The sequence below is a fragment of the Notothenia rossii genome (genome assembly GCF_949606895.1).
Source record: "Notothenia rossii genome assembly, chromosome: 8".
Taxonomy (NCBI): domain Eukaryota; kingdom Metazoa; phylum Chordata; class Actinopteri; order Perciformes; family Nototheniidae; genus Notothenia; species Notothenia rossii.
Window position 1 is genome coordinate 52,547,959 of NC_136906.1, and position 144,179 is coordinate 52,692,137.

Consider the following 144,179-nt stretch of genomic DNA (forward strand, 5'->3'; position numbering starts at 1 on the left):
TTTTTGTTATTATTAAACTTTGAATTATTCACTCAAATAAATACTAAATATAATAAAATAAACATTAAGGTGCAGCATTTCAATGAACTGAAATAATCTGTATTTGAGCTTTACTGTACTAGTACTCACAAAACATAAACTATTAGTTTTGGGTTTTTAATTATTATTAAACTGTGAATATTCACTCAAATACAAAAATATAATAAAATAAACATTAAAGTGCAGCATTTTGATGAACTGAAATAATCTGTATTTGAACCTTACTGTACTAGTACTCACAAAACATAAACTATTAGTTTTGAGTTTTTAATTATTATTAAACTGTGAATATACACTCAAATAAATACAAAATATAATAAAATAAACATTAAGGTGCAGCATTTCGATGAACTGAAATAATCTGTATTTGAACTGTACTGTACTAGTACCTAAGCAGCCAGTTTGACATTATGACTTGCTTGTCATTGTATTTTCACTTTTTTTTAAAGAAAAATGAACTTGTCCACATTGCTTGCCGAAAGGGCAGATCTGCTGGCACTAACTTGTCTCCTGCTGTGGAGAACACCCTCTCGCTAGGGACAGAGGTAGCAGATACAGCCAGGTAGCGCTTTGCTAACATGGCAACATAAGGATATTTGGCGTTTGTAATAGCTTTGGCTCAGTCTGAACTTTTTGCGAGTGGTGGAGGCTTAAATGCTAGTGGGAGTTGGGTTTGCACTTCATTCTTTTTTATTTTGGTACCGGTGATATTCACGTTCGGTTGATGCCTTTTCAAATGAGTGTGCAAGTTTGATGTATTGCCAGCCGCGTAACCAATTTTAGTTGAACAATGCCGAAAAACGGCTTTGGTTCGGTCCACCTGTCTTTGTCCGTCATCCTTGTACGTAACTGCGAAACCAAAATGTTCCCGAACCGGAGACTTCAATGATGCTGGAGGATTTTCGAGCTCAACTTTATCTGCGTTCGCCATTTCGACAGTTCCTCAAATTACTGACTACATTTGAACGCATCCCTGTGAACAGCTCTCATAGTATGCCTCTCGTCCAATTAAATGACTTGCTCGCTCTATGATGCGTTGAACCCAATGCGAGCAAATGACTCTGAATGCTGCGACGCAGCACCTGAGAATACTTCCAAAAAGTTGTTCATGTTCTCAATTTTTTACGTTTAACGTTATATTAGTTCGGTACACTTCGGTACACACGTGTACTGAACCGAAGGGCCCGTACCGAATAATTTCGGTATGGGTACGTGTACCGTTACACCCCTACTTTACACAGATCCAGGGTAGTGATGTACTTGGCAGCTCCAACCCGCTCCAGTAAGTCATCAATTCTTGGCATGGGATAGGCGTCAAACTCTGAGATGGAGTTGAGCTTCCGGAAATCCATGCATATCCGTAGAGACCCATCCTTTTTGAAGACGATGACCACCGGGCTGCACCACTCTGAGTTGGATGGCTCAATCACTCCAAGTTTTACCATCTCTTCTACCTCTTTCTGCAGTTTTTTTTTACCAGTTGTTGTGGGACACGGTAGGGACGTTGGCGGATTGGTTGTCCATCTTTTAGTCGGATGACATGCTCAACAAGGGTGGTCTTCCCCGGGCTGGCAGCCAAGAGTGAAGGAGCCTCCTTGAAAATCTGGAGGATCCATGCAGTTTGCTCAGGTGCATGGTGCGTCAAAACAGGAACGGCAGCCACAGTTAAGGTATCCAACCCATTCTCGACCTCCTCCTCCTCCTCCTCATGATCCAAGTTCACCTCCTTCACCAACAATGCCTTTCCGGGGGCCTGGACAGAACGTTCCTTCCACTCTTTCAGCAAGTTCACGTGGTAGGTCTGTTTTTTTTTTTTTTCTTATCTGGGTGATTGATCTCATAGGTGACTGGACCCATCTTCCGTGTGATGACATATGGCCCTTGCTACTTCGTCAAAAGCTTGCTGTTGGATGAGGGCAGCAGCAAAAAGGACTTTCTGGTCATGCTGGAACTCACGATGCCAAGCTTGCTCGTCATACCAGGTCTTCTGGCTTTTATGGGCCGAACGAAGGTTGACTTCAGCCTCCTCCTGGTATCCTGCTAACCGATCCCTCATCTTCATCACAAACTGCACCACTCCTCTATCACTTGAAGTGGTCAGCCTCCAAGCCTTTTCAGAGTAGATCCAATGGACCCTGAACCTCCCATCCATATAGCAGTTCGAACGGAGCGAATCTAGTTGAAGCCTGGGGTACCTCTCGGTAGGCAAAAAGCAGGAATGGGAGCCAGCGGTCCCAGTCCTTAACAGTGTCATCAACAAACTTCTGCAGCATCTTCTTCAGTGTCTGGTTGAATCTTTCCACCAGGCCATCAGTCTGCGGGTGATACGGCGTGCTCTTGATCGCCGAGATTCCCAGTTGTCTGTAGAAGAGCTGCATCAACCTGGAAGTAAAGTTTGTTCCCTGGTCCGTCAGGATCTCGTCTGGTATCCCCACTCTGGAGAACAGCTGTACCAGCACACGCAGAACTGATGGGGCAGTGATGGTTCGCAGGGGAAAGGCCTCCGGAAACCGGGTGGCGTAGTCACACACACGACAAGAATGTACTGGTGTCCCCCACTGCTTTTCACCAGAGGGCCGACAATGTCCATGGCAATCCTGCGGAAAGGAGTAGATATGACAGGCAGAGGCTGCAGGAAAGCTCTGTCAGACTTGCGGACGGTGCAGGTTTTCTGGCATGTGGTGCAATATTTCTGTATATCAGTATACATGGAGGGCCAATAAAAACGTGCGCTGGTACGCAGATAGGTTTTATGGGTGCCCGGCCCATGGGATTGTGTGTGCTAGGTGCATGACAAGTGACCTACAGCTAGCTGGGACAACGAGACGATTGGGGTCATCAGTAACTGTGTACAAAACATCCTTGTCCACCATAAACATTTCCCACACACTTTTCATTTCCCTCCTTTACCACTTTAGTGAACAAAGGTTTTAGTGTGTCATACACTCTCTGCAACACAGCAATATTGTCTGGTACTTCCCACATCTTATCCGTCTGTAAACCATCCCTTTCATGAGCCGTTGGCCTTAGCTGCCACCCTCACACAGACTACTGTCTAAGTCTGGGAGTGGTTGGACTCCAGCTTTCACTTGGGCTCTAGTTACCATTGGGCCAGAAACATTAACATTTACATTCCCATCTTCCCCAGAGTCAGTTTTCACAGAGTTCTTTTTCATGCAGAAAGTCCAAGAGTACTGGTAAATCTCATCCCAGTATTGCATCAACAGGTAAGTTTTGTACCACCCCCACACTCAACAGGTACGACTGTCCATCAATGATCACGGAAACGTCCGCTTTGGGATAGGGATGCTTATCCCCGTGAACACACAAAATGTCTGTTTGTCTGCTGTAGTCCATAGTTCCAATTGGCACAATACTTTGCTTCACTAGAGACATGAAGCTACCAGTATCCAACAAAGCAGTGACCTGCTGGCCATTAACAGTGACAGCTTTATAACGTTGAACACGTTCCTCTTGATCCCCAATGGGCCCCAACTCTGCCCGGGGTGCATAGCAAGCGCTTGTGATCTTAGCTTTGCGTAGGGGACACACAGAAGCTATGTGGCCTGGCTGCTGGCAGTAATAGCAAATGAAATGCTTACCAGCTCCTTGTTGGTTTGAGGCAGTGCTAGGATATCCGGAGAACTCTGGTCGATTCTCTCTTTTTGCAGGCCTGGGCTGGAGTGCTTGAGTGCTGGTTGGGGTGTGAAAGTGGTTGAGCGTGAAGGTGGTCCTCCTCTGCGGGCGTTGATGTACTGGCGCGCCAGCTTGGCAGCCGCAAGACCCTCTGTAGGCTCATGCTCTTTCACCCAGGTCCTCACCTCCGGTGGGAGTATCCGAAGCATCTGCTCCAAGATGATGGCCTCTGCAATTTCCTTGGTGTGCTGCTCTGGCTGAATCCAGCGCCGGTAGACCTTTAAGGCGATGGTAGGTCTCGATGGGGCTCTCTTCAGACGGTACCACCATGGACCGGAACTGCTGCCGATACGTCTCTGGGGAGATGTTGAACTTTGTCAGCAACGCTTCTCTCAGGTCTCTATAGCAGTGGGCTCTCTCCTCGTCCATTTCAGTACAGGCCTCCAATGCCTTCCCTGATAGTAGTGGAACGAGCCGGCATGCCCACTCCCTTTCTGGCCACCTCCACGTTTTGCCAATGCGCTCAAACCGCAATAAATAGTTCTCAATGTCCTCACCGCACTGGTACAGTGGGATCTTCGACTCCGCATAATGCCTCCACTCAGGCGTTGGCTGATCAGGCTGGCTATCGGAGTCTGATTGAGGCAACGGATTATCAACTGGAGCTCTGCCAACAGGAACTCCTCTCGCCTTTGCTGCCCTGCTTCGCAACGCGGCCCAGTCCTTTCCGACTAGCCATCCCACTTCTGACACCGTATGTGACAGGATTCTATTCGTCCATTCAATACATATAGGCTTAGTCGGTTGTTTAAGCTCCAAAAAACTTTATTTATTATCAGCCACAAAAAATATATATACTGTTCGACAAAAGGTAAACAGTATAACGTAAATAAACAAAATCAAAGTTTACCAAATTAGGTTGTCTGTCCCTCTAAACACATCCTAGCTGTTGCCTTCACTGCAACAGTCTGCCGAATGACTCTTCCAGGGCCAACACCGTTCCTTTTGTACCCATAGCTCCTCCCCACAGGCTTACCGTCAACCGGTTACACGATTACCTCCAAACCACATTGTCAACATAAATGTAATCCCTCAAACATGAGGAAAATACCCGACCCAGACATACACAGGTTAACTACCTCTTAACACAATCATTCCCCCTAATTAATAAACTAAAATAAATAATAAATTGCATCCTATTTAAATCACGGAAGTGATGCGCCTCCGTCTTTTCCACATTCCCTTTGCTGGGGAGACGACGGCGAAACTCCGCCCGCTGCTATATCGTGTAATATAGTTAAATGTATGTTTAAATAATTGTAGACTCACAAGCGTGCACTTATGGTCACGCTACAGAAAGGAAGGGGAAAAGGTGGACGTTTTAGTGATGATTTAACCTTATTTATTGACAAACGGAAGAGAGCAGGAAATGTTTGGTGTGTGTGTGTGTTGCCGCTGCGGCTGTCAGTGTATGAGGTGTGACTTGTGCCAGCAGTTCCTCCACACTGGCATTATCGCTCCTCTTTGGCAGCCATGTTGTTTTCTCTCTCTCTCTGTGGACCGGTGAGCGTAGCGGAGAGCGTTTGTTTAAAGTTTGCAACTTTTCAAACCATTGTTAACAATTCACTTTTCTCTGGGTGATAGTTGATGTCTTTGTGCATCACTTCACCGACTTTGGGTTTTGTTGGTGGTTTTGTTTGGTTGCACTGGTGAATTGTTTGCCTAATTGTTTGTCTAGCGGCTGCAGCTGCAGTCACGCCGCCCGGCATGGCGTTCCGTGGCAGCTGCGCTGGGTTAGAGAAGCTGACTCGCCAACACGCCATCAAGCTCTCTCCACCTGTCGGTGTGTCGGTGGAGGACTGTGGTCGTCTGGCTGTGGGGGCTCTGGTGGGATATGGCAGAGTCAAATCTGCCTCCCGCATGAATAGTGCAGTGGTCATATTTTTAGACTGCAGTGAGAAAGCTAACCAGCTGGTGGAGAGCGGGCTAGTGATTAAAAGGGACGCTGTTACCCGTGCTACACCCTGCTGTCACTCCAGCTAAAAAAGTCATCTCTAATGTGCCCCCGTTTCTGAAAAACGAGTTGTTGGAGAGAGAGCTGGCTCGACACGGGCAGCTTGCGTCTCCCATTAAGTTGATCCCCCTGGGCTGTAAATCCCACACCTCAAGCACGTTGTGTCTTTTAGGAGACAGGTGCTTATGGTCCTGAAGAATGATGAAGAGGATCTTAATCTGGTTCTCACGTTCAAAATTGATGATTTTGTGTATACTGTATATCAGGCCTATTCAACTGGCGGCCCGCGGGCCAGATGCGGCCCAGAACCAACTCCCGAGTGGCCCAGCCTCCCGTAGCCAAATTCCTACACTAGTACAGACCATGAACGCAACACTCCGCGTTGCATAGAAACCACCAAACCACAACGGAGCACGTTTTTTGAAAGTGCATCTGGTGGTGCTAGTAACGGTGGTCCTATGATAGCAACTCTAAAACATGTCTCTCTCAACTCTGAAGCGTAAACAGAGACAAAACGGTCATAGATGTTGTGGAGCAGATCCAAGTCAAGCTGGACCTTTTCGCGACCGAGTTGAGCACGGGTTGGATGCTGCATTTTCCGACGCGCCCCAAACACATCACATCTCCGGCACAAATCACGGATGTGATGACAGATTTCATTGCGAGGTTGGAAGAGAACTTTGCCAGTCGATTGGATGGACTTGCTCTGCCCACAGAGGTGATGATGGGCTTTGCCAGTGACCCCTTCACTGTTGCAATAGAGGGGGACGTATCAACCAGAGCAAAGGAAGTGGTCCCCTGCATCGACAAGGGGAAATATACACTGGAACTTATTGACATGCAGCGCACTAACGGGGCAGCAAAGTTTTGGAGTGATGTCAAAAAACAGCAGTTCCCTAACGTTCAGAAAGTAGCGATCTGTGTGCTCAGTATGTTTGTATCAACATACATGTGAATCAAGCTTTTCACACATGAACTCAATCAAAAGTAGCACTCGCTGCTCCCTGACTGACAGCACTCTTCACCAATGTCTTAGGATTGCATTGACATCCTATGAGCCAAAAATCACTGCTTTTGTTCAAAACAAAAAATGTCCCTTCTCCCTTTGAGAAAGTCAGCGATGACAAATCACAAATGAGGTGATAGTAAGCATCTAGTTTACTATCGTAGACGTGTAGTGTAGTATTCATATAGTTACCCGTATCCCTTGTTATGGGTTTGTGCATTGAAGGGTAACTTGACAGTTCTTTCTGTAGTCATTTAAAAGCACTTTGTAATGTGTCTGGGTCAAATGTGACCAAAACGTATGATTATTTTTGTTATTACTTGAAAAGTGAAAAAATAGTATTGCTACAGTACTACCTCTTTGTGTTGCATTGGAGCTCTTTAGCTGTTTTTTTTGTATGTCAGGAAATGTATTAAGACTGCTATTATTGTATTCAGTAAATGCACTTTGTGATGTGCCTGGTTAAAAAAAAATAACCCGAATATTTGACTTCTAAAGCAAAAAAATGTAATGCTACAACTGTGCACTTTTTTTTCAGATTCTGTTAAATTAATGCTAATTTGTTGTGTTTTTATGCACTTTTTGACGTACCTTTGTTAGATGAACAATGAATAAAAATTGCATGTTTTTCACCGCAGTAATATGTGTTTGTTTAAAATGTGTCATTACCCGCTTTTTACAGGCCGCTGAATGTTTGGCCCAGCTGAATTTTGTAGTTATAAATTCTGGCCCAACTGAATGTGTAGTTGAATAGCCCTGCTGTATATGTTACGTCTGACATCTTCAGATGTTATGGCTGTGGAGTGGCAGGATATGGAAAGCCAAAAGTGCCATAATACGGGGGTGAAAAAACGCGCGAACATACGGGGAGATCCGTTTTTTCGCGCGAAAAAACGGGGAGGTCCGTATGTTCGCGCGAAAAAACGGGCCAATATACGTGCGAATGTTCGCGCGGTTTTTTATATGATAATGAGCCCCTCCTTCTGATTTCCTTAGCCAATAAGTTCAAAGTGTCTGTAACCAATCAGTGAAGGGTAAAGCCAGACCAAAACAATCTGTAGATGAAAAGTTCCTGACATGGTGAGGCTGTGCTGTAAATTGTGCATTATTCCAGATTCAGGGGACTAAGTATTAATTTGCCTTTGAATATAATAAATATATCAATCAATATATCAATATAACCTGCCTTCATTGTTTTTTAAAATAAAATGGCTTTTCCTTAAACCTCTGGAGTGTGAAGTGAAGGTATTTTCTCAATTTTTAGATGTCTCCTTAAATCCACTTTTAAATGTACTTCTTATAACATGGCATGGTGTTACATGTCAAAATGTTCAGTAGTCTCTGGTGTTGCTAGAAATGCAAATTCACTCACCTTAGAGCACTGTCTTATGAGAAACCTAGCTTAGAAATCCGATTTTTGGAAAACTTCAAAACTGTTGTGAAACACATATGTACTCATGTCATCCATTTTTTTTGGTGTTTCAGATTTTGTTCACCAAAGTCTTTGGTTCACAAAAGTAGTGAAATATATCAATTACACTATAAGCCTATATAAATGTGTTGTTCATGTCTAAAATGAAAATGTGTAAATTATAATTTAGAGTAAAATATTTCCATCCCTCTACTTTCACCACAGAAAAGTTACATCAGGACTGAATAATGACTTCATATTCCATACCAAGGTTTATGTGATGTGTACAAATACAAATTCAGCATTTCAACTTTATTTTTCAACCAACTATTTATGTTAACATATGAAACTGTAAAATCTCAATATTTCCAATATCAGAACTTTTTCAACGAACTATTCATTATAAATGTAAAGACAGGGGGTCTTTGTCCATGGTCTTTGTCTGTCTTCCAAGACAGTGGGTCTGGCTGCTGTGTAGGTGGGGGTGATGGTGCATGGGCTGCTGGTGGCTGTGTGGGAGGGAGGTAGGTGTGATTGTCCCGGGTTGATGCTGGTGGCTGGATTGGAGGTACGTCTGCTAGGCGAGACTTCTTTGCTGGCTGGGTTGATCGCGATGGCTGTGGTGGAGGCCTTTGTACCGAGGTGTATCTTAATCTTGTGGCAGGGACAGATGGAGGCCGCTGTAGTGATGCTGGTCCTTTGGTCCTCGGTGGTGATGGCTCTGGTGAAGGCCCTTGAGCAACGGTAGATCTTGACCTTGGTGCAGGCACAGATGGAGGTTCTTTCTCCTAGGCCCAGGCAGCTGTGAAATCTGAAAGAAATATAGGACAATAATTACTACTAAGTTCATTCAAATAAAGTTCAAGTGGAATGTTTCTAAAGCACAAATAACAATGCACAACTAAAAATAAAATGGAGAGGCGGGACAGGAGTCTCTCTCTTACACAGGTATTTTCCAGTTATTTCCCATTCAATATAAAGTCACAGACACAAATATAACTACATCTATAGGTGTGTATGTGTGGGACGAATACAAGTTGATGTTATTCATCTACACATGTTACCTCACTTTTACACACAGAAATCACTTTTACACAGAGTAAACGTTTACTAACGGAGAGTCTATTTTGTCACAAGAGAAAGTTCATGACTATCGATAAGAATACAAACAATACCTATGTGGGATTCACCATCAAAAAGTTTGTTCTCTTTTATCCTCCTAATGACACGCTCTACATGAACCCTCAGTCTGGCAATGGCCTGTGTCTCCCTCACCTCATAGGCTGGCATTTGCTTCTGCTTTGACAGAAAAGGTGGGCAGTACACCTTGCATTTGCAGCAATCGCTGATCAGGAAGCTCTTATCTACCATCACTGCTATGTTTTCAGTCAACAACGCAGCTATTCCAGATTGTTTGAAAATCTCCTTGTCGCTGACAGAACCACCATACAGACTGGAAACAAATGTCACTGCGCCATGTGGGGCTATGCCAACCAGGGCTTTCATGGTGCAGTGAGATTTCTATGTAGAATACATTTCACTTTGGAGGAGGAGTGAGGATGGTGTTTGACACCTCAGCTCTGTGCAATCCAGGATCACCTGTGTGTCTGGGAAATCTTTGAATGCCTCTGGGAGGTGGGCTTGAACTTCTGCAGGTGTAAGCCAGATGCACTGTGACCCCAATAAAGTTGTAAGAAAACTTGTCCATGTTGCAATGATGCGGCTCACAGTGGACTGGTGTACGTTGAAGCGGTTTGCAAGGTCCCTCTCTTTCAAACCCACCGACAGGAAGCATAGAAAAAGGAAGAACTCGTCAATTGGCTGAAGCAGCTGTCTCTGGAAGATAAAAACAAAAAAAGGTTACTATATTAATGTCATGAGTGTAGCACACTATGGGAAAAACATTAAGTTGTTTTAGTTCTCTGATGTATTCAAAAAGGATTGAGTACTTTAGCCTTTTAGCCTACACAAAAGCAATGAAATGTCAGAGAGACATTTTCCCTTCAGTTTGTGTTTAGATTGTGTGTTAAAAGAAACGTAACCTACCGTTGATGGACGTGCGTGTGTAACCACTTCTTCATTACTCTTGGCAGTTGATATCGCTCTAGTAACACAAACCATTTAATGAATTGAAGGCTCAATTAAAAACCAGAAGGCCATCAGTTGGTTATAGCTCGGGAATCTGTACACAAAAGACACATGTCAGTCATTAATTGACAGTAAATACAATCGTGTTAACTGTAACACATGGGCTAATGCTTTCCTCTTGTTTGCTATAATACATTACAATTCAAATAGACTGAGTAAGAAGGCACTAGGTGCAGGTATAGTAATCTACAGCAGTAAAATGTAGCAACTACATTAGCAGCAGTAATAATAATCTAAAACATACAGGGAACATTTTACACACAATGACTACGTTTACTCTTCATTCTTACGTGTGCAACTGGGGGAAACGCAGTGGATATTGACATACTTTTACTTTGGTAAGGTTTTGAAGATTTCCACTTGTAGTAAAATATTATCAGTATGTTGTTAGTATTAATATGTTTTACTCCACCACATTTAGTTAACCTTCATAGTTTCTAGTTACTTTTTATATATGAAAACACAGGATTTATGATTCTACATGTTCAGTTCAGGAGTATTTTAAAACCATAGTATTTGTACTTATACTTCAGTTAAGTTGAGTACTTATTCCAACACTGCATGCATATAGTCAGCGGTCACACGGCAGGTAAACAGGATTCTTTATAAGCTAACCCATCTCAAAAACTTGGATAGAATTTAGCCAAAACATTACCTTGTATAGAATCGGATGTTGTCGTCGGAGCCAGCAAACCTCTGTTAGCAAAACTCTCGCTGGACTCTTAACTCCTGCAGTTGCTTCTGCAGATCCTCCACTGTTTTGGAGTTGTCTTCTGCAGCTTGAGAGGACATGTCCAGTGAAGCTGCTTCTGGGTCTATCCGCCTCATGCTGTCCCGCACTCTGCGTCTCTGTATCCACATCTGCTGGGCCTGCAGCTGTGCCCTGACAGATTCAGGGCCAATCTGGTTATTCCCAGCCACTATCTCCTTGATGAGGTCGTCTAGTGTAGCATCTGAGATGGTGGAGTATGTCCCACAGCGCAGCATGTGGAACTGCCTGAAAAATAAACATGTTTTAAATATATGAGACCTACGGTATTCAGATTTACTTTACAACATGCATAGTGTAACATGGCTACAACCCCTCCTTGGGATGTTTACAATAAATTGAGACAAGATGGCACTTCCAATGTTGAAGACATTGCTACATACCTCAATCGCCGTCTCACTGAGCGCAGAGATACTTTTAATATCTGTGCCATCTTTGTTGCTGTAAAACCACAGCTCCTCAAAAAAGAGAGTTGCTCTCTGGAAATGCTGAATTGTGGGGGACCTCGACCACCCAACAAAATGAGTGGGGCGTGGTAGCCAGAATGACCTGCAACAACAGCAAAACATTAGATTACATTTATTGTCATTGTTGTAAAAGCAACGCATTTATGCCGTTGTGCCAGAAACGCACACAATGCGTCTATTTTATTGTCATTGCCCAGCCTAAAGATACTTTAAAAAAAAATGAAATGCAGTTTGGCATTAAACCAGTGGACATGCAATACACTATAGTTGTAGTATACAGTAAGAACAAAAGCATAAATGTGTATGGGCATAGAGATACATAGTTGCAGTCTGTGTCTTCCAACCCTGAAGACAGAGACTCCCCCTCTGGCACCCTTTCAATGTCCTCATTCACACGTTTGATGATACGTGGTGTACTACAGATGGCCAGACTGCCCTCGACGGGGGAGGGGGAATAGCGTCTCCTCTACTGTGGCAGGATATAAAGGTGGAATTTGGAGTACAGTTTTAAGTGGACAACTCGAGACTCAGAGCGTCTCACCAGAATGTTGTAATTAATAGCTGGCAACTACAGATTAAAAAAGGTGTTTATATTGGTATTACCCATATTTAAAACAAATAATTACTTTAAAATGTATTGGCCTGTTGGACACTTAGTACTCAACAATACTAGCACTGGTTTATCAACGAAAGCCTATGCTAAAGTGAACAATTATCACATCGACCTACCTTGTTGTGCGGGTGTGGTAGGCCAAGATCTCCGGACTTCAAGTTACATATTCCCGAAGGTCCTGAAGTAAAAGATCAGCTGTAGGGACGTTAATTAGCCTGCCCCGTGACCACTCGAGGCTCCTTTCCATGGTTTCTAACCTGCCAGTAAACGGTTTGGTGAAATAGGGGAGAAGACAGAATTTGTAAGTGTGAAAGATCTCACACAACCTCAGTTTACGTTACATGCAAAAACAAACTACATTCCTTTGTGTTGGTAGTAGCGATAGGCTTGGCCCTTACCTCGTTACTGTGGATTGTAACACGGCATGACCGGCATCATCTGTTTGGAGAAGTCTTGTGCAGTCATTTATTTTCCTTTTGCAACGCAAGATGAAGTTTCTCGTGGACATTTTTCCGGCTGCTGCTACTGCTGCTGCATGCTTATAGAGAGGCGAAGTCCCTCCCTTTCCGGTTGAGCTCCATGGGACCTTATTTCGGAAAAGGTATGTATTGAAGTCAATGGAGAGAGAAAGATTATCTTTCGATCCCGTTTGAATTGAACCACAAATTACACATATGATTTTTGTCAATTTAAAAGATAATTTTGCAAGTCAAAAAAATTGAAATGTGTCGTAAAACTGTGAAGTAACACTTTTTTTTTGCCTGAAACCAGTCAATGACCTACATCTCCCGTCGCGCACCACCACACACCAAGACGGCCGTCACGTTGGCACATTTCACTTCTTTCTAGTTGCGTATTTTTCATAGTCTTATATTTCAACAGTTTTACGACAAACTGAGTTTTTTGACATGGAAGTGATTGTTTAAGATGACAAACATCATAAGTGTAATTCGTGGCACAATTCAAACGGGATCAAAAGATAAGTTTTCTCTCAAGATATATTGCCTGATCTTTTCCCTAACAGCCCTGATACCGAAAATTCATGGTATTTTTCTTTCTTCAGTGTCTGGAAAAGCACAATTATGTTGTTTTTCCGGTTTTGTAGACAACGAAAAAAGTAAACAATCCTTCCTTTCTAAAACAGAACAAAGAACACAAAAATGATGCAATGTGCAATTGCAATTGCACTGAAGAGAAACATTCGAATTCAATTTTTTTTTTTTTTATAAATTAATACATCTGAGGCTGATCAATTCCCATTTATTTGAAACATGAACGCAGGCGACAGGCTACCACCTTAAACAACTGGAGAACAGACAGCTGTTGCCAAGCAGTTGGGACAATTAAGGTGAAGCAGACCTTGGAATACTTTGCATTTATACAAAGATTGTAAGTGAATGAAAAGAGATAACACAAAAAAACGTTTCCTTTCCGAGACTCGAGCCCGGCCCTCCCGGATATTAGACCCTTTGACCGTTAGTCTACAAGCAGATAGTGGATAGATTTAGTTTGAAAGATATAACTGGAGTCCACCCACGCAGCGTCGAAGTGCGCATATTTTAGATATTTAATCATATATTTTCGAATATAAGGGGTAGAAATATGATTCAGATAACCGCATAAATATGTGGGCACATTTTCAATGTATATTGTCTTGTATAAATTAAGTTATACTCTCGAAGGCATGTTTATGTTAAATATTGTATATCATTACAAACAGCAGAGGGCAGTATAGGACAAGAGCTCCTGCGGATGATGTCACATATGCTGGTCACGTGACGAGAAACGAAGGGGGCAGCCATTTTGGCAGTAATCGCGTCAGTAAATTCATTGGCAGGCACTGGCAGACTGTCGAGGATGGTGGATAACTGCTGTGCACCAGGTTGCACAAATAGGCGTGGGAAGAAGAAAGGTGTATCTTATTATCGCATTCCAAAAGACGCGGAGAGGAGGGAAAAGTGGATCGCAGCGATTAAAAGAGCCAGGAGCCGTCTGAACAAGACTGAAAGATGGGAACCCCCGGCCGTTTGCTTTCGCTTATGCAGTGATCACTTCATATCAGGTGGGTGAAGGAATACAGTACAATGCTACAAAAAGTTTCTGGTCAGTTTAATTTTTACCGAAGTAGAATCTAGCACCCAGTTATTATAGCTAACGGACTCTGTGATGTCCCTTTTTAACTCAACAAGTGTGGCTCTGGTGCAGCCTAGCCAGTTAGCTTGTAGCAAGCTAGTGGTAAACAAACCCGTGTTGAAAATATTCCTCGGGACTCGGGGAGAGCAGCTCTCCCCGAGTCCCGCTGTGCAGTTGCAGTGGGCTCCCAGCACAACACCGTCGTTCCTGACCACCACCCATGGCTTTAGTTGACTTTCATTAAGCCTTTGGGAGTGATTAACCTATATATGAAATTCAAAAATAGATAAATAAAGGTTAAAAACGCCAGCCACTTTGGTTGAGTACGTTCAAAAATACAAACTAGTTTCAGACGCACTGCAGTAGCTATCCAAGCTAATAAACAAACATGCTAACGTGACACTGCCGTAGCTAGACAAGCTAATAAACAAACAATGCTAACGTGACACTGCCTATCAAACTGGAATAATTTAATACTTACCCTTGCAGTGATGATGCCGAAGTTTTTGGATGTAAGACTCCACAGTTGAATGTTGTTTACGAAGCCGGACTGACACCATTTGTAAGCCTCCAAGCTTTTGTAAGCTCTGAGGGAGTCTCCTGAGTACACTGATGGAAAGCTTACAAGATAGCTGTGGATGTCCGCGTAGCGCAAGTCGGGTACATCGTCTTCAGAGCAGGAGGTTATGCTCTTGAAAAGCACACCGGGTGCATTATATGGGTTGCTTATATTTAATCTTTCTAATTTTGTACTATAAAGCCGAATTTCACTTGAATTAAAATGAGATGTATACTCGCACGGTAGGAAAACGCTGGCGCCGGTCGTCATGTTTACTGCCAAAATGGTGGCTGATAACCAAAAGTCACGTGACCGCAGGAGCTCTATAGGACACGGAAAGGCCTCAGTGGGCATGCCGTAAAAGGGAATGTGTTGCTGAGCGCATGCCGTAAAGTAAGTGTTGTTATTATGTGTCTGCCGCAGACTTGGCATTCTGGCTGGAACGGCAACAACGTTCCCTCTGCTTCATTCATTTCTCCTGTTCAACAGGTTAGTAGTGTGTACAAAGATTGTCATATTTCGATCTAAGAAGTGTGTTTGAAACTGTTCTTTATGTGTAGTTTAATGTCATTCTGTCAGCTAGTTCGGCTCCACTACAGTGGCTAATGGCGTCCGCTAGCTTCTTTGTTCTTCTATGTTACTAGGTGTATGACTCCCGTGCAGTAGTTTGGCTTACATTTCAAGTGTATTCTGCTTGTATAAATATGTGAAATGCTGGTCTGAGTTCATAATTGTTCATATTATTGAAATTCTAATAGCGCGCTAATGCTATGCTAATATTGTGCCTATCAGTGTACAACAGAGCCAGGTTAAAGTGAGTACAGTCAACCGGGTTGTGTGTGTTATCACTGTATTATATACTGGAAATGAAGAAGGCTTTAATCCTTCATAAAAGTCATAATATGGCATGTGGATTTATTTCCATTTTTGATTAGAGAAAAATACGTCATACAGTTATTTTGATTTGCTAAATGTAAAGGTATGTTTTTTTTCCTTCAGATTTCACAGCTGCCTGGGCCTAGTGGCCCAGAGGCGGCGTTTATCCAGCAGCCAGAACCTCCATCTGTGCCTGCACCAAGGTCAAGATCTACCGTTGCTCAAGGGCCTTCACCAGAGCCATCACCACCGAGGACCAAAGGACCAGCATCACTACAGCGGCCTCCATCTGTCCCTGCCACAAGATTAAGATACACCTCGGTACAAAGGCGTCCACCACAGCCATCACCACCAAGGACCCGAGGACCAGAGGACCAGCATCCCTACAGCGGCCTCCACCTCCATCTGTGCCTGCCACAGAGTCCTGCACGGGTCTGATTTTCAAGACCCGCTCCCGCCCCGCACCCGTGACGTGCAGTACCGAACCCGCCCCGCTACCCGCACATATTGCCAATTAGTTCCGCAACCCGACCCGACCCGCCGGCACAAGATCCGCAACCCGACCCGAACCCGCATATATATAAGCAGTGACAACGTGCAATTATTAACACACGCAGTTGCATATTTGGCTCAAAAAGCCTGGGATGTTGTTTATTTTCTCCATCTAGGTTGACACCAAAAGCCTCCCAGACATTGGATTTCGCTCTTGAAAAAGAGTTATTGAAAATGGTGTATTCTCCGCTAGAGAGCTTCACCTCAGCCATTCAGAATGTGGTGCGCTCAGCAGCAGATAGATGCGCTGCAGAGGTTATGATTATGCTCGGTCCCGCGGAGGAGAGATCTGAGGATTTAAACATTAAACTAAAATATTATTGTTTAAATATATTTATTATGCAAAACCCGCAACCGGACCCGCATCATCTTTGTTTTACCCAGAAGCGAACCCGGAAAAAAGCATTTGAAAAAATACCACCCGCAAATCACCTTTTTTGCGGGTCACCCGTCGGGTACCCGCGGATACCCGACCCGATGCAGGACTCTGGCCTGCCACAAGATTAAGATACACCTCGATACAAAGGTCTCCACCACAGCCATCACGATCAACCCAGCCAGCAAAGAAGTCTCGCCTAGCACACGTACCTCCCATCCAGCCACCAGCATCAACCCGGGACAATCCCAGCATCAACCCGGGACAATCCCACCTACCTCCCTCCGACACAGCCACCAGCAGGCCATGCACCATCACCCCCACCTACACAGCAGCCAGACCCACTGTCTTGGAAGACAGACAAAGACCATGGACAAAGACCCCCTGTCTTTACATTTATAATGAATAGTTGGTTGAAAAAGTTCTGATATTGGAAATATTGAGATTTTACAGTTTCATATGTTAACATAAATAGTTGGTTGAAAAATAAAGTTGAAATGCTGAATTTGTATTTGTACACATCACATAAACCTTGGTATGGAATATGAAGTCATTATTCAGTCCTGATGTAACTTTTCTGTGGTGAAAGTAGAGGGATGGAAATATTTTACTCTAAATTATAATTTACACATTTTCATTTTAGACATGAACAACACATTTATATAGGCTTATAGTGTAATTGATATATTTCACTACTTTTGTGAACCAAAGACTTTGGTGAACAAAATCTGAAACACCAAAAAAAAAAGGATGACATGACTACATATGTGTTTCACAACAGTTTTGAAGTTTTCCAAAAATCGGATTTCTAAGCTATGGTTTCTCATAAGACAGTGCTCTAAGGTGAGTGAATTTGCATTTCTAGCAAGACCAGAGACTACTGAACATTTTGACATGTAACACCATGCCATGTTATAAGAAGTACATTTAAAAGTGGATTTAAGGAGACATCTAAAAATTGAGAAAATACCTTCACTTCACACTCCAGAGTTTTAAGGAAAAGGGTAATGCCATTTTATTTAAAAAAACAATGAAGGCAGGTTATATTGATATATTGATTGATATATTTATTATATTCAAAGGCAAATTAATACTTAGTCCCCTGAATCTGGAATAATGCACAATTTACAGCACAGCCTCACCATGTCAGGAACTTTTCATCTACAGATTGCTTTGGTCTGGCTTTACCCTTCACTGATTGGTTACAGACACTTTGAACTTATTGGCTAAGGAAATCAGAAGGAGGGGCTCATTATCATATAAAAAACCGCGCGAACATTCGCACGTATATTGGCCCGTTTTTTCGCGCGTTTTTTCACGCGAAAAAACGGACCTTCCCGTATGTTCGCGCGTTTTTTCACCCCCGTATTATGGCACTTTTGGCTTTCCATAGGATGAGAATGTCTGGCGGGCCGCCAGTTGGTGGTCACTGCCTTAGGGGAACTTTTCTTCAGCGGCCCAGAGAAGGCTCGGTTAAAGAAGATACTTCAGAGGATTAGAGAGGAAACTGCAAAGAATGATGAATAAGTACATCTTGTTTTTATTTTATTTTTTATTCTCTTTTGTATTTTTCTTCAGCCAGGGTTTTATTTATGCAATTATAATGTCATTATGAGTATCATAAAGCTGGGCTCTTTAAAGATTGACGTTTCTCGAGGGGATGCTAAGAGAGCATCTTTATTTGTGGTGCTTTTCTTCTGGGACTGCATGCACTGGGTCCCTCAGAGCATCCTGTTCCTGCCAAAGGAGGAGGGGGGACATGGCCTGGTTCACCTGGCAGGCAGAGGGGCTGCCTTCAGGCTCCGGTTCCTCCAGAGTTTCCTGACTGGACCTGCTGACCTGGTCCGGAGACCTGTAGCTCGGGCCTTATTGGAGCGCTGTGGTGGGCTGGGTCTGGCTGATTCGCTGTTCCTGATGGACCTGAAAAGGAGTACAATTGAACAATCTCTCGGGTTTCTATGAAGGTCTCTTCAAGGTGCTGGGCCTTCTCTGCAACAGAGACTCTGTGAGGAGAGGATTCTCACGCTGGGCCAGGTGGTGGAGGTGTGTGGCCCCCGCCTGGACAACGCTGCAGGCCTGGCATCACGTCTGAGCAGCCTCCTGCTGCAGAGGCACTGATCGCTGCTCATTGGAATGGACTGAAGTCTCCAAATGACAATGACTCTTTTCCAGAGATGTTTTTCGTGATGTCAGTTGTGAGGGTTTTTTTGTGTGAAAGTTAAACAATGTTACTGTTTTTGATTTTAAGTTTAGCACCATGTCAAACAACGTTTATTATTTGTTGTTTTGTGTTGATTGTGGAAAATTGTAGTTTTTCTCTCTTTTTCTCTCTCTCATCAGATTTGTGGGATTGTGTAGCATTTGCTGTTTAGAGTTTAATTCTTTGCATTTCTGTTTATTTCATACACTTGCAAATCAGGCAATATTTATTAAGATTGTGGCATGTTTTGCTGGTTTCTGGTCCCTGAGCCTGTTGGTTCCTATTTCGAATGTTGTAAATAGTTTTTTTTACATTTTGTTATTATCTGTTATAATATATAAAGTTATTTTTATTGCATAAAATGCAAGATGTTCTCTATCTCTCTTTGCTTGATATACTGACACATAACACCCATACACTACACACATTACTGATTAAACTGATATCACAATTTAGTTCCTAAAATAAATATGCTGTAATTGGAAAATAATCATGTGTGGTGTCCTTGTTTTGTCCGTCCTTGTAGGTAATTCAGTAATGGTGTGTGTGTAACACAGAAATAATACATAATTGGATAGTGTTTCTCAAATGGAAATAAGGAAATAACGTTATGTATCAAGACTCAGTGCGAGTTATTACTTTCTTCCTTTACCTTTGTTTCCTCCTGACAGCTCACTTAAAGGTATACTCAATTCAATTAGCATGACCTCAGTTACATATAGTATTGCCAAAGCTCTGTATAGTTGCAACATCTATACAAAATATAAATATACAATACTCCCCCTTGTGGCCAAAGGTGTATGCTTGAGTGCAGCAAAATGTAGCACAGTGACTATTTTGTAAACTAAACATAAAACAATACATATTTAAATATATATTCTTGTCTGTGGTTATTTTTGCGTTCAGGGCATACAAGGCAAGGACTCCCTGAACATCAAACTATGAAGAACTAAGATTTGGGAATCAACGTGGCGGTTAAAGGGACAGTCGTGCTGCATGAGGGACTCATCCATAATCAGAACAGTGTGGTTAGGAGAAGCAGACAGGAGATACTGTGAGAAAGGTACTGATGCACAGGGGCAGGGGCAGCAGATTCATATATGTATACCACCTAAATGAAAAAATAAGAATAATAACAGTGTCGGGTTACTTAAAAAATGTATTCTGTTACAATTACTAGTTGCATATAAAAAGTGTTTGTTAATCTTATCTTTTAGATAACCTCAATACTAAATGCAATGCAAATAAATAACAATAAGATGTGTTTTAGTCATGGTTTTAGTGCTTTATGTAAGACAGAACAATGTGACCGTAGAAAAGACACTTACAAATGATTAAGGACTGAAAGTAGCCTGAATGAAATCCACAAATGAAATTCAGTCAGTAAATATATCTTTTGATGCAACTGTTAGGGAATACAGTTACCTTTTTATCCTTAAAGGTGGGGTACTACATTTTGGAAAAACCAGCTCGAGTGCGCTAGAATTTGAAAATACACAGCAGGTGTAGGTACCATATGTGTTCGGCCTACCATAGAGGTTTCTCAATACTCAAATTTCCCTTCCTCGACTCCTCCGGCAGTGACCCGGAAATGAATTTCAGCGCGCCATTTTGAAGGACCTCTCATTTCCGTAAATGCACTTCGAGGACCGAGCATCGAGCATCGAGGAGGCTCTCTGAAGGAGCTATAACCAAGGAGACACTGGCCGTTTCTCAATCGCGAGGATACTGGCTTGGTAGTCGCATACTTCCAAGTCACTTCCTTCAGAAATGAAGCAAGTATACTTCCAAGCCACGGCTTCGGAAAACAAAGAAGAATGGAACAGGCTAACAAGTGTGCCACTCTCTCTAACGGTTTCAACATAAACTGTACCGAAAATAAATACCTCACGATGTCTGTCTAATTATGAACTTGCTTTACTTTCACGGAACACATTTTTGGTGATAACAAATGCAACAAAGTAACATATCTACCAACACATGTTCTACGCCACTACATACTTACATTTTAATGTTTGCTGCGCTGCGTCGGTTCAGATATTCTCCGCAAGGGTTTTTGAAATTGGTCCGTGCGCAAAGCTTTGTGGGGATTTGAAGGACACAAAGTCTACCCATGTGCAGCCTCGAAATTACCCCAAACCAAGGACGTGGCCTCGGTGGAATTCCAAGTAAGCTGGAGATTGGAACAGTCCTTCGGCGACACTCGATGACGTAGTATCCTTGAAATATTGGCTTGGAAGCCAGTTTCCTCGCGATTGAGAAACGGCCACGAACGCGCACATGAGCAATGAGGGCACGAGATAAGTTTGTGCACAGATGGAAAGCTGACAGGCAGGTAAGCCATCCAGTTATTTTGGCCGGGCCGGCTCAGATAATTGGTCGTGCTTTTTACAGTACTACGGCTTCCACAGCTGACATTTTTTATATATTTATTGTCGAAGCATTTCATATATTCATTGCTCTCGGGATGTTAAGAGCATTCCATGGAATATAACAAAAAGTGTTTCTGAAATAAATTACATACCCCACCTTTAATACGTTACCCTGTTACATGAAATCTGTCACCCCCCAAGCCTGCTGAGGTATACACTATATTTCGAATATTCTATTTTGCTGTCATAAAGCTCTTTCCAATGTTATGCGATTACATCTGTAGACCTGTTTCTGTTATTGTGTCACTTTCAATGTGAACTAACTAAACACACAAACTAACTGATCGAGGCAGGGTAAACCAGCAACTCCCTAAAGTCAAATGAATCATTTGAAATATACGGTACATATAGAGACTGCACTGAAAAAACAAACATTGACTATAATTAAATGTAATTAACATGTAATGTAAATTAACACAACTCTATTAGGTTAGTTGAAAGCAATAATATTACGTTTTAAAAGGTTCAACATAGTATTATTGCTTTAAACTAATCTAATGCAGTTATGTGAAATCTGTTGACGTTTAATTAAAGTCAACTTTGCATTTTTTTAAGTGTACTCAGGATTAATCAGGATACAAAAAAAGTAACTGTATTCCCTTAGTTATTTTAAAGAAACGTGTAATCAGTTCATTAAAAACAGGATGGGGATTACGAGCATGATTACAATACATTTGAAACTAAAGGACTATATAATATAGAAAGAATAAATATTATTTTTGGGTTTCTTCTTTTAAAGGAGAGGTGTCATGGCCATTTCCACTGATCATAATTCCATTGTTGAGGTATACTAAAATAGAACAATACTGTGCAATTTTCCAAACTCACATTGGTTTCGCATACAGCATCTCTGTAAAGTATCTGTATTCAGCAGTATTCACTTCCCCTCCGTTCCTTGTTTAGCGATACACAGCCAAACACAGCCAAACTCAACCTGAACACACACAAAGTCACAGCCAAAATAAAAACAATAAGTGTGGCTTGATATTGAGAAAGAAAAAGGTTTATAGGTTGATAAACGCTGTGAGAATGGGTCTGCAGAGAGAATTTCGCGCGATCCCAACACTCTGTTATCAGCCTGCCGCAGGGAGCAGAAATCAGCAGGGCTGCCTGCACTGAGAGTGTGTGTGTGTGTGTGTGTGTGTGTGTGTGTGTGTGTGTGTGTGTGTGTGTGTGGATTGGTCAATTTGGACCAATCAGCGGGGGCTTAACGTAACGGCTCCGCGGACGTAACGTAACGGCTCCACGGATTGGCCCATTTAGTTCCGGGTGCACGTACCCGGAACTAAATGGACCCGTACCCGGAAGAATCAAATGACGATGACGTCATGATGACGTTTCAGCAAAGATTGCGTTTTGGGGAGGTATTTTCTGTTTTAGAGTTTTACTCGCTACAGGGTGTACCTTGAGGGTTTTGGGTTTGCACACCGTTTACATGCAGAAAAACCTTCATAACACACAAGGGGACGGGTAACAACCGGAAAAGCATGACATGTGGCCTTTAAACAACATTTGTGAACTATATTATTCTATTGTTTAAAAAGACACATGTTCGATCCTAAAAATCTTGGTTTCATCTTTTCTAATACACTTAAATAAAAAAACACCTTATTGATATTTATTTTCTCTTTTATTTATTGGAATTGCATTTGATATTAACTTAATCCAAAAGCAACGGAAAGTAATCAGGTTACTTTTGTACTGTGATACTCCATAGATTTTTAAAGTAGCCCTCTAAACTGATGGTATCTACTGTAGGCAATAAACAAACCATGGATAAGACCCTTATAAAACCCCACTTTAAAACGACTAAACTATCCCTTTAAAGGAAACCTAAAAGGCGCGTTCACACCGGAGTACTTTTACCCCTACTTTTCCCGTTTAGTGCCTGGAATTGGAAAGTCCCAGCAGCTTCTACTGAAGCCAGTCCCCAACTCTGGGGACTTCCGGCCAGGGACTTCCAGCTGGGGACTTCGGGTGGCAGTATACGCCGTGAAGTTGTTTGCGGCCTGCCAGTAAACCCAAAGCTGAAGAAGAAGAAGTGACGTCAGCGGCTTCATTTGCCTAATCTTCACTCAGGGACTTATTCTGGTGTGAACGCGATCTGTACTTAGTTCCATGGGGGTACTAAGTGCTGGGCACTAAGTACGGCAAAGTACTTTTGTGTGAAAGCGGCTACAGAGTGTCTGTAAAATAAGAAACACAGGCAGCAGTGGAGAGCCTTTTAAACGGACAAACGGTTAGTGTTATGATGTTCATTCATGTGGTAGTTAGACCCTGATACATTATTTAACTGTCTCTACCTTCCTGACTTGAAATGTGTAAATAAAGCATATTGGCAACATTCTACAGCACTTCTCCATTTTGTATTTATTTCACAGGGTTGTTTTCAATCTGATTAAACATCTCATGTGAAAGAGCCTGGATTGCTTTAGCTAGAAGGTTGTCAACATACTTTTAAAAAACATGTATTTATTTCCTTTCAAGATATGTTCCTGGTTTCTGTCCCTGTAGGACGACAGTCTTCTCACACTTTTGCCGAGAACAGAATAGTAACTATACAAACACAAGAAAACACTCTAAAAAGGTGTTTTTCAAAAACAGATTTTCAATTTCAGTAACTTCCTCTCTCATGTTACTGTGCCTCCAGCTCGGAAACATGTACTTCCAACATCCATCAGGATCTTAATAAAATATTCAGACAAAAGTCAAACATGATTCAGTAGCCCTCCCTCCTCTACACATTTCACTTCTTAAAATGTGTACGTCTGCCCCAATCATTGCCACGTGCCCCCCCAATCCCACCTCCCCTGAACACCAAGAGGAAAGAGGGAAAACAGAACTCTGCCATTTCCCCTCGTCCCTAGGTGTGTAGCAGAATTCTATGTCTTTGATTCAGTTCTTTGAGAGACATAATCCCCCCCACTCCTCTTTATCTCCGAATCCCGACGGCCCCCCCGAGCCCCTAGGAGGAGCCGTCGCTCTCCGGGGGCTTCGAGGGGGATTCCTCTGAAGTCGTCACGCTGGAGAGCCCGGTGTCTCCGTTCTCTGCTCCGTTACTGAGGGTCATCTTCTCCAGAGCTGCAGGGGGGGGATTCAGATGTACATTGAGTCAAATCATGGATATATATATGATCCTAAGGAATTCTTTTTAATTATAATATCAACTTGAAGTTGGTCAAATCTGTATGAACATTTTAAATGTATTTTGTGACCGCATGTTTCATAACAGACAAACAGTGTCACACCTGTTCAGGTAGGGCAGCAGGTTAAAGGGGCCATATTCTGCTTTTTGGGTTTTCCCTTCCCTGTAGTGTGTGTTATAAGTGTGTGTGCATGTAAATGGTCTGCTAATGCTACAATCCCCCATGCCTGAAACACCTCCTTTGTTTACTTCTGTAACATAATGACATCACTATTTACCACTCCTGCTTCTATTAGCTAGCGCTCCAACAAATTGTACGTGATAGGCTAAGGGGCGGTACATCTCTAAGCGGTTAACCAATCACAACAGAGCCAGCCAGCTAACCGATCAGAGCAGACTGGGCTCTGCTTTCAGACAGAGGGTGAAAAGAGGTGCTGCAGCACAGGCAGTATGAGAACAATAAAGAGCTTTCTGAACATTAAAGCATGGATACATGTCCCAGTAGAGACACTACATACTGATATGAACCTGAAGATGAGCAGAATAGGGCCCCTTTAACTCAGGACCAATGTGGACCCACTAGTTTGTTTGTATTGGCACTTAATGTGGCGGACCCTCCATACAAATGCAAACATGGAGAGGGTGCAGGGGCTGGATTGGAATTGGGCCGATGTGTGAGCACTGTGCAGATTGTCATTATGCATCATTAATTAAAAACAAATAAGTAAATAGTTACTACAGCTGTAGTGCAAATATTAAAATACTTCCCTTTGAAATAAAAGTGAGAGTATAATGTACCATAAAATGCTGTTGAGTATAGTGTTAATTTTGTCGGCTATTTTTAAATGTAGTTTTAGTCATATTTAGTCATCTTCATCCTGTTTTTATTTAGTCAAGTTTTAATCGACTAAAAGTCTGAGCATTTTAGTCTTATTTTAGTCAAAGAAAACTAATTATTTTAGTCTACTTTTTGTCAATGAAAACTGTTGAGTCTTTTTTAGTCATCAGATTATATAGAACATTTCAGTCAAAATAGTCTAGCCAAAACCTTAATTTCACAATAAGATTATATCTTGTCCTTATTTGATGAAAAACACAAGTTGAATGATTAAGAATGCAGCTTTGCAGAGTATCTGTTCAGGTTTGTGATGTTTTTACCAGCTGTGTTACGGCCACATTGCTTCCCTTCTGATAAAACAATGCATTTGCTTTATTTCTCCGCCTCATTGTAGTGAAAATGGGCTCAAATATCACATAGTTTCTTTCTCCCAAGCAGTGGTGGCTTTAGACTTTTTCGTTGTCACTCGTTGTCATTTTGACGGACAGGATCGTAACATTTCCGTCATAATCCATCATTACCCGTCGAGTCTGTACACAACTCGTCACTCACTCGCGCTGACGGGGGGGGGGGGGGGGGGTATTCGGTTAACGTGACCACTGCTCCCAAGCCCTGTTGTTGCCATTTTATTTTCTGTTGAATAAGGTTAGTTAGACCATGAGTTAGACCCGAGTCTTCCTGACAGTTCACAGTGTGCCGCTGCCCGGTGTAATTCAAATGTACCGCCGCGCGCAGCACAGACACAAAGCTGCTGCCCAGCCGCAGCACCGGAGATGGAACCGCTGGGAGAAAAACTGACTATCAGAGATGTAACATTATCTTTGATAATATTTCGTCTCATTTTTCGTCAACGAAAGTAAAGACAGATTTTGGCAAAGTTTTTACTTGGTAAACTACATTTTTGTCTCGTCACTTTTCGTCAACGATGAAAACAATCAATCAAGCATGTTGATTTTGTTACAGTTATTGTTTACTGCCGTCGGTGCCGTCTATTCATCGTCTGGTTTTAGTCATGGAAAAAAGGTTGTTGACGAACATATTTAGCCATAGTTTTAGTCAACGAAATTAACACTAGTTGAGTGTCCCTTTTTGGAAAGAGAATAACTGTTACTACATTTAGGGACTTGTTACTTGTTTCTATTGTGCAACCAAGAATAAGAGTTATGAGAAATTTGCGTTGAAATTCACACCGATTTGCCCAAAGTAAAGACATGACCTGATGATTTAAACGATACTGATATAATAAGTAAATAATGTAGAATAAATGTTGTATTGTTTGGAAACTGACCCTGCAGTGATGAGGAGTTGTTGCTAGGCGCCGCTGTGCTGCTCTCCTCCAGCTCGTCCAGGTAGAGGCGGTAACGATGTCCGCTGTCGTCTTCGTACTCCACGTTCTCATCGTCACTGTCCACCTCCGGGGCCACGTACACCACCTCAAACTCTATCTGTCCCCGCTGACACACACACACACAGGCAGTGAGCACCTAGGGTGTGTGTGTGTGTGTGTGTGTGTGTGTGTCTACAGATGTGTGTGTGCTGTGTTACCTGCTGGGACAGGATGGTGACGGCCTCCTTGTGTTTGGCGTCTCGCAGGTTGATGCTGTTGACGGCGAGGATGGCGTCCCCCACATGCAGACCCCCACATCTGTCTGCAGGCTGGGTGGGATGGATCTCAGAGATGAGAATAGGAACACCGTGCTCCTTCCCCCCCTGAGGAGAAGACAGAACCAGAGTTAAATTCAACTAAAAAGTACTCGTATAAGTCGATCTCTGCACTTTTCATGCCTAATTAAATTTCCCTTTTCTCTTTATTCATATGTTATATACCCTGCTGGTTAAGAAGTATTTCATCCAGCACCTGCTATACCATTACAATTGGAACCATAATCAAGCCATCATGTAATGTGCACAGGACAAGACATGTCAGATGCTGTTTGAAAGCATCCTTATACAGCAGGAGTTACAGTGGGGCAAAAAATTAATTTAGTCAGCCACCAATTGTGCAAGTTCTCCCACTTAAAAAGATGAGAGGCCTGTAATTTTTTGTTTTGTTTTTTCAACTATGAGAGACAAAATGAGAAAAAAAAAAATCCAGAAAATCACATTGTCTGATTTTTAAAGAATTTATTTGCAAATTATGGTGGAAAATAAGTATTTGGTCAATAACAATAGTTCATCTCAATACTTTGTTATATACCCTTTGTTGGCAATGACAGAGGTCAAAAGTTTTCTGTCAGTCTTCACAAGGTTTTCACACACTGTTGCTGGTATTTTGGCCCATTCATCCATGCAGATCTAGACTAGAGCATTGATGTTTTGGGGCTGTTGCTGGGCAACACGGACTTTCAACTCCCTCCAAAGATTTTCTATGGGGTTGAGATCTGGAGACTGGCTAGGCCACTCCAGGACCTTGAAATGCTTCTTACGAAGCCACTCCTTCGATGGAAGGAGGTTGTCACTCAAAATCTCACGATACATGGCCCCATTCATTCTTTCCTTTACACGGATCAGTCGTCCTGGTCCCTTTGCAGAAAAATAGCCCCAAAGTAGGATGTTTCCACCCCCATGTTTCACAGTAGGTATGGTGTTCTTTGGATGCAACTCAGCATTCTTTCTCCTCCAAACACGTCTAGTTGAGTTTTTACCAAAAAGTTATATTTTGGTTTCACCTGACCATATGACATTCTCCCAATCCTCTTCTGGATCATCTAAATGCTCTCTAGCAAACTTCAGACGGGCCTGGACATGTACTGGCTTAAGCAGGGGGACACGTCTGGCACTGCAGGATTTGAGTCCCTGGCGGCGTAGTGTGTTACTGATGGTAGCCTTTGTTACTTTGGTCCCAGTTCTCTGCAGGTCATTGACTAGGTCCCCTCGTGTGGTTCTGGGATTTTTGCTTACCGTTTTTGTGATCATTTTGACCCCACGGGGTGAGATCTTGCGTGGAGCCCCAGATCGAGGGAGATTATCAGTGGTCTTGTATGTCTTCTATTTTTTTAATAATTGCTCCCACAGTTGATTTCTTCACACCAAGCTGCTTACCTACTGCAGATTCAGTCTTCCCAGCCTGGTGCAGGTCTACAATTTTGTTTCTGGTGTCCTTTGACAGCTCTTTGGTCTTGGCCATAGTGGAGTTTGGAGTGTGAATGTTTGAGGTTGTGGACAGGTGTCTTTTATACTGATAACGAGTTCAAACAGGTTCCATTAATACAGTTAACAAGTGGAGGACAGAGGAGGCTCTTAAAGAAGAAGTTACAAGTCTGTGAGAGCCAGAAATCTTGTTTGTTTGTAGGTGACCAAATACTTATTTTCCACCATAATTTGCAAATAAATACTTTAAAAATCAGACGTGATTTTCTGGAATTTTTTTTATCTCATTTTGTCTCATAGTTGAGGTGTACCTAGGATGAAAATTACAGGCCTCTCTCATCTTTTTAAGTGGGAGAACTTGCACAATTGGTGGCTGACTAAATACTTTTTTGCCCCACTGTATATTCTCTAAAGTCTCTAAAGCCAAGTTCCTTAGCGAGCTGCTTTGAAGTCATACTTCCTGATTTTAAAGCACATGACGTTAGTAAACTCACATTTAGCAAGAACAGTGCACTACAGGCTGAACAAAGTAGTTGGTTACTTGGAAGCAATAATATTAAGTTGAAACTAATGTTTTTTTATCTAAACTTAATATTATTGTTTTGACTAACCTAATACAGCTATGTGAAATCTTTTGACATAATACATTTAATTAAAGTCAACGTATCAGTATTTTCAGTGTGTTTGCATTCCTTTGCAACAATACATAAGACGCGTTCACACCGGAGTACTTTTCCCCATACTTTTCCCGTTTAGTTCCATTAGTACCCCTTATTTTGCATTCACACCAAAAAGAGTACTTTGTGCCGGGAACTTTTACCCCCATTTTTAGTGCCTGCTAGAGAGGTGGTACTGTCCCGGGGAGAAAAAAGTACCAATTTCTATTGGCTGGGCGAATTACAAACCACGCCCCGTAAAACTCTGAAAAGTTTTGTGAAGCCGTCATTGTATTTGTGGCATTAGCATTATTAGCATTAGCCCCGTGCACCAACGGAGAAAGAATAACTTATGGAAACACAAAAAAAAAACGTGGGAGCAGTGGAGTGATGAGGAGGTGTCGGCGTTCTGGCGATTTACTCGGAAGGCTTCAGTAGAAGCTGCTGGGAGTCCCAGCAGCTTCTACTGAAGCCAGTCCCCAACTCCGCGGACTTCCGGCTGGGGACTTCGGGTGGCAGTATACGCCGTGAAGTTGTTTGGCGTCTGCCAGTAAACCCAAAGCAGAAGAAGAAGAAGTGACGTCAGCGGCTCATTTGCGTAATCTTCCCTCAGGGAAGTTATTCCGGTGTGAACGCGATCTGTACTTAGTTCCATGGGGTACTAAGTGGGCGGCACTAAGTACGGCAAAGTACTTGGTGTGAAAGTGGCTATTATAGAGTGGTGTAGGAATGAGTCCTGAAACCCGGAGATGACTTAGCATTTTACAGCTTCGGCTTGTCTGAAAGTCAGTGGTTTTTTGAGCATATTTTTGGATAGATGCCTGAAATAATATCTGTGGTTAACACAAGCTGAAGCGACTTGAACCTTTTGTTCTGACATACAATATGACAGTAAATACCCCACTGGTGAGTGTCTGAATGTTAAATGTGTGATAAAAATCATGCCAAACATTAGCCGCCTTTAGCTTAGCGTAGGTGATGCGTAGCCATGTGACTGTGATGTGGTTTAAAGGCCCAGTGAAGTGCATTTTTTTGCACCAAAATGAAATGGCAGTTTCATTCCTTACATATCATTGTGCCTGTTCATGGCTAAAATCATTTTTAATAATTCATAATTAATGAATTAATGAATTATTAATTTTGCCATCTGAGCCTAACGGAAGTTGCAGACGATAGTGGCTGTGACGTCACAAGATGTACCCAGTTGCGATTGTAAACATGGCGGAGACTCTGGAAAGTGATACTAGTGTGAGAGAAATGATTGATTTGGACAGCTTTTCGGACAGGATAGATGAGGAAAGTGATCAATCTGGTGCACTTTGAGGGCAACATTAAGAGATTTATGGATACAGCTCTCAACACTCATATGAAACATATATTTCAATAATCAAAAAACATTGGAATGATTTCTTAACCTATTTTATACAACTAATATTACATAGATGGAAATATTAGTTTACATAGATGACCAAACCCACTGAGATAACTTAGGCTACAGTTTACCTCCCTGAGCTGACGTTATCTCTCTCAGTCCCACAGGAGAGCACTCTCTCTCTCCTTATTGTTGAAACAGCTAATCTCCGTTAGCTCCGAGCTAGCACCAGATGCTAACAACAACCCTGTAACTCTGTCAGTCTCTCTTTCTCTCTCTCTCTCGAATCGACCACTGGCCTTTATTTATCATGATCAATCAAATAATCTACGAAACAATGACCCCAGCCAGGCTCACCTTCATCTTTTGGGAACAGAAACATCGCCACTTCGGCAGACTTGACATTACTACAGCCAGCGGCAATGCATCGTTTCCCCTGTGTTTTTCATCCCTCTTTCTTCACTGTCGCCTCCATTGTCAGGTTTTCTCGATTGGAAATCACTTCCAGTCGACTCCGACACACTTTCCAGGAAAATACTAGCTCAAAAATGTTGAAAAATTCGACTTTGAAAAAGAGAAAAAACGAACGGTGGTGAATGTAAACAGTGCAGCGGCGTCCATCTCGTGACGTCACGCAGTAGATCGCAAGCCACGCCCACGAAGGCGAAGGTCGACTGCAGATTTCCCCGGAAAATTCAAAACTCGTCAAATTTGTTGCTATTCCAACATTTTTTGATATGGGTTCCAATGGACAATTTTGGTCATTACTATACGTATTAGCATAACAGATCATGCACAGGTGCACACTTCACTGGGCCTTTAAGCTCTTTTTTTTTTTTCATTGCAGCAAAAAAAAACTTAAAGTGGTGTTAATATGCTGAGATGATCCTGTTAAAAAATAAGTGCCTTTTGCCATTGAGCTTATTTTTTTCAATATTCCAAAATCCAAAGGACAATTCCCTTTGCTTTTTGTCGAAGAGCCCTAGTGATGCTGACTTCCAGGTCGGCCTACAAAAACACGTCATCACAGCACCGCTATATGAATGGACCACTTTAAAGATTGCCTCGGTCAGAGCCGTATTCAAGAAGAAGGATGACAGCGGTGAGTTCTTACTGTGATGGAGATCCCGAGCCCCTCATGGTCGTCTTTGGCCAGCACCACCTTCCTGATGGGGCCCACCCCCTGAGTCTTCTTCAACATGTTTGGATTCTGTAATCATATCAACACATTAAGCTCTGGAAGCACAGATGAAGGTATCCACGGTCCTGAGCGCTCTGTACTTTCCACTCACATGCCCCACAGGAGAGTGCAGGGGTTTCTTGGGGTCGTTGCGCCCCCTGCAGGCACGGATGACGGTCTTGTGGCGGTGCAGGTGGATCTCCGCCTCCAGCTGGTTCCACAGCTTGTCGTGGGCCGGCCCCTTCATGTCCCGGCCCAGCAACTGGATCTGCTGCACCCTGAAACACAGAGCAAGAGAGGAGGCTGTCAGTCCTTTCACTCAGGGTTATGTTTACTAGTAGTTGTGGTGTTTTTGAGTCATGCTCCAGTTTCTTGAAGTTAATAAAAGATAATTGTTGGAATTCATGCCGATAATTCATTAATAATTTTATAAAAATCCTAAACTAGCAGCTTAGAGGAAGCAATACTTCCTGAACATAACGTAAGGAAACTCACATTTAGCATGTACAGTGCACTACAGGCTGAACAACATGATGTGTATTAAAAGGACAGCTTACCTCCGATCTTCCAGAGGCTTTTTATCATTATTCCTTCAAAAACATTGACCCTAATTAAAATGTATTGTGTCAACAAATGTCACATAACTGTATAAGGTTAGTTGAAAGCAATAATATGAAGTTGAACCTAATGTTTTTTTATTTAAACTTAATATTATTGTTTCAACAAACGTAATACAGTTATGTGAAATCTCTTGACATAATACATTTAATTAAAGTCAACTTTTACGAGTTTGTCATGCATTGCTTTATTGCAACACCTCATGTGTATTTGTTTCATCTCCTCCCAAAATCAAAATCAAAGTACATACTAGTATTTTTAAGTGCTGTCCATCAATTATAAAATGAATCGTGTTGATTACAATATTACCACGATTCATTTTCACTCATTGAATGTGTACCAGTCGAACCTGATTAGCCACTTTGGTCTAAAGTCACTAAAACCGGGTCACATGTCACGGCTGTGGGTCAGGAGATATAAGGTCTTCATCCAATATGAAGGTTTGATTGCCAGCCTCTGCAGTCAACATGTCGATGAATCTTTGTGCAAGATACTAAACCCCAAATGGCTCCAGATGGCCAAAGGTGTGTGAGTGTGTGTGAGTTTCTCTGAGCAGGTGCACCTTGTACTGCAGACTCAGAGATGGAGGTATGAAGGGGGCCGCGTCAAACACTACTTGTTAAAGGTAAGGTTGGCCCTGTATTTATCTATAGGTCATTAAAGGGAAATAGGCAACATCAACTTGAATTACAGTCAATGTAATGTTGAGTAAATTGTTTGTTCATGATGATTTGTTTTCACCATAAAAAGAGTGGAGGTCTTGCAGATTTTATTTTATAATAATTTATTTTTTTAAATGTCTTTGTGTTGTTTGTTACTGATTTAGTGCAAAGAGAAAATACAGACAATTGGATAATTATCCCTCCTTATTTATTGTTAGTGTACTCTGTAACCTGTAACTCAATGAGTTAATGGGGGTGTGTGGGTGGGTCAGGGACAGTGGTGGGATGGAAATGAAGATTAGAATTATCAGTGTGTGTGTGTGTGTGTGTGTGTGTGTGTGTGTGTGTGTGTGTGTGAACCGAATGTACATGCTTTGTATCACTTGCTTTTGTGGAAAAAAACATTAAATACAAATATTTACAAAAAAACGAGTACGAGTAAAACTGTTGTGCAATGAAATATTGGGCTACTAGTAATCTCGAACAGTCAGTTTAAAAAAGAAAAAGCGATACCGTTCCGATAAATATCAATAATTTCGAACATCGCGGGAAAATTCCTTCGACTCATTTTGAGGTTTTGGGGGAAGCCGGAAGTGACGTCAATGCGGGAACCCTTCACTGTGCGGCGAAAGAGCCAAACACGGACAAAGTGTGTTGTCATGCGTAGAAATGGTGAATTACTGAGTTTAGGCACGTTAATAACGTTTTAATGAAGTTGACTATAGTTTATTCATATTTGTCAGTGCTTTCATGTCAATTCGGCGAACATAAACATAAATGATCAAGGTGAAGATGATGATTAAATTAGGATTAAAAATCGGTAGTGAGAGCTGCTGAATTTCCTCCCGTCGGATGTGATATAAAAACAAATCGATTATTTTTGTAGTTGTAAACTCAAGTGGATGAAACTACATTTATTAGTGCTTTCATGTCAATTCGGCGAACATATGACACATGAAATGATCGTGAGGAGGATGATTTAAAAATCTTTTGTTTGAGCCGGTCTGCATTTCCTGATGAGAAAACAAACCTTAGCTTTTTGAAGTTGCACAGTGGTGTAGTGGGCGTTGGACGCGGGGGTACGCCGTACCCCCACTTATTTGAAGCATGATTTATTTTTTTAATAGTCTAATACATCTAAAATCATTGCCAGTGTTATCAGTTGCAAGTGTGTGTTTGTTGTAATAATGACGAAAACATAATAGGCAGATTTCACAGTAATTATAATAAAAACGTAGCTCAAGCATTTATGCAACTTGATTTGAAGTGTGTGTGTAAGGGGCAGAACTGTGTGTGTAGGGTGACCAGGTGTCCCGCACTGTGCGGGACTGCACACACAGCATTTTTATTATTTGTCCCGCGTCCCACACATTGTGTGATAGTCGCGCAGAAAGGCCGGATCGGTTCGCTGACAGTCGGCACCGCCCTTTATTATTATATTGTCTAAACGGCATCATGTAAGTTGCGCTGACAGGCGACACAGAGGTCCCCAAGCCCCCCCCCCCCCCCCCCCCGTTGACAGTTCACGAGTGCGTCCTTAGTGTCTCCCGTCCACCCACCACCCCGTCCACACACTAAAAACATCCCCACTACACCACTGGTTGTAGTAGTACACCAACATGGATTAAACGTGTGGTTTTTTTACCACAATGTTGGGGAAATTAATGGATAAAATGCACGGATTATTATTATTATTATTCCCACTCCGATCGGGACACTAGGTCCACCGTTTCCCCGCAGCGAGGCTCCCCCCGTTGACAGTTTACGTGGGCTGGGCTGGGTGCAGTGGCGGACTGGCCATCGGGACGAATCCCGATGGGCCGGTACCGAAGTGGGCCGGTTGGATAAGTCACTAGCACATCCCCCACTCCCCCCGTTGACAATTTACTAGTGGTACCGAAGTGGGCCGGTCGGATAAGTCACTAGCACATCCCCCACTCCCCCCGTTGACAATTTACTAGTTGTACCGAAGTGGGCCGGTCGAGAGTCCCGGGCTGATTTTTAGTCACCAGTCCACCACTGGCTACATGACCGTATGATCGCCCACATATTGACGCACCTAATTCCTAAACTTCTAACAGATACAAAATAAACCGATCCTTCAGCCTCATATGAGCTCTCAGACACGTTCAAAATTAAACTGTCATCGCTGTCTGAGCTTGCTGCTGTGTGCCCCATCGTGCGTTTACATGCAGATGCTGGGATCCTGAAAGGTGCAGCTGGAGCGCTGTGCCCGCAATGACGTCACACATAATTTGGCGGGACTTGAAGAATCCCCGAGAAGATCTAGAAAATTGTCAACATTGAAGGGCAGATTAATGGTTATCAAAGTACAAATATCCAAAATCAGTTCAGTAACGGTTTTCAAGGGGACAATATTTACTCAAATTGATGGGTTTGGATGATGGGGGAAACTCGTGTCACAGGCTCTTTAAGGCTCAGCTGGAAGCATATTGCAATGGCTGCAAATGGAAAACCAGTGAAGTCTGCTTCAGATGTTTAAGCTGGTTTAAGTCGCACCAAAATGACGTGATATCTTATTAGCAAACCATGTGTATGACCTCTCCTCCTCACCTTCCAGCCAGCTCCTTGTCCAAGTACTTGGCTGCCAGCCTGGCTCCGTACACCTCGGCCTGCAGCACAGCCATGTGTCTGCGCAGAGCCTCGTTCTCTTTCTTGAACAGCCTCATCTCTACCTCCAGCCGCACCTCCGCTATTTTATCCTTCCTGTTGACCACCAGCTCCTGTTCCTGAAACAAGAACATCCTCAGTGAACACCACGAGCAGCAGGAGCTAGATCATGCTGTTCATCTCACAGCGCCACCTAGCAGAGGCTTTTGTCCTACCAGTTTACTTATATACATTACATGGGAACAAATGTAGCGTTCAATCTAATCAATACCTTTGTGGGGTGTTCAAGACCCCAGCCCACTCGGTATCAGATTAGGATGAATGTTTTTTGTGATTAAAACATTCATCCTAATCCATGAGAAATGTAATTGGATCCAGTCAAATCACTGTAATAAGGACATTTTAAATTCAGTATTAAGCTATGACAGTTAGATTTTGGAAAAATGTCCAAGTGGGATTTCTTTTTCTTTTTTGTACTAAGCCCTTGTTCAGATTCCATTCATCTGTGTTTACACTTTCAATTAAAGCTAACAGGTAATGTACTAAAAATGTGTTTAAATAAGATTATATTTGATCCAAAATGGAATGTAAAAGAAAAAAGCATATCTGAAAGTAAATAAATGAGTTTAATATGTACATGCGTGGACACATGCGTAGTCAGAGGATGACAAATGTCTAACCAGAGTCCAGCCCAATACAACGCTGAACAGGATATTTAATGGTTCTCTCTAGAGATGATTTCCATCAGTCTTATGTCATTGATATTTCTTTCATTCACAGAAAGTTTCAACACCTCAGCACAGAAAACTGAAACTATTTCCTCTAAATGTACTATATAATCATATTGTTGTAGTATGGTTTTACAGACAGTTAAACAGTCAATGTGAGAGAATTACAAAGGGCAGCAAGCAAGAATATTTGGAATTCATATAGTGCATGGTGAATGCGATAGAAGCGTCCTGATACCAGGATGTAGGACAATGATGGTAGCAGCTTTTATTACATCGCAGAGCTACAAATAAAGCAGTGAAAGTGAAAGGCCTTGTCAAATGCGCTGTTCTCTTGTGAGGAGCATTTTCTTACTTTTAAAATGAAGGAAAGGGGTTTGCTAGCTTTAAGGGAACTTATATTTATGAAAAAGATAGAGACCGTTATGTTGCAGCTACACTCTAGCCATCAACCAAAAACTGGTCTTATTTTAATAAATATTTTAGAAAATAATTCAAAACAGAGTCATTAGTCATTTCACACCGCAGTACTTTTCCCACTTTAGTTCCGATATAGTTCCGAAATGTTCCGTTCACACCAAAAAGAGCCAGAACTAAAATGAGTTCATGAGAACCTTTTTACTCCCTTTTCACGGTACGTCCACACAGCAGCTTTGAGAAAATCTCGGAGCTGGGCATGTCTGAGAGCTTGAGGATTTTTTGCGAGCAACAAATCACATGAATCTCCCGCCCCCGACATACAAAGCAAAAAACCCCGGGGATTTTATGCGAGCAATATATATATAAATAAACTCCCCAAACAGGCGAAAACCTACCAGTTTCACCCACTGTCTCTGCCACCTCCCTCCATGCCTGGTTCCTCCGGTTTGTATCCCGGTAAATAGTTCTGGTCGTAAAGAACCGGGTGATTTGCTACCGTAATTTCTCGATTGGAATATGAGGAAATGAACTGCGGTCTGGCTCTCCCAGCTTGCACACGGTTTGATTGGCTAGCGCTTGTACTGTCAGATTAGCATAAACGGGATTTGATTGGCTGACGCTTCCAGCTCAGCTTAAAAAGTTGAACATTGCTCAACTTTTGAATCCTGAAAATCCTGAAAATCCTGGAAATCTTCGCTTTGCTTCCCCACAATGCAGTTTGGCGAAAAGCAAGGCAAAGTGACGTCACTCCCATTCAAAGTCAATGGGCCGAGAAGCGTTGGAAGATTGTTTTAAAGCTGCTGTGTGGACGTACCGTCAGACTTTCGTGGGAGAAAAAGGTTCCTATGTCTGATTGGCTGGGCGGATTGCAAACCACACCCCGTAAAACTCCCAAAACGTTTTGTGAAGCCGCCATTTTATTATCCTCACATTAGCATTATTAGCATTAGCCCAGCGCAGAAACGCAGAGAGACTGACTTATGGCAACACAAAATAAAACATGGGAGCGGTGGAGATGAGGAGGTGTCGGCGTTCTGGTGATTTACTCGGAAGTTGGGGACTGGCTTCAGTAGAAGCTGCTGGGACAGCAGCTTCTACTGAAGCCAGTCCCCAACTCCGGGGACTTCCGGCCGGGGACTTCGGGTGGCAGTATACGCCGTGAAGTTGCTTGCGGCCTGCCAGTAAACCCAAAGCAGAAGAAGAAGAAGTGACGTCAGCGGCTTCTAGGGATGCCAGAAACTGACCATGATCAAATTCGAAAATCAGACAGCCCTGGCGAATATTAATCGATTATTCACCGCAGATAAGCGTCATAAACATTTTTTTTATTTGCACTTGTCAGTTTAAAGTAGATCCACGAGGAACTCTTCTTTGAACGTACCGCTTTGTTCATCTTTAGTTGTGTGGTTCTCACTGTTCTGTATATCGCCAATAAAAAAATCGCACGTGTGACGGAGAGGGAGGGGGGTCGGTGTGTAGCAGCTCAGCCTGCGCTGCTGGCTTCCTCCAAGTTTACAGTAAAACAAACTGGTGGTGTGACCAATGGCCATTTACAATTATGAATACTATTACTATTATTAGTCTATATTTTGGTTGAAACTAAGCCAGGAAAAAAAAGAAAAACATAAATAATAATACAAAAATATATAAATAAAATCGAATTTTAAAAAATAATTTTCGATTATGGGGACTGTAATGAATATTCGAAAAATCGAATAATCGCTGGCATCCCTAGCGGCTTCATTTACGTAATCCTTCCCCAGGGACTTATTCCGGTGTGAGCGCGATCTGTACTCAGTTTATGAGAACTAAAGAGTTCTCATGAACCTTTGTGGGAAAAGTACTGCGGTGTGAAAGCGCCTATTAACCCAATTTGTAATGACATTTGATTGACTTTAAGATCTCTTTGATTGTATGTGAATGACTGCTGGTTGATTTGAATGGTTAATGGCCATGTTAGAGGCCATATGTTGATATTATCGCCATTGTCTCATGACCTTAATACCAGGCTCGCTGTAAGACCATAACAAGTCAAAGTGGGGGGGGAATAAAGTGTTGTTGCCGACTCTATTCCAGCGCCAAGGCAGTCAGGCTAATGGTGACTCTCGAAGATTCAATAGTACTGCATGGCTGAATTCAGTAGAATGAATCCTGCCTTTATTGTTTCATTGAGAACTGAAGGCCTGGCTGTGTACAGTCAGCTAGAAATCATGAAATCCTTTGTACTCCTGCCTTTAAGAATCATTGAGTCACTAGTTGCGTACAGTGTTGTTACAAAATCTATATGCAATCCAAATAACTTATTTCTAATCAATCTACTTTCTACAATGAAACCCATAGACAGACTTACCATCTCGTCCAAAGTAGCTGCAGGCTTTCAGAGGCAGAGGAAGAACAGGAAGAAGTCAAAGATTAGAAAAATGTACATTTCAAGCAGCAAAGATGGCAAGTGAATCATTCAAACAAGTGGCAGATCATTTCAAAGAATATGCATAGGTTGGAAAAAAGGAATAGAAGCAGCCCCAGTAATTGAAGCATAGGCTGTCACTACCCGATCTGCAGCCCTGCCCGATCTGCAGTGCGCATGTGCGAGATGGTCCGCCATATTGGACAACCCCGTATGGCAACCTAAGTAGGACACTTGACACAGTGGCTTTTGGCAAAGCTCATTTACTGTGAATGTGTGCAAAAATGTATGGCATATGGCTGTCTAACAGAAGTTAAATCCATTTCTCACTTATTCTGACAATGTACTTAACCCCAAATAAAATAACCCCATAAAAAGAATAATAGTGAAGTCACGTTGTAATAACAATAACTCATCTCTCTCTCGTTTTATTTTTCAGCTTTGCCAAAAGCAACTGTGTCAAGTGTCCTTCCTGGGTTGCCGTCCGGAGTTCTCCAATATGGCGGACCATCTCGCACATGTGCAGTACAGATCGGGCAGGGGGACGGATCGGGTAGTGACATAGGCAATTGCAGTGGAAGCAACAGGAAGTGAGTTTAAAGCACCACAGCAGCAGCAGCAGCAGCAGCTCGCACTGGCTCCCCTTCTGGTCATTTATGATACTGCAACTAACATTTAGTTCTAGGCTTCAAGTCTATTTTTCCCTGACCAACATGTGTAACGTCATTGTTTCAATAAAGAAAACCTCTCTAATGCATAGCAGGACTGGTGCTGACCACATCATCACTGTATTACCGTAGCTGTGACCTAGCTGTTAGCTTAGCATTAGGCTGGTCTAAATCTTTTCGGCTGTCACGAGGAATCCATGTTAGAACGATTGTTGAGTGACTTTGTTCATCTATTAAGGACCATCTCAATTATGTCCTTACTAGATGTACATATATAGTATGTGTTTCTTTGATGCTAAATGATTTGCATTTTTTTCAATAATATACTCTGCTAGCTTGCAAATGCATTCATAAAAACCCAGTTTATGACCATTTTCAGTATGATAGTATTCTAAACTGCACAAGATATGGATGTACCGAACCCATAGCTTGATTTGCATATTATTTAAAAAAAGATAAAGATGTATGAGCATTTAAAGCACTGTGGAGGGGAAGATATCCACTAGGGCTGTCCCGAATATTCGGCCCGCGCGGGGTGTGCGTAGTAATCAGCAGCGAACCGCTTCAACACGTGTATTTCGGTTTATTCACGGCATTCATTTAGTTATTCTACAGTATTGTTGTTTTATAGTTATTTGTTAATGTATACAACCCAATTTGTGTTCTTTGAAATTGAAAAGGATATTGCATTGTGTTTGTTACTTTCGTTGCAGTTGTATATGTCTTAAAGGGGACCTATCATGGAAAATGCACTCTTGTACGTCTTTTATACATGAATATGTGTCCCCGGTGTGTCAGGGAACTCACCAAGTGTCAGAAAACACAACCCTCTCTATTTTCCTCCATACCCAAATCTCTAAAAAAGGGGCTGTAACGGATCTGATACAGACTGATACAGATTTGAATTATTTCCTACGTCACAAAAGTGGTGCTCCGCTTATTGGTCAATTCTCCACCTATCAGGGAAATGAGAGGTTGGGCCACGGCGGGCCACGACCGGCCATTGCCGCTCGAAAGGGCTGGAGACGCTGTAGTACATATGCCAGGCCTGTAAGTGGCGCTGTAGTCTGTCACAAAAGCAGCGAAGAAGACTTCCCTTGCATGGTTGCCATGGTTGCCCTTCTGTTTATTCTCTGCTTTGGCTCTTTTTCTCCCTCCCCGAGGCAAGCGTTTGTGCCTCCTGCTTTAAAACAAATGAATAATGACTCTATATAAATCCTATGTAAAGGGATAATGTGCGGTCATTATGGGGGAAAGAACACCGACAGGCTGATCAGGAGCCCGACACGAAGCGGAGGGATCTACACTGAACAAAAATATAAATGCAACACTTTTGTTTTTGCTCCCATTTTTCATGAGATGAACTCAAAGATTTAAAACATTTTCTCTATATACAAAATAACCATTTCTCTCAAATATTATTCACAAATCTGAAAAACTCTGTGATAGTGAGCACTTCTCCTTTGCCGAGATAATCCATCCCACCTCACAGGTGTGGCATATCAAAATGCTGATTAGACAGTATGATTATTGCACAGGTGTGCCTTAGGCTGGCCACAATAAACGGCCACTCTGAAACGTGCAGTTTTGCTTTATTGGGGGGGTCTGGGGGGGTCCGAAAACCCTAGGGTTAAACCCTAACCCTAACCCTAACATGTCAACCATTGAGCATGTTTGGGATGCTCTGGATCGGCGTATACGACAGTGTGTTCCAGTTCCTGCCAATATCCAGCAACTTCGCACAGCTATTGAAGAGGAGTGGACCAACATTCCACAGGCCACAATCAACAACCTGATCAACTCTATGCGAAGGAGATGGGTGACATGTTATGTTAGGGTTAGGGTTTAACCCTAGGGTTTTCGGACCCCCCCAGACCCCCCAATAGAGCAAAACTGCACGTTTCAGAGTGGCCTTTTATTGTGGCCAGCCTAAGGCACACCTGTGCAATAATCATGCTGTCTAATCAGCATTTTGATATGCCACACCTGTGAGGTGGGATGGATTATCTCGGCAAAGGAGAAGTGCTCACTATCACAGATTTGTTCTGATTTGTGAACAATATTTGAGAGAAATGGTTATTTTGTGTATATAGAAAATGTTTTAGATCTTTGAGTTCATCCCATGAAAAATGGGAGCAAAAACAAAAGTGTTGCATTTATATTTTTGTTCAGTGTAGATCGGCATGAAGGCACATTATGCAATGTGCAATGTGCACATTATCCCGCTTATTACATGGTCACATTCTCAACAAAGTAACGACATGACTCCCAATATTAATTGAAATGCTTTTATGAATTTAGAAAATTATTTTATTGATTTAAAAAAAAGTTGTATTGATTTAAATTAAAATGCATCCACTAAGAAAAATAGTCCGTTGTTACGGCCCGTCCACACAGCGGCGTGCGTGGACGCTTGCCGGCGGGCGTGTCTGAAACTCGACCAACAACCAATCACATGAATCTCCCGCCCCTGACACACAAGCAGCGGTTTGATTGGCTAGAGCTTGTACTGGCATATGATTCGATTGGCTGACGCTTCTGCCGAGGCGTCAAAAGTTGAACATTGCTCAACTTTTGCAGCGAGCAACACCAGCAACGCTCCACGTCGTTTCCCACGATGCAGTTCGGCGAAAAGTGACGTCACCCCATTCAAAGTGAATGGTGAAGCGTCAACCCACGCCGCTGTGTGGATGGGCCATTACTGTTTGAACTACGTAGCAACGGCAGGAACTGCTTCGATAGTGTTTTTGAGGAGCTTTTTGATTACAGATTTGAAAACATCGTTGCTTGCTTTAAAAGTAGCACAATTCATTATGTTAAACCTTGGAACGTATCTAGATATCCCTGCCCTAATGCCGAAGTAACTGGCAACTGAATATGTGTCGCCGTTTGATGTCTATGTCTGGACCGCTGCGTAAAAAGGATGGTTTCTGCCCCATTACTTCTCTTCTTACTTCTATAAGAATAAAACACGGAGGACGGAGATCTCTTTTTCTCCCCGCTGCAGCCTAGCAGCTGATCTCAAAGCACGCTCCCCTCTCCTGCAGGGGGGCGTGGTTAGCTGCAGCTCACATAATCAGCCGCCTGCAAAAACAGGGCTGGAAAGAGCCAATAGAGCGAAATGAGGCATGGCTAAAATGCAGGATCTGTTTGGTATTTTGAAAAAAAAACTATATTTATATACTTTATATAGGTATGGCCCTACAATATATTGTTCAAATATAGCATGATAGGTCCACTTTAAGTGTCATTTCGCTTGGCTTCCTATTTTGTATGGTCATGCTTTTATTTTGAAGGAGAGTTAGCGCTGTTGACAGGAAGTTGTTGTTGCTATGGAAACAACGTGGGAGATTAATGGAGAAAAATTTATATCTACATTATAAAGACGGAGAAAGTAAACAATAACATTTATGGTTAAGTGTTAGCACCCACCGAAGAGGCACAAGCTCTTACGTTGATATTGGAGTTTTCAATAAATTCAATTTAAAAAACGAAATAAAAAAGAACGAATATTCGAATAAGGAAATTGAAACCCGAATAGTACTCCAACGAACAAATATATTCGGGTACAGCCCTAATATACACAAAAGAGCCCACTGCGATGCAGAGGTTCTATAGTGATCATATTAACACAAAGAGAATAACATAAGCATCTGTGTGCTCAATATTTACATAAATATGGCGCATGTGTTGTACAAATTTCGTGAAACATAAGTCATGGTATTTTTCATCTAATACAGGTCTTGTTGTTTGTATTAAATCTGAACTTTAATACAGACAAGATGTGATAAATATAATGTAAAATGTAGTAATTTATTATATTTATGTATATATTTCACAACATACACCACTGTATACAATAATTGTAATAATGATGTTATATGTTGTAGTACAATGTCTGGATTTCAACAAATATTTATTTTTCTTCTTTTTCTCTTTTATTCATTTCATTTTAAAATAAAGTAACTGTAACAAAATATATATATTCCCCACGATAAATGAACCTTTTTTATTATTTTTGTATTATTATGTTTCATTAGCACAGTGTAATGGTTCATAAAAATCTATAAATCCAGATCTCTTTGAGTATATTGGTGTTGTATATATATATATATATATATATATATACCTAACTTACAACATGGGACATACAGTTAGAAACTAAATCAAAATAGTTCAAATGTGAATTTAAATTAAGCCTTTTCATATTGTCCTGTATTCATATTAAATAGGTTATTGTCAGTTTGCAGGTGTTCTTTCTTCTCTTGATGAGATTACATTTCTTGCCTTTTAAGACAACCCTGTAAAACAATCCCGACAGATAAAGCAAGCTCACACCTCCTGCATGAAGTAAACAAAGTGTGACCTCAAAAACTAACAACCAGCCTGGATTAATCAACTGTGTGTATTAGGGGTGTAACGGTATACGTACCGAAATTATTCGGTACGGGCCCTTCGGTTCGGTACACGTGTGTACCGAAGTGTACCGAACGAATATAACGTTAAACGTAAAAAATTGAGAACGTGAACTACTTCTTGGAAGTCATCTCAGGTGCTGCGTCGCAGCATTTAGAGTAATTTGCTCACATTGGGTTCAACGCGTCATAGAGCGAGCAAGTCATTTCATTGGACGAGAGGCATACTATGAGAGCTGGTCAGAAGGATGCGTTCAAATTTAGTCAGTAATTGGAGGAACTGTCGAAATGGCGAACGCAGATAAAGTTGAGCTCGAAAATCCTCCAGCATCATTGAAGTCTCCGGTTTGGGAACACTTTGGTTTCGCAGTTAAGTACAAGGATGACGGACAAAGACAGGTGGACCGAGCCAAAGCTGTTTGTCGGCATTGTTCGACTAAAATTGGTTACGCGACTGGCAATACATCAAACTTGCTCACTCATTTGAAAAGGCATTACCCGAACGTGAATATCACCGGTACCAAAAGACTGAAGTGCAAACCCAACTCCCACTAGCATTTAAGCCTCCACCACTCGCAACAAGTTCAGACCGAGCCAAAGCTATTACAAACGCCAAATATCATTATGTTGCCATGTTAGCAAAGCGCTACCTGGCTGTATCTGATACCTCTGTCCCTAGCGAGAGGGTGTTCTCCACAGCAGGAGACATTGTTAGTGCCAGCAGATCTGCCCTTTCGGCAAGCAATGTGGACAAGTTAATCTTTCTTTAAAAAAAAACATGAAAATACAATGACAAGCAAGTCATAATGTCAAACTGGTTGCTTAGGTACTAGTACAGTACAGTTCAAATACAGATTATTTCAGTTCATCGAAATGCTGCACCTTAATGTTTATTTTATTATATTTTGTATTTATTTGAGTGAATATTCACAGTTTAATAATAATTAAAAACCCAAAACTAATAGTTTATGTTTTGTGAGTACTAGTACAGTAATGTTCAAATGCAGATTATTTCAGTTAATCGAAATGCTCCACCTTAATGTTTATTTTATTATATTTTGTATTTATTTGAGTGAATATATTATTCACAGTTTAATAATAATAAAATATATATATATATATGTTATGTGATAATTTTTTCTGCTGTACCAAAAACGTACCGAACCGAACCGTGACCTAAAAACCGAGGTACGTACCGAACCGAAATGTTTGTGAACCGTCACACCCCTAGTGTGTATATGTTGTTTTAACTTATTGATTCTAGTAGTGGTCACACACACACAATACAGCAGCAACATAATACATTGAATTAAAGTCAACATTTATTTTCCAGTGTGAACCTTTGTTTGATTTAATACTAGCCTCCCCCTCCCTGCGTGTCTGAATCAACAGTGTCTCTATCAGATGAGGGCACAGTGCCAGCAGCTCTCACCAGTCGCTCCTTGATGGAGTCCGAGTCCTCCGCCTGGCCCTGCTTGGCGTGGAGCTGCAGCTGCAGAGCGTGTAGCTGCAGCAGCTGGTCGTGGACCTCCCTCTCCACCACCTTCCTCTCCGCCTTCGCATCCGTCAGCTCAGAGCGCAGGTCCACCAACTGAGCCTGTCAGGATATCAGAGACAGATATATGTCCGGTCTGACTAAACACTGGTGCAGGAACAAGTCCTACAACCTGGAAATGACTGAGCAGTTTAGCACTTCCTGTCCCCTGGTCTCAACCGTTTTTGAAGGTGTTGTTTGTTTGTTGGTCAGAGGTTAAAACAAGCTTAAGAGATTTTCATGTGTTGTTCTACAACATAAAATACATCAGTAAATACCCCTCTGGTGAATGCCTAAAGCTTTTATGTGCAGTGTTGTAACGTAGCTAAGTACATTTACTCAAGTACTGTACATAAGTAACATTTTGAGGTATTTCATTTTTGCTACTTTGAACTTGTATTTCACTACAATTCAGAGGTCAATCGTGACAAACTACATTTATTTAAAACCTTTAGTTTGCAGAAGTAAACATCCCATAATCCCCTCTGTTTCTGCCCCGTTTCCAAAGTGCTGATTCTCTGTCTGTTACTTTAGAAGAAAATAAGGAGCCCCTCCTCACGCCCCGCTGAGAGAGATTTGGTGGGGGGGGGGGGGGGGGGGAGGGTTACCAGGCTTGGTTGCTGAATGGCTACACAAGCCAAAACATCGTTATGACATCATAAAGTGGCCAACATCTGATCAGCTCATTTTCAGACATGTTTTTATATAAATGGATCAGGACAAAAAGAGAGATGATCTTTGTTCCTTTCAGAGTCTCTTTCCACAGAGGGGACACATGTTGATGTAGAAGAGACATGAAGAAGAGGGGACACATGTTGATGTAGAAGAGACATGGAGAAGAGGGGACACATGTTGATGTAGAAGAGACATGGAAAAGAGGGGACACATGTTGATGTAGAAGAGACATGAAGAAGAGAGGACACATGTTGATGTAGAAGAGACATGAAGAAGAGGGGACACATGTTGATGTAGAAGAATGCAATACATTTCATTGCTTGTTTTAACATCGTCTCAGGAACTCACATCCTTGAACACACAACAGGGTGTAACGCACTCTTTATGGTTCCATAGAAAGCTCTTCCTACCAACGTGTCCATCATTCAACTGTTGAACAAATTCAGCTAGGAGATGTTGTGCGTCATCGTTAGGATTTGTAAAACAGTGGAGTTTTCATCAGGATGCTTAGAACAGTCATAAAGGTTGTTTATATAATATATATATATATATATATATGTGTGTGTGTTTTTAGAAACTCGGATGCTTATCTCTGTTATATATATATCTGTAGCCTGTTGGTCATACATCTACATATGGCTAGTTCAGTATGCTGATATCAGAACAAAACGTGTATCACATAAATAAAAGCTGCCTAAGATGTGTTAGAAAATCAGTAATATCTTTAAAAACGACAAGTCCCTTTCTATCAGCTGTGCACCGTTATGTTGTACATATAACCGGTTCTATTTCCAGTTTAACAACCTATCTGCCAGGGAAAAAGTGAAGTGGCATGGTGTGTTTCAGTGGCATACAGCAGGGAAATATGCCTTTAAATAATTGTTAGGTGCATTTCAATAATTGTTAGGTGCCGTAGAGCTTCGATTATTTTCATTAACATGTTTTTATAAAATGTCGGAAAACAGTGAAACATTTCCATCCCAGTTTCTCAAAGTTCAAGAAATTGTGTTTAAATATCTTTAAATATCAGTTCAAAACACAAAGATATTTATTTGACATGACAAACACCTTGACATTTCAGAGAGTAGAAACTGCATTTACATAAATTTTCCGCATTTTGAAACGCTTATTAAGCCAATATTATCTGGCTTATCGATTATTCGACCAACCGTTAGAGCTCTAAATGTGCCTGTGGACAGTGACAGTAAAACACCAGTTATACAAATTATATTTGTATTTGAGTTATTCAAAGTGTATAGCACGGACTGAGGCTTTTCACATGACATGATGGCAGAACGTTACCACAAGAGTGACAGGTATGACGTAAACACCAATCCGTTCTCGGTCACGGCAGTTGATTGAATGATGACTATATTAACTTTAAAATTCATTTTTAGGTTGAATTGTACACAAGAGTTACTAACCTCTAGTTTGTGGTTCAGTTGAAACACCGTCTGGGTTTTGTGACAGAGCTGAGCAAAGCAGGAGCTCAGGCTGGTCATCTTCTGCCGACCCTCGTACGTAATATCGACTTGATCTGGGTCTATTTCTCCGAGCAGCAGATCCACGTCCACAAAGGCCTTGTCAAACTCTTTCTCCAGCACCTCTAGCCAGCGAAACATGGTCATCCCGGAGCCGAGGCCCGAGCTCTGACCCACCGGGGAGCATCCAGCCGAGGCGGACATAGCGAGAGCAAAACAGAGCTAACGTTAGCTTAAGAGCTAACTCTGAGTGTTATTAACCTTAAATGACCCTCCTCTCTGTTGACCACTGCGAGATAACACAGTTGAAATAACGTTGGAACCCAATGGCTAGATTGTGTATTGGGTTAGCGAAGAGAAGTCTGACAAATAGCGTTTTCTGGTTCTCGGGAAAAGCTCTTCCTGACCAGGAAGTTCCAACCAACTCAGGCTGTGATGCAACTACTACTGTCTGCCTCTTTGAAAGGAAAAGTAGTGGATGTCAGATTGAGCTCCTGTCAGAACTAAACCAATCCATGGGAAACCACGGTTCCGTAGAGCCCCCTACTGGAGGAATACTTGAGAATGACTGATGTGAAAATTGCCTGCACTGGTAATTTCAACAGTATTTTCAAAATAAGAGAAAATATCGAAAATACCGATAGATTCTCAAATTATTGAACTCAACTTCACACATTAATGGGCATCTTCAACACTTTGGGCTGCATCTTGCATGAAAGGTGCGTTTATTATCATTACAGGCTACAAATTGGGCAGCAGGTATCTCTGGTCCACTTTTTAATCTAATGGTTACAGCCAGGGGCCCGGGGTGAAAAGTTAGGACGATTCTAAGGGCCCGTGACTGACGGGGGCCCAAAAATGTTTAGAACATTAAGAAAAAAAATGTAAGTAACCTTTCATCAATCCTCAATAATTAACATTAATAGAACGTTATATTGATAAAGTACTCACTAAACTTACGATTAATTTAACTTATTTTCTTCCAAAATTTAATTATCCAAAGCCTCTGTACACCCCCTTCTATTTACATGTAATGGTTTGGTCCTGCCTCCAAACGCGGTGCGGCACCGGCACTTGCAGAGAGTGAGGAGGGATGCTAGTACTTAGCCTACACTTGTGTTGTACCATGTCTCAACGACTCAAAAAGTCAGGCTCTAAGAAAAGAAGAGAAAGGAGAGAAAGACAAGAGAGAGGGACTAAAGGGCGACAGTATGTCACCCAGTTTTACACAAAAAAAAGGGGTGGTCCATGAGTGGTGGAAATTATTCTGTTAGCTAATGTTTTGTTTTTACTAAGCTGACATTAAGTAGACTACTGTTAATATCTTTACAGAAAATTCAGAGGTTTTTCATTTCACTGCTCTTTTAGCTGACATTTAAAGGTAGGGTAGGTAATTCACTTCAGAAACACTTTTTGTTATATTCCATGGAATGCTCTTAACATCCCAATAACAATGAATATATTAAATGCTTTGAAAATAAATACATACAAACATTTCATCTGTGGAAGCCTTGGCGCAGCCTGTAAAAAGCACGACCAATCATCTGAGCCGGCCCGGCTAAAATAATTGGATGGCCTACCTGCCTGTCAGCCTTCCAACTGTGCACAAACTTATATAGTGCCCTCATTGGTCATGTGCGCGTTTGTGTGTGTTGGAGGAGGGGCTCTGTAAGGAAGTCTGAAGGAAGGGGCAGATTTTTTTCGGTTGTGTACTTTCAGATTCTAGCGCACTCGAGCTGGTTTTTCCATTCTTACCTCCTTACCATTAATAAATAAAGGCACATTTGTAGCGCCAATTCATACTAAATCAGTTGTCCCTCCCCCTGGTGCCAGGACCAACAGATCCATCTCTAAGCTCAGCAGCCCTGTCCCCCCATAATGCTGAACCTGAACCAGCTTTTCTCCCAACTGAAGGAGGTGAGCAGCATTGTGTTGAATGACATGCCACTTAACATATTTGAAGGGAGACTATATATATGTAATATATATATAAAAACTAAAAGCTAACATCTAATTTTAATTATACATTTCAAACACAGTATTTTCCCACATAGCCAATGATCTATATAAAACAAAAAACTGCTTTTAGTCTATTTGGATGATGGACAGTTTGAAGCGTTGAGTGAGTCTGTATTAGGTAAACTACATATTAATCACCGACATTTTGGTTATGATATTAATACTAATGTTATTATATTAAAGCAGGGGTGGGGAACCTCCGGCCCCCGGGCCGTATACGGACCGCTAGACCATTTGGTACGGCCCTCGAGGTAATTTATAAACAAAGTGGCCTTTGCCTGGTGGTGGGGCCCAATGTGAAATATTTTCATGGGGCCCAAAATCCCTGGCGGCGCCCCTGGTTACAGCCATTATTTAATGATTATCAATAAAATAATCTAAAAACACGAATGTGTTATTAAAGTGATTCAAAAATAATGTCATACTTAAATAATATCCAGATTATATTTTGTATTATTTGATATTGTTTTAATATATTTGTTGATAAGTGTTAAATGGTGTTTTTACAGATAAAAAGTACAGGAAGTTTATTAGAAAATAAAAAGATACATTTTCAAGGCTGAGGTTATGACATGCAGGATTCAATGCTACGTTATACATCATGCATAAGACAGTGTCAAAACATGTTGACACTTCATTATAATATTTGAATGAAACAGGTATATACAGTATACATTATTTTTCTATTTTTTTCTATTTTAGTACCAAGCTCCTCCAACAATACAACACAATATATAAGACAATAAAACTTAAGATAGTGCAAAAATGAAACAGTATATAATCAAATAGTGCATGTTATGTTGTGAGACCAATGTGCAATGTATGCAGATGAAGTAAACTACACGATTGCCCATAAAGTTAGAATCATTTAGTTTTCAGACACTTTCCTCTTTGTATTCCTTTTTACACACACAATCGTTTCAGAGGTCAAAAATATATTTTTCCAGCATTATTGGCTAGAGTGTATAAACATGTCGGAATAAAAAATACAATACGCTTAATGTTGCAGAGAATGTTGTAAGTGACTGACCAAGTACATTCAGGAGTCTTTATCGGATAAGTCGAATAAGATAGACAAGGACATAATGTATAATTAAATATTGTAAGGTGAAAAATAAAGAAATACATTTCACGATTCAAGCAGATGAATGCTTTATGGAACTTGAATTAAATGAAATTATTGTAATTAAATACAATAACATTTAATTAAAATAATACATATTTGTAATATGAGAAAGTGGTCTTTCACATGATACATACTCCGGTCTGTCCACTGGGTGGTATCATAGTTAGTTTGCAGTCTGCCTTTAAAACAAAAGAAGAAGAATGCAGCGAACCACAGCTGCGCGCGCGATACAAGTGGTTTGGTTACATCGGTGAAGGAATGAGGAGCTCTCCGCAAACATGTCCTCGTAAAATATGGTTTGTGAACTTTTCTGTTTGTATTCAGTAATGTTGCCCATATTGAGGTCAAGTTTTTACCTCAAAGAGTCTGCGTGGCTAACCTAAATACGTTTAACTGCTCCATTCCTAAACTTACGTTACGTGTTTGTATCACAGGTTGTCCTAATTAAAATTGTGCGCACTGCACTATTCTTTAATTAGATCCTTCAGATAAGGTGCGCATCATTATTTACAATGTACCATTCATCAAAGAAACCTTTAACACTATTAAATGTTGGACATTTTAATCTGTATATTATCCTTTCATTTCACTCCTGAAAACTCGATTCAAGTGCTGGACAAAAAATAAAAAGTAAACATTTTAGATAATGTACTTTACTTGAGTATTTTCATGTTTGCTACGTTGTACTTCTTCTCCTCTACAGTTCAGAGGTAAATATTGTACTTTTACTTCACTACATTTATTTAATACCTTTAGTTACTTTACAGATGTGGATGAATGATGTGAAATATAATCAAGTGTTAAATCAGACTTTAGTTCCACCTGGAGTAAATTCACAAGCTACCCTGCAGTATACAAAGTCATTCAAACTAGCTGCACCTTTACCAGCTTTGAGAACACTTTAATGATCAATCATTATAAAAAATATAATATATATTATTCTGAAATGGGCCAATCTGCACAATGACTACTTTTGGTACTTTAAGTATATTTTGATGATAATACTCTTCTACTTTTACTTGAGTAACATTTTGAATGACGGACTTTTACTTGTAACATAGTATTCCTACACTCTGGTAGTTCTACAATATCTGAGTACTTTTCCAACCTCTGTTAGAAACACACATCGCTGTGTGATTAAAAAATGTATTCACATAGATTTATTAACAGCTGTTGTTAATCAAACATGTTATTGTTATGCAGTGAGCAATGTTATGTTCATTCTTTAAACTCTATGCTCGGTGTCATATGCCAGGGAGGGATTGTCAAATCACTCATGCTTTATTGTTAGAGTACCAATAGTATAAATACTCCATAACAATCAAAGTGTTGTCTATTGTAAGCATACGTCATTCTAATATATTATTGAATAACACTGACATAGCGTTTTTATTGGGTAGTTTTTGATCATATTTTCTTTAAAACTGACATCTAAAGTCAGTAAATTGATGGCAAAAAAACAATACTTTTTTATTTTCGAGCAAAAATGCAGCAGATTCACTTTCACCACTTTCAGCAATGAGAGGATCTGTTGCTTTTTCTTTCTTAGTTAACCGAATTTCTTTGGAAATTGGTATTTTGGTTTGATTTGAAAAAAATAAATCGAGACGTTAATGTGGCCTCTTGAAAACGTTTTCCATATTTTAAAATATTGTTTTGGTAAAACATCTTCCTAATATATATCTAGAAATAAAACAGAAAATCTACACTCCCTTTATTAGGTACACCTAACTGCTCCTTAACGCAAATATATAATCTGCCAACTCAATGCATTTAGGCATGTAGACATGGGGTGTTTCTCAATGTCGAGCAAAGCTGCTCCAGAGCAGAGCCACTATTTCAAGCATACTACGTCATCGAGTGCCGCCGAAGGACTGTTCCAATGGCCAGCATACTTGGAATTCTACCGAGCCCGGCATACTTCGTAGCGATAAATTTAGAGGCTGCACATGTGTAGACATGGTGTAGAGTCGACTCTGCGGTCTTAAAATCCCCACAATGCATTGCTCACGGACCCCAAATCTGTGACGGAAAATGTAAGGCGGGGCCTCTCATATGACGCACACCTACACACTTGCTAGCCTGTTCCACTCTTCATTTTCCGAATGCCAGGAAGGATTCTTGCCTAGCTTCTGAAGCAAGATGCTCGCTACCAAGCAAGCGTACTCCACATTGAGAAACACCCATGGTTAAGATGACCTGGTGAAGTTCAAAGAGAGCATCAGAATGGGGAAGAAAGGTGATTTTAGTGACTTTGAACGTGGCATGGTTGTTGGTGCCAGATGGGCTGGTCTGAGTATTTCAGAAACTGCTGATCTACTGCGATCTTCACCCACAACCATCTCTAGGGTTTACAGAGTCAGAAAAAGAGAAACTATCCAGCAGTTCTCTGGGCGAAAGGCCTCAAACTTACCATGTCCAACCTGGTAGCAAGGTTTACCCAATAAAGTGGCCGGAGAGTATATATTAATATAATAAAAGGAAATTCCTGCCAGATCATTGTTGTATTGATTTCCAATGAAAGCCCTGCTGTAGAGTCCATGCACAGTTATCTTATTGTTGAATAGACATGTACATATTTATAAGATTAATGAATTTGTTATGAATTTTGTTAAGCATTTTTAAGATTTGTATGTCCACGGGGAACACAAATGTCACACCTTGACCATTACATTGCTCATGACTATTTTCCAGGTTTCACATCACGTTACGTCACTATGTTGATAAGCCCGGATCAGGAAGCCCTGATTGGCCGAGTGTTTGAAAGCTACCTGACAGAGCATCACCATGGCGACATCCTCCACCTACTCGCTGACTCTGATGAAGAGACCCATCGCGCTGTGGTTGTTAACGCCATGACTTTGTTTGAAGCCAATATGGAGGTAATGTCAGCACAATTCAAATACAATCTACTGTGTTCAAAATCGAGAAGTGTTTGCGTAACACTATCAAATGTACAAATATATGTAAAATCTATGTTTTGTAGTTTGGTCATTTCTTTCTCACCCTCTATTAAACCTCAGGTTGGGGATTATTTCAACGCCTATCCCAATGATGTCCTGGGTATATTTGATAAAGTGCTGCAAAAAACAGCCGTGGAGTTATCAGAGAGAGCCTCTCCAAAGCAGCGAGCCAAAGAGGGAATGACACACACTCTTCACGCCCGCATCACAGGTCACACACTGCCCGGAATCATGTTCACGTGTTCAGAGCTAGCAGAGTATCACATACTATGACTTTCTCCTCTCTTCTAACCTTCATTTTTAGTCTGTGGCGAAATAATGTATTCCTATGCAGTGTACAGTGTGCAGTGTATTGCAGACTAGAAATGACTAGCTGTTTACTGTTGGTGTTGCGGATATAGCATCATGCTTTGAAATGGAAACGTGCATTAAAGCCCAAAACTGCATTAACACAGATTATTCACGATTAGATGATTGCTGACAAATTAATAAAACATTTTTACTTTTTAAAAGTTCTTTACCATTACTTTTGTCATTATTTTGCTATAATATTTGAGGCCTTTGACCAAAAACCATGAAATTGGATAACTCAAAGGAGGGGTTATTCATTATAAGCTGTATTTCTGCTTTTCAACCTCAAACTAACTTTGTATTCTTGTAATCTTTTTGTTAAATTGTCTGTATTAATATAACATTAGTTGAAAAATAAATAAAATAAAACACAAGCATGAGCTCGCCAAAATAAGTCCTTCAAAAGCCTAAAAGAATTTAAAATGAGAATATGGAAATGATTTAATAACTAACTTGGCTAAGTATTTATCGCATTTTTTAAACATTGTCTCAGGGGCACGTTTGAATCTTTACATGGAGAAGTTAAGATAAACCTTTATTGATCCCGTAGCGAAATTCAGGTGTTTAAGCAGCAACAAGAATAAGATTGAAACATGCCTAACAAACGCCTGTTAGTGTTTTTAGAAATGTCATAGTGTTAAATTCGGATGTTCCTGTTGAATGAGTTAATGAAACCTTTCTGTTATTCTTTGACTCTGCTACGTGTTCCAGGTCTGCCAGTGTGTCCAGAGCTGACCAGAGACACTATTCCTAGGTCTAGAGACGTGGGACACTTTCTGTCTGTCACTGGGACTGTCATACGCACCAGTGTTGCCAAGGTAACAGCATGGCACATCTTCAGATTTCACCAAGTTGCTGTAATCAAGTGGTGCAGTGATGACGTCATGTTTTGTCCAGCAGGATAATCTCCACATATCAACACCACTTTGTGATTTTTCAAGCGTAAATGTAATCAACAGAAGTCAAAAGCTAACGGCGCGTTGGCATGGCTGCGCATCACCACCGCTAAGCTAAAGGTGGCTAATGTTCGGTGTGAGAGCAGTCTCATTTAGTCGCTTGTTAGTAACCACTGTTGTTATGACACATAGAAGCTTTGGACATTCACCAGTGGGGTATTTATTTACTGACATAGTGTATGTATCTTTTGTGAATAAAGAAGCGGATGTGGTAAACTGCACTCTAAACTATAATTTAAAATAGCCGAAATGTGTGCTTTATTCATTTTTTTATTCAATAATATCGCTTCCTAACGGTTGTTGTTACTTACACACACACACACACACACACACACACACACACACACACACACACACACACACACACACACACACACACACACACACACACACACACACACACTTGTTTGAGCTCACAAAAATCCGTCCCCCTCTTTTCAAAGGTTCTTGAGTACGAGCGTGATTACATGTGCTCCAAGTGTCGCCACGTCTTCACGGCGCAGGCAGATTTTGACCAGTTCTACACCTTTGTGCCGCCGTCGGCCTGTCCCAGTCCTGATGGATGTGAATCGTTCAAATTCACCTGTCTGTCCGGAGGGTCAGAGCCGGCCGTATGCAGGGACTTCCAGGAGATCAAGATCCAAGAGCAGGTAGGACAGATTCACATGTTACTGCTTTTTCTTTCATCTCAATCATTTGCAGTGTCTTTGGATTTTAATCCCCCACAACATCGCTACAGGTGCAGAGGCTGTCGGTGGGCAGTATCCCTCGGTCCGTGGTGGTGGTTCTGGAGGATGACCTTGTAGACAGTTGTAAATCTGGTAAGGACTGTAAATAATGTGAACACTGTAAATAAAGTTTGACAGATGACACATAATACCAGCTCCTCTAAACAGCCTTGGGGCCATGTGGAAATGAATATAAGATAAGATATACTTTATTAATCCCAAATTGGGAAATGTTCTTGTTACAGCAGCATGTTAAAACAAGGCATTACACATAGTTTAAAAGATCTTGAAAGATGACCCTGAAAGATAGAAATGTATTGTCTGACAAATAAACACTAAGAAGGGCCAAATGACAGCTAACACCATATAAAAATAGGATAGTATATACATTAAGTGAACAAGGAAAGGCACATGAAATTAAATATAAATGTAGAATGTACAGGGTGATGAAAAGTCCAGCTGTAAGTTATAAGTCCAGTTATCAAAAGTGAAACGATGGAGCTGTGAGTTCTCTGCCAGCCAAATTCACAATCACCTCGCCAAATACCTGACAGTGATCCCAAAGAGAACATTCTCATACATAGGTTACACTCTTCTTCATTAATATGACTACATTTTGAATATTAAAATATATAATACATATACTTTTGAAATGGGCCAATCTGCAAATTGAGTACTTTTGGTACTTTAAGTATATTTTGATGCCTATACGTTTACTTGAGTAACATTTTAAATGCTGAAATTGTACTTATAATAGAGTATTCAGAACACTCTAGTACTTCTACTTTTACTTAAGTATAACATATGGGTACTTCTCCCAGCTCTGGTCAGTAACTGTGTGCTGTGTGGCTCTCAGGAGACGATGTGACGGTTTACGGGGTGATGTGTCAGCGCTGGAAGCCCTTCTATGATGCGGCCCGTTGTGATGTGGAGCTGGTGCTCAAAGCTAACAACATCGAGGTGAACAACCAGCAGGCATCCAATGCTCTGCTCATGAAGGATGTTCACAAAGAGTTTGAAGACTTCTGGGAAAACTACCAACATGATCCCATAGCCGGTAATAAAGAACGTGCCTCATACCCCTCAAAAGTCTACACTCTACAGCTATTATTTTAATTTGTTCACTTATATGAAATGTTATTCTCTGTTTTCTCTCTGTAGGAAGGAATCAGGTCTTGTTGAGTCTGTGCCCGCAGGTGTTTGGCATGTACGTGATTAAGCTGGCGGTTGCCATGGTGTTGGCTGGCGGAGTGCAGAGGATAGATTCTTCTGGAACAAAGATCAGAGGTACCCCTATTCTTTCCTGTTGACATGAACCCTTCTGCACCCGTTAACAAGGGGATAAAGGTTTATCTGATGGTAGAGGACAAATGTCTGTTTAAAAAACTGACTTAATTAATATTATCTTCACTAAGTTAATATTTTAACAAACTTAAATCCTGATAACAACTATCACACTTTTATTCAATTTCACAATTTTAACACTTTTAAAGCCAGTTTGTTTTGATGATACAATAGTAAAACAAAAAAGCACAAATGTAATTCATTTCTATATTCATGAATTATTATAGAATTATTATTATCTTCTGGAAACGACTGTACACCGTGCTTTAAACGCAGAGTCAGTTAAAATTAATTCAAACCAAAAACACTTAACACGTTACACAATTACAAGCAAATATGTGCAAATATTACATATTTTTTCTTCACAGCTTTTCAAATGAAGTAAGTAACCGTTGGGCTATGTAACTGATACAGACTAACTAATATACATTGAATGTAACCCTTTGTAAATCTTGAGATCAGCCTATGCTAGCATTCAGCTTAGTTGGTTAGCTCAGCAGCTAATTAGATCTACTCTAAGGATCAAACCCAATCACTGTGTGGGGTGTACACTGTGTGGACTAAAAACAACATGGCGTATACAGCTATTTGGGGAGAACCCTCTCTCAGGCTCGTATCAGATAAGATAGGCCCCCCGGAGACTGACAACCAATAAGAAACAACAAATGACAACCCCTGGCCATGACAATATGGAAATTGTGTTTGAAAATGTATTTGCTGTAAGTTGGTGTTAGTCATTGTAAAATGAGTTGATCTGGTCTCCAGGGGAGTGTCACTTGTTGCTGGTGGGCGACCCCGGTACAGGGAAGTCTCAGTTCCTGAAGTACGCCGCTAAGATCATGCCTCGCTCCGTGCTCACTGCTGGCATTGGATCAACAAGTGCAGGTTGGTTTTCAGTGTCTCATATTAACTATTAATCAAGAATGTGTCATCGAGATCTGATATTATAACATAAAGAGTTTTACAAGTTAAAATACAAACCAATCTTCATTTCATGAAGGACAAGACAAGTTTGTTTATAGCCACTTTCAACACAAGGCAATTCAAAGAGCTTTACAAAAATGAAAGACATAAAAAGCATTAAGAAATAGTGCAGCGGAAACACATTATAAAAAGGCATTTAAAATCAGTCATTAAAAGGCAAAGAGAATACAATAAACATAAAACAAGCTAATACAGAAAAGCAGAATTGTATTTTGGGCCTAAACCTTTCAATGCTTTCTAAACCAGCAGCAGTATTTTGAAATGAATTATTTGACAGACAGGAAGCCAGTGTAAAGACTTCAGAACTGGAGTGATGTGATCCACTTTCTTAGTGTCAGTGAAGACTCGAGCAGCCGCGTTCTAATATCATTTTTAGTGATACCTGTAAAGACACCATTACAGTAGTCGAGTCTACTGAAGATAAAAGCATGGAGTTTTTCCAGATCCAGCTGTGACATTATTCCTGACATGTATACCTGGATTGACTGAATGTGTTGACACTACCAGGACTGACAGTGGCAGCGGTGAAGGATGGAGGAGAATGGCACCTGGAAGCTGGAGCCCTGGTGCTGTCAGACGGAGGTTTGTGCTGCATCGATGAGTTCAACAGCATCAAGGAACATGACCGCATCAGCATCCACGAGGCTATGGAGCAGCAGTCTATCAGTGTGGCCAAAGCTGGGTAGGACAGCCATGCATACACACACTCACAGAAAGAACCCCCGCAGGCATCTGGTTATTATGGGGTTTAGTGCTTCCAAGGTTTATATGGTCTAGCAGTGTCATACTGCCCCCAACCAGAAGGCCCCAAATATCATGATGATTAATAACATGGTCACTCAAACCGATAGCAACTCCCTTAGTTTGTCACATGTTGTATGGCAAGGGAGGATTAGCACATTTTATATAAGATTTTTATGAAGAGTGTTTCTTCTGGATAACTTTTTCTGACAATTGAACTGAACATTTGTCATCTGCTTGTCAACACATTAAATGTAATTTAACTGACGCTTTTATTCGACTTAAACACACTGTATACTGTACTGTATACCATTCTATACCGTAGAAATGCCTACAACATGGGGTTTAAGTATCTTTCCCAAAGACTCTTTCACATGTTGACTGCACGGACTGAGGGTCGAACCACTGAGCCTCCCTTTGGTAGATGCCCACATCCCCCTGGGCCACAGCAACCCCTCTCTGCAACTAACTACACAGCTACACCTACACTATACTTATCTTTTCACATATTCCATTTATTAAAATGATTACATATTCACCAAACTGCGTCTACCCCTTACGACTACAAGATTTGATCATGTTTGAAACATTGATGGATAAAATCAAACATTTGACTGGCCTACAGAAAAAGAACACCCGGGTGTGTATTGAGGAAGTGGATCAGCTGATTGATTGTGGACACTAGTTACCAGCTGAAACACTGTTGCACCTAAATATTATGACAGAGCAACAGCTAATGGTCCAATGTTCTTACTCAACTCAACCAATGATGTAACTTAGTCACAGATAAAGACTACATTCCTCCAATGCCTCTACAACATTATCCCAGAAATACACCTGTCATATTACAAATCTGAGGTGGGAGAAGTACTCAGATCTTGTACTTTAGTAAAAGTAGAAGTACCAGATTGTAGGAATACTCTGTTACACAGGATTCGTACGGTCATTGAAAACCTGGAAAAGTCATGGAAATTCAAAATGCAAATTCCAGGCCCTGGAAAAGTTATGGAAAACAATATTTTTCCCAAAGTTTTGGAAAAGTCATGGAAATGTAACGAAAGTTGCGTCAAATATAATTTACATTTGATCTAATCGCCGAAATAATCTGCGGTCGCGAGCTGTTATGTGCCATCATGCATGGTGTTATTTTTTAATATATGAAGTAGGCATGGGCGGTATCATTTTTTTCATACCGTCATACCTTGCTGACATCATACCGTGGTATACGGTATATGACGGTATCAGTCCCAATTTAAAGGGTCATTTCTCCCCCCCAAATTTTTTTTACTCACTATATCAACAGCCCCACCAAAAATATTTTCCACCAGCCGCCACTGACGGTATGACTTGGGTCGACTTGAGTGAGGTGGCGTTCGGCGGCAAATAGATGTTTCGAACGGTATATTATATGTTCGGTGTAAAATGCAGCCCGACCCGGTAGACGCTCGCAAAGTGCCGTGACGTGCGCGCAAGTGCAAAACAAGGGCTGCATACATGACACATTGGCAAATGGCACATTTTGAGATCGGATACAGGACGCGTTTGTAGATGTCCGACGTTATTTCCATAGTGAGCTAAGTTAACAATATATCATCATACATAAACATTTTCCGGGAGTAAATACTTGACTTATTGAATAAAGTTTGCTATATTCACTAACTAGTTTGGCAATATTATTCCGTGCATGTGTTAAAAACCTTATTTCCATTTGATTCATTGGATTACTCGCGTGAATGTTTAGCACGTAAATGCTTTAGTTTTTAAAACCGTCCGACCTCGACTACAAAACCATCAACCAGTTGCATAGGATTAAAAAATGTCAACACTCACTCACCCCGTCTTAAACATTCCCAAAGAAGTGCCTCTGTCTCTCGTTGTGCTGGATGAAGTCACTGGCGACGAGTAAACCCAAAATAGTCCCAAACAGGCGCAGAGGCATTTTTCTTTTTTACTAGTTGTCCGAGTTCGGGGCCGGCAAATGCTGCCACCATCTTGCTCAGCTCAGCTCTGTACTGAGCTCTGAGAGCGGGAAAGACGGACTGCCCTCCCCTGCTCTCTGCTGGCGCGTGCTGTGCATTACAACCAATGTCGTCCCTGTCAAAACTCCGTGTCAGTGTAATAGAATGAAACGCATCTGTGATTTGGCGCACAGTCTGTGACGTCCCGGTATTGAAAATCATACCGACGGTATTTCGAAATACCCTGGTATACCGTAATACCGTCATACCGCCCAAGCCTAATATGAAGCGCGAGCTGTGTGCTCGAGACGTCTTCCTGCCTGTCTGCTGAACTCTGCTGCTCTGCGATGAGGGTCTAACTCCAGCAGCTACATTACCTACGGTGCGTTAACAGTAACTGTGCGGTCCGGAGTCACTGTGGCACAGACTGGACCGCTGGTGAACAGCTGTTAGAACAGGCCGTTCAGGTGTTCAGAGCAGAGCTCCCTGTCGAAGCGGCAGAGAGTGATGTGAACTGAAAAGTTTTTCTGTGGCAATATTATTTAAGGAATCGTTGAGCTAGCTAGCTAGCATAATAATAATAATAATAATAATAATAACTTTATTTGTATAGCACCTTTCATACAGGGGATTGCAGTTCAAAGTGCTTTACATCAGTAAGAAATAAGACATAACATCAGTGTAAAACAAGCAGCAAGAGCAAAGTATAAAGTGGGATAAAATAATAAAAAATTAAAACATGGAGAATAAAACATAGAGAAATAGTGCAATGTCAATCACAGAGAATAGTGCAGTATAATAGTGTAAAATCAGTAAAATGCTTTGGTAAAGAGATTTTAAACTGCCTTTCAAAAATGCCTAACGTATTGGCTTCCCTAATATTGTTTGGTAACGTGTTCCACAGTTTTGGGGCGTAGTTTACAAAGGCTGCTTCACCGATCTTCTTATGACTCTTTCTGGTGACCTCTAATAGACCTGCATCTGATGATCGCAGTGTTCTGGCGGGTGTGTAGTTTATTAGAGAGTCAGCAATGTAGCTGGGTCCTTGTCCATTTAGAGCTTTGTATGTGAGGAGAAGCACCTTAAAATCAATTCTAAAAGTTACAGGAAGCCAGTGTAGAGTAGCTAAGACAGGGCTAATGTGTTCCCTCCTTTTGGTATTCGTTAGTATTCTAGCTGCAGAGTTTTGAATGAGCTGGAGTCTTCCAATAGCTTTCTTGGGGAGACCAATGAATAGTGCATTGCAGTAGTCTAGTCGGCTAGATATAAAAGCATGAATTAGCTTCTCTGCATCATTTTTGATTTATGAATGGTCGTACCTTCGCTATGTTTCTGAGATGAAAGAAAGCTGTTTTGGTCACTTTGTTTAAATGGGCGTTGAAGTTCAAATCTGAGTCCAGGATGACACCGAGACTTGTCACCTCCGGTTTAATCCAAGTGGTTAAGCTTCCTAGATTATTTGTTAGCATCTCTCTTTTTGATTTGGGGCCAACAAGTAGGACTTCAGTTCTGTCCTCATTCAGTTTAAGAAAATTATCATTCATCCATTTGTTTATTGCTGTCAGGCAGTTGGTAATGGAGTTTATGACTGTCACATCATTTGGTTCAGCCGATATGTACAATTGTGTATCATCCGCATAGCTGTGGAAATCTATACCATACTCTCTGATGATGTCGCCGAGCGGTAACATATAGAGAGAAAAGAGTAATGGACTTAAACAGCTCCCTTGTGCAACCCCGTAGCAGCTTTCATGTTTCTCTGATGTATGGCCTCCTAGACTAATATAGAACATCCTTCCTCTGATATATGTTTTGATCCAGTTCAACACGCAACCAGAGAAACCAATAAGCTTTTCAAGTCGATTTATTAGGATGTTGTGATCAATAGTATCAAAAGCTGCACTGAGATCTAATAGGATAAGGATGGAGATTTTATTTGCATCAGAGTTGAGTCTGAGGTCACTAATTACCTTTGTGAGTGCAGTTTCCGTACTGTGGTATCTTCTGAAACCTGACTGAAATACTTCTAAGATGTTGTTTTCTTTAAGATAGGAATTTATTTGGACTGAGACAATTCTTTCCAATATTTTACTGATGAATGGTAGATTTGATATTGGTCTGTGGTTTGCTACTGTGTTGTTATCCAATTTAGGTTTCTTTAATAGAGGCTTTACAACAGCTGTTTTAAAGGCATCAGGGAAGACGCCAGTTTTAAGGGATGTGTTTATAATGTCCAGGTGCCCCATGTATAACGCCGTGCGCAGGATTCACGTGGGAAGGTTGCTTACATAGTAGAAATCCGAAAATAAGTACATACATTTTCCGACCTTTTCCGATTCACCGAACATTGCGTACCGGCGAAGAAAGTGCGTACGGCACTTCCCACGCCGGTTTCCCTTTTATAAATCACAACCGACTCGAAATGCGGTGCAGCTTTTTGCGGGCTTCACATAACGCCCATATTTGCCTATAAATAGTCAAAGAAACGCCCTTTCATTCATTCATTTTGACTGACTTTATGAAGAAGATAGCAGGAAATGACAACAGAACAGCTAAAAGAGACATCTCACACGGTGTCAGATTTAGGTTATTTTGGGGAGGTCGAGATAAATCATATTGTTTGGTGGATGCAGTTTGAACCAGAGTAGCAGCATGGAGGTCGGATCGTCACCAAAATAAATGAATAAGTGGTCCGAAAAAGGTTAATGAGAAAAATAAATACACATAGCCTTCCTCAGGCAGTGTGTTTGTACCAGGGACAGGAGACACCCCCTTGATGAGAAACTATAAGAAATCACGGGGAATCCCTCCGGAGTGGAGTCATGACGACTGGATCTGAATTATGTTTTTGTATTTGGTGGTTTGTGTTCCAGCTGTCGATCCACTGCAGCCTGTGCACACCCCCCCCAGCAACTCTATATCCACCAGTTAAAGAGAATACAACTAATGTGTTGTGTTATATTAGCCTACAATTTACCACATATGGTGTTCTTAGTTTCCATACCTCCTGTGTTTAATGAGCGACTTATCAAGTCTTGGCAAACGGCATAAAACACGATTAAACATGATAGTATATAAAACCATGCTCGTATCTTCAACCTATAGAAATGCAAAACGGCGTCAGTTTAGACGTAATTCTGTCCTCCTGCTTACCGCATCATTTATGAGAAAACATATTCGAGGTGGTTTTAAATAACATATCCGTATTTATTTATTTCTCCAAGTTATGCTTTTGTGTGCACTGAGGAGTCGCAAACAGGTGTTTGTTTAATCATTTTAAGATTGGCTTTAATCCATGTTTGAAAATGAATTCTTCATATATGATAAATGAGAGGTAACATTTTATTTATGGTATTATTTCCACATGTTTCTCTCCATTCTTCCTTCTGCCAACGGTGTTGCAGTTTCTCGTCTCTCCCGTTTTTGTGCTTAGTGCGTACGCATGGGTTAGTTGCGTGGAGGACCGCACGTTTTCCCGTCAAGTTAGTATTTTATAAATCGCAAACATTGCGTAGAAACTGGCGTACACCATTTTTTGAGCGTATATCCCTTTTATAAATGAGGCCCCAGGACTGGACTGGAGATGCTATCAAACACTCTCTTAAAAATGTTTGTGGGGATTGGATCAATGTCTGAGGTTGTGGAGTTTGCTTCTGAGACAGTTTTACACAGTTCGCTTAGTGTGATGCATGTAAAGTTACTCATGGTTACATTACATACTCTACTGAGATCGGTTTCATCTCCACCTCCACTAGTATTGATACTAGCTCTGATTGAAGTTATTTTGTTCTCAAAAAACAGAGCAAATTCCTCACATTTAGCTGTTGAGGAGGGCGGCGGGGCAGAGACAGTGTTTAGCAGCTGATCGATAGTGGAGAAAAGGACTCTGGAATTTCCGGCATTTTATGTGATAATATTGGAAAAATTATCTTTCCTTGCTAGTCGGATGGTTCTGTTATATGCAGTTAAAGCATCTTTGTAGATATCACAGCAGATAGTGGTTTTTGTTTTCCTCCATTTTCTCTCTGCTGCACGACATTTCCTTTTTTTCTTCCTTGACACCATTATAGTTCAACCAGGGGGAGGCTTTGCTTGTCGATTTCTTTTTAGTTTTCAGTGGGGCAACAGAATTTAATACAGATGATAGTGCATCATTGAGATGTTCTACCATTTCATTTAGAGAGCTGTCATGACTGTGTGGTTCATATAGTCTGATAAGATCGGAGAACTTTGATTCAGCTATGTCGTTAAGGAGCCTTTTTTAACTATGACTTCTTTTTTTGTTTCAGTAAGGGTTATTTCAGCATCAAAGAATATACAGTGATGGTCAGAGAGAGGTAGCTCAGTTATTGAGATATTATTGATGTTTAGCCCAGTTGTTATCACTAAGTCTAATGTATTACCATGCCGGTGAGTTGCATTTATTATATGCTGTGTTAGATCAAAGCTATCTAGACCCTCCAGAAAAACGCGGGCAAAAATCCTTGATTATGCGGGCTAAAATCCTTGATTATGCGGGCTAAAATCCTTGATTATGCGATTAAACATGCAAGGTTTTTATGTGATTTTATGCGGTGAAATTCCGGGAAGTTAAGAAATATGCGGAAAGTTGCGAAATATACTAAATATGCGGGGGAAAAGAATAAAAAAAAAAAATATTGGGCTGTCTTATTTATTCTCTCTCACACACAACCTGCCACTAACGTTAAACCCCTTTACTATTCAATTAAACACATTCAATGTTTATTTATTGTAAAAGCAATTGGGCTATTTTAATCTCTCTCTCTCTCTCTCTCAAACACACACACACACACACACACACACACACACACACACACACACACACACACTTCTCCGCCTCATTCTGTTTTCATTTACTCGTTCGTTATCTGACCAACTTCAATCTTGTAGGCTACTCACTTCGTTTCTTGTAGCCCTCGAAAGGGTTTTGGAGGTTGATGCCTCGGTGAACGTGAGTTGTTTGGCTTTCTTGTCCGCAGCAGCAGAAAGCATTTTCGAATGTTTGAATGAATCAAAGCGGGTCGCCACCGTCGATTTTCTCTTATGCTCCAACACACAGTTGCACGGGGTGCAGAATAGTTTCCCCCCACTTTTTGCCCGGTCTTTAGTAGAAATGTTCGTTGGTAAATGAGCTCTATACAGTGTTGTTTACATTCTGTGATGCGAGAGCTGATGACGTCACGTCAAGACGAGTTAACTTTTTTTTCTTCTCAACTTTGTGTGGAAAAATGCGGGGATTATGCGGCCTTTTGATCAATATGCGGCCTTTTACAAATCTGCGCCATTTTGTTGATTATGCGGTAAATTCTACGATCGCAGAATCGTGTTTTTCTGGAGGGTCTAGCTATCTAGTAGATTTGCAAGCTCTATAGCTTTGGAGTCCGCTTTTTTATTTTTATGAATATTCAGGTCTCCGTTTAGGCTCACCTTATCGTAACTGGTAACACATAGTGAGATTAATTCAGAGAACTCTTGTATAAATAATGGTGAGTTTCTAGGTGGACGGTATATTGTGACAATTATGGTTGATTCAGTTTTTAGTTCAATGGATAGATATTCCATCGACATGAACTCTCCTAGTTCTGTTTTTCTGACCAAAATGTTGAGGAAAAAATGGTTGCAACCCCTCCTCCTCTTTGGTTCTTTCTGGGCAGTTCATAAAAGCTATAAAAGCATACGTTGTCACTATCTGCTAAAGTTAGCTTTAGCCTTCGTTTTCTAATAGTTTTTTCATAGGCTATAAACAGAGGTTGTATAAGTATAGATATTGTACTAGAGAAATAGTAGGCCTACTCAGATCTTGTACTTGAGTACAAGTAGAAGTAGGCTACTCATCCTGCAATCAAAATGTTCCTCAAGTAAAAGTAGAAAAGTATTCTCATCAAAATATAGTGAAAGTAGCGACAGTAAAAGTAGTCATTGTGCAGATTGGTCCATTTCAGAATAATAGATATGATATGTTTTATAATGATTGATCATGAAAGTGTTCTCAAAGCTGGTAAAGGTGCAGCTAGTTTGAATGACTTTGTATACTGCAGGGTAGCTTGTGGATTTACTCCAGGTGGAACTAAAGTCTGATTTAACACTTGATTATATTTCACATCATTCATCCAAATCTGCAAAGTAACTAAAGGTATTCAATAGCCTACATGTAGTGGAGTAGAAGTACAAAGTAGCAAAACATTGAAATACTTAAGTTTAGTCAAAAGTATTTCCACATTTTACCCACTTCAGTACTTGAGTTTATGAACTTGGTTACTTTACACCGCTGGCTATACTGTAAAGATAGAAAGACTAAGAGAGATGCACAGAGGCATGAAAATACATTTTCAAAATGCTCAACAGTGCTGCCAAAATTATAAACTGACTGCTACACAATTAAAATAAATGCTTTTATATATTTCTATTAGATGTGACTCTTTGGCATTTCTGTTATTATGAACACTGCTGATTTAGTTGTTCTGCTAAAGTCCTCTGTTATTCCGTGGGGGGAGGGGGGTTGGATCCTTGTCACCTTTTTTAGTACCTGATGAGTTTGCATCCCTGACTACAGTTGCTTTAGCGTGTAGAAGCTAGCAAGCCTACTATTTGATTTGTTTTAGATAGACACAACATGTTTCATATGCTTGCAGACCTTATTTTCCTATTCCATGTTAAAATCAACCATTTTCAGTGGTACCGCTGAGAAAGAGTAATTTTTTTCGGTCATGGAAAATTAGGTAAAGATCATGGAGGAGTCATTGAAAATCATGAAAAAGTGTATGAACCCTGGTTACAGTAAAAGTCCTGCATTCAAAATGTTACTCAAGTAAAAGTAGAAAAGTATTCTCATCAAAATGTAGTGAAAGTAGCGACAGTAAAAGTAGTCATTGTGCAGATTGGTCCATTTCAGAATAATAGATATGATATGTTTTATAATGATTGATCATGAAAGTGTTCTCAAAGCTGGTAAAGGTGCAGCTAGTTTGAATGACTTTGTATACTGCAGGGTAGCTTGTGGATTTACTCCAGGTGGAACTAAAGTCTGATTTAACACTTGATTATATTTCATCATTAATCCAAATCTGTAAAGTAACTAAAGCTATTAGATACATGTAGTGGAGTAAAAGTACACAATTTACCTCTGAATTGTATTGGAGTAGAAGTACAAAGTAGCAAAACATTTGAAATACTGTTCAAGTTCATCAAAATTGTATTTAAGGAGTGTAATTGAGTAAATCTTAGTTATTTTTACACCACTGTGAAAAAATGAGATCTGTCCGAATCAGTTTTTAATAACTAATTTAATTAACTACTCTTTTTCGACAAAACTTAAATATGGTTGGTAAGCAAGGTTAAGATGGGCATGAACCCTAAGCCTGACCTTTCTGTTTGTTCTATATCTCCACTCTCTCCTCTGCAGCATAGTGTGTAAGCTGAACACTCGGACCAGCATCCTGGCAGCGACCAACCCTAAGGGGCGCTACGACCCCAACGAGCCGCTGTCAGTGAACGTGGCGCTGGCCAGCCCGCTGCTCAGCCGCTTCGACCTGGTGCTGGTTCTGCTGGACACCAGGAACCCAGAGTGGGACCGCGTCATCTCCTCTTTCATTCTGGAGGAGAAAGGTACAGGAAGGGCTCTACCATCTCAAAACTAAATGATTAAAGCAATACAACGAAGGGGAAAAGGGTTGATGAACAATGACTGACTGATATAGAAATTAAATAAAAATGGACCACAGAGGCTATCATTTCAATAAAATAACACTCACTCGAAGCAGTGATTATTCATTTTTCTTGTGAAGAACGTAGTATGGAACCATCCATGTAATTTGTGGCAATTGGATAGAAAAAAAAACACATTTTGACTTAAGACAACATTTGGAAATGGGTCAACATTAACAGGACAACAGAAAGGTTAATTGTTGTTATTGTGCTTTTAATCACAAGGTTTTATTCAACCTCCTACCAGATAGAGTTGAGTATATATATGTGTGGAGGAAACTTCTGTGTAGCAATGCAGTGGGAGTCACCGACTCATGAAGGAGACACAGGACGAGCAGGAGTTCTGATGTCAAACACTGATCTTTAATACAAGCATCGGCCGGAGAAATTCACATCACAAGTCACACAGTCAAAGGTTCTGACTACACGGGTGTTGCCATGTCAAATCTGATGAGCCTCGCATCTTGGTAGACCCTTTAACTAGTTTACAGAGAGTCAACCCACATATTGGGGGAAGGTACGTGAACACCTGGGAACAATGGAGATGTCTCTGACATCCATGGTGCTTAGAAGCCCGCTTTCTCACAGTCGTAAAACCCCCCCTGTGCCCGCCAGGTCAGGCCATAAAACCTGCTAGTATCAACATACGACTCCATTATCACATTCCTTACGGGAGATAAGAAGCAGGGTTGGTTGTAAATATCAACAATAAGGTTAAATATTTAGAAGTAAAGACAGAATTAATCCCTAACAATATGTACTATATATACTATTTGTACATCAGTAAATATATACAATTTATAAAGGCAGTGTGTAAAATACACAAAAAAACATATTTTAGAACGAAAAAAGCAGTATGTCGTCAGCCGAACACTCAATGGGATATTAAATCATTATTAGGATTGTTTCTGTTTAAGTATGATGTTAATATGTTCATTTTGATTTCATATCATGTTGACTGTTTTGAACTTGGTTCTCTTCGCCAACACTTTCAGTTGAAGTTATCAAAGGTTCAAGAGCAAAATAATCACTGGAGATGATCAAAGTTTGAAATGCAAAATAACTTTTACTCTTTGAAAAACAATCCTGTGCATCTTATATTCTATAGAAGAGAACAGTCAAGTGAAGTCAACTAAAGAAACAAACTGGGGCTTAATATTTATAACTTTTTCTAAATCTTTTTTCATCACCTGAACCAACACCATTTAATTCAGTACAATTGAGATGTCAGCAGCAGTTAAAGCACAAAGGCTTTTCCCCAGCTCTTAGTGGAATGCTCTCTTGTCTTCCTATTTGGATCATTACCTTTCAGCTGCAAACACTGCTGTCACTTTCCTTGACTTTTGTAGTGTGCACTTTAAGCAGTTAGGGCAGGCACAGTTCATATCTTATCATTGCAAATGTGTGACTGTGGGTCCTCTGGTTGTTCCTCAGGTGTTCCTGCTGAGGGGGCCACTCTGTGGTCCATGGAGAAGATCAAGGCTTATTTCTGTGTGATTAAGCGCTTACAGCCACAGATGTCCGAGGACGCTAACATCATCCTGACGCGTTACTACCAGCTGCAGAGACAGAGCGACGGCCGCAACGCCGCTCGCACCACCATTCGCATGCTGGAGAGCCTCAGCAGGCTGGCAGAAGGTGAGGGGGGAGGGGGGGTCCTGACTCCACTGGGACCCAGATATTCTTAACCCTCCTGTCGTGTTCCTTTCTCCCAACTTACTTTGGTGTTCCCAGTGAGATTTGAACAGTCTGTTTTAACAGCTCTTACATGAACACACAAACCATTAATCATCACCAAATGTTATTTAACATCCTTTTAAGGTCACCTATTGTGCAAAATCCACTTTTTCATGTATTTTATACATCAGCATGTGTCCCCTCTTCTTCATGTCTCCTCTACTTCAACATGTGTCCCCTCTTCTTCATGTCTCGTCTACATCAACATGTGTCCCCTCTTCTTCATGTCTCCTCTACTTCAACATGTGTCCCCTCTTCTTCATGTCTCCTCTACTTCAACATGTGTCCCCTCTTCTTCATGTCTCTTCTACTTCAGCATGTGTCCCCTCTTCTTCATGTCTCCTCTACTTCAACATGTGTCCCCTCTTCTTCATGTCTCCTCTACTTAAACATGTGTCCCCTCTTCTTCATGTCTCTTCTACATCAACATGTGTCCCCTCTTCTTCATGTCTCCTCTACTTCAACATGTGTCCCCTCTTCTTCATGTCTCCTCTACTTCAACATGTGTCCCCTCTTCTTCATGTCTCTTCTACATTGACATGTGTCCCCTCTGTGGAAAGAGACTCTGAAAGTTTCAGGAACAAATATTCTCTCTCTTTTTGTCCTGATCCATTTATATAAAAACCTGTCTGAAAATGAGCTGATCAGATTTTGGCCACTTTGTGATGTCATAACGATGTTTTGGCTTGTGTAACCATTAGCCAATCAGCAACCAATGTAACCCCCCCCCCCCCCCCTTATCACCTGAATCTCCTCCTAGAGCACCATTGTGTTCTTTGTAACCAAATCTCTCTCAGAGGGGCGTGGGGAGTGGCTCCTTATTTTCATCTAAATTAACAGACAGAGAATCAGCACTTTGGAAACAGGGCTGAAACAGAGGGGATTATGGGATGCTGCAATGATCTGTTTGGTATTTGGAGCCAAACACTTCAGAGACATGTTCTGTAATATACGTAAAAGCTTCAGACATGGACCAGTGGGGCGTTTACTGACATATGTTATGTCCTAGAACAAAGCATGAACACCTCTTCAACCACAGACCTTATTTCAGGCTTCTAACCAAAAACACTCATTCTTTCACCACTATGGTGAATGCTGAAACCTGTGCTACATTTCTTTTCATTAATGTAACTACTAAGAAAATAACGTGTATTAAAGAAAACAATTGTATCTGTTTAAATGTAATAGCACACAGTTTTTTAGGGCAAACCAAAATGTGTTAACATAAGTGAAGGCAGCTGAAGTGCAGCACTCTGACAGGACTGTTCTCTCACCTGCAGCCCACGCCAAGCTCATGTTCAGAGAGACGGTCACCATCGAGGACGCTGTCATGGCCATCTCTGTCATGGAGTGCTCCATGCAGGTAACATCAACTACTCTGCTACACAAATAATCACAAATATCATCTCACCTGTTTGCTTTATATATTTGAAGCTCTTGCTTTTACACTTTACAATGGCAGCAATGTATTAGTCCCATATGAATAATATTCAGTTTTTTGCAATACAATTGCAGTGTCGAGCAGCAATTATAGCACAAAGCCTTCAAATTCTAAACAATACAATCTGATTTCTTCAACAGCAACAGAAAGAGTATAGACTTTGTATTAGCTGTTTCATCCTTATGGTGCTGACACGGGTCAGCTTCCAGGCTGTTAACATTTTAAACTGTAGCATTTGTTATTTATCATTTTAATATATGTTCTTTGAAATATTTAAATAGGTTTCTCTGTCAGCCCATGTTTGACATTTTAAATCTGCACTTCATGAAATTGGAGTCTTAATCTAAATCTTTGTAGCACCCTATATGTAACAAATATTGTTTATTTATCTGGCCTCTATGATATGAAATACAGCGGGACAATTAATGTGGATTTAACTGCCTTTAGTAACATGCCTTTCTCTTTCTCTGGGCCCATGTCTCCACCACGATGCATTCCTCTGTCAGGGCGGTGCTCTGCTGGGAAATGTCAACGCGTTGCTCACCTCGTTCCCCGACTCCCCCACGCAGCAGTATCAGGTCCAGAGTCAGGTCCTGCTGGAGGGGCTGAACCTGCACCTGCTGTTCCAGAAGGAGAGCCACAGACTGGCCAGGTGAGTAACCGACCAACAACTCCTCCTGTTGAGTCAGATATAGTGCTCATGTCGGGTTACCCCCCCCTCCAATCTTTGATTGTCGTCAAGAAATTCCAAAGAGTAGAAATAAATTGCTTATTCCTCCATGTAGGCCTGGTAAATTAACATGTTTGCAATATAAATGCAATATTCAAATAGAACGAAGCACAATATTTGTAGGGCTAAATATGTGTTTAAATACAGTTTTGTGGTGCTGCAGAGAGATCCCCAATATATTATGCATTGATCATGGCCAGTCTACTCTATTATTCTCATCTTGTAAATGTATCTTTTTGTTTTAAAAGAATAGCTCACCCATACAATTACCATTTGTATCAATTACTCATTCTGGGTTACGTTGAATTATTGATGAAAATGTTGCTTTACTTAAAAATCTCCAAGGTAAATAAATAATACAAAAAACGGAATATGCTCTGGAAGTAGTTAGCATAGGACTGGATAAATGAGACCTGCACAAGTCAAGTGAGAGCTGTAGAGGTAGCTTTAGCTGTGGGGTTTCAGTCTGTAGGCAGGGACATCGAAATATTTGGCATGTGATGTTATTATTTCTTTGTGAGGTACATTAAAGAGGCTACATGGGATGCAAAGGTGGTACACACAAACACATTTGTGAACATTGCACACTTTTTACATGTTTACACAATCATTTCTAGTAACTCTTTTATTTTTCACTGAGGAATAAAGCCTCTTGTGTGTGTTGTGTTTACAGAAAATATCTGTTGACCGGGCCATAGTTTTGCATTTAACAGTAAAATGGCTAAGCCTGAGGTTAGTCTGCACACACACACACATTTACAGAACAGGAATCCCATTATAAATCTACTGGATAACATTAAATACATGAACAGTTTCTAACATTTATTTTAGAAATCATATTTTTTATCATAAACTCAAGTTACATTTTGATTTCAATTTCAAAAGTTTAAAGGTAATCTGGGTGAGAAACTGTTTTCTGCAAAGATTCAATGTATCCCATGATGGGTACATGATACTGTATGTTAATGCACGTCTGTCCTTCCTGGGAGAGGGATCCCTCCTCTGTTGCTCTCCCTGAGGTTTTCTCCCATTTTTTCCCCTTTTTAAAACTGCTGGTTTTCTCTGGAAGTTTTTCCTTGTACGATGTGAGGGTCTAAGGATAGAGGGTGTCGTTTCTCATGCTGATATTCTGAACAATCTGTGCTGTTGTATTTGCTGTAAAGTGTCTTTACTGTAGGGTATTTTTATTATATGTACAGCACTTTGGCTCGACCAAAAATCGTTTATAAATGTGCTATATAAATAAAACTTGATTTGATTTGAATGGTTATTTGGAAGGTAAAGTATCCCTTTAATTCCATCATGGTCATTTGTGAAGTTTTAAGTGTACAGCAAACTTAGTGTAGTGGGGCATTGTCATGTTAAATGTGTATTCAGTTAGATTTTTTGGGGTGAGTTTGCTGAAATAGATTTGTTTTATCACGCCAAAGTAATTTTCTCCCTTTTCTTTGTTCACCAGGCTGAATAGCAACACCTCTGAGGCCTTTCAGTTTGATCCTCCAACTGATAATGACCAACAACAACTCAAAGACACAAACTGCATGAACAAAACACACTGCCATGACACCACCAGTAACCAAGATGATGTCACGGGGGAAACTGGCTTGGACTGGTTCCACTCCATCGCGTCATCATCGTCGCCAGATGGCACGTCCTCGGCCATAATAACATCCACTCAAGGAAACCCAAACAGAAAACCCAACTCCAGCTGGTCAGACACGTCCACAGTCAGCAAAGAGACCAACTGTCCAACTGAGGAGGTCATTCAGATTAACGCTGACTCATCATTACATCAGGATGCTGATTCAAATCCTTCAGAAGCAAATACCTCTGCTTCAGCAGAAAAACAAGAGGAGTCGTTGGGGTTTGTGTTTCAGAAAGTGTCCAAGAATCTAAGAATCAAAAGAAGGGCGCTGGAGCTGAGTCATCGTCAGGGTGACGAAGAGGGAGGGGGGTGTGTAGGGAGGGTGGTGTCTGGAGATGTGACTGATACCCACACAGCCGGAACACTGTCCTCACGTAAGAACTGCCCCTCAGAACACGTAGTTCAGGACAACCTGTCAAAGGACAAAAGTGACCGGACTGTGAGTAAAAACATCAGTACTGTACTGAAGGAAAAGATGGTGGCTGAAGCTGGAGCAGGTGAAGATCTGCATGCAAAGTTCTCAGGCTTTACATTCAAACCAAGGAAGATGGTTCCAAATCGTAACACAGTCTCCAACGTTGACACAGAGTTCCACAGCTCCTGTAACCCAGGCCTCAGAGATCTCCACACAAACACAGAGAGCAGCAAAAGCAAGCAGAAGCCAGAAACTACTGATGACCCAGAGAAGAAGAAAAGACAGAACCAAAGTCTTTCTGAAGATGGGAGCAGGAGACAACGGGAAAAAAGTAAGGCGAGTGAAAGAGTGTCTGCAGAACAAAGATCGAGAGTTGGCAGTAGTAATGAGACTAAAGTAGGTAGCTTCGCTTGCTCCACACCTTTAAAACCAAGCTCTTGCATCGACGATCCGGAAACTTCAGAATCAGGACAAAACAAGTCCACTGTGGCCTCTTCCACCCTGGCTAAACTCTCACGATTCTCCTTCTCCTGCGCAGCTGAACCCACAAACACAACCCAAACTGATCTGGGAAAAGGTTCTGCTACCAGAGAAGACAAAAGTCCAGAAGCTGAGGAACATTCTAGAGGAAATGTCCCCGAACACAGTGCTTTACTAAGGAAGATAAAAACTGTAGTAAACATAAAAAAGGGCATTTCCCCAACCCCATCAGGAGAGGGACATGGACAGGGGACGGATAAAACCAAGCTCACTGAACAAAGCCGCGCTGCGAACCATGTGACCGACGGTCCTGGTGATGGTCACAGCAGCGCTAATCTGAAGAAGAGGAAGTGTTTCCAGCTGGGCGGCACCAAGAGTCCGTTTTCAGGGCTGTCTCTGTTCGACCTCAGTAACGATGTTCTCGACACTGACTGGGACCAAGAGGTTACAAAGAAAGCCAAAACTTGAGATCATAGGCTACTGTCACAATGTGTCCGTTGGATTTAAGAGGCCCTATTACAGTATGTGTGTTTATGTAAATGGTCTGAAAAATGAAGTAGAATTAAAGAAAAATAATCAGGTAACGTACAAGTACCTCAAGATTAAGTTAAACATCCTTTCTTGATTTGCCATATTTAAACTGTTACAGGAAATATGAAATGAAAAAAAACATGACGTGCCTTTTACTTAATCTGGATTATATTAAGGTGTTTGGGTAGCTGCAGAATTAGCTATGGTAATTAGACGTTAAGCCTTGCGGTAAGTAACATTCTTAACCTAATAGACCACAATTACATTTACGAAAAACCAATAAAAAACAGTTTTCCAAGTTTTGAGTTATGGAGGTAGAGTTATTTTCTTTTTAATTGAGATTACAATTGATTAATTCTGTCACACCTTCAACCTTTTTCCAAATGAATTATTTTGCAGTGGCTCAAAAGATGTCCTGTCATCCATGGTGAGTGAGACTTATCCCCTCAAACTCTCAACATCTTATAGTGCTATTGTGAAAATGTTGAATCCCCCAAAGTGTTATGTTAGAAATGTAAAGTACAGGTCCCCAGCACATAGAAACTGCAGGATGCTAACTTGCATAATTGGGCAACGTGCACAGTTAGCATAAATGCTGTTAATTAGCATTATAGCCTATGAGGACAATGGTTACAAATTGGCTTTGCCAATTTGGACAGTTTTGGAATGATTTGTGGTTATTGAGGGTGCTGAATCTATTCTGATATTTTTTAGGATAAAAAATGGCAGTTTAAACCAGAAAGTGGCCATATTTGTGCTCTTGGTGGGTTTATCTTGACTACCATGAGTAGTGTTGCAACCACTGGATATAGCGCACAAGATGAACATTATTATCTCTATTGTGGACATTTATTTTCAAAAGAATAAGCAATCTCTTCAATCCTAATGATCCAGCGTCCACTTGAACTTCAAAATCAGCTAATAGCTATAGTTAGGGTACCATTATTTAACACTTGCCTGATTCTTCTTTAGCTATAATTTGATCTCTTTTGCATAAGTAAGTTATAAGAATACAGCATATTTTGTTAGTAAAACTGCTTTAACTCAACCATGTCCCTTTTTTTTCTTTCTTAAATGACACTAGTGAGTTGGTTACCTCTACCAAAGGTTCCCTAAGTTACGCACACACTTCACAGAGGATTTAATGGTCACTTCATTAATAATAAACATGTTTTAGCATTAAATATAATAGCACTAAGGAATAATATTCATGTTATTGTTGCTAACCACAGGATTCTTGTTGGTAAATCTCCTCCCCTTCATGTGCTGACATTTTATCTCTTGATCTTTGGGTGTCTCTAGGTGGATGAAGCCACTGTGATCAATGTACTGTTAACTAGGGTGGGTCAAAGCTCATCAACATAAGAGTGAGATTCAGAATGAGATGAAGTTTATTATCACATGCTGCAAATAGAGTCCACATTCCAAACAATAAAGAATAACATACACAAAAGGGACACAACGTAATTATAATAAAACAAAACATTTGATCAAATTGAGACAGAATAAAGAATTACAAAAAAAAATCAATCCACAATCACACTGTCTCGGATAATATTATTGTGATAGTATTGCAGCAAAAACTGCTGCTGAGCCAAAGTTGTGGTAATGTGATACATTTGTAATTGTATTTTTTAAATATGTATTTTAGTGATTCTCAGAAAGAAAATACCAATCATGATTTTTCACGTGTTTTTGTTGCATGTTACCAAGCACTGGGATAAGACTAAAAGAAAAAACATTGTCTAGCACAAGATGTAGAAAACAACCATTAACTCTTAACTTAAGGGGAACTTGGCCTGTTTTCAAAATGCATACATGTTGTTCCTATGGTCTAAGACAGGCCACTCATACTAATAAACAACATCTGGACATATGTTACAGGTGACACTGAGAAAACCAATGGAAATGTTCTGGATATATTGATGAATTACATTGATAAAACTGCAATATATTGGAGATTTTTGGGGTCTAAAAAGCAAAACAAACATTCTTCGTGTCAATAAAGTTCTTATCCTATTTATTATTTAAGGTTTACTAAAGCACAACTCCGCATTCCATGTTCTTGAATTGGATAATGTCATTTGATACATCTCTCCTGCTACTTCCAGCAGAACTGATTTATGAAGAGCTTGAAATAAAAACAATATGACAGTTGGTGCCGGAGATGCAAGTTGTAAAACTGGCTGTGATTCAAACCTTATGTATAACACCATTGAAGCAAAGTTCCAAAAAGCTCTCCGCTCACAGTCTTTCAACACGCTGTGACTCCTTCAGTTGGATTAACACCTCTGAGCCACTGCTTCTTCTTTTCCTCCCCCTCACCTTTGAGATCATCAGGTGGAACATCTCGATGATGTTGAGGATCACCGAGAGGACGGCCATCGCCAACATGAAGACGATGAAGATGGTTTTCTCTGTGGGACGACTTATGAAGCAGTTCACCTGTGATGGGCAGGGGTATTCAGAGCATGTGATCTTAAGAGGCATTAGTATGAAGCCGTAGAGGTAGTACTGGCCAACAATGAAGGCCACTTCCAACAGGATCTTGAACAGCACCTGCATCAAATAGCTGACCAGCAGGACGCCCTTCAGCTGCACCTGGCCAAATTCGTCTGAATACTTTGGAGCTTTATTCATCCCGATTTGACCTAGCTTCTGCGCGATGCGCCTCCTCAGCTTGTTTTCTCTGCGAATCACCAGTAGGACATGGCCCAGGTACATGACGGCTGGAGTGGAGACCATGAGGATCTGGAGGACCCAGAAGCGCGTGTGAGAAAGGGGGAAGTATCGATCGTAGCAGGCGTTCTTGCAGCCAACGCTCCCGGTGTTACAGTCCATGTTGGATTGTTCGTCGCCCCATATTTTATCTACGCCAGCAGCCAGGATGAAGATCCTGAAGAGGAAGAGAACACTCATCCAGACCTTCCCCCCTACAGTGGAGTGGGACTGCACCTTGTCCAACAGATCCGACAGGAAGGACCACTCCCCCATGATGATGGCCTACGAGAAAAGACAAAGACAGCAATGGTGATGAGAGACAGAAGATTTCAAGTCGTACGTTGTGCAGAACATTTTACACATAGCATATTTTTGCATTCAAATAATAAAATAAATATAGATACAATTAAAAAATAAAAATATTGAAAGAATGAAGAAACATCTTCACCAGCAAACCTGTGCAGAGTTCACTAAAAGCATAATAAATACAAAATGCTGCAAGAAGCTCAAAACACAACGGAAACAGGGACACTAAAAAATGATGCACACAGCTGAGAGCAATGCACTTGTTGAAGCTACTCTCACTGGAAACAGACCCTAATGTACGTTTTATTGGGGATTTATAACAATGTGTTCGCATGATTCCATATTTATTTTGTTCGCATGATTCCATATTTATACATATATATGTATATATATATATATATATACATATATATATACATATATATGTATATATATATATATATATATATATATACATATATATATATATACATACATATATATATATATATATATATATATATATATATATATATAGTATACATATATATATATATAGTATACATATATATATATATATATATATATAGTATACATATATATACATATATGTATATATATATATATATGTATATAAATTACTTTTATGTATTCTGAATGACGGATACATGTTCAGAAGACTTGCTTTGATTTGCTAATTGTTTGTTAAGTTTCTCACCTCCTCATAATGAAATTTCAAATGAAAAATATATATATATACATATATATACATATATACATATATATACAGTGGGGCAAAAAAGTATTTAGTCAGCCACCAATTGTGCAAGTTCTCCCACTTAAAAAGATGAACTATGAAAGACAAAATGAGAAAAAAAAAAATCCAGAAAATCATATTGTCTGATTTTTAAAGAAATTATTTGCAAATTATGGTGGAAAATAAGTATTTGGTCACCTACAAACAAACAAGATTTCTGGCTCTCACAGACCTGTAACTTCTTCTTTAAGAGCCTCCTCTGTCCTCCACTTGTTAACTGTATTAATGGCAACTGTTTGAACTCGTTATCAGTATAAAAGACACCTGTCCACAACCTCAAACATTCACACTCCAAACTCCACTATGGCCAAGACCAAAGAGCTGTCAAAGGACACCAGAAACAAAATTGCAGACCTGCACCAGGCTGGGAAGACTGAATCTGCAATATGTAAGCAGCTTGGTGTGAAGAAATCAACTGTGGGAGCAATTATTAGAAAATGGAAGACATACAAGACCACTGATAATCTCCCTCGATCTGGGGCTCCACGCAAGATCTCACCCCGTGGGGTCAAAATGATCACAAGAACGCTGATCACAAGAACGCTGAGCAAAAATCCCAGAACCACACAGGGGGACCTAGTCAATGACCTGAAGAGAGCTGGGACCAAAGTAACAAAGGCTACCATCAGTAACACACTACGCCACCAGGGACTCAAATCCTGCAGTGCCAGATGTGTCCCCTGCTTAAGCCAGTATATGTCCAGGCCCGTCTGAAGTTTGCTAGAGAGTATTTAGATGATCCAGAAGAGGATTGGGAGAATGTCATATGGTCAGATAAAACCAAAATAGAACTTTTTGGTAAAAACTCAACTAGACGTGTTTGGAGGAGAAAGAATGCTGAGTTGCATCCAAAGAACACCATACCTACTGTGAAACATGGGGGTGGAAACATCCTGCTTTGGGGCTGTTTTTCTGCAAAGGGACCAGGACGACTGATCCGTGTAAAGGAAAGAATGAATGGGGCCATGTATCGTGAGATTTTGAGTGACAACCTCCTTCCATCAGCAAGGGCATTGAAGATGAAACGTGGCTGGGTCTTTCAGCATGACAATGATCCCAAACACACCGCCCGGGCAACGAAGGAGTGGCTTCGTAAGAAGCATTTCAAGGTCCTGGAGTGGCCTAGCCATCTCCAGATCTCAACCCCATAGAAAATCTTTGGAGGGAGTTGAAAGTCTGTGTTGCCCAGCGACAGCCCCAAAACATCACTGCTCTAGAGGAGATCTGCATGGAGGAATGGGCCAAAATACCAGCAACAGTGTGTGAAAACCTTGTGAAGACTTACAGAAAGCGTTTGACCTCTGTCATTGCCAACAAAGGGTATATAACAAAGTATTGAGATGAACTTTTGTTATTGACCAAATACTTATTTTCCGCCATAATTTGCAAATAAATTCTTTAAAAATCAGACAATGTGATGTTCTGGAATTTTTTTTTCTCATTTTGTCTCTCATAGTTGAGGTATACCTAGGATGAAAATTACAGGCCTCTCTCATCTTTTTAAGTGGGAGAACTTGCACAATTGGTGGGTGACTAAATACTTTTTTGCCCCACTGTATATATATATATATATAAATAAAAGTTCCTCTTAATGAAATGTATCTGTTTCTTTTCTGGATAGCAAAATACAAATATAATTAGAGAAGTCCAGCCTGTCAGGTAGATCGGTTAGAGATTACAAAAGACGGGAAAATACCCAATCTGTGTGTTGCTATGGAGGCAGATTAACTCATAATATAAACCCAAAATCATCAGTGCATATGTTCACAAATGTATTTTTCATAATGCATAATGAAAGATGGCTATATATATATATATTAAGAATAAAATAATTGAATTATTGATTGACACCACAGTCAATATTAATGTAGCTGCGAGAATTTCCTGCCAGATTTCGAACACTTTCCTGTAGTTAACCTGTTCAACACCGCTCCCCCGATACCGGGGGAAAAACGCGTCATCTGCAGGAAACAGCGTCTGAGGGCATCTTAATATTCAATAAACTATGAATGTTTTGTATCCATGCGTAACGATCAAAATCTATCTATCTAAAATAGTTGTGTTAAATAAACGCACAAGGGGTTCTTGAATGAAATAATATTATAAAAGGTAAACAGAACTGATAAACGGACAATCTGCCCCTTACACAAAATAAACAGAGACAGATTTCATGCATGGATCCATTATATTGATAGTTTTCCAGCCAAACAACACAATCAACATTAAACAGTCCGCTCTGCGATACACAAAAAGTGTCTTTACTGCCTAATCCAGGCTATTGTTCATTGACAAAAAAAGGCTGTTGCTCCTGCGCCCGTCGGTGGCAAAAACATATATATTCCACAAAAAAAAGAAACACGAGGACCAGCGTGTCACAAAGGAGCGATCTCACACACGGTACGTCTACACTACAAGCATCAAAAAATGCTTTCAACGCTTCGCCCATTCACTTGAATGGGGTGACGTAGAAGATTTTGAATCTTCGCCGAACTGCATTGTGGGGAGCATGGCATGGCTTTGCAAGCATCACGAGCATCTATCGGCATCAAAAGTTGAACAATGTTCAACTTTTGAGGCTCGATGCTTGGCATCAGCCAATGAAATCCCGTTTATGCAAATCCCGCCAGTGCAAGCGCAGCCAATCAAACCGCGTGCAAGCTGGGAGAGCCAGACCGCAGTTCATTTCCTCATATTCCAAACGAGATATTACGGTAGCAAATCACCCGGTTCTTTACGACCGGAACTATTTACCGGGATACAAACCGGAGGAACCAGGCATGGAGGGAGGTGGCAGAGACAGTGGGTGAAACTGATAGTTTTTTCGCCTGTTTGGAGAGTTTATATCCAGTTTACTTCGTTTTAACATTGCTATTGCTTTGTATGTTGGGGGCGGGAGATTCATGTGATTGGTTGCTCGCAAAAAATCTCCAAGCTTCAGACACGCCCAGCTTCAAGATTTTTTCATGCCTGTAGTGTAGACGGGCCGTGTGTCGGAGAGAATCTCTCTCTCTATCTGCGCGCGTCCTCTCAAAAGAGACGTGCTTCCAGGTTGGTCGATGCAATATCCACAATCAGTACTTTCAGTTACTTCCCCATTGCATTTGAACATATATATACATGCAGAGAAAATGTAACTATCCCGCTGAATATCCGCATTCACCACACACACGCTTCCTCCTCCCGTGAGAACCAGCCCTGGCATCCCGGTGACGCGCCCACTAAAAAGCCTCTGGGCGCGCCGCGACAGGTGAATAGGCAAATGAGGCTTGCAGAACCACACCCTCAAACCTTACGTAAAAGTGGACATTTAACAACTGTAGTTGCGAGGATAATACATATGCATCATAGATTTCATTTCATTTTCAATCTAAACCACATGCCTTAACCTTTTCTCCTGCCACTACAGTTTATAAAAAACACTTAGATCAATCTGCGACTGTCACACATGTAACGGGAAGAAACTCAGCCAACTGATCTTTTTGTTCTTTTCTTTTTTTTTTAATCCCACAAAACTCTGCCTCTGAATTAGCCACGAGCGAAAAAATGCTAACGCATTACTGCACAGAAACTCACTCATAACCAGTGTTGGGCAAGTTACATTAAAAAAGTAACTAGTAATAGTTATAGTTACTGCTCTCAAAAAGTAACTAGTTACTTTATTAGTTACTAAATAATAAAAGTAACTAGTAACAAGTTACTTTACTTTACTTTAAAAATAATAACAATAAAAATACAAGTTTTTGTTTTTGTTTTTGCTGACTAGTTCTCTGAAGGCATGCAACAGACTTGACCGTTGCGATGGGCAGCATGTCCTCAACAACATACCTGGCAATCAATCTGTTTAGTTGACTCTGGGTGACAGTTGGCGATTTAAAAAAATCGTTTTTTTGCTGTTTTGATGGTGTTGCTCCATCTGGGTCACTGCCGGTGGTTGAGACGGTGGGGTCTTTGGCGAGTAGTTTTATAGCCCCATGTACATTACTTAGGTGCTTAAAGAGCATCTTGCAGGTTTTTATTTATTCTATATTTATGCTTAAACTTGCTTGAAAATTACAATTAAAAAAGTGAATGCAGGATTTGATATGTTTTACGAGACATAAGGGCAGGAATTCAGAGGGAAAGGAGCAATTTTGAGCTCTGCTCTTAAAAACTGCTTTTTTTTAAGGTCATACGTCAAACGCGTCATATTACATCACGCAGGGGACACATCTCCGCTCTCTGACCGCGGGTATAGTAGAGTTGCGTTCAGGGCCGGCCCTAGACTTTTGGGGGCCCTAAGCAAGATTTTGTTTGGGGGCCCCCCTCACTCTAGCGCGTTCTCACTACACACAACACGGAACCAACTTTTGTCTTATGATGTTAGTATGAGCACACATAGTGTACAAATAAGCATGTAAACACTAAAGTGGGACCTGAGAAGAGCAGCACAGTCTTTAAATTGACTACAAATAACTACCTAGGCTATAACTAATGACTATATAAACTCAGTGAACAGAAATATAGAAACTCTTCAGTCCTCAGTGACATATGTTTTGTTGTTGTGGCTCTGAGTCTGTACTCCAGCACATTAGATTTGAAATGAAACAAGGACTATGAGGTTAAAGTGCATACTGTGACCAAGTATTAAATATGACTACTTTGTTGAAGTGTATGTTAATTTGTCCAATATTACATTTGATCCCCCATTTTAGGGGATCAAAAGTACTCTGACAAATGAACATAAACTTGAATAAAGTAGTCATATCAGATAGCACTGATGAACTGACAGTACAGAATAAAAAGACTGACAAAGTGACCATCACTGTTCAAAGATAGATATTTTTAATAAAAAACACTCAACACTAAATAGAATATATAAATAGATCCAAAAATACCTTTAAAGGATTAAATAATATGTGCAAAACAAACTGCTTAACAATGAAATGAAATGTAAAAAAACAAATGCAAATACAAATGTTCCTCTCGTACGTACAGTCAGAATTGTTCTCTTCTTGCTTTCCTGGAGGCAAAGTCATTGATGACCTGATCATAGGAGATCTGGCTGCCAATCTGGTGGTTTATGCTGATTATTGCCATTCCACTCAGGCGATCCTGGGCCATGGAGGACCTCAAGTATGTTTTTATCAGTTTGAGCTTCGAGAAGCATCTCTCTGCGGACGCCACTGTCACTGGAAGGGTACAGGCTATTCTCAGCGCTATCCAAAGATTTGGATAGATCTCACACAGCTCGTTTTCATTTAAGAAGGTGAGCATCTCCAATGTGGTCATATCTTCTTTGGGAAGCTCTGGAAGGCTTTGCATCTCCATGGCTAGCTCTCTCCAGTCAACGTCTGCCTCTTCGCCACAGGTCAATCTTTTTCCCAGCAGGGCACATTGGTCTGTAAGTGACTCATCATCCAGATTATGGAAGTTGTGAAGCACTCCAAACTTGTCTCTTACTTCCCCCAGGGACTTGAATCTGTCCTCCAAAGACTGGATGCCACAGTCCACCACAACATTAAAGAATCCTGTTTCCAGTCTCGTCATGGCATCAGCCACTGCCTCGTCAGCTGCCTCGTAGGCAAAATGCCTCTTTTTGCTCCGCAGCCTCTTTTCTTTCAGCACTGCCTCAACATTCATATTTCCACAGAGCTCTTTTGCTGTGGCCTGAGCATCTGTGAACCCAGTGGCCCTGTAGGTTACCAGCGATGCTTTGGTTTTGTCTAAGAGACTGACCGCAACATCCAGCTGCATGTTGACAGACTGAAGGAGCTTGCTAACTGTATTGATCTTTGACAGAATATCATACCAGACAACAGTGCAGATTTGGAATCTAAATGATCCAATTTCTTCTGCCAGGGATTGGGCCTCAATTCTGACCATGAGATCATTTGCGTTTTCCCTCACCTCTAGCAAAGCCTCCCTGACCTTATCCGTTTGGTAGCGCAACGGCTCGATGCTATTCACTCTGCTCTCCCACCGCGTCTCACTCCAGGACTTGAGAGTGATGTCCACATGTTTTTTCAGGATGGTCCACCTCTGGGGAGAACCTGAAAACAAGGTGTACAGCTTCTGAACATTACCAAAGAAGCAAGTAGCATCTATTGATCCTTTGGCTGAATCCGCCACCATCAAATTCAGTGTGTGGGCTGCACAAGGAACATACAGAGCTCGAGGATTCTTCTCCAACAGCCTGGCCTGCACCCCTTTATTTCTGCCCTTCATGTTTGCACCATTGTCATAGGATTGTCCTCTGCAGTCCTCAAAGGGGATCTTCAGCTCCTCCAGCCTGTTCAAAATGAGTGTAGACAAACCAAGCCCTGTGGATGCAGGGGCTATGATGAACCCCAGAAAGTGCTCCCTGATCTCAGTCCTTTTCTTCACACTCACTGTTCGAATCACAACAGTCATCTGCTCCTGGTGGCTGACGTCTGGGGTGCAATCCAAAATGATGGCAAAATACTTGGACTCTTTGATTTCAGCCACCATTGCTGCAAGTATTGTGTCACTGATACAGGACATGAGTTCATTTTGGATTGTTTTACCCAAGTATGTAGTGCAATTTCCTCCACTGTCAATGTGTCTGATGTGTTCTTTCAGAACAGGGTCAAACTTGGCAATTAGCTCAACTTCTTTGAGGAAATTCCCGTTGTTGTGGTTATGCAGGGTGTCAACAGTCCCTCTAAGTCCCAGGTTCCTCTCTGCTAGAGATTGGATGATGGAAACCAACCGAATGAGCACCTCTCTCCACCTCTTCTTCTCTGCCTCCAGGAGGTACAACTCTGTTTTGTCTATTGTCTTCCCTTTTCTAAGACGGAGCTCTAGTTCCTTCCAAGTCAACACACTTTTCACATGATCTGGGCTGTTGTCGTGTAGCTTCAGTAATGCGCCAATATTCACCCAGTCCTGTTGTCCCTCTGTTATGAGCTTTAATGATTTCTTGGAAAACAACTTGCAGCAAAAGCAGTAGACTGAATCATTGTTCTTGGAGTATATTAACCAGCTTCGCTTAACTTTCTCACCATTTACAAGTGTTCTAAACATGTAATGATAATGAAAGCTTCTGTTGTTTGATGTTTTCGGGAATACAAAATCTCTGTCCACCTGTACTGGCCCCCTAATCACCAGATCTGTACGTACGTGATCGTTAAGTACTGATGGCCACCCAGTTGGATCCATTGGTGAACCAGAGAGAAAAGGAGTAGAAGTTACAGAGGTAGGTGTAGTAGGCGTAATGGTACTGCTCTCAACTTCAATGGGTACAGAAATACCTATAGGGAAATTAATTTTAAAAAATAAGTTTTTGTTACTTGACATGTTTACAAGTTGATGTTCCTGGCAATGAACAACACAGTTGAATGATTGAACACAATAGTAATAACAATATTCATAATAATAATAATAATAATAATAATACCATGATTGATTGGACATATAGTGCTTTGCTTTTCTTGACAAACAAAGTTAAGGTCTCTTTGATGTAGGCCTAAACTTACCATCATTGTCAGAGGTGGTTTCTTCAGTGATGGAAGTTAATGGAACTGCTATGGAATAAAGAAGTATATCATTGTTTAATATATGACTATAGGACTGTCTCTAGATCAGCTGTCTTTTCACCACTATGGCGCTGCTTTTGAGATAGCTCCAAAGTGCTGATCCAGAATCAGTCCTTAAAAACAGGTATCATCAAACTCCTGCCCCATGCATGACAGATATTTATTATAAGCAATGAACAGCGAGCTTGCTCAATAGAACTTCGACAAATGGCAATTGTAGCTAGCTCTATGGGCTTAATCTATACACTTAACACATCATTTACCAGCATTGTCTGAGGCGGTTTCTTGGATGACATCGGAGTCACTGGTGCCAACAGCTGACCTTGTGGTTTCACATTCACCAACAGCAGCGGTGGAGGTTGATTGACCTGCTATGGAATAAAGAAATATATGATTCGTAATGTAATGACTTAATATTCCAAATTCAGAAAGCTCTCACTTTGGGCCCATTTGAACTCACCAACAGTGTCCTCAGTGGACGTTGTGGTGTGTGCTGGCACCTGCTGTGGGCTTCCAAAGTACTTCAGAAGTGCTCCTGAGGAGAGTATGTTACAGAGTTAAGCTTTATGGAAACAGACTTGAAATGGAACATCAAATGGAACATACTAGCTTTATATAGCTAATTCAATATTCAGCCAATGAATACTTGCATTTACATGAACTTAGAACCCACACAATGATGTTTGGATAGTTCGATAGATAGATAGATAGATAGATAGATAGATAGATAGATAGATAGATAGATAGATAGATAGATAGATAGATAGATAGATAGATAGTACTTTATTAATCCCAGGGGAAATTGGTTTACTTGGTCAAAATATGAAACAAGCACATATACCTAGCTAACATTAGCTACGAGTGTGACTTGCTGCCTGAGCTAAACTTTTCTAAAGTAAATTAATCAGTAACGTTAATAGCATCGCATTATTCTACAGAAAGGCTGAGATAATAATGATAACTTGGCTAGTTAGCTAGCTGTAACGTTAGCTAGAAAGTAAGTAGTAGTAGTAAGTAAGTTAGAATACTCCCAAATCCAAGTTATCCAACTATTGTTAGTGGGACACAGGACAGGAGACAGAGCCATAATATGAAGTTACATACCTTTATTGTCTTGCCTTTTTTCTTCATTAAGTTTTCTATTTTTTCGTTTTTGATCACCAGAGGCGTATGTCCTTTTTTTGCCAGACATCATGCAAACTGAAGGCACCACAGTTGAGCGCTCAGCTTTGCCTGCCTGCTCGCTCAAGTTGTCACAGCGTTACAAATGTGCCACAAAACCAACCAATCGGAGAACTCGAGAAGGTCAATTCTGATTGGCTGGTCGTCTCCAATCATATCTTCTATCTGAGATAGATGAGAGTAACACCTACGCCACGACGATTGTTTTTGTACTCCAAATACTAAGCAAAATATGTCACATTATATAATGACTGTTACAGAGTCATCATTTTGAGAAAAAGGCCTTCAAAGTTTCCTCTTCTCTGGATCGATCTGATTGATTAGCGGAGCAAATTATCAAAATAGTACGGAGGGAAGATATTTTCGTTTGGATTACTGGTCTGGGGGAAGCCCGCGAGTGTGTGTGTGTGTGTGTGTGTGTGTGTGTGTGTGTGTGTGTGTGTGTGTGTGTGTGTGTGTGTGTGTGTGTGTGTGTGTGTTTGTGTATTTTTGCATTTGTGTGTATTGTGGGAAAACACTTGAGAAACACCGGCTGTTGTTATGCCTGCTGTGACGTCAAGTTACTCCGTTCTCCGCTTTTAATTATGCCGTTACAAGCTTCAAAGTTGTATTTATCATCTGAATTTGCCGAAACAAGTTTAATATTCTGAAAGCCAATACTTTGTTTATTTGAAATCAGATGAAAACAAACTGTAACGGACCCTGCCGTGTTATCTATGATTACTATACACCTTACATTCATCATTTCAGCGGAGGGAGGGGAAGCGGCGCTGCGGAACAGCAGAGTGGCGAGTGAGAGCTGTCATCCTCCCTTTACAAGCTTCAAATGCCTGTAGCTAATGAGATTGAATCAGTGTTCGAATTACCCATTTGCTTTCGGGGGAGCCCTATTTATTTATTTTATTGCTAATCATATAGGCAGACCTGAAAGATCTATATGTTTCCTGCATTAGGTCAACATTGATCGCCAATAGCTTGTTTGGTAGGACATCTTTTTTTCTCCTCTCCGAAATCTCGATCGCTTTTTCGTTTGCCTGGCCCTTATGGTGATTATAAATCTTTTTCCGCAGGTTATTCTTTTAATCACTGCTGACTTTTCCCTGAATCCTTTCTTGTGAAAGGTGCACTCCGGTGGATTTTTCTGCGAGCGGCAGAGAGATCAATATACTTTTTGCCTCTTTGCAAATCTCATATCCACATTCATCAGAAAAGATGGAGTGAGTGGAATGAAAAGCCATGGATAGCTTTCATTCCACTCACTCCATCTTTTCTGTGTCCAGTTAAAAGGCAGGTCATGGGCATCGTCAGGTTTGCTAGTGCAGGTGGCGCCGGCGGCTGTGGCCGTTGTTGAAGCCTCTTCAGGCTCCGCATCGGCAAGCCTCTCCCTCGGTGTGGAGCTGTCAAACGCGACCCTAACGCCGCTTACAGCCGGCTAGCTAAAAGTTGTTCCGTTCACGTTGTCATTTTTAGAATCCTTCGCTTCTTTGCTTGTGAATCCAAAAGCTGCGAGGCTTGGCTGATTTCGTTTCGCCATATTTTTTATGAACATTGCAAATACGCCGCCGGCATCGCCGCCGTAACCATAGCAACGTAAGTAACGTAAAGAATGCAGCGCCGCCACGTACAGATGGCAACACCCAGAAATATTCACAAATATTCAGAAACTGTAATGAACAATGACTATTATTTATTTCAAGAACTTTTATTTACAGAAACTCAACATTTCTAATCTGTGTGACACAAATATGCAGCTCCCCCTATTTATCTCAAAGTCAGCCTTCAGGGGAGCTCCCTCCCTCTTCGGGGGAGCCAAGCTCCCCCTTGGCTCCCCCCCATTTCGAACACTGGATTGAATATAACAATCAAAAATAACAAAATATACACAGCTAGATCAGATCGCGTTTTAGATGCGACTTTAGAGTAGAGCAACGGTGTACTGAGATAAAAAAAAAAAATTAATTTAAAAAAAAAAATTTTTTTTTGCTAGGGGGCCCCTCAGTGGCTGCGGGGCCCTAAGCGGCCGCTTATGTCGCTTAATGGGTTGGGCCGGCCCTGGTTGCGTTGAGTAGAGCGGTTGTGTTTTAGTGAGCTGGTATTTTTCGGTAGTTTTACATTGTATTTCACCATTTGTAATCATGGTGCAGTATTGTGTTTGTGCAGGTTGCACAAATACCAGCCTGTCAGGACATCGAGTCCACAGTAAAAAGGACCGGAGCTAGCGTTCGTTCCTGGGTGCGTTGTGCATCCACCTCCCTGCAGCACATACTCTCCACAGCTTTATCAGGAAACCGTATTACTTCTCTCTCCCCCCCCTTCGCTGCTCTCTCTCTCTCTCTCCCCTCCGGTACACGGCACCGTAAGACGTTGCATTAGGTAACGCTGTGGTGGCTGTACTGCTCCAGCCGTCTCCTTTGTGTTTGTTCGTTTCCCCCTGTCTGTGTTGTTTGTGTGTGCTTGGTGGCTGTCACTCCTGGCTCCCGGCTCAACCTCCACTCACCTGCTGCAATCAGCTGTGCACCCTCCCCGACTACACACCTGCTTTCCATCAAGCCATTTACAACGACATATCAACGGAGGCTCCACAACCTTTCTCCGCCAGATCGTCAAGTATCAGCCGTATCTTGCGTCTCTCCTCCGGTACACAGCACCGTAGTGTGGAGTTGCATTAGGTAACGCGAGATACGGCTGATACTTGCGCATTAGTTTCTGTTATGGATCAGTATCAACAGTACTGCCAGTAACGTTACTATATAATCAATGCTACTTTAGTTATAGCCTGATATATGATAGCTAACTTTACAATGTTGTGATGTGACGTTAGCTAACATTCTGTAGCTAACGCCGGTCACTCACCAAGATAGCTGCCCAGTTCTCAACTGGTTCTCCTCACACCACAGCTCAATTTCTCTCCGATGGCGGTTATTTCTTCTAATCCTTGGCTGCTCCTGGTCCCTTGGACACCTAGCAGGCTCATAATTATAAGGTTGTGGTCCGTCATATGCATTCGAATATTCATGTTCAACTTCTTCTGTGTCGAAACTAGCATTGGGATCCATGTTTATTAATACGTTACACCGGCCGCTCTCCCCCTTGTGTCCCCCGTGTTACGTCACACGCGGGAGGTCACGTGCCGAGGCTTTTTTATGCGGAAGTGAACATTTCTTACAAAAACGACGCCAGATTTCACTGTTGTATGTATTTCTGTATATTTTTTTGAAAATCTAGTGTATTCATCATTTTCCTACACATTTATTCACAGTTGTCTTTAACCTGGAAGTTGCTCTTTAAGGAGATTGGCATTGCTGTTTTTCGATGTGGACAATGCTTTCTGTCCTGCACACAGTTTACATTTTACCGTAATATTTTTTGCGTCCTTTATCCCCACAAATTGAAAATAGTGGTTATATTTCCAAGTTGTAAATGCGCTGCTGCTCTCGCTGATACTTGCATCTGCCATTGTGTGTGCTGGTGGTGAGCGTTGCTGTGTGTGTGTGTGTGTGTGTGTGTTAGCATTAGCAAGTGTTCGTGTGTGTATTTTCCCCATAAGGCAAGACCCGCCCAACTCTGTCTCTGATTGGCTTACCCTGAAATGTTACCCCACGGTAACCAATCATCACTCCTCTCTGGTTACTTTCACTTTTCCATGGTACTGTGAGAGGACATCACTGTATTCGCCTGTAAATTACATCCGCAGGGAGATTCGGTTCAGTTGGATCACATAATGTAACGCAGTAACGCACCCATTTAAATCACAGTAACTATAACGGCGTTATATGGGAATAGGTAACTAGTAACGCTATTAGTTACCGCAAAAGTAGTTACGTTACAGTAGTCCCAACACTGCTCATAACACCCTAATTACTTATCGTAGCTGCATGTCCAACCCATCGATTAGCATCGTGAGAAGACACAGAATCGATCGGTACCTACATTATCACTCCATGATAAGAACTTGCGAAGATATTAACAAGAACAGACATCAAAACATGTGACGCTAGGTAGCTAAAAACGGCTAAATGGCTCACCTTTGTTGTTGTCTGGTCTTCAATGGCATTCAAACGATAAAAACGCTGCTGAAGGTTAATCCATAGGTTAATCCAATCTGTCTGTGTCCCTTTGAAATGATTTCTGATAATCCATAAGCAATAAACTTGCTTTTCCGTTTCCAGAAGTCAGAGCGAGACAGGTTCGCTCTCATGCAAAACTGTGTGCACATAGCTCTCATTTCTCAATGGTAAGGTGTGTGTGTGTGTGTGTGTGTGGAAATTCCCCTTCGATTATATTGGCTCTAACGGTCAAAAAGAGATGTCAATCACCAAAATCGACCAATGGGCTCCAGAGAAATGGTGAAAACGGCCATTTCAACCCAAATAACCTCAGAGGTGGAGGATGGACACTATAATTTACAGTTTTTTACTATGTTCAATCTGAATTTTCTTTAAAATAAAAAACATCTATATGGATTCTGACTTTTCTACATCCAACTCACAGGTTTATCATTACTTTGAGAAAAAAGATTATTAATTTTCCCCTTTTAGAAGTGTAGTTATGGTCATTTGTTCTTGAAATGTCATTTTCGAGCCTGAGACCTGAAAAACAAGCTCAGTGCTTCACAGGTTAATAACATATTTTCCTTTGTGTTGATAACATTTAAAAGCAACATTTTGCATTCCTAGACCACTCATTAATCAAAATGTTATTCATGAAAGCAGTGAAATGTTGTCAAATAATTAAATAATCCATTTGGGTTTTCCCATTTTAGCTGTTTTTAAAATGATATGTTTAAACAACTTGTTTAAACAACTTTAAACAACGTTTTGTAAATAACTGTTCCTACCTCAGTAATGTTCAGTCAGTCGCTGACTAGCGATCTCTCACTTCCTTCTTATTATTGAGACTCACATTGCGAAATCATCAGATCTTCATGGGTCACAGTAACCCGCCCACACTCCAAGATGCAGAATACCGGTTCAAAGTAGTATTCTGGCATTAATTCAGATTAGCTAAGGCCTGTGTCAGCAATAAACATGACAGTCATAACTATCTCTCTACAGTCATATGCCTATCTCCTCAGGAGCTGTGGCATCATGTTAATTGTAGGAACATGGCTATCGTATGTAAAACACAGAGGGTGTTTCTCAATGTCGAGTATGCTTGCTTGGTAGAACATGTCTTCCGAGTCACTTGCTTCAGAAGCGAGGCAAGAATACTTCCTGGCATTCGGAAAACGAAGAGCGGAACAGGCTAGCAAGTGTGCAGGTGTGCATCATGTGAGAGGCCCCGCCTTACATTTTTCCGCCACAGATTTGGGGAAATTGGTCCTTGCGCAAAGCACTGTGGGGATTTTAAGACCGCGGAGTCTACACATGTGCAGCCTCGACATTTCTCCAAACGAAGTACACCGGGTTCGGTAGAATTCCAAGTATGCTGGACATTGGATCAGTCCTTCGGCGGCACTCGATGACGTAGTATGCTTGAAATAGTGGCTCTGGAGCAGCTTTACTCGACATTGAGAAACACCCAGTGTGTAATCACTGCTTGGGGCCCCGGACCAGAAGGGGGCCCCCAAAGAAGGTTGATTAAATTGGTCCACATTAACAACAACATGAAACCCCCTTTAATTTACTGCAATGACATGTCGGGAACCCCCCTAAGGGGGCCCCATGCATAGCCGATGTCAAAAGCTGCTTCAAAATTTCGGGGGGGGGCGCTTGTGCTGGATGTGTTGGGGGGCATGTCTCTTCTGCCTGGGGCCCCCAGAGTGTCTTGCAGCGCCACTGTTATCATACATCTGGCTACGTACACAGTTAAAGTTAGGCCTTTGTTATCATGTGCTACTCTGATATTAGAAGAGTACATTCAGTATTTTCCCAACAGAAGCATTTTCTATTTGCAGCGTTTTGGTTATACAGTGCTTATAGTAAACACTGTGCATGTTTCGTCAAGTTGGTGAAGATTTTTCTTAACACATTTGTGATTTTATTTCTGCAGAGCATTTTTCCTCATGGAAGTGTTTTGGGCCGTAGTAACGTGTTTGCACCTGTAAGCCACCGTACTTTTGGAATTAATGTTGTGATTCCTATCGCCATTTAAATATACATAAATCTGAATCAATATGCATCTTATGTAATTCTTAAAACAGTAGGTCAGTCTTGAAAGAAGTTCTAAGTATCAGGCAAGTGATCTAAGTACATAGAGTACAGCCTTTTAAGTTCATATGTTATACTTATATCCTAACCGAGAGATGCTGTATTCACTCCACAAAAAGTGAAAAAGACAAACAAAACATTTTCTTTTTTGAATTAAAAAAAAAAAAAAAAGGGCTAAACAATTGAAACGATCAAACATGCTTCCTCTGAAATGGAATTCTAGTAATTCACCATAATATGTGGCATTAGCAGTGTATGAAATTAGGACGTGCTTACAGTCTGGTTCACGGTGTGTGAGTCCTCATGGGAGTTTAAGTAAACTATGACTTGCATTAGGAGGTGATTACAGAAAAATGTTGTGTTAGGGATAATAAGGCTTGCTTTACAGGAACTGAGAGAGAAACATGATTTATCAGGTCATGACTAAGGACTTTTCCTGACACTTTCAAATAGTCAGAGCCACTGATATATTCGACTTTTGTTCTCATTTCTGCTTTTTTCTGCTTTTTCTGCAGAAGTATGTTCTCTTGTGTTTCAGTGTTGGTGTATAGGCTACTGCCTATTATGCTTCATAAAAGGCAGCTTTTCCTATCAATAAAATCATTTTCTATATTAAATATCTTGGTTTCTCTTTTTTTCTGAGGTCACATTGTTCTGTTGTCTTACATAGTACACTAAAAAACATCTTACTGATATTGCTGTTCTCTTTTATTTGTTCGCATTGCATTTGATACTGAGATAATCCAAAAGTATCGTATTCAGGCTACATTACTTAAATATTTTCATACTCAGATTAGGTTACTGATTACATTGTTTTGAAGGTGACCAGTCATTTTAACGGAATACATTTTTAAAGTAACCCTCCCAACCCTGTTCATTCAGTAGTTCCCCGTTCTTAACTCAAATGAACAAGTTAGACTTGATTCAAGTGGTAATTGGGATCCACACTGGGTGCTGAGTGAGAAACTTCACATTATAATCAGCTCAGCAAATGTCATTATTGCTGTGATTTATTTCACCCCTCGAGCTGTGCGTGTACTGCGGTTTCCTTTTCTCAGTGTAGTGCAATTTCACTATGAGGTGATGAGAAACTTAAACATTAGCCAGTGTTGGGAGAAAATTCTTTACTTAAAGGGGACCTATCATGCAAAATGCACTTTTGTACGTCTTTTATACATGAATATGTGTCCCCGGTGTGTCAGGGAACTCACCAAGTGTCAGAAAACACAACCCTCTCTCTTTTCCTCAATACCCAAATCTCTAAAAACAGGACTGAAACGGATCTGATACAGACTGATACAGATTTGAAATTGTTCTGACGTCAGAAACGGGGAGCTCCGCCTATATGGGCAACTCTCCACCTATCAGAGGAATGAGAGGTTGCCGTGGCATGGTAACAGCATGGTAACAGCATGGTAACATGACGCTCGTGCCTCGCCCCCCTCCTTTGCAGGGGGGCGTGGTCAGCTGCAGCTCATTTGCCACAGAATCAGCCCTTGCAAAAACAGGGCTGGAATAGAGCAAATAGAGCGAAATGAGGTATGGCTAAAATGCATGATCTGTTTGGTATTTTGAAAAAAAAACTTCACAGACATGTTTTATATAGGTATGGCCTTGCAATATCTTATTCAAATATAGCATGATAGGTCCACTTTAAGTAAAATATCAAATACTATTGTCTTAATTACTCCATTACAAGTACAAGTTCTTATTAAAAAATGTAAAATAACCAAATTATTAGCATCAAAATGTACTTAAAGTTTCAAAAGTACTAATTCTGCACAATGGCCCATTTCAGAATAATATAAAGTCCAGAAGTATTATCAACTAAATGTACTTCAATTATCAAAAGTAAAAAGTACTTGTAATGCAGAATGGATCTTTTCACAGAATACTACTTTCCACCACTCCAATTAGCAAATGGCTTTGGGAACATGCATCCGTCATTAAGAGAAGTATGTCTGAATGATGAGTAGTTAAAAAAAACTTACGACAGATTGTTAGATACGGTATGTATGTTTAGAGGTTACAAACGATAGGAACATTCTGAGGAGTAAGAGAGTGTGAAGAAACCTTTTTGTTCAGAGTCAGCTAAATGATCACGAGGTTGAGTGAAACGAGAAGCGATGACACTGAAGGGAGCGAATCTGAGTCAGTCTCTCCAGACTGTAAACCTCCCCAGTATTTAAGTCTCCTCGGCGTCTTTTGCTGTCCTGTGTGATGGACACATGGCGAAATATTTCTAATATCTGAAGCCGGACAGGTGAGTGCATTATATGTCTCTCCAACCTCAAATTCAAACACTTTGATTAACATGTAAATGTGTCACTTAACTGCTCTCTTCTGAGCTCTGGCGCTGCGTTGAGTGGTAGCCTGTTACAGCAGCTCCCTACTCATCACTGAGTAGTTGTCAGTTCTCTGTTGTAACAATGTAAATGTCTTCTGAAGGTATTCTGATTCTGATTCTGATAAACATATTTTAGTTGACTCTACTGTTTGGCAATGTCTGTATTATACTGTGTATACTGAATCAAATAATGTCTTACTTTCTAAGAATTGCAGGTAAATGAACCACACTGAGGGGGTTGTGATAGCGTGATATAGCCCCACATTCTCTACCAACTGGGCTAACAGGGCTATTTTTTACAGTAAACAACGACAACAAGGCCCAAGTAACTCTCAGAAAGGTTTCTTAAGACAGCAGGCAACATTACGGGCTGTACACATCAGGATTTCAAGTAAACACTGTGAAGAACATTTGAAATATATACTTTAACTTCATAATTAAAGCTGGTTCAGGCCATATCTATCAAAACGGTCTCAGTTTGTATCTGTCAACAATGAATCCTCATTACAAACTACAATCAGTCATGGAGTACCGCAAGGGTCTGTACTTGGACCCATCCTGTTCATCATATATATGCTACCATTGAGCAATATCATAAGGAATAACTCCATACATTTTCATTATTATGCAGATGATACACAATTGTATCCATCAATTAAACCAGATGTACAATTTCCATTAGTTAAACTGCAAGAATGCCTCACAGACATAAAGACATGGATGACCTGCAACTTTTTATTATTAAACTCTGACAAAACAGAAGTCATTATACTAGGCCCCCAGCACCTTCGGAACGAACTGTCCAACAACATAATTTATTTGAATTGTATTACCATGACCTCCAGCACCACGGTAAAAAATCTTGGTGTTATTTTTGACGAGGATTTGTCTTTTAAATCCCATATAAAGCAAATTTCAAGGACTGCCTACTTCCATCTACGGAATATTGCAAAAATCAGGCACATCCTAAATCACAACAATACAGAAACACTAATCCATGCTTTTATCACCTCCAGGCTGGATTATTGCAATTCCCTTTTATCAGGCTGTCCAAACTCATCATTAAAGACCCTTCAATTCATACAAAATGCTGCAGCACAGGTTTTAACAGGAACGAAAAAGTTGAAATAAAAAAATAGATGGTCTCTCAGTCACACCTGCCTAACAAGACTTACACTAACATGAAACCAAAATTACAATCAATGGTCAACACAACAATTGACCATAAGCAAAACAGGTTACCTGACATCTTCATACTGTCTAATTATAATTTCTTTATTCAGTTTATTTAACCCAAATATATTCATACAGCCCTTTAGATCATTTGGTAAATGATTCCACAGTTTAACGCCGACTACAGAGGTACACACCCGCTTTAAAGTAGTCAGTGCAAACTGATGCTTAAAGTGTCATTTTGTTCTATCCTGCTCATCCTTTAAAGTTACAATTTTTTTGTTTACTTTCTGGTAGTATTCTGTTTGTTGCTTTATGCATGACTTTAGAAGCTTGTTATTGAAATAGATCTTTACATTTGAACAGCCTTGTATTTGTGTGTTCTCTGGAATGTGATGTAATGTCTGTCTCCTCTCCTTCAGACATTAGCTTCCAGCCATGGGGGACTGGTCTTACATGTCCTCTCTGTTGGACAAGGTCCAGTCTCACTCCACGGTGGTTGGGAAGATCTGGATGAGCGTCCTCTTCCTGTTCCGGATCTTTGTCCTGGGAGCCGCCGTGGACAACGTCTGGGGGGACGAAGTGTCCGAGTTCTACTGCGACAGCCACGAACCGGGGTGCAAACACTCCTGCTACGACTGGAGGTTCCCCATCTCCTTCGTCCATTACTGGGTCCTGCAGATCACCTTCGTGTCCACGCCCACCCTGGTGTACCTGGGCCACGCCATCCACATCATCCACAGAGAGAAGAGGCAGATGGAGAAGCTGCGGGACGTCCCTGATGGAGCTGTCCGGAGGAGGCTGAGGTACACAGACGAGAGGGGGAAGGTGCAGATAACAGGCGTCCTCCTCTGCACCTACATGACCCAGCTGGTGTTCAAGATCCTCCTGGAGGTGGGGTTCTGTGTGGGACAGTTCTACATCTTTGGCCCCCCGTTCATGGAGCCTTACTTCCACTGCACCAGGTCTCCTTGTGCCTCTTTAAGTGGGGCCCAGTGTTACGTTTCTCGTCCAAGAGAGAAGACCATTTTTGTGGTGTTCATGCTGGTGGTGTCAGGCGTCTCGGTGCTGCTCAACATCCTGGAGATGATCTACCTGCTGTGTGGCCGGAGGAGAGACAGACGGTACGAGCATCAAGCCCAGCAGGAGGCGCTCTTGTTACAGCAGCAGTCCTCCAACACGGCGCGGGAAGCCACGAGGAACCAGTAAGGAGGCCACCCACTGCTGCCCCCCCGCCAGGGCCCCACAGGCCCCGCCAGTGAGGACAAATACAAGGACTCAGACGTCAGTAAAAAGAAGGTCCCCTGATACATGAACACACACGTCAATCAAATGGAAACACATCTTTGCTCAATAATAAAGTTAAGGTGGTTTCTTTTGAAATTGTACTCACAATATAGACTGAAAAAACTGAAAATAATTAAATTAGATTTCCCATCACTGTATTAGGTTAGTTGAAAGCAATAATATCAAGTTTAAATAACACATATTAGGTTTAAATATTTGCTTTCAACTAACCTAATACAGTTATATAAAAATGTTGAGATGATACATTTAATTAAAGTCAACGTCTCAGTTTTTTCAGTGAACCCTGCAAGAAAGAGACTGCAAATATATGGATATATATATATTTACAGTATATATATATATATATATATATATATATATATATATATATATATATATATATATATATATATATATATATATATATTGATACTGAATATTTCTGTTTGAGTTGCCATTTATTCTATGAATGTGCGTATCAAAGAATGTTTTGGTATGAGATAGAATATTATTTTAAAGAAAAACGGGACAAAAACTACAAATCAAGACACAAGACAATTTTACTTCAAAGGTGATAGTAAGGACGCAGATGTTTTCGGTACAATTCATTTTATTTTTAGGTAAATGTCATATTACTTAAAAGGAATTTGGTTTGGCTGACTCCAAATCAAATTAGATTTTTTTTTAAGAGCTAAACAATATAGTTGCACTATTACAAATATTATGAATGAAAAGCAAATCGAAACTAATTGTGTATTTATCAAATATTTTATCTGAAATATTAAGCTGTATTTTTCTTTTTCTTATTTGTTTCTTTGATGTAATTGTTTTATAACTTTAATTATCTACCCCTGATGTGATCCTTTTTGTATACTGAGTAAATAAAGAGTAAATATATCGTATAAACACACGTTTTTATGTAAAACGTAACTACAAGTGTCAAATAAATGTAGTGCAGTAAAAGTATATACCTCTGAAATGTAGTGAAGTAGCAGAAACGGAAATACTCAAGTAAAGTACAAGTATCACAAAATTAAACTGAATTGCTTAATTAATTACGTGTGCGTGTGTGTGTGTGTGTGTGTGTGTTCGTGTGTGTGTGTGTGTGTGTGTGTGTGTGTGGGTGTTTGTGTGTGTGTGTGTGTGTGTGTGTGCAGGAGTGTGTGGCACGTTGAATGACAGTACAAACACCAGGGGGCAGAGTCTTCTTCATGAATGAATGACTCTCTCTATCCAGTAGATGTTCCTGACAACTTGAATGTACTTTTCAATTAATACCAGCAGGTGTGTCTAGAATAGAACAAGGTGATAAACTAGATATATTCAAACTTTGCTGAGCTCCCATGAAAAACAACCTTAAAGTATGGGTTTGAATTCTGTGTCTTAAAACAATATTTCACCAGTGGTGAACCGTCAGGGCCTTCAAGGTATTCAGAAAATACCCTGGAACACTCAGATAAAACAAACAAAAAAATCGATTTAATTATATAAATAAAATGTAATAAAACACGGCGGGGGTGAGTGTGTGTCTACAGAAGGTCCAGTTGTGATAGACACGGTTCGCCACTAATTTCACTGCATATTATGTGCATTTAAAACATTCTTTTAGTCTCCGAGATTATTCAGTGCATTGAATTACACACATATTGCATGTCTTAACTTCATTGGAGATGCTCTTCTCTTCTTTTGCTCTTTCTAGGGGGAGTGTATCCTTATCTGAATCGAGATTTTAAGGAAATGTAAGCAATTCTCTTCACTCACATTTCCAAAGGAAGTGTTTTGAGGAAGTCAGAGTTGCTGAGTTGACAGCACTGGGACAGAGCTCTTGCTTAGCATGCGGAAAAAACATGACAACAGAGGGCAGTGCACGTGGAATCTGTGAAAGGTCAGTGGAGCCCAAAATGCTTCTGCCTGGACACTTCACATGACGGAAAATGGAAAGAAATATGCAGGTTCATGAGACTTCATGCCACAACCCAACAGTTTATTGACAAACTAATCAAGACTCAGATACACTGAAAACACTAAATCGTTGACAATGATATTAAAGGGCCCATGTCATGCTTTTCCGATTATTACCCGTCCCCTTCTGTGTTATGAAGGTTTTTCTGCATGTAAACGGTCTGCAGAGTCAAAAACCCTCAAAGTACACCCTGTAGCGAGTAAAACTCTAACACAGAAAAGACCTGTCTATGCTATTTAGCACAGAGAGTGAATACACATACTATACAGAGATGCTGTATGAGAAACCAATGTGAGTTTGGAAAATTGAACAATAAAAATCTATTTTAGTAGACCTCAACAATGGAATTATGATCAGTAGAAATGGCCATGACATGGGAACTTTAAGTTGAAATAGGTTCAACTTCATATTATTGATTTCAACTAATCTAAGTTATGTGAAATGTGTGGACATAATACATTTAATTAAAGTCAACGGTTCAATGTTTTCAGTGTAAAGTCTCCTTAAAACCGGAAAATTCCATTTTCAGATGGAACTTTGATAACACACATATTTAGAATGTGATATATGTGGATTAAGAAAATGATGTCAGAATTCAAATGTCCTATAAAAGATCAAATAAAATACACATTTGTGCATAAACATAAGAAGTTATACCTAAAGTGTACATTTTACTAAAACATAGAACATCTATATTACAAAATATGCAGTAGTCTATAAGTATGTTAAAGGCTATATTACACAGCTAGTTTATTCAGCTTTGTTTTTATTTAAATGTTTCTTTATGATGCTATTTTCACAGAAATAAGTAAATTGATTATCTACTTTGCTCCATTAAGGCATGAAAACAAAATCCAGGCTTGAATACAACATATTTTGGCATCGTTGAGGTAATGTGTTATTTCCCTAGAACAGGGGCGGAACCTTTTTCCTCTCAAGGACCATTTCAATTTTTACAACATCCTTTGAGGGCCGTACAAATTATTGAACTCAAAGTCTGCTTAAAAAACTCAAATAACAGCCCATTCATTTATCGTTTCTTTCATGCTGTGCAAAGAAAAAGCAACCTCTTAATCCAGATATTTGACCATGACCCGTGCATTCATGCACCGTGGCATGAACACCAAAACAGAAAGATATGGACAAGATGTGTGCAAATGTATTTAGTTTTATATCCATGTGGACATGATTTAAGTGGGGGGGTGGGGGCGGATCTAACCTCATCTAGGGGGGTTTGGGGGCATGCACCACCAGGAAGATTTTTTTTAAATGTTGAAGTTAAAAGCATCAATCTGGTGCACTTTGAGAGCAACATGAAGAGATCTATGGATACGTCTCTCAACACCCATATGAAACAGAACTGTAAGCAGATTTTTTTCTTTATGGATATTTTACAAATCACTTCCCTTTTAAACTGTATTCTTGTTTATTAATAACAACTTTTTTTCACTGTCATATTAGTATTGTATACCTGTTTACTTTATTCTCTTATTTTTCTATAACTATAATGATCATATAAAGATGTGCCTTTACCTCACTGGTTGGAGAAAAAGCTTCTTATATTCGTTAGCATAGCTAGCTAACCAGATGCTAATAACAACAACGTTATTGACTGTATGATCAGTATGACAGATGAACAGATCGCCACTGGGCTTTCAACTAAAGACACAGCCACGCAAAAACTGCGGAATGTGTACAGCTCCTTATGGGTATTGTAATTTGTGAAGTCCCGGCCCGGAGCCGCTTTCTGGTGCTCTCCGTTAGAACTACACTCCTGTCAGACGAGACATATACCACGTGATGACACGTTAGGCTCGTGTTGTGTTCAAGGACCCTGACCTTGGCCAGGGAAAACAAGCTTGTTTAATTATCTTGCGGTCTAGATTTCTTGAATTGTTTTCTTTTTTGCGTGTGTTTATAAATTACCTCGAGGGCCGTACCAAATGGTCTTGCGGGCCGCATACGGCCCGGAGGCCGGAGGTTCCCCACCCCTGCCCTAGAAGTCCTGTCCCCTTTGTATTTATACCATTAAAACCATTGCACAAGTCAAATCCTTGAAGGTTCAGGGCTTATGGAGGACTTTGAGATTGGGCCCTCACCTCACCCTCTGTGGATGAGGTCACAAGTTGAGAGAGTTGCCTATGTGTATTTTACCCCTGAGTGGCTGTGTATTTTCCCTGATGAGTCTGTAGCGCACATGTTTTCCTTTCTGTCTGGAAAACCTGGAAAACATGGGTAATTGTGGACTACTTTCGAAGCAATGGAAAACACCTGGACAATGAGAGGAGAAGTTAAATGTCCTGGAAACTGTTTATCTGGAACATGTTTTATGTTGATCTGTCTGGTGATTTTATCCTAGCAAATCCCCATCAGTAGAGCAGCAGAGTGATACCGCTGAATGCTTTCTGACTCTCCTCTGTCTGTGGCACTTGTGTTCCTAATAAAGGCACAACTCTTTACAAATAACTCACAATTATAGATTTTGCAAAGGCTTAGAAAATAGAAAGGTGGAGGAATGGGTCCTATAAACGAGTCAGCATTTTACCACTTTGGTTCCCTTCCCTTGAGGGATTGTTGAACATGTTTTTGAATAGCCTGAAATGAGATCTGTGGTTAATACAAACTGAAAAGATGTTCTAGAACATAACACATGTCAGTAAATACACCAATCTGAAGCTTCAATGTGTCATATAAGCAGCTAACTAGTGTCTAAAAATCATCATCACGCCGAACATTAGCCGCCGTTAGCTTAGCGGTGGTAATGTGCAGCCAGGTGACTGTGGGTGTTTCTCAATCGCGAGTACGCTTGCTTGGTAGCACATGTCTGCCGAGCATCTTGCTTCAGAAGTGAGGCAAGAATACTTCCTGGCATTCGGAAAACGAAGAGTGGAACAGGCTAATAGGTGTGCAGGTGTGCTTCATATGAGAGGCCCGCCTTGCATTTTCCGTCACAGATTTGGTGAAATTGGTCTGTGCGCAAAGCATTGTGGGGATTTTAAGACCGCAGAGTGTGCAGCCTCGAAATTGCTCCTAACGAAGTACGCCGGGCTCGGTAGATTTCCAAGTATGCTGGAGATTGGAACAGTACTTCGGCGGCACTCGATGAAGTAGTATGCTTGAAATAGTGGCTCTGCAGCAGCTTTACTCGCGATAGAGAAACACCCCGTGATTAGTTTCTTCATAGGCTAACACCCCTGCTGAAAAAAACAGCTTAAACCAACTTAGCTGGTCAACTTAGCTGGTCAACCAGCCTGGCTGGTTTAGAGGGGTTTTGGACACTTCAGCTGGCCAGGATGGCTGGTTTAGCTGGTTTAGCTGGTGCACCAGCTAAACCAGCCATCCTGGCCAGCTAGAGCCAGCCAGCCGGGATGGTCACCAGCTTCCATCTATCACCATTTTATGTTTAATAATAGCATTAAATATACATACATTACATACTGGTATGATTATTTAAACTAGAGAACATACATATATTACAAAGATTTATTTTGTCATGTATTCTGGTATCTACCAAAATAAAGTGTTATATAATATAGTGTTCATAACAGTATTTAAATGTAATAAATAGCAATACATAGCTAGTTAATATAATAAAATACACAGTAACAATACAAATAACAAACAACCAACACATAAAAATGAATATATTATCTAAAACCGGTGGATTTGATTTGATTTAAAATAAAAGTAATAAATATAATTCAATATTTAAATGGTAATGTTAGCTTTGTTCGTTATTCTGGCGTCCAGGAGAGAAGCTTTAAAAAGGGAGACTAATGGAGTCTCTGAGAAGGTTCAAATGGGCACTTTAATTAAAATGGCGCGGTAATGTTACAGGCAGAAGATGGTTCAGTGAGGAGAGAAAGGCTGCAGCCTCCTCTCGCAGTCGCCGCCGTGCAGAAGATCCTCCACACACATTCGTCTTTCCCGTTTGCCTGCGCCCCCCTTTGCTCCTCTGGGACTGTGACGTAATCTTCCGCCCTCCTTTCACCAATGTCCGATATCGCACATAACAGAGGATTTCGACATTTGCATTCATTGCTCCACACGCCTTTTCTCTTTGGGATTAGTTTTGTATCATAAAGATAAAGCAACACTTTCTCAGAATAAAGCAAAACTATGAGTTTAAAAGAAAAAAAAACTAAGTCAAGCAAAATAAAATAAATTTCAAAAATAAAACTATTGAAGAGTTTATCGCCGGCCACTAGAGGGCAGTGTCACTGCTGTCGCTGCCCGGTTATGCCGTGCTCTGACCCGGAAGTGCCGAGCGGCCATTTTAGTTCAAACATTGTTCATGCACTCCGCCTCGAGTTGAGACGTTCGTCCACTCATTCATGTAAGACTGTTTCCACTATTATATTATACCATATATTATACTATATATATATTATACTATTATACTACTATACTCTGTTTCGTGGTATATATTTGTGTTGATTGAATTGCATGGATGTAATACTTTGTCAGCTTATCTTGCTGCATTATTCTGTTTTAGGGTGTCGTCATCCTTGTCAATAAATCACCGAAACTGACATTGAGGAGTGTGTTTCTTCATGACGACACCATGGTCGTTGTTGGATGCCCTGTCCCCGGCTGCGAGTTCAAATCCGATGACTTGTCTGAAGCACTCGTCATTGCTATATTGACGATTCATGGATGTAGCCACCAGCACGCAGCGCCTGTCATGGCCGCGCCAGCCCAGGCCCCAGCCCCTCACGGCCCGAGACTCGATCGGCCCAAAGTTGATGTGGGCGTGTCAATAGAGGAATGGAACGTGTTCATCCGCCGTTGGAATGTATTCCGCGCCGGCTCAGGCATAGGGGACGCACAGGCCCCCTTCCAGCTGTTTCAGTGCGCTGGGCCTGTACTTGGAGACAGCCTGTTGAAAGCCGTCCCCGAAGCCGCTTCCGGACCCTTGCCAGACCTGATCACCGTCATGCGTTCCCTAGCTGTCATCCCAGTTGCTACATGCGTCCTGCGCACCGAACTACTTCAGTTACGCCAGGAACGCGACGAGACATTCCGCGCATTCGCTGCCAGAGTGCGGGGTAAAGCAGAGACATGCGCATATAATGCGGTATGCGAGTGTGGTAAGGACGTGGACTATACCGACCACATTATCCGCGATGTGCTGCTCAATGGCATCTATGACTCGGACATACGCCGCGAGACGCTAGGGACAACTGACGTCCTGGTCAAGCCAGTTAATGACGTGATTGCACTCGTCGAGAACAAAGAGATGGCCCGTAACGCTCTCCCGTCGTCCTCCCTATCAGCCATGTCGTCATTCCGGCGCTTGAAGACGACTCCACAGGCGAGCCCCGCCCCGAGCCCCGCGGACGGGGCTAAACGTGCCTCGTGTCCGGAATGTAAGAACGTCTTTAACGTCTTCACGGAGGGGCCTCGCGGGTGGAATCCTAAGCCTCACCAGGTGTGCATCGGCTGCTACAGGGCCCGCCGACAACAGAGGCGTCAACAGCCGTCATCCGACAGTCAACAGGCCGCCATGGGGTCGGAGCTGGTATCCCAGGTCTCGTCGGTGCAAGCTGGAGCCCGCCCTGGCCGACGTCGCGGGAGCCTTCGCCGACGCCGCGCCCCTACGTCGCACGGCTGTGTCGACAGGCCTTCACCTTATTTAGGCGCAATGGATGTCCACTTGCGGGAGACGACAGACAGTGGTGCGGTTAGCCAAAGTGACAATGGATGTCCACTTGCGGGAGACGACAGACAGTGGTGCGGTTAGCCAAAGTGACAGACCTAATGTTAGACCAATTTACAGGCAATGGACGTCCACTCTCGGGAGAGAGACCTCCAGCATGTGTCCCTGACATGGAGACTCTGTTTATTTCACTCATCCAGGACAGAGACCGGGGAAATCTCCTCTCTGTGGCCCCTCCAAGACCCCCAAAGGACGGACCACAGACCTCCAGCATGTGTCCCTGACATGGGCACCTCCATAACCTTGCACACCGTGAGTCCCCGGACTCCCGGACTTAAGCACTCCCCCACGGACTAAACCCAGATGTTCACACCCTACAGAACTCCATGCCCCTGGTTAACCTAAAGGGGGTGGATTTTGCGGTGCTTAACCGTCGGCACATCGGTATCCATATTCGGCCTTATTCACGGCACCACCACCCCTTCTGTGGAGGATATTCTCATGCTCCTGGTAACCCTTTAAATAGTCTGATACTGTCAGGGCTCATCACCGCACTTTACAAGCCATAAATAATGTTTAAATGGTCGGGGAAAGTGTTTTTAAACGTCTGGAAGAGAGTTGTAGCCTGTCATTTTGCAGGATATCATTTAACATGTAACCTCTCCTGGAAATGCACAGAATATGTCCATTTCCAGGAGAGGTTCCATGTTAAATTATATCCTGCAAAATGACAGGCTATAAGCCAGGAAAAAGTGTTTGAAAGGCGGGGAAAAGTTGTTTAAAATAGTCGGAAAAGTGTTTTTAAACGTCTGGAAGAGAGTTGTTGCCTGTCATTTTGCAGGATATCATTTAACATGTAACCTCTCCTGGAAATGCGCAGAGTATGTCCATTTCCAGGAGAGGTTCCATGTTAAATTATATCCTGCAAAATGACAGGCTATAAGCCAGGAAAAAGTGTTTGAAAGGCGGGGAAAAGTTGTTTAAAATAGTCGGAAAAGTGTTTTTAAACGTCTGGAAGAGAGTTGTTGCCTGTCATTTTGCAGGATATCATTTAACATGGAACCTCTCCTGGAAATGCGCAGAGTATGTCCATTTCCAGGAGAGGTTCCATGTTAAATTATATCCTGCAAAATGACAGGCTATAAGCCAGGAAAAAGTGTTTGAAAGGCGGGGAAAAGTTGTTTAAAATAGTCGGAAAAGTGTTTTTAAACGTCTGGAAGAGAGTTGTTGCCTGTCATTTTGCAGGATATCATTTAACATGGAACCTCTCCTGGAAATGCGCAGAGTATGTCCATTTCCAGGAGAGGTTCCATGTTAAATTATATCCTGCAAAATGACAGGCTATAAGCCAGGAAAAAGTGTTTGAAAGGCGGGGAAAAGTTGTTTAAAATAGTCGGAAAAGTGTTTTTAAACGTCTGGAAGAGAGTTGTTGCCTGTCATTTTGCAGGATATCATTTAACATGGAACCTCTCCTGGAAATGCGCAGAGTATGTCCATTTCCAGGAGAGGTTCCATGTTAAATTATATCCTGCAAAATGACAGGCTATAAGCCAGGAAAAAGTGTTTGAAAGGCGGGGAAAAGTTGTTTAAAATACTCTGATACCTCCAGGGCGCATCACCGCATTTTACAAGCCAGGGAAGGTGTCGGAATCCTGGGTAAACATTGTTTAAATAGTCTGACACCTGGCACTGTATTTGCCCCTGGGAGAGGTTCCATGTTAAATTATATCCTGCAAAATGACAGGCTATAAGCCAGGAAAAAGTGTTTGAAAGGCGGGGAAAAGTTGTTTAAAATACTCTGATACCTCCAGGGCGCATCACCGCATTTTACAAGCCAGGGAAGGTGTCGGAATCCTGGGTAAACATTGTTTAAATAGTCTGACACCTGGCACTGTATTTGCCCCTGGGAAACTTCAAGGTTATATTCATGTTTTATTATTTATTTAATAATCACATGATTTTTACAAAAACAGTATACACAGTATACATATATACAATAATAATAATAATAATAATATAACAATATACATAATAAAAACATGAAAAGTGGTGAAAATGAGAAAATGTATCCGAAAATAGTGCCTCCTAATGCGGGCATGTGGACAGTAGCCACAGACTCACAGGCACACACACACATGCAGAGATCCAGGGGGCGGAGCACATGGCTTTTTTTACCCAGAAATAAGTCTATGAGAGGCGGGGAGACTCAGAGGACAGGCTGCGTCACCTCACTTTGTAACCCAGGAAAAGAGCAGGAATTCTGGCTGCGTGAGTGTTAAAAGTGCATTCATCTGTGTTAATCCGACAGCCGCAGAGGTGCTGACGCAAAGCAGGCGGAACAAATTGATTATTTGAACCAGGAATAAATGTTTGCAAGGCGGGGAAAGTGTTCCTGCAGCCCCTCCATAACGGTAATAATGATTAGAAATGATTTCCAGGGCAGAAAGCGTTTTTTAAATGTGGAAAAAAATATGTTAAACTGTTTAAAAAGCACAAAGTGATTTGAGTGCAGTTCTCATGTGTCCCCACAGGAGGGCGCGTCGTCCCAGGGAGCACAGTACATGGTGACAAGGTACGATTTATACCCTAAAATAGCATGCTAAGTGTGGGTGGATTAGTTTCAAAGCATGCACACTCTGCTCGTGTCAGACTTCCATCAAATAGACCGGGGAAAACACCTCTCATTAGCCCCTCAAAGACCACCAAAGGACGGACTAAGCAGCTCCAGCACGGCTCCCTCACATGGAGCTCAGGTTATTTCATACCTCCAGGAGAGGGACCGGGAAAACCACCTCTCTGTAGCCCCTGACAGAGCCCCAAAGGACGGACTAAGGACCTCCGGCAACAGTGGCACTTCCATAACCTCGTGCACCGTGAGACCCCGGGCCCCCGGACTTAAGCACTCCCCCACGGACTAAACCCAGATGTTCACACCCTGCAGAATCTCATGCCCCTGGTCACCTTTAAGGGGGGGTGGATTTTGCGGTGCTTTACCGTCCGAACACAAGCATCAATATTCGTCCTCCTTCGCAGCAGCAGCAGCAGCAGCAGCAGCAGCAGCAGCAGCAGCAGCAGCAGCAGCAGCAGCAGCAGCACCTGCCCTGCTGCACTTCCATAACCTCGTGCACCGTGAGACCCCGGGCCCCCGGACTTAAGCACTCCCCCACGGACTAAACCCAGATGTTCACACCCTGCAGAATCTCATGCCCCTGGTCACCTTTAAGGGGGGGTGGATTTTGCGGTGCTTTACCGTCCGAACACAAGCATCAATATTCGTCCTCCTTCACAGCAGCAGCAGCAGCAGCAGCAGCAGCAGCAGCAGCAGCAGCAGCAGCAGCACCTGCCCTGCTGGAGGTTCACACTTTAACTTATTTGTATTCGTTTTTTTTTGTTCCCCTCCTCTGCCTTACACATCCTCCCACGCTCGAGCACTCCTCACTCGGACTAAACCCCTCCATGCACACCGCCAGAACCAGAACCTCACGCCCCTGGTGACCTTAAAGGTGTTTGTCTTTGTTTGTTTTTGTACTCCACATAGACAGGCAGGTGTTCAGCACCACGGACAGAGCGGGCCCGCTGCTGCTGCTGGAAGGTGGAACACTTTGAGTCTTTTTATTTTCTCTTTTCTCCCTGCTCCTGCACACACCTTTTGTTACCCTCCTCTGCCTTACACATCCTCCCACGCTCGAGCACTCCTCACTCGGACTAAACCCAGATGTTCACACCCTACAGAACTTCATGCCCCTGGTTACCCTAAAGGGGTGGATTTTGCGGTGCTTTACCGTCCGCACATCGGCATACATATTCGGCCTTATTCATGACACTACCACCCCTTCTTTGGAGGATATTGCAGGATATAATTTAACATGGAACCTCTCCTGGAAATGCACAGAGTATGTCCATTTCCAGGAGAGGTTACATGTTAAATTATATCCTGCAAAATGACAGGCACTGTATTTGCCCCTGGGAACCTTCAAGGTTATACTAATGTTTTTTTTTTATTTTTTATTTAATTATCACACCAATTTTACAAAAACAGTATACAAAATAAACATAATAACAACATGATTAACAGGGGCCTTGGGGCCATATTAGCCGTCTAACTTGTACAGTGCACCGGGGAAAAAAGGTTGAGTCCACGGCCCCTTTCCCCTCATCAGGAGTACCAATCGGTCCTGAAGAAGAGGTATCGCTGCTCTCCGCCCCTGAATCCTCTTCGGAGGTAGCTGACGGTGGTAGACCTCCTTCTGATGATGATGCTGCTGCAGCTGCTGCCGCCGCCCTGAACATGGAGCGGATCTTCAATGCCTCCTTTATTCCAGGCGTATTCGCGTAGAACCGGTCTGCAGTGCTTACGTCGTGGCACATAAACCTAGCCAGAATCGACCTGCTTTCTGGATCTTGGTGATGCTTGATATTGTCAGCCAGGGCAGTGCGCAAGATGGTGAAGGTGACGGCTGTTTCTAGCCCAGCATCAGCCCAAGCCCTCTTCAAGTGAGCGTTCAGGTTCTTGGAAGCCTGCTTCCCCGATGTGAAAAGGAAGAATTCATTCTGAGGACCCGACAAGCCCTCTTTTATCCCCATCCACCGCATGACCCAGCTAAACTCCTTTATTGTAAGCACCAGCTGTGCTTCACCAAATGTCTTGGCAGTCTTGTGATCCTGCACGTGGATGATGTAGCCCTCAGCAGTGCCCCTTCTGTCCGCCTCAAAGACCTCCGTGTTGGTCATGTTTGCATACACACCCGGACGGTGGCCATACAGGAGGCTCCAATGGAGGGTTAGATAGCCATATAGCAGGTACTGGGTGATTGTGGTCGGATTGCTAGCCATCAGGTCAAGGAGATCAGGGATGCGCTTCTCAGCGGCCGCCATGGCGGCGAGAAGCTCCGCCTGGCTCGGCAGACGATCCAGCTTGTCCCTCTTCACCTTAAACTGGTGGAGAGTGACAGACTTTTTCAAATCGTTAATGTTGGCTTTCACCTCTCTGATGATGTGGGTCATATCAGACTGGGTGAGCCTGCACCCCCGGAGCTTTGATGCAGACAAGTACCTCAGGAAATGGTTCACAGTCTTCAGGAACAACAGCGATGTTGTGACTGTCCGGCCCGACTCTGAAATATACTTGCTCCAGCCACGGACCCTCTTTGTGTCTTTTAGAAACAGCCAGTCTGACAGCCGGTCAAAACCATGGGCCATGAATACTATGAAGTTCTTTATCCGGCTGACATTGGACATACAATTCTCTTTCCGTTTTACTGTCGGTGCAAGACCCTCACAATGACCTCTGTATGTCTGAATGTACGTCTCCATGCTTTTAGGCAACGTGATTTCACGCATGGTATTCCGCAGTCCCTTCCCAGTGCACCATTGATTTTGGGAAGAGGGCCAGTCCTTAGCCAGATTAGCTTTCAGCTTATTGGAGACAGACGCACGGGTCTTCTGGCATACAGGGGTCTCACTACAGGAGGCTTCTACGGACCGCATGACAGTCTGCATCGGGGTCTTGCTTCCGGAGGCTTCTGGGGACCGCATCACAGACTTGAGAGGGATCTCACTCGCAGAGGCTTCTATGGACCGCATGACAGTCTTCACTGGGGTCTCACTACCGGAGGCTTCTGGGGACCACATGACAGTCTTCACTGGGGTCTTGCTTCCGGAGGCTTCTGGGGACCGCATCACAGACTTGAGAGGGGTCTCTCTACCGGAGGCTTTGTTGGACCGCATGACAGTCTTCACCGGGGTCTTGCTTCCGGAGGCTTCTGGGGACCGCATGACAGTGTTCACCGGGGTCTCACTACCGGAGGCTTTGTCGGACCGCATGACAGTCTTCACCGGGGTCTTGCTTCCGGAGGCTTCTGGGGACCGCATCACAGACTTGAGGGGGGTCTCACTCGCAGAGGCTTCTATGGACCGCATGACAGTCTTCACCGGGGTCTTGAGAGGGGTATTGCTGCCGGAGGCTACTGAGTTCATGTCGGGGGTACTTGGGATTGCTACGCCCTTAAATCGTATACATTCTTCGTCTTCCTCAAGCAGAGCAGCAGTGGCATTCTGCTTCCTGGGTTTTAGACCCTGTTTTAGCCTGGAGCGCAGGGTCTTCACCTCATCAATGAGGGCATCCTTCTGAGCCCTCAATGCCACATTGTCCAGCCTCACCTGCATGCAGTCCTCTTCGTCACACTCGGTATGTGGGGAGAAGGGTGGAGGGTGCACCGGGTATTCCTCCTCATTGTCTATATCCAATGATGTAGCCATTCCAATGATGGGATTAGTCTCTCGGAGGTCATGGAGCAACTGCAGGGCCACACTATGCTTCAGCCTTGCCATGACCTGATGTGCCTCATCTCGGGAGAACTCAGGGTGGTCACGAGTTACATGACGGTGTAGTTTCCTCCCAGCATACGAACACCCTGTGATGGGACAGGGTTTGGTCCGAACATTTATTCTACCACTGGCCATTTTAAGAATGATGCCTCTTTCATCCAGGTTCCGCACTGCATGTTTGTGCTTAAGGTGCTTATTCAAAGCCAGATAGCGGAGGCTGCACACCGGGCATTCGGTCAACATCCTTCCAAAAACACACACAATGAATTATATTTAAATGGTTTTCTGTTTCTCCGTTTATATGCGTTAGCCAACTGCTGATTGCAACCATGGGTCCGATGCTTCAATGCAGGGAACACGGACCAAGGGGAGGACTTGGGTTACCACCTGGTTAAAATGGTCCCACCTCCGCACCAACGCGACTGGCGATGGGTCCGATACATTGATTGTTTTTTGTTTCATGGTTCTGCCACGAACTCACAAGACAGTTTTGGGTACAAAACGTGGGGGTAACAGTACCTCCGGGCGCTCCGTCCCGCTCCGGCTTTCGCCGCAGCGGGGGGAGGAGGCATTGAACCCCTCGCACCTGCCCCCGGAGGAGGCAGGGGAGTCAGGTACCCGGAGGCGCACGGTGGACGGCCAGGGCGAGACCGCCACACCGCACTGGAGTCAGAGTTCCGAGTTTTTCGAGCCAGGTCCCGGTGAAACGCAGTACGGAGCACCCGGCAGGAACCTCCAGCAGACCCCCCCGCGCGGTTCCCTCGTCCCTCGGAAGAGGCGGAGAGGTGGGTGTTTTTCATCTGCTGGCGGACTGCCGGGGAGAACGTGCTGCTCGGGAGCCAGGCTCAGAGTTAGTGGAAGTGAGAGCCCGTGCACCTGCCTTTTACAGCAGGCACGCGCTGGTATCGGGGTGGGGAGAGAAGGTAGATGCAGAGGCTGCAGAAACAGCCAGAGCATTTCCCCTCTAACACACCCCTCATTTGGTTCATGAGCACTGGGCAGAGTCCCCTGTCAACTCTCCTTATATTCCTCCGGAGACCAGTTGGGAAATGGCAGCATCCCACTTCACCTGGTAGACCAATATCGTTAAATGAGCTCAGTAATGTACTGCACAACATCACATGGGTAAAATGAGCTATATCATGCACTGCAAAATCACATTTGGTTTATTTCCAAAAAGCCTGGAAAAAACACATATCCATCATGTCCTGTAAAATATCATTCTTTGTTTATGTCCGCTCCAGGATTACCCGTAGTTTGGATGAACCGACCGCCAAGCACCGGAAGCTGGACCCGGGGAGGAGGCCCTCCGATGGCGGGTCAAAGTTGATGATACCGCAGCTGGCTGGACACTAGCCGTAGAAGAACACCTGGGCGGGACCAGGCATGTCCCTCTTTGCAGACAAGCATATGTGCTCCCAGGAGCAGAGTCAATCACACAGTTTGGAGGAACCGACCGCCTAGCACCGGAAGCTGGACCCGGGGAGGAGGCCCTCCGATGGCGGGTCAAAGTTGATGATACCGCAGCTGGCTGGACACTAGCCGTAGAAGAACACCTGGGCGGGACCAGGCATGTCCCTCTTTGCAGACAAGCATATGTGCTCCCAGGAGCAGAGTCAATCACACAGTTTGGAGGAACCGACCGCCTAGCACCGGAAGCTGGACCCGGGGAGGAGGCCCTCCGATGGCGGGTCAAAGTTGATGATACCGCAGCTGGCTGGACACTAGCCGTAGAAGAACACCTGGGCGGGACCAGGCATGTCCCTCTTTGCAGACAAGCATATGTGCTCCCAGGAGCAGAGTCAATCACACAGTTTGGAGGAACCGACCGCCTAGCACCGGAAGCTGGACCCGGGGAGGAGGCCCTCCGATGGCGGGTCAAAGTTGATGATACCGCAGCTGGCTGGACACTAGCCGTAGAAGAACACCTGGGCGGGACCAGGCATGTCCCTCTTTGCAGACAAGCATATGTGCTCCCAGGAGCAGAGTCAATCACACAGTTTGGAGGAACCGACCGCCTAGCACCGGAAGCTGGACCCGGGGAGGAGGCCCTCCGATGGCGGGTCAAAGTTGATGATACCGCAGCTGGCTGGACACTAGCCGTAGAAGAACACCTGGGCGGGACCAGGCATGTCCCTCTTTGCAGACAAGCATATGTGCTCCCAGGAGCAGAGTCAATCACACAGTTTGGAGGAACCGACCGCCTAGCACCGGAAGCTGGACCCGGGGAGGAGGCCCTCCGATGGCGGGTCAAAGTTGATGATACCGCAGCTGGCTGGACACTAGCCGTAGAAGAACACCTGGGTGGGACCAGGCATGTCCCTCTTTGCAGACAAGCATATGTGCTCCCAGGAGCAGAGTCAAACCCGCAGTTTGGAAGAACCGACCGCCAGAGCACCGGCACGAAGCCGGGCCGGCGGAGGCCTTCCGATGGCGGGTCACGTTTGCCATTCGATCAATGTCTTTGCAGACAAGCATATATGTGGTTGTTACGCAGGATCAAATAGGTAGTTTGATGAAGTAGGGTCCTGTGCCCGGAGCAAGGCCAATTGCTGAATGCCACAGCCGACTAAGGCCGCTATGCCACAGTGGAGGATGAGAGAAACAGGTGTTTGTTTTGCATTCCGCGGCAAAGAGGGGAGGTGGAACTTCCACCCCGCTACGGAACCTGTGGTGGGACCCCTGAGTCAGACGGTTCGTCTTGGAAACGCTTCATATCGGTCGGCCTGGGAGGTAAGAGACACGCAGGGTAACGGACACGCAGGGTTACCCCCACGCAGCCCACGCAACACGGAGGAGGCAGGGGAGTCTGGTACCCGGAGGCGCATGGCCGCAACACCGCACTGGAGTCAGGGTTTCGAGTTTTTCGAGCCAGGTCCCAGTGAACGCAAGACTCCAGCAGGAGCCTCCAGCAGACCCCCCCGACGTTTCCCCCGTCCCTCCCGGCCATCAGAGTCGAACCCGCAGTTCGGAGGAACCGACCGCCAGAGCACCGGCACGAGGCCGGGCCGGCGGAGGCCCTCCGATGGCGGGTCACGTTTGCCATTCGATCAATGTCTTTGCAGACAAGCATATATGTGGTTGTTACGCAGGATCAAATAGGTAGTTTGATGAAGTAGGGTCCTGTGCCCGGAGCAAGGCCAATTGCTGAATGCCGCAGCCGACTAAGGCCGCTATGCCACAGTGGAGGATGAGAGAAACAGGTGTTTGTTTTGCATTCCGCGGCAAAGAGGGGAGGTGGAACTTCCACCCCGCTACGGAACCTGTGGTGGGACCCCTGAGTCAGACGGTTCGTCTTGGAAACGCTTCATATCGGTCGGCCTGGGAGGTAAGAGACACGCAGGGTAACGGACACGCAGGGTTACCCCCACGCAGCCCACGCAACACGGAGGAGGCAGGGGAGTCTGGTACCCGGAGGCGCATGGCCGCAACACCGCACTGGAGTCAGGGTTTCGAGTTTTTCGAGCCAGGTCCCAGTGAACGCAAGACTCCAGCAGGAGCCTCCAGCAGACCCCCCCCGACGTTTCCCCCGTCCCTCCCGGCCATCAGAGTCGAACCCGCAGTTCGGAGGAACCGACCGCCAGAGCACCGGCACGAGGCCGGGCCGGCGGAGGCCCTCCGATGGCGGGTCGCGTTTGCCATTCGATCAGTGAGAAATCAGAAGAGGAAGGGGGAAGAAAAAAGACTAACTTGTCTTTTTGGAGAACCATCAAAAATGGGTGAAAATGAAAAAATGTATCCGAGAATAGTGCCCCATAAGGCGGGTAAAGTCCCCTGTCAACTCCCCTCACCTTCCTCCACACTCTGAAAAAGTCAGAGTTATTTTTTGGAGAACCATCAAAAAGGGCTAAAAGTGTTGAAATGTATCCGGGAATAGTGCCCCATAAGGCGGGTAAAGTCCCCTGTCAACTCCCCTCACCTTCCTCCACACTCTGAAAAAGTCAGAGTTATTTTTTGGAGAACCATCAAAAAGGGCTAAAAGTGTTGAAATGTATCCGAGAATAGTGCCCCATAAGGCGGGTAAAGTCCCCTGTCAACTCCCCTCACCTTCCTCCACACTCTGAAAAAGTCAGAGTTATTTTTTGGAGAACCATCAAAAAGGGCTAAAAGTGTTGAAATGTATCCGGGAATAGTGCCCCATAAGGCGGATAAAGTCCCCTGTCAACTCCCCTCACCTTCCTCCACACTCTGAAAAAGTCAGAGTTATTTTTTGGAGAACCATCAAAAAGGGCTAAAAGTGTTGAAATGTATCCGGGAATAGTGCCCCATAAGGCGGATAAAGTCCCCTGTCAACTCCCCTCACCTTCCTCCACACTCTGAAAAAGTCAGAGTTATTTTTTGGAGAACCATCAAAAAGGGCTAAAAGTGTTGAAATGTATCCGGGAATAGTGCCCCATAAGGCGGATAAAGTCCCCTGTCAACTCCCCTCACCTTCCTCCACACTCTGAAAAAGTCAGAGTTATTTTTTGGAGAACCATCAAAAAGGGCTAAAAGTGTTGAAATGTATCCGGGAATAGTGCCCCATAAGGCGGATAAAGTCCCCTGTCAACTCCCCTCACCTTCCTCCACACTCTGAAAAAGTCAGAGTTATTTTTTGGAGAACCATCAAAAAGGGCTAAAAGTGTTGAAATGTATCCGAGAATAGTGCCCCATAAGGCGGATAAAGTCCCCTGTCAACTCCCCTCACCTTCCTCCACACTCTGAAAAAGTCAGAGTTATTTTTTGGAGAACCATCAAAAAGGGCTAAAAGTGTTGAAATGTATCCGAAAATAGTGCCTCATGAGGCGGATTGAGTCCCCTGTCAACTCCCCTTACCTTCCTCCAGAGCCCAGTTCAAAAACTTTAAGTTTGGTAAGAACCATGCTGGGGGGTCTCCAGGCAACAAAATGTATCCGAGCCAAAGTGCACATACAGCGGATGAATTCCTCCATGAAGTTACACAGCCGTTTTTTTTCTGAGTCCTCTCAAAAACCGGGTTTCCGATTTCGTGCAGAAGGTAGCTTGTAAAACATGAACGGTTTTTTACAACGGAGGAGGGGAAGTCTGGATTCCCCTCTCCGTTGTACCTTGCAACGGGGTAGGGGAAAAGTGTTCGGCGCTTCGTCCCGAAGCGCCGAACACTTTTCCCCTTCTCCAATTTTTCAGATCCCCTCTCCCATGTAATTTTAAAAGTTCAGTTTTTGATTATTTTAACATATAATTGACCGTTTTCTTTCATTTTTTTTTCATTCCACGGGTGGGGGCCTATGGCAGGCTGCCTATGAGCTCCCAAATTTGGCCCGGATCATCCGGGATTTGTGGGATAAGCTCCATAAACTGACAAAGTCATCCAAATATGTCGCTTTTATCGCCGAAAGATATATCATGCAAATACATTAAAATAGTAAAAGGTACAATTGTGCTCGGCATTAACCGGAATTTGATTTATATAGCCCCCAAAAAATAATTAAAAATCATTTTCGTGGGGAAAAGTGTTAAAACGCCTGATTAAAGCATTTGCGGGACCCCAGCGAGCTCCAGACTAGTTTCATTGTGTCGGGGACCCTGGATAATGATAAAACACATCATTTAAATGCCAAAAACACCATTAAAAGTCACTTTTAGGGGCAAAAAACAGCCTCTGTCCACTTCGTTAACAAAGTGATGGGGAAAAGGACAAAATCGTGATTAAAGCATTTTGCGGGACTCCAGCGAGCTCCAGACTAGTTTCATTGTGTCGGGGACCCTGGATAATGATAAGACCCATCATTTAAATGCCAAAAACACCATTAAAAGTCACTTTTAGGGGCAAAAAACAGCCTCTGTCCACTTCGTTAACAAAGTGATGGGGAAAAGTACAAAATCGTGATTAAAGCATTTTGCGGGACTCCAGCGAGCTCCAGACTAGTTTCATTGTGTCGGGGACCCTGGATAATGATAAAACACATCATTTAAATGCCAAAAACACCATTAAAAGTCACTTTTAGGGGCAAAAAACAGCCTCTGTCCACTTCGTTAACAAAGTGATGGGGAAAAGTACAAAATCGTGATTAAAGCATTTTGCGGGACCCCAGCGAGCTCCAGACTAGTTTCATTGTGTCGGGGACCCTGGATAATGATAAAACACATCATTTAAATACAAAAAACACCATTAAAAGTCACTTTTAGGGGCAAAAAACAGCCTCTGTCCACTTCGTTAACAAAGTGATGGGGAAAAGGACAAAATCGTGATTAAAGCATTTTGCGGGACTCCAGCGAGCTCCAGACTAGTTTCATTGTGTCGGGGACCCTGGATAATGATAAAACACATCATTTAAATGCCAAAAACACCATTAAAAGTCACTTTTAGGGGCAAAAAACAGCCTCTGTCCACTTCGTTAACAAAGTGATGGGGAAAAGGACAAAATCGTGATTAAAGCATTTTGCGGGACTCCAGCGAGCTCCAGACTAGTTTCATTGTGTCGGGGACCCTGGATAATGATAAAACACATCATTTAAATGCCAAAAACACCATTAAAAGTCACTTTTAGGGGCAAAAAACAGCCTCTGTCCACTTCGTTAACAAAGTGATGGGGAAAAGGACAAAATCGTGATTAAAGCATTTTGCGGGACTCCAGCGAGCTCCAGACTAGTTTCATTGTGTCGGGGACCCTGGATAATGATAAAACACATCATTTAAATGCCAAAAACACCATTAAAAGTCACTTTTAGGGGCAAAAAACAGCCTCTGTCCACTTCGTTAACAAAGTGATGGGGAAAAGTACAAAATCGTGATTAAAGCATTTTGCGGGACTCCAGCGAGCTCCAGACTAGTTTCATTGTGTCGGGGACCCTGGATAATGATAAAACACATCATTTAAATGCCAAAAACACCATTAAAAGTCACTTTTAGGGGCAAAAAACAGCCTCTGTCCACTTCGTTAACAAAGTGATGGGGAAAAGGACAAAATCGTGATTAAAGCATTTTGCGGGACCCCAGCGAGCTCCAGACTATGTGCATTGCGTCGGGGACCCTGGAGAAAGATAAAACACATCATTTAAATACAAAAAACACCATTAAAAGTCACTTTTAGGGGCAAAAAACAGCCTCTGTCCACTTCGTTAACAAAGTGATGGGGAAAAGTACAAAATCGTGATTAAAGCATTTTGCGGGACCCCAGCGAGCTCCAGACTAGTTTCATTGTGTCGGGGACCCTGGATAATGATAAAACACATCATTTAAATGCCAAAAACACCATTAAAAGTCACTTTTAGGGGCACAAAACAGCCTCTGTCCACTTCGTTAACAAACTGATGGGGAAATGGACCAAATCGTGATTAAAGCATTTGCGGGACCCCAGCGAGCTCCAGACTAGTTTCATTGTGTCGGGGACCCTGGATAATGATAAAACACATCATTTAAATGCCAAAAACACCATTAAAAGTCACTTTTAGGGGCAAAAAACAGCCTCTGTCCACTTCGTTAACAAAGTGATGGGGAAAAGGACAAAATCGTGATTAAAGCATTTTGCGGGACCCCAGCGAGCTCCAGACTAGTTTCATTGTGTCGGGGACCCTGGATAATGATAAGACCCATCATTTAAATGCCAAAAACACCATTAAAAGTCACTTTTAGGGGCACAAAACAGCCTCTGTCCACTTCGTTAACAAACTGATGGGGAAAAGGACCAAATCGTGATTAAAGCATTTTGCGGGACTCCAGCGAGCTCCAGACTAGTTTCATTGTGTCGGGGACCCTGGATAATGATAAAACACATCATTTAAATGCCAAAAACACCATTAAAAGTCACTTTTAGGGGCAAAAAACAGCCTCTGTCCACTTCGTTAACAAAGTGATGGGGAAAAGGACCAAATCGTGATTAAAGCATTTTGCGGGACCCCAGCGAGCTCCAGACTAGTTTCATTGTGTCGGGGACCCTGGAGAAATATAAAACCCATCATTTAAATGCCAAAAACACCATTAAAAGTCACTTTTAGGGGCAAAAAACAGCCTCTGTCCACTTCGTTAACAAAGTGATGGGGAAAAGGACCAAATCGTGATTAAAGCATTTTGCGGGACCCCAGCGAGCTCCAGACTAGTTTCATTGTGTCGGGGACCCTGGATAATGATAAAACACATCATTTAAATGCCAAAAACACCATTAAAAGTCACTTTTAGGGGCAAAAAACAGCCTCTGTCCACTTCGTTAACAAAGTGATGGGGAAAAGGACAAAATCGTGATTAAAGCATTTTGCGGGACCCCAGCGAGCTCCAGACTATGTGCATTGCGTCGGGGACCCTGGAGAAAGATAAAACACATCATTTAAATACAAAAAACACCATTAAAAGTCACTTTTAGGGGCAAAAAACAGCCTCTGTCCACTTCGTTAACAAACTGATGGGGAAAAGGACAAAATCGTGATTAAAGCATTTCCGGGACCCCAGCGAGCTCCAGACTATGTGCATTGTCTTGGGGACCCTCCACAATGATAAGACCCATCATTTAAATGCCAAAAACACCATTAAAAGTCACTTTTAGGGCAAAAAACAGCCTCTGTCCACTTCGTTAACAAAGTGATGGGGAAAAGGACAAAATCGTGATTAAAGCATTTTGCGGGACCCCAGCGAGCTCCAGACTAGTTTCATTGTGTCGGGGACCCTGGAGAAATATAAAACCCATCATTTAAATGCCAAAAACACCATTAAAAGTCACTTTTAGGGGCAAAAAACAGCCTCTGTCCACTTCGTTAACAAAGTGATGGGGAAAAGGACCAAATCGTGATTAAAGCATTTTGCGGGACCCCAGCGAGCTCCAGACTAGTTTCATTGTGTCGGGGACCCTGGAGAAATATAAAACACATCATTTAAATGCCAAAAACACCATTAAAAGTCACTTTTAGGGGCAAAAAACAGCCTCTGTCCACTTCGTTAACAAAGTGATGGGGAAAAGGACAAAATCGTGATTAAAGCATTTTGCGGGACCCCAGCGAGCTCCAGACTAGTTGCATTGTGTCGGGGACCCTGGAGAAATATAAAACACATCGATTAAATGCCAAAAACACCATTAAAAGTCACTTTTAGGGGCAAAAAACAGCCTCTGTCCACTTCGTTAACAAACTGATGGGGAAAAGTACAAAATCGTGATTAAAGCATTTTGCGGGACCCCAGCGAGCTCCAGACTATGTGCATTGTCTTGGGGACCCTCCACAATGATAAGACCCATCATTTAAATACCAAAAACACCATTAAAAGTCACTTTTAGGGGCAAAAAACAGCCTCTGTCCACTTCGTTAACAAAGTGATGGGGAAAAGGACAAAATCGTGATTAAAGCATTTTGCGGGACCCCAGCGAGCTCCAGACTAGTTTCATTGTGTCGGGGACCCTGGATAATGATAAGACCCATCATTTAAATGCCAAAAACACCATTAAAAGTCACTTTTAGGGGCAAAAAACAGCCTCTGTCCACTTCGTTAACAAAGTGATGGGGAAAAGGACCAAATCGTGATTAAAGCATTTTGCGGGACCCCAGCGAGCTCCAGACTAGTTTCATTGTGTCGGGGACCCTGGAGAAATATAAAACCCATCATTTAAATGCCAAAAACACCATTAAAAGTCACTTTTAGGGGCAAAAAACAGCCTCTGTCCACTTCGTTAACAAAGTGATGGGGAAAAGGACCAAATCGTGATTAAAGCATTTTGCGGGACCCCAGCGAGCTCCAGACTAGTTTCATTGTGTCGGGGACCCTGGATAATGATAAAACACATCATTTAAATGCCAAAAACACCATTAAAAGTCACTTTTAGGGGCAAAAAACAGCCTCTGTCCACTTCGTTAACAAAGTGATGGGGAAAAGGACAAAATCGTGATTAAAGCATTTTGCGGGACCCCAGCGAGCTCCAGACTATGTGCATTGCGTCGGGGACCCTGGAGAAAGATAAAACACATCATTTAAATACAAAAAACACCATTAAAAGTCACTTTTAGGGGCAAAAAACAGCCTCTGTCCACTTCGTTAACAAAGTGATGGGGAAAAGTACAAAATCGTGATTAAAGCATTTTGCGGGACCCCAGCGAGCTCCAGACTAGTTTCATTGTGTCGGGGACCCTGGATAATGACAAAACACATCATTTAAATGCCAAAAACACCATTAAAAGTCACTTTTAGGGGCAAAAAACAGCCTCTGTCCACTTCGTTAACAAAGTGATGGGGAAAAGTACAAAATCGTGATTAAAGCATTTTGCGGGACCCCAGCGAGCTCCAGACTAGTTTCATTGTGTCGGGGACCCTGGATAATGATAAAACACATCATTTAAATGCCAAAAACACCATTAAAAGTCACTTTTAGGGGCAAAAAACAGCCTCTGTCCACTTCGTTAACAAACTGATAGGCAAATGGACAGAAGGGGGAACACGGCCCAGCCGCTGCTCCGCTGCTCCAGACTATGTGCATTGTGTCGGGGAGCCAGGTCAAACCCCTCCATGCACACCGCCAGAACCAGAACCTCACGACCCTGGTGACCTTAAAGGTGTTTGTCTTTGTTTGTTTTTGTACTCCACATAGACAGGCAGGTGTTCAGCACCGCGGGCCCGCTGCTGCTGCTGCTGCTGCTGGAAGGTGGAACACTTTGAGTCTTTTTATTTTCTCTTTTCTCCCTGCTCCTGCACACACCTTTTGTTCCCCTCCTCTGCCTTACACATCCTCCCACGCTCGAGCACTCCTCACTCGGACTAAACCCCTCCATGCACACCGCCAGAACCAGAACCTCACGACCCTGGTGACCTTAAAGGTGTTTGTCTTTGTTTGTTTTTGTATTCCACATAGACAGGCTGGGGTTCAGCACCACGCACAGAGCCTACCCGCTACCTCCAGGGCGCATCACCACATTTTACAAGCCAGGAAAGGTGCATGGATCCTGGGTAAACATTGATTAAGTGTTTTTAAATGTGTGGAACAGTGTTTTGTCACTTTCAAAACTCTCCTGTCATTGACCGGAGAATTTGGGTCGATTTTGTATTCAATCTGGCCATTAATATTCCAGTGAGACGAAGTACGTACATTGACCGGAGTGATCCCATGTTAATGTTGTCCAAATACCGGAACATTCCCTAACCTATCATACTCGAGCACCACATCTTCTCCAAGGGCGAATGGAGGCGAGCCAGGCTGAAAGACCACGGGCGTTAATCACCATCTCGATGGACATGCCAGTCGGGCCGAGGGATGGCACCAGCAACCGGGGCTCGGCCGACGGAGCTCGAATATCCGCCGTCGCAGACACTGGCGCGCAGTCGGACCTTTGGTCTCTGGAGGAGTTCCTGGCCTGCGGTTTCGCGCGGGACGACCTGCGACCCGTCAGCCTCAGCCTGTTGGCCGCCAACCGCTCCCCTATAGCCATCGAGGGAGCGTTCTTCGCTAGGCTCTCGACGACCTGCAGCGGGGGCCGTACTACATCCTGCCGTTCCATGGTATATGTGAGCAGCTCAGTCCGGGCCATGTACCTCTCCTACGAGTCGTTGCTCAACCTCGGCCTCTTGCCCATTAACTTCCCGTCGGACGACGTTGCAAGGGGGCCCAAGGACAGGCGTAGCCCTGACACGGCTGACACGCCAGTCCAGCCCCTGTCCATCAATGCGACGAGGTCAACCAACGGCGGCTGCGTGGGGCCAAGTGACCCCGGGGACGCCCAATGCTCATGTCCTCAGCGCACGGTCCCCCCGGCGCGCCCCGCAGCACTGCCGTTCCCTTGTACGCCAGAGAACAATAACCGGATGAAAGGTTGGCTACTCGGGAGATATGCCTCGTCGACATTCAATACTTGCCCCCATCGGGCACTACCATGCATGGAGGGGCCGCCTATCGAGATGCACGTGGACCCCGCAGCTACGCCTAAGGCATGCCACACCGCGGCTACGGTGCCTCTACACTGGCAGCGGAGGGTTCACGATGACCTCCTGCGGGACGAAGCCCTTGGGGTCATTGAACGCGTGCCGTACGGCGAGCCGGTGACGTGGTGCCATCGTATGGTAGTCACTCGGAAGCACGACGGTTCCCCCCGCAGGACCGTGGACCTCTCCCCCCTCAACAAGTTCTGCCAACGTGAGACCTTCGCCACTGAGTCCCCGTTCCACCTCGCACGCCGCGTCCCGAAGGGCACCTGGAAGACCGTCACGGACGCCTGGAACGGCTACCACAGTGTTCCCCTGCGTGAGTCGGATCGCCACCTCACTACCTTCATCACGCCCTTCGGCCGTTGGCGCTACACCAGGGCACCACAGGGTTTCCTGTCGTCAGGGGATGGCTACAACCGTCGGTTTGACGCCGTCCTCTCGGACTATGAACGCAAGGAACGTTGTGTGGATGACACCATCCACTATGACACCGACCTGGAGCAACACTGGTGGAGGACCATCGACTTCCTGACGCGTGTCGGCCGATCGGGGATCGTGCTGAATCCGGACAAGCTTCAGTTCGCGGAGCGGTGCGTCGACTTCGCTGGCTTCAGGGTGTCGGAATCTACCATCGAACCGCTCCCAAAATACTTGGACGCCATCCGGGACTTCCCCACCCCAGGCTCCACGACGGACATCAGGAGTTGGTTCGGCCTTGTCAACCAGGTGGCTAACTACGCCCAGTTGCGTGACACGATGGCTCCATTTAAGCCGTTCCTCAGCCCACGCTGTGCGTTCCTATGGTCCCCCGTTCTGGAGGAGGCCTTCCAGACGTCCAAGCAAGCCATAATGGAGGCCATCCGCAAGGGCGTGGAGATCTACGACATGCAGAAGCGTACCTGCCTCCGCCCTGACTGGTCCATGCGTGGCATTGGCTACTTCCTGCTCCAGCAACATTGTCACTGTGCCTCGGGCATACCGGACTGCTGTCCAGGAGGGTGGAGGGTCACCCTCGCGGGCTCGCGTTTCCTGTCCCCTGCGGAGCAGCGCTATGCAGCCGTCGAGGGAGAGGCCCTAGCTGTGGCATGGGGCCTGGAACAGACGCGGTACTTCACGCAGGGGTCCGACAACCTCGTCGTGGTCACCGACCATAAGCCGTTGGTGAAAATCTTTGGCGACCGTACGCTGGATGAGATCACAAACTCGCGTCTGTTTAGACTGAAGCAGCGCACCCTCCCATGGCGCTTCGACATTGTGCATCTGCCTGGCAAGAGCAACTATGCCGCTGATGCCACGTCGAGGCATCCTTCCCCCTCGGGTTCAGCGAACGGCCTCTCATTGGGGCTGCCGAGCGGGCCTGACGCCATGGAGTTAGCACTCATGGCCTCCATCCGCGACGACGCACGGGAGCTCGGAGCCGTCTCTTGGCCCCTCCTCGCACGGGAAACAGCGGCTGATGGATGCCTCGGCCACCTCCTCCAACTCATCGAGCAAGAGGGTGGGATTGACGTTAACGACCCTGCCCTGGCGAGTCTGTCATCGGTCTGTGAGTCCGTCTACGCCCAGGACGGCGTCCTGCTCTATCGGGACCGCGTCGTGGTTCCCCCATCCCTCCGTGGGAGGGTCCTTCGGCATCTCCATGCCGCTCACCAGGGGACCTCAGCCATGGGGCAGCATGCCCGAGCCATAGTTTACTGGCCCGGGATGTCCGGGGACATTCAGGCCACCAGGGACGGGTGTGCAGACTGCAACCGCAATGCTCCGTCACAGGCGGCTACACCCCCCCGGCCGTCCCCACCCCCGTCCACGCCATTCGAGGCGGTGTTTGCTGACTTCTTCGACTATGGGGGCCGTCACTACCTAGTTGTCGGGGATCGGCTCTCGGGCTGGGTAGAGGTCCTGAGCTCTACGGCGGGTACTGCCCTGGCGGGCTCAGCTGGCCTGGTCCAACACCTCCGGTCGTTCTTCGCCACCTTCGGCGTACCGGAGGAGCTCTCGAGCGACGGTGGTCCGGAATTCAAGGCGAGCCACACCGAGGACTTCCTCCGCTTATGGCACGTCGAACACCGTGTGTCTTCCGTTAGCTTTCCGCAGTCGAATGGGAGGGCGGAGGTTGCGGTTAAGACTGCTAAGCGCCTCTTGATGTCCAACACCGGCCCGTCGGGCAGCCTTGATCAGGACCGCTTCCTGCGCGCTATGCTGCAGTTGCGTAACACGCCTGACCCCGACTGCGACCTCTCGCCAGCACAGATCATCTTCGGCCGCCCACTTCGTGGCTCGCTCTCCTTCGTGAACCGCCTCGAGAAGTTCTCGAACCCGCATATCCGCCTGCTATGGCGCGAGGCATGGGCGGCGAAGGAGGACGCCCTTCGGACCCGTATGTCCCGTACCACCGAGTCTCTGGGGACTCACTCGAGACCGCTCCGCCCATTGGCACTCGGCGAAAGGGTATTCCTCCAGAACCAGCAAGGCCCGAGCCCCCACAAATGGGACAGGTCGGGGATCGTGGTGGAGTCGCCGGGCCACGACCAGTATCGGGTCAGGGTTGACGGTTCGGGACGTCTGACACTGCGCAACCGGCGGTTCCTCCGTGCCTACACGCCGGCCACACCCTGCGCCCGCGAGCGGTCGGCTGCGCCGTCGCCGCCGCCCGCTGCCCTGGGTCATCAGCCCCCACCTATCCACCCGGGCTGGGCAACGCCCCAGGGGATTGCTCAGCGGCCGGCTGTCGGGCCCCGCGACTCGGCTATTGGCGCTTCCCCACCGACGCCTGCTGATGGGGCGTCCTCTGACCTCGCTGTTCCTACGGGTGCCTTCCTGGGTGCACCGCTCCCGGTGCCGCAGTCGCCGCCGACGCTGCCCCAGCCGACTCGGCCGGGCCGCTTGAGGAGGCCGCCTGCACGTTACGAGCCCGAGTCTGGCAGCTGGATACGGGATGTAGACCGTTAACCTATTCCGGCCCATAGCTTTCCGGTCTGGGGGGGATGAAGAGTTTATCGCCGGCCACTAGAGGGCAGTGTCACTGCTGTCGCTGCCCGGTTATGCCGTGCTCTGACCCGGAAGTGCCGAGCGGCCATTTTAGTTCAAACATTGTTCATGCACTCCGCCTCGAGTTGAGACGTTCGTCCACTCATTCATGTAAGACTGTTTCCACTATTATATTATACCATATATTATACTATATATATATTATACTATTATACTACTATACTCTGTTTCGTGGTATATATTTGTGTTGATTGAATTGCATGGATGTAATACTTTGTCAGCTTATCTTGCTGCATTATTCTGTTTTAGGGTGTCGTCATCCTTGTCAATAAATCACCGAAACTGACATTGAGGAGTGTGTTTCTTCAACTATGAGTTGCAAACAAATCATTTGTGTAATCATGTAAACTATAAGTATTTTTTCTTTGTTTTAACATAGGTTTTTGTTTGCAATTCTTGTTTCTTCTTTCTCAATGATCAGACTTTTGCTCTCGCTGCAGCTTTCCCGTTTGCGCTCCCTCGTTTTTTGTTTGAGATTTTGACACAAACATCCCAGGTGGGCGGGACTTTCAGGGGTGTGTCCCAATTGGCTACTCAGTTTTTGAGTGACAGCCCACTACACCACAGATCATGCAGTGCAACTCATGCAGCAAACTCCGGAGTCCACTCGGCCACATTAGTGTCGGTGTCTCCTGGGGAGTTTCATGAACATATCGGACTTCTCTTATGGATTGCTGTGCATTATACTTGTGATGTGTAGTTCATACTTTATTCCAACTTTAAATATTTTAATACCTGAACACACTGCTGCTGTTAAATAATTTCCCAATTTGGGATTGATAAAGTGTCTGTCTATTTATTTTATAGATTAAAAAAACATTTCGGAGATCCTTTCCGGAATAGCTTTTCAAAATAAACTTTAACCACGGGCGTAAACTAACTGGAAGTATTTTCACAATAAAACAGTTATAAAAGTACTGGTGTTTAATCTATCTTATATCATCAAATATTGATTTTAATTTCTAACAGTAACAAAAACAGTAACACTATATGATAAGAAAGAGGCAACAAAAAAAGTGTTTTTCCTTGTTCATGTCCATAATGTTTCCCGTTGTGTAGCGTCCAGCCTTTCCCAATCTGGTCTGCATCTCTATCTGTTAAGCCACTTCTTGAAGCAAACTGAAAATAAATGTAAAGATATAAGTACACTGTAAAAAGAATACTTGACATTTACGTTACAAATTACAGCTGGTTGGCATAGACGTTACAGTCAACAATTGCTTATGGTGAATTACAATGTCAAAAACAAATAGAGCTAGTGTACAGGGTGCAGCTGTATTCTGGGAAATAGAAGAATCGGATCAGGATTCGGTATTGGCAGACAATCAATATCAAATGAATCGCATCATTATTAGCATCAGCACTTGATCACCTTTGTCGACTTGCAGCCTAAATATAATGACAACTCCACTCCTCTCCTACCACTCTTACCTCTAATAAGCCTTGGTAGAACTACTGTCCGAGTCAGCCGGAGAACTTTTCCCCGTACTTTTCCCCTTTCGTTCCGTTAGTACCCCTTAGGCGCGTTCACACCGCAGTACTTTTCCCACTTTAGTTCCGATATAGTTCCGAAATGTCGCGTCCACACCAAAAAAATCCGGAACTAACATTAGTTCATGAGAACCTTTTTACCCCCTTTTCCGTCCCTGCTAGAGAGCAGGTACTTACATGGGAGAAAAAGGTTTTGTGTGAAGCCGCCATTTTATTATCCTCGCATTAGCATCATTAGCATTAGCCCAGCGCACAAACGCAGAGACTAACTTATGGCAACACAAAAGAAAACATGGGAGCGGTGGAGATGAGGAGGTGTCGGCGTTCAGGCGATTTACTCGCAAGGCTTCAGTAGAAGCTGCTGGGAGTCCCAGCAGCTTCTACTGAAGCCAGTCCCCAACTCCAGGGACTTCCGGCCTGGGACTTTGGGTGGAAGTATACACCGTGAAGTGGTTTGCGCCCTGCCAGTAAACCCAAAGCAGAAGAAGAAGAAGTGACTTCAGTGGCTTCAGTGCCATATAGAGAGAAGAGTTACGACAGCGGAGCATGGATGTATAATAAGAACAGGATACAGCGTGGGAGGCGGGGCCTCATTCATTCCTATGAGAGTTGCTCATTAGCGCATGATGATAAAATGGCCCAACTTTCGAGAGAGTGAAACGTCACAGATTACCCAGCATGCCTGAGAAGTACCCGTATGTGCGCTCATAGCGCATGCGCAACTTTAACCATGCCCCCAAAATGCTCGTTCACATCAAGCACGTCAATTTGCGTACACGTAACAGCACTGCGCGTTCATGACAGCATGGCACTGGATTGTTATATGATTGAGTTTGATATTAACGAGGCGGCCGCGGCAGTTAGCAGCTAGCGGCTAGCTAGTAATTATGCTAATGTACACATCAATCATTATGTACTTTTATATTACGCTGATGTAACAGGATCTAGTAATATCCAAGCAACAGAGCTGAATTTAGCATGACACTTGTGTGGGTTGTACATGAAACCACTTGGTAATATATAAAAATATATGTATTTTGAATTATGATCAATTGTGATTTAAATCTTTATCTAAAAAGTAAAGCTGATGATGGATTACTGTGGTGGAGTTAAAACAACAATAGCCTATTTCTCTTTGAAATGTGATGGAGTAAAAGGATAGTAACTGTGATTATTCATGTTAAGTACCCAACAAGTAACTAAAACGTATAATACTTGAAGGAAAGGTGTCAAATGTTTCCATAAATACCAATATCACAGTACAACACCCCTTGTTGTTATATACCAACCATGTATATATATGCCACTAAAACTGTGTAATATACCTGGTTGCTAAATCATCCAAACTGTTACAGGATGTGTATTTTGTAAAATGTGTAACTTTTTTTATTATAATTTCTTGTTTTTAATCTTTAATACTTTTATGCATACTTTAATTAACATTAGGCTGTTTTAGGCTCTTTTCTGCTGTAACAATGTAAATGTATTCTGATTCTGATCTAATTGATATGTTTTTGTCAGTTTGTTTCCCTATATTGAGACACTTGTTTTGTTTAAGATTATTTCTTCTTTTTTTACCAACCATAGTGGAATGCTGTTGTAAAGGATTGCATTGATCCGTGCATCAATACCTTCACCCAGCTTTGAGGCCTCCAATGAATGAAATCATCTTGTGGCTGGGAAAAATGTGAACAAATAAATATCACTAAGAGTGACTTTCTGGTGTAATCATTATAATGTCAAAGACAAGTACTTTCAGTAACAATATATAATCATTCAACAGCAGAGGTTGGGGTGGAAACAGCATTTCTAACTAAGATGATTAAAATATTACAAGTTAAACATCAAGATGAACATACTATTATTAATTTAAAAAGTACATGGGAAACTTAAATATCCTGCAATATACCATTAGCAGAATAAGAACAAATGTGCCAAAATATTTCTAACATAAACATAAACTGAGGGCTTTCTTCCTGAGCCGCTGGGAGTAAAGGTCCTCCATGGATGGCAGCTCCGTCCTGGTGATGTGCTGTGCAGTTTTCACCACCCTCTGTAAAGCCTTACGATTAAGGGCGGTGCAGCTGCCGTAACAGGCCGTGATGCAGCGGTGTCCGTGATGGACCCCGAGGAACCTGAAGCTGCTGACACTCTCCACCGTAGTCCCATTGATGGCGATGGGGGCGTGTCCCTCTCTTTGCTGCTTCCTGCAATCCACAATCAGCTCCTTGGTTTAGCTTACGTTGAGATGGAGGTTGTTATCCTGGCACCAAGATGTCAGGTTTTCGACCTCCTCTCTGTACGCCGTCTCGTTGCCGTCTGTGATCTGGCCGATGACGGTCGTGTCGTCAGCACGTAGGCCCGTACCAGTGTCTTGAAGTGGCTGCGCTTCCTCCTGGGCCACATCCAAAATTGAGAAGAAAGAGAACAGACACACCACGGCTGGGTGAGGCTGGGGAAGATGATTGAGGGAAAGACAGTAACAAAACAGGGGGACTAAGATGAGTGAGGGAAAGAGAGAAACAAGACAGGGGGACTCAAGTTTAAGAGAGAGGAAGAACACAGAATGTGAGTGAACAGTTTAATTCAATTACACATTTAAAACAAATAGTGTGAGTAAGTGAAGACATCCTTACAAGGAGGGCTGCCATGTCAAATGTAAAAGTTATTTTTGTTAAATATACATATCCTGTTGATGCTAGAATCCAAAATGCAGAACCACTTTAGATTGTAGCTTCAAGGGACTGTTTAAGGTTACTTAAAAACATATCATTTCCCAAATTGGTGAAATGAACTCCATCTCTTAGAAATATGCCAGGGCAGTCAAACTTAATGCAAGGATGCCTTACACTCTCTCCACCCAAACCACTAACAAATGTACCCATCTCTCTGTTCACCCACATTCTGGCCTTATTCAGCTTTCCCGGATTGGCTTTCCTCCAGTGACATCTCTCATTGATAGAAGATATAATTATCTTCATCTCTGAGAAGTTGTCACTGAGGGAAAGCAGGTCCTGCTTCATCGCTGTGAGAAGCTCCACACCTTTGATGTTGCCAAGGTCGTTGCCGCCACAGTGGATGAGCAGGACATCCGGGACTGTTCTTCCTCTCAAGGACTGATAGAAAAAGGGAAGAAGGTTCCTCCACCTCAGACCACCCTTGCCAAACCACCACACACAGCAATTGAGACCCAGGTTGCTTCCCATGGTGTGTCTGGTTCTTTCTTCCCCACGTCGAACGTAGCTGCTCCTTATTATCCACACATTGGGACCTAGATAAAATAAAATATATTGAAAAAGGAAAAAAAAGTGGTTACTGGTGATCATCTTTTAGAAAAAGGCGAGTTGTCATATTGTTTTACGAAGACTACACAAGTTTAATGTTTGTATTATATTACATATAACTCTATAGAATCATGATACAACTTTATAAGGATTAAGATTATATATTAATATTACATTAATTAATGCATGACTCATGACGATTGCATGCATTATTACGAAGCAGGATGTATTAAGTCACTGACTTTTTGTGATAAGGTCACAATCAACTGATTTCACTTATCAGATGTAAAAATAAGGTACATATGAAATTAAAGGGTATGCAATCAACAAATTACTGAAACAAAATGAATACAAATGCTTTTAAGAACTATACAGCACCTTGTCCAAGTATTGGCGGGCTGCCCACTATCCTTCAGGATTGGATTGGATGTTGATCCGGCTATTTCTGGCATCTATAAATTAAGTACAAATGATTAGCTCTTCACGCCTCTTTAAAAATAATATGTGTTCTTGAAGATTCTGTATGCATCGTCGTTTACAATCGTAGGGACATTGCATTGGACATTTGTTGTGAGAAAGATATGTCATTTTTAGTTTTTTCATCTCACATTTATAGATAAAAAAAAAAAAAAAAAGAATTATAAATTCAAAGTCTGGTTTCTAGAAAGTTAGCTAATGCATACAGAGTTAACATTGCAGAACTGCTGGCATGCATACATTTCTAGCATTTTGGTTAACTATAAAAAGTATGGAAAACTACTGAGCAAACACCCAACATTAGCTTAGCCACAGTAGCGGTTGCTGTTGAGTAGTTTGGCTTATTTTACTATTTTATATGAGAACATGTTACATTAAATACAGACATTAAGGTGGCAGGTTAGAAAATCAATATGTTTCCGTCTCTTACCTTTTGGAGCAAACTGTCAAAGTTGTTGATTCATGTGATGTGACAGGTCACATCACATGAACGTGCCGGGCGGCGCGGTCCCGTGGGTTAGATGCGCGTTCATAATGCAGAGGGAAATAACTCTCAGAATAACGTTATTAGCAAATTTTTACAACTTGAGGAACTAATGTTTTTAATAAGGGCTAGTGTTCAAACTGGGTAGTTTATTTAGTTTAAAAAAAATTATCCAACGATTTACAGACCATTCTTTCCCCATCTAAGTCAATGGGAAAAAGTGTTTCCGGGCCTGGCAACCAAACGGAAGTGTAGTACCGCCGTTTGGCCAGCACAAATATTTTCATCTGAGTCCGGCGCACTTCCTGGGGGCTTGCAGCGGAGGACCAAAATGCTTGATCGTCACGTGGTTCAGGGAGACTCAATAGCCGCATTCACACCGCAGGACTTTCCCTGGTACTTTCCCTTGTACTTTCCCTGGTACCTGGTTCTTTAGTTCCGTTAGTACCAGTGGTGGGCCGTCAGGGCCAGCAAGGCCTTCTCTGCTGGCCTAAACATCATCAGAATATAAATAAAATGTTGATATATTTTTTCCACAAATATGTATTAAATTATTCCCTGTAGTCTATTCTCTTCATTTCATAGCTTTCCTCTTGGTTGCGCTGCTTCCAGCCTCAGAACGAGATTTGGAGGGTTGGCCTTTATGTTAGAGCTTTTATCCAATCATATTTCAGCCATAATGTGTTGCCAGGGTCCAAGAAATCTGCCCTTAGGCCTTCAGAATCAACAGTGCGGGCGCCTGTAGATTAAAGTGAACGGAAACAAAACTGTGGCGTTAACCAATCAGATTTTGAGTTGGCGACAACGGGCCAGCTAGCAGGCGTACGATGACCTTAGCACGTGCACGTCTTTTGATTGGATACGCACTATTGAGAGGCAGAGCTATGTAGAGCTAGCAAACTGAACTTGAATTTGAACGAGCTAATTTGTGTAGATTTCTACAAGCTGTTTTTTTTCAACCCACAATGGCTGAAGGAGGAGAAGAGATCGATTTGGTCGCAGATATAATTACAACGCCATTTTCAAGACGAACTTTTCAAGAAAAGCTAGACATCGTGAGAAGAGAACGGCCAACCCCGACGCTAGCGAGCCTATCACAGCGGGGGAAAGGGTTTGTCCGCCACTTTCAAATCACTAACTACGAGCGGTACCCCTGGCTCACAGCCTCCGAGAGGCACTGCAAATTGTACTGCTGGGAATGCCTGCTATTTGCAACTGATCGATTTGGTGTTTGGAGCCACACTGGATTTGCAAACTTGAGTTGTCTAACCAAGGCAGCAACGAGACACCAAAGCACGGCTGGGCACTTACAAGCAATGGTGCTTTTGAAAACCTTTGGGGACACCCGAGTGGATCTACAGCTCAACGAACAAGTGCGCCGGGAAACGGAGCTCCACAACGAAAGGGGTGAACAAAAATAGGGAAATATTTAAAAGACTGATTGATTGTGTCCTGTTTTTGGGTAAACAGGAACTTTCATTTAGGGGACACGATGAAAGCGCCGAGTCCAGAAACAGAGGAAACTACGTGGAGCTTCTTTCTTTGCTTGCTGAGAACAACACAGACTTGCATTACCACCTGTCCACAAACAAAGTGTTTACTGGGACGTCAGGCAAAATACAAAACGACCTGATTTATGCTATTGCTGAAGTGATGGGAGAAGAGATCAAAATGGAGATTAAAAAAGCACCCTTTGTCGCTGTTATGGTGGACGAAACGACAGACGTGGGTAATGTAGCACAACTGGCACTTGTCCTGCGTTATGTGACGGACACAGGTGTCAAGGAGCGGTTTGTCAGATTTGAAGATGTTACAAGCGGCAAGCGAGCTGATGACATTGCCGCTCTTATTTTCCGTTTCATGGAGGAATATGAATGTAGTCTGGATAAAGTTGTGGCACAGTGTTATGATGGCGCAGCGGTCATGGCATCTGGACTAAACGGGGTGCAGGCTAAAGTTAAGGAGAGGGCACCTATGGCCTTATTCATTCACTGCTATGCACATCGACTAAATTTAGTACTGACTCAAGGGGCCTCAAAGCTTAAAGAATGCAAGGTCTTTTTTGCCAGCCTCAATGGCCTTGCAGCATTTTTCTCCAGATCCCCTAAGCGCACGCAACTGCTGGATGACATTTGCAAGCGTCGTCTTCCTAATGTTGCACCAACGCGGTGGCAATATACATCGAGATTGGTCAATGCAGTCTTTGAGAAGAGAGTTTCCCTAAAGGAGGTGTTTGACCACATACTGGAACATCATGAGGAGTATGATGGGGATACTATGCTTAGCGCTGATGGATTTAATGCACGTCTGGATGATTTTGAGTTTTGTTTTTTGCTTGAAACATTCAATGGGATTTTTAAGCATTCAGATGTGCTCTTTGGAATACTACAGAAACAAACATTGGATGTACAATTCTGTCTGACAAGGGTGAACGAGTTTTGTGACACAATTGAGCGAGAGAGGTGCCAGTTTCGTCAGATCTACGAGGACACAGCGCGCATCTCAAGTGGTCCGAGCGCACGCAGAGGCCCACGTACAGCACAAGGAGACCTTCGCGCATACTACCAACAACTCCACAGCAATATTCTGGACAACATTCTTTGCCAGATACGGAGTAGGTTTCAAGACCACGAAAAATTAATGTTTCTCTCCCTCCTGGACCCCCAGCACTTTCAGACCTACCGGAAAAAATTCCCGCATACAGCCTTAGCCAAATTAACACAGAGTCACGGAACACTGTTCGATCTGTCCCGGCTAAAAACAGAACTGACTGTAATGTATGCCATGACTGATTTTGAAGGGAAAAGTCCCATTGATCTCCTTGATTTCCTTAAGCAGAAAAATCTGAGTGAGAGCATGGGGCAGCTTTACACATTGGCATGTGTGGCAGTGACTATCCCTGTGTCCACTGCTTCTGTCGAGCGGTCATTCTCGGCCTTAAAGCGAATTAAAACTTATGCCAGAAATTCTACTGGACAGACTAGGCTTTCATCATTAGCCTTCATGTCTATAGAAAATGACTTATTGGTGGAACTGAAACGCACAGATAAACTGTACAACAGAGTCATTGAAGTCTTCTTGAGGAAAGAAAGGAGGATGGATTTTGTATTCAAATAATCAGTTGTTTTGGTGAGTACAAAGCATTTTATTTTTTATTTTATTTTAATATATTTTTGTCATTTTATGTCGTTAATATTAAATCAATATTAACGAATTAATATATATGTAATTAAAATGACAAATATATAAAAAATAAATGTTTGATGCTTCTGCAAGAGATATAGAGATGTGTGTGGCGCACTGGCTCAGCTGTGCAGTAAAAGTACTCAAGGAGACTTGTTGAATTGTTTTGGTTTAACCTTTATCAAAGTGGACATTCAGTGCTAGGAATACACTTTCACCACTGTCGCAAATATATCCTCATGAACAAATGCAAATTATTTGTTTGTTTTCTTTTATTTTCAGTGAATAGTTTGTGTCTTTATCGTCACGTTTCTTAAATGAAACTGCTTTGGGTGCGACAATGCGCTGTTTAGTGAACAAACTTGGTTTGGTGGACTTAATAAAACTTTGTAGACTAATGCCTTAAAAGCCCCTTTTATTTTTAAGTTTTGACCGTATCCAAGCGATCTTAAAGCTGGTAGTTTAACACTCTTAATTGTAAATGCGGATATATTGATTATAAATGCTTCGGAAATATTAATATAACTCTGTTGTACTTGACTATGTTAAGGTGATGCAACGCCCGGTTATACTGCGTTTCTGTCTAAATGTATAGTTTCTAGAGCCATGGCGTCATAATGATGGTATTAAGAGGTGGAATAATTCAGGTAGGACTGTGTAGGACATCACTGAAGGCCTAGGTGTGAAATGCACGGCCCGCCACTGGTTAGTACCAATAATGTTGCGTTCACACCGTCGGGACTACTCAGTGCCGGGAACTCTTTTGGCCATTTTCAGTCCCTGCTAGAGAGGTGGTACGAACCTGGTGATAAAAGAGTGCCAATTTCTATTCTATTTCTATTGACTGAGCGAATTGCAAACCACGCCCCGTTAGACTCTGAATTTTTTTTGTTAGGCAGCCATTGTTTTCCTCGTTACAAAACCACATCCACACCTGAGCGAGTAGTTTTTTTGTACTTTAAAGCAGTTATGACCACACGTACTACAACACCGGAGTGGTGGAATGATGAGGAAGTGTCGGCGCTTCTGGCAATTTACTCTGAGGACGGGATGCAGCAGCTTCTACAGAAAGCAGTTCCCAACTCCAAATATTTTTGAGCAACGTTCGCAAAAGCTACTTGAGCGGCGTGATGCCGTTATTGTTATGTCTTGACTGTGCAATAAAACAAACAAACTGGCAAAGCTTTATTTATTGTGTCCCACCCCAAATTTGCAGAATAGAAGAATGTGAGAGCAGACAGGTGTCGGTGGTTGAATTTATCTACAATGTTGCAACCTTGTGCAGCAATGGCAGGGGCAGAAAAACAAGTCTTACACACATAAACACAAGTAATTTATCATGTCATTTGTTTTAGATAAATAAGGGAAAAACACCAAACGACGGTTAATGTCCTTTTCCAAAATCAGCCTGAGGGGGTAATATATAATAAATACATAAAGATAAAGTCCATTGTTATAATGGGGTATTTTATTTGTAAATTATCCTTATAACCCAGCCTCATGGTGCACATGATTCTTTGCTTGGACATTTTGTTGGTTTGAGTCATTTGAGCTCGGATTCTAGTAGGGACATAAAGTAACACGTATCTTAGGAAGATATGAACTTCATCTTGGTGAAGTTGATGCTGAATTCACTATTTAGTAGATAATCATGTGACACTTTATCTTTGCACTACGGTCTGTCTGCTGAGCCTACCTATTATATATATATATATATATATATATATATATATATATATATATATCATGTACAGCGGGTGGGCTTTATACCCACTCCCCCGTGTTTTTTGTTGTACTCGCCGTGAAGGGGTTTTGCGGCCTGCCAGTAAACCCAGAGAAGAAGAAGACGAAGTGACGTCAGCGTAATCTTGCCTCAGGGAAAGTACTGCGGTGTGAATGCGATTAGCACTAGCCCCCTGGCGGATTCAGTGCCGTGTTACTTTAGTGCCGGCACTAAAGTACGGCAAGTCCCGCGGTGTGAAAGCGGCTAATAGTTCCCCGGAAGTTCGTGGCGGGCCATTTGAATCACGATTTGAATGCATTACTACCAGGATAGAAATGCAATTTTTGGTAATTAGTGGTCCATAAAGGTTTTGATTTGCAATATTTATACAACATATCGATATGTGTATGTACTTACATCAATGTTTTTTTTTTTTTTAAAGTAACATTTGCTAATATTTGAGGATTAAGATAAAATAAGAAGTACTTTATTGATACCAATTGGGGAAATGTTTACGCTGCAGCTTCAAAAGACAAGGCATTGTACATTAGACAGTTAAAAGACTATAATTAAACAATCGAAAATGTAAACATCTTAAATAGAAATAAAATAGCATTACAAAAAGTAGAAAAATATACATAGTGTGAACAGCTATCTTACCTGTTAACATATACATGTTAGGCTAACGTTGCCTTGGTTAAAGAGCCTTTTGTTTATTGCTTTGAATTCTTTAAAACAAATATTATCTTCTTAAACCTGTATGGTAGTCAGGAGCATCACATCCTAATGTTTATTGATATATTTAGAGGGAGGGGATGGAAAGGAATCCTTCAAAATTCAGATTAGATACATTTTTACCATTTCTTTAATTCATGGTGGTTTCAGTAATCCCATGGTAATTGAGGATACAAGTAATCTAAAGTACTAATATAATCTTTATGACTTTCAGAAAGGACAGGAGACCCACAGGTGCCTATCAATGATTGTCAACTGAGTCAAAGCACTAGCAGCAGCAGCATGATGTTGATGTTAATGTGTTGTTTTAGGAACATCCATGTAAATAAATGGAATTCAATAAACATTGAATAGCATATCTGAGGTTACCTACTGTAACCCCAGCTTCTATGAGTAAATGGCGCAGCCCTCTAAGGCTATCGCTATTGGGTAATCCCCCTGCGCCCCCGCGCAGCACTGAAACACTTGTAGTCCACGCCCACCCGCAAGGTGGGCCCCACCCTCGGGCCTCCTTCCGGTATAAATAGGAAGGTGGCCCGGCAATCTGCTCCCATACAACATAACTTTTCTTCAGCTATTCGTAGAGCCAGTGGGGCCCCGCACCTAGAGGGCTGCGCCATTTACTCATAGAAGCTGGGGTTACAGTAGGTAACCTCAGTTCTATTTCGTATATGGCTTCGCCCTCTAAGGCTATCGCTATTGGGTTAAGGGCGAAGCATGATGTAGTCTGCGCCCCACTGGGTCCGCCCGGCACTAGAAGCACAGACATACCTGCTCAATAACACCCCCCTGCCTGATGTGCCATGCGTAATGGCTCATCACCGTACCTGGAACATAGCAAAACATGCCTATCTTCCCAACGGGGTGAAGGCTGGGAACAATACATACCGGCCGCTGTGAGAAAGTAGAGACGAAAGTCCCACCTCGTCCTGCGATCGTAGTGGGGGAACAGCAGCTCTCTGCGTGCAGACAGGCAGGAGAGCGCACAGCTGGATCCCTGACGTCACTCACTCTGACCAGACACTCCGTACAAAGTGTGTTAGAGGAAAAAGGAACATCCCTCAGGGGAAATGCCAAAAGGCAGGAGAGAGAGAGGCGCACAGCCGGCTCCCTGACATCACTCACCCCGACAGGACACCCAGTACAGGGTGTGTCAGAGAGGAATGGGAGACATCCCTCAAATAAAAATGAATAAATGAACAGGGGGAAGACCAAGATGCAGCCGTGTAAATATCTTCCACTGACATTCCTCCGTGCAAAGCCGTGGAGGAGGAAATTCCTCTGGTGGAGTGCGCCTTGATGTTCTCCGGGGGCTCCAACCCAGAGGAGACATATGCCTGTGACACAGCCTCACACAGCCAGTGTGACAGCCGTTGTGCAGACAGAGGTTGCCCGATCGAGCGCTCTCTATAGTGCACGAACAGGCGCTGAGAACGGCGCCAGGCCGCCGTGCGCGCCACATAGCAGGACAGCGCGCGCACCGGGCAGAGGAGATGAGATGTGGCTTCTTCCTCCGATTTATGAGGAGGCGGAAAAAACCCATCCAGGGTGATCACTCTTGACCTAAAAGTGCTTGTGATGACCTTTGGCATAAAGGCTGGGTTAGGCCGTAGCACAGCCGAACTCCCATCTCCTTGGATCCGGAGGCATGACGGGGCCACCGAGAGAGCGGATAGATCACTTACCCTTTTTGCTGATGTTAGAGCCAAAAGCAGTACTACTTTGGCTGATAACATTTGAAGGGGAACCTGCTCTAACGGTTCAAATGGGGCTTTGCTTAGTGCTCGTAACACCAAAGCCAGATCCCACTGAGGCGCCAGTGCGCGTGACACCGGTCTGAGTCTTCGTACCCCTTGCAGAAAGCGTTTCATCAGGGGGTGACTGAACAACGTCCCGGCTCCGAAACCCACGTGACAAGATGACATGGCATATACCTTGATTGTGCTGAAAGCCAAATTCCTGTCCAACAACAGCTGGAGGAATGACAGCACGTGAGGCAGGGGGCACGTAGTGGGGTCCAGGCTTCTTTCTACACACCAGCGCTGGAACGCTGCCCACTTGGCTGTGTAGGTCGCTCTGGTAGACGCGGCCCTGGCGCCCTGAATGGTGCGTACAACATCTTGAGAGAGACCCAACCTCTCTAGGTGTTCCCGTTCAGGGGCCATGCCCATAGGCGCTGGCCTATCACTGGGTGACTGTAAATCGCTCCCTCCACCTGCGAGAGAGCGTCCCCGCGCCACGGAATTTCCCACGATCTGCCTGACAGCGTACGCTGTAGGCATGGAAACCAGGAAGCGCCCGTGCGCTCCGGGGCAATCAGGATCACTGACAGCCCCTCCTCCTGCACTCGGTCCAGAAACCGGGGAATCAGCGGGACTGGGGGGAAGGCGTACAGCAGTCCCCTGGGCCATGGACGATGTGCGAACGCGTCCACCCCTAGGGGGGGAAGGTCCCGCGCTGACAGGGAGAACCAGAGGGCGCATTGCGCGTTCCCGCGTGCGGCGAACAGATCCGCCTCCGCCCTCCCGAACCGGCTCCAAACCTGGGCGATCAGCTCGGGGTGTAGGCTCCAGTCCTCCTGGCGAGGGCCTCCTCTGGACATGAGGTCTGCCCCTTTGTTCAACTCGCCGCGCACATACAGTGCTCTGATGGAGAGTAGGTGCGCGCGCGCCCAGATCAACAGCCGTCTTGCTGTGTTCAGAAGCTGCGCTGAGCGTACCCCGCCCTGGCGATTGATGTAGGCTGCCACGGCTCTGTTGTCTGTGCGAATCAATACATGTTGATTCTGCAGCAGCGAGGCAAAATGCTGAATTACTCTCCGTACGGAGATCAATTCCAGCACGTTTATGTGGAAGGACATGTGAGTCGGCCACTGTCCCCCCACTGCCTGCGACATGCACGTTCCTCCCCACTAGGGTGACCACCCGTCCCGCGTAGCGCGTGCACGCACAGCGTTTGAACCCCGATTCATGCGTCCCGCAAATTGAGACCATGTCACGCATAATCAATGCTTGCTCAAAAAAGAATTGCTCGCTCTAGCTTCTTGAGCTCTTGGCAGCCAAACTAGCATTACTTGAGACTAGTTCAGCACGCTACAGTTGCCACACCCACCCCCCAGTATAACTGCTGACTAGGTTGTCAAATGTTGCGTCGTCGTCATGACAGCAAACGGCCGCACGCGCGGCGACAGACGCTGTGCAAAAGACTTCCGGCGGAAATGAAGTGCATTTGTGTAGGGTTATGCCGCGCTACCCGTGGTTTTGTCGCGTGAACTTGTCTATAGAAAATGGCGTCTGAAGCACCAGTAAGTAAAAAGAGAAGGTGTGGGTACAGGAAAGAGTGGGAGAGGGAATATGTGTGGCTGAAGGCTGTTGAGGGGGATAGTGAGAGGGTTTTCTGTGACATTTGCAAAACGTCCTTCTCAATCGGACATGGAGGCGAATACGATGTCAAACGACACAGACTGACTGACACACACAAGAAAAATGTCCAACAAAAAGAGACATCGAAATCTATGGATGCTTTCCTCCGACCCAAAAACGACTGTCTAGCTGACAAAGTCACTGCTGCAGAGGTGACGAGTGTGTATCACACTGTCCAACACGCTACATCATATCGAGCAGGAGATTGTGGCATAAAGCTAGCCCCAACGATTTATCCGGACTCGGACATTGCCAAGAGGATGGCCTGTGGTCGGACGAAGGCAGAAGCTATTGTCACTGATGTGCTTGCCCCTGCCTCTGTCGAAGATTGTTTCAAAGTCCTCAAAAGACCACTACATGAGCAACGAGAGGCAACAACTAAAGGTACATTTAAAGTTATGTTCATGGATGTAATATTGTGTTAGCTATTTATCTGACGTTAGCTAACTGATGTCTAATCATATTGATATTCTTCTACTATGTTAAAAGTCAACGTTTCCTTCACTTCAATGAAATTAAATAGCATCAGTAGCCAACGCAAACATAAAGGCTAAAGGCTCTTCCGTGCCTTTGTGAAACCAGGCTCTGTGTACCTTATATGATTTCACAAAAAAAAGCAACTATGATTTTTGAAAAGATGTAGGCCTAAATAATTGTATAGATTATATTTATATAAAATCAATAATGATCAAAACAGTAAAGTAGTGTCTTGTATTTTTGTAATAATCTGTTTTTAGAGAATCTCTCTCAAGTTCACCCCATCTGTGTGTGTCTCCACAGCCCACACGCCATTCTTCTCAGTGGCTTCAGATGCCTCCAATCATGGGAACACCAAGCTCTTCCCACTGTCAGTGCGTTACTGGACGCCAGACTTGGGAGTACAGACGAAGGTCATTGATTTCTATGATGACAGTGATGAAACATCTTACGCGATCCACAACCAGATAGTCACCAAGCTGGAGGAAAACGGACTGGGACTAGACATGATATCTGCGTATAGTGCTGACAATGCTAGTGTGAATTATGGGAGATACAACTCTGTCTTCCAGAAACTGAAAGAGAACAACAGTTCTATTTTGAAGGCAAACTGTGTGGCCCACATCGTTCACAACAATGCAAAACACGCAGGAGATCGGCTAAATATCGACATAGAAAATGTTGTCAACAAGACCTTTAGCCACTTCTCCTCATCTGCCAAACGCGTTGAGGAACTTAAGTCAGTTCACACCTTTGTGGAGATAGAGTACCAGTCCCTGCTTAGACATGTGCCCACAAGATGGCTGAGCCTGTGGCCTGCAGTGAAGAGGCTTCATGACTGCTGGGCTCCTATCAAGGCCTATTTTCTCTCATTGGGAGAGGAACAGTGCCCAAAGTCACTATGGCGGCTGTTCAGGGATGACCAGGATGGTGA

General features: G+C 42.8%; 6 protein-coding genes and 1 long non-coding RNA gene across 16 annotated transcripts in view; 3 read left to right on the forward strand and 4 right to left on the reverse strand.

Moving 5' to 3' along the window:
- Positions 1-7,957: 7,957 nt before the first annotated feature.
- LOC307016689 (uncharacterized protein) lies at positions 7,958-13,837 on the reverse strand. Of its 4 annotated transcripts, XR_013801877.1 has the most exons (7): positions 12,502-13,837; positions 12,220-12,360; positions 11,407-11,572; positions 10,910-11,251; positions 10,153-10,288; positions 9,706-9,942; positions 7,966-8,917 (listed from the first exon to the last, which is right to left on the reverse strand). XR_013801877.1 is itself a non-coding variant. In XM_079645921.1 (3 exons), exons 2-3 carry the CDS (start codon positions 11,454-11,456, stop codon positions 10,954-10,956), a joined length of 348 nt encoding a protein of 115 aa, XP_079502047.1. In that variant the 5' UTR covers positions 11,457-11,572; positions 12,220-13,837; the 3' UTR covers positions 10,295-10,953. The 4 variants fall into 4 exon arrangements, 1 of the variants encoding a protein (XP_079502047.1); XR_013801876.1 differs by having other exon boundaries at positions 7,958-8,917; positions 9,835-9,942; positions 12,220-13,837; XR_013801878.1 differs by having other exon boundaries at positions 7,969-8,917; positions 12,220-13,837.
- Positions 13,838-23,439: 9,602 nt separating this feature from the next.
- gopc (golgi-associated PDZ and coiled-coil motif containing) lies at positions 23,440-49,341 on the reverse strand. 3 transcript variants are annotated; one of them, XM_079646618.1, is made up of 10 exons: positions 49,241-49,341; positions 47,695-47,919; positions 45,494-45,658; positions 38,922-38,945; positions 35,367-35,542; positions 31,625-31,790; positions 31,447-31,542; positions 26,760-26,924; positions 26,503-26,668; positions 23,440-24,312 (listed from the first exon to the last, which is right to left on the reverse strand). In XM_079646618.1, exons 1-10 carry the CDS (start codon positions 49,244-49,246, stop codon positions 24,197-24,199), a joined length of 1,305 nt encoding a protein of 434 aa, XP_079502744.1. In that variant the 5' UTR covers positions 49,247-49,341; the 3' UTR covers positions 23,440-24,196. The 3 variants fall into 3 exon arrangements, with proteins under 3 accessions (XP_079502744.1, XP_079502742.1, XP_079502743.1); XM_079646616.1 differs by lacking the exon at positions 49,241-49,341 and having other exon boundaries at positions 47,695-48,465; XM_079646617.1 differs by lacking the exons at positions 38,922-38,945; positions 49,241-49,341 and having other exon boundaries at positions 47,695-48,465.
- Positions 49,342-51,058: 1,717 nt separating this feature from the next.
- mcm9 (minichromosome maintenance 9 homologous recombination repair factor) lies at positions 51,059-75,923 on the forward strand. The gene is made up of 15 exons (XM_079642058.1): positions 51,059-51,192; positions 53,591-53,778; positions 53,920-54,070; positions 54,922-55,028; positions 55,610-55,816; positions 55,906-55,987; positions 56,751-56,951; positions 57,056-57,181; positions 58,004-58,123; positions 58,730-58,904; positions 68,345-68,547; positions 70,081-70,284; positions 71,664-71,746; positions 72,331-72,476; positions 74,014-75,923. Exons 2-15 carry the CDS (start codon positions 53,614-53,616, stop codon positions 75,560-75,562), a joined length of 3,519 nt encoding a protein of 1,172 aa, XP_079498184.1. The 5' UTR covers positions 51,059-51,192; positions 53,591-53,613; the 3' UTR covers positions 75,563-75,923.
- A 1,075-nt stretch (positions 75,924-76,998) lies between these two features.
- Positions 76,999-93,109, reverse strand: LOC307014226 (gap junction Cx32.2 protein-like). Of its 5 annotated transcripts, none has more exons than XM_079642060.1 (3): positions 93,003-93,043; positions 92,191-92,235; positions 76,999-78,628 (listed from the first exon to the last, which is right to left on the reverse strand). In XM_079642060.1, exon 3 carries the CDS (start codon positions 78,617-78,619, stop codon positions 77,870-77,872), a length of 750 nt encoding a protein of 249 aa, XP_079498186.1. In that variant the 5' UTR covers positions 78,620-78,628; positions 92,191-92,235; positions 93,003-93,043; the 3' UTR covers positions 76,999-77,869. The 5 variants fall into 5 exon arrangements, with proteins under 5 accessions (XP_079498186.1, XP_079498187.1, XP_079498185.1 ...); XM_079642061.1 differs by having other exon boundaries at positions 92,191-92,238; positions 93,003-93,035; XM_079642059.1 differs by lacking the exon at positions 93,003-93,043 and adding an exon at positions 91,019-91,126 and having other exon boundaries at positions 92,191-92,992.
- LOC307015314 lies at positions 87,198-88,377 on the reverse strand. Its single transcript, XR_013801467.1, has 2 exons — positions 87,444-88,377; positions 87,198-87,354 (listed from the first exon to the last, which is right to left on the reverse strand). It is a non-coding gene; the product is annotated as an uncharacterized lncRNA (long non-coding RNA).
- Positions 93,110-96,453: 3,344 nt separating the features above from the next.
- On the forward strand, positions 96,454-100,159 carry LOC307016815 (gap junction Cx32.2 protein-like). The gene is made up of 2 exons (XM_079646139.1): positions 96,454-96,577; positions 98,257-100,159. Exon 2 carries the CDS (start codon positions 98,273-98,275, stop codon positions 99,041-99,043), a length of 771 nt encoding a protein of 256 aa, XP_079502265.1. The 5' UTR covers positions 96,454-96,577; positions 98,257-98,272; the 3' UTR covers positions 99,044-100,159.
- A 42,165-nt stretch (positions 100,160-142,324) lies between these two features.
- LOC307017409 (uncharacterized protein) overlaps positions 142,325-144,179 on the forward strand; it is a 3,239-nt gene continuing 1,384 nt past the window's right edge. The window contains exon 1 of the mRNA XM_079646995.1: positions 142,325-144,179. This exon is cut by the window's right edge and continues 22 nt beyond it. Within this exon, the coding sequence (XP_079503121.1) occupies positions 143,752-144,179 (428 nt within the window). The 5' untranslated portion in view covers positions 142,325-143,751.

Excerpts from the sequence above, each read along its gene's own strand:
- LOC307016689 (XM_079645921.1), bottom strand. The coding sequence starts at position 11,456 with ATGGCACAGATATTAAAAGTATCTCTGCGCTCAGTGAGACGGCGATTG. Across the intron at positions 11,252-11,406 it reads TCAGTGAGACGGCGATTGAG|GCAGTTCCACATGCTGCGCT; the intron begins GTATGTAGCAAT and ends TTTATTTTTCAG.
- gopc (XM_079646616.1), bottom strand. The coding sequence starts at position 47,955 with ATGTCCGCCTCGGCTGGATGCTCCCCGGTGGGTCAGAGCTCGGGCCTC. Across the intron at positions 35,543-38,921 it reads CAGCTACTTTGGACGAGATG|GAACAGGAGCTGGTGGTCAA; the intron begins GTAAGTCTGTCT and ends TTCTTGTTTCAG. Across the intron at positions 31,543-31,624 it reads TGCACTCTCCTGTGGGGCAT|AATCCAAACATGTTGAAGAA; the intron begins GTGAGTGGAAAG and ends ATATGATTACAG.
- mcm9 (XM_079642058.1), top strand. The coding sequence starts at position 53,614 with ATGTTGATAAGCCCGGATCAGGAAGCCCTGATTGGCCGAGTGTTTGAA. Across the intron at positions 53,779-53,919 it reads TGTTTGAAGCCAATATGGAG|GTTGGGGATTATTTCAACGC; the intron begins GTAATGTCAGCA and ends ATTAAACCTCAG. Across the intron at positions 55,988-56,750 it reads TGTAGACAGTTGTAAATCTG|GAGACGATGTGACGGTTTAC; the intron begins GTAAGGACTGTA and ends TGTGGCTCTCAG.
- LOC307014226 (XM_079642062.1), bottom strand. The coding sequence starts at position 78,619 with ATGGGGGAGTGGTCCTTCCTGTCGGATCTGTTGGACAAGGTGCAGTCC.
- LOC307016815 (XM_079646139.1), top strand. The coding sequence starts at position 98,273 with ATGGGGGACTGGTCTTACATGTCCTCTCTGTTGGACAAGGTCCAGTCT.